This window comes from Somniosus microcephalus, chromosome 5, assembly GCF_052327205.1.
Source record: "Somniosus microcephalus isolate GS21.2 chromosome 5, FLI_Smic_1.0, whole genome shotgun sequence".
NCBI lineage: Eukaryota > Metazoa > Chordata > Chondrichthyes > Squaliformes > Somniosidae > Somniosus > Somniosus microcephalus.
In genome coordinates, this window is record NC_140991.1 from 213,088,457 (window position 1) to 213,232,635 (window position 144,179).

Genomic DNA, 144,179 nt, shown 5'->3' on the forward strand with positions numbered 1-144,179 from the left:
CAATCTGCCCTTCGAGGCTCAGGGATACCGTAAGCTCCGTATGTTCTCAGGAGTGAGACCAACTCCCAGTGGGGAAGAGGAGTACGACGCCTGGGCTGAGCAGACCCTGCCTCTGCTAAAGGAATGGCAGTGCAGTGACAATGTGAAGAGGCAGAGAATAGTAGAAAGCCTTAAGGGTCCTGCTGCTGACATTGTAAGATTCTTAAAGGCGCAGAACACCTCTGCTACTTCCTTTGACTACATGCAGGCTCTAGAAACTGCCTTTGGAACTACTGAAACCATTTCAGATTTGATGGTCAGACTCAGAAGCACATTCCAGTGTGAGGGAGAGAAGCTGTCCAGTTATCTGCTGAGAATAGACAAACTGCTGCATTGTATGTTACGGAAAAGAGGGATTGAGTTGCCTGAAATGAATCGGTTCCGCATTGAACAGGTTGTGCGAGGTGCATTGCTCGAAGACATGACTGCTCTTCGCATACGCATGACCCATAAGTTGCGAGATCCACCTACCTTCACTGAGCTGCTAAGGGAAGTCAGAGAGGAGGAGGATATGCTTCAGGCCCGGAATGTAGCAAAGAGTGCTGTGATGTCCAAGCTTGTGACTCCTGTTACAGTTCCTACTCCTAAGGGTGATGTCAACCCTGAGATGGAACAGCTGAAGAAGGAAATAAATGTCATGAGAGCCGAGATGGCATATTTTCGGTCTAAGCCCAACACAGAAAGGGATGACGCACGGGTGCAAAAGGTTGAACACCCTGCGAAGTCTAACAGCAAAATGAATGATTCCTCTAAAGGATATCCCCATGAAGGAGATAGAACTGGAGTCTTTTGTTATAACTGTGGAAAGGATGGACATTTCAAGCGAGAATGTAGAGGTGAGGAAAATCTAAAAAAAGTAAATGACCGTCTCATAAAACTTACCAAGAAGTCGGGAAACTACAAAGGGGCACAGTAACGGAACGGCCTGCTGTCCCTGTAGTTAAGACACGTTCCGCTAAGTCCAATAATAGACGAGGGGATATGAAAGACATCATACCTGAAGGTTTAGTAGGGCTGAGTTCTGCTGTATCAATACAGATTGAAGGCATTTATACTAAAGCTATCCTCGACACGGGTTCTCAGGTTACCATACTGTACAGATCCTTCTATGACCGATACCTGACGCATTTGCCGTTAACCCCAATCAGTCTTCTGCAGATCTGGGGCCTTAGTCCTGCTGATTACCCATATGATGGCTATTTGTCACTGAGGTTGGAGTTCTTGGAAGCTGATGTAGGGACCACTGAGACCATTGATGCACTTGTGTTGGTTTGCCCTGACCCCATGGTGAAAGGTGAGGTTTCCATACTGGTTGGCAGTAATACACCCATAGTGAGACGACTCCTGACAAGCTGCAAAGAGCAGGGAGGTGAAAACTTCTTGAGCACCAGACACATTCACCCTGTTTTCAAAAAGGCTTTTGAGAAACTGCCTGAACTTTCTTCCGACGTAGATGATAGCAAAAGAGGAACTGTGTGGTACGTTCGAGCCAAACCTATCACCCTGCGTCCTGGAGGAGTGGCTAGAATCCCTGGGATACCAAAATTCCCTGGAACGCCAGGTACTGAAGCCATTCTGATAGAGTCACCTGATGATCCTGCAGAAGAGTCACGGTTTCCAAATGAGCTTCTGGTGAGACCAGAGTTGCAGACCCCGACAGCTGTGATGTCAAGGAGAGTTACAGTGACCGTGAGGAATATGTCAGGCAAAGGAATCACATTGAGGAAAGGAATGCCGATTGCGCATCTGTTTCCTGTAAATGTACTGTCGTCACATGTGAAGGAAGAGTCCAAAGTTAACTCAACCGGAGATCTGACACCCTCCTCCTTCAACTTTGGAGATTCATTCGTTCCTAAAGAATGGAAGAACCGATTAGTCAGGAAGATGATGCAGCAGAGAGGAGTTTTCTCTACTCATGAGTTTGATGTTGGTTGTAGTAAGAGTACTCACCATTCTATCAGAATTACCGAGGATAAACCCTTTCGGGAGAGGTCTCGACGGCTGGCACCAGCTGACATCGAAGCAGTGAGACAGCACCTGTCGCAGTTAAAAGAAGCTGAGATCATTACCGAGTCCAGGAGTCCTTATGCATCTCCTATAGTGGTGGTGAGGAAAAAGAACAGAAAGATTCGGATGTGTGTGGACTTTAGGACGCTTAACAGATGTACTATTCCCGACCAATACACCGTTCCAAGAATTGAGGATACACTGGCTTGTCTTAATGGAAGCAAGTGGTTCAGTGTGTTGGATCTCAGAAGTGGATACTACCAAATACCGATGAGTGAATCGGACAAAGAAAAGACAGCCTTTATATGTCCAGTTGGGTTCTACCAATTTGAAAGAATGCCACAGGGAGTTTCAGGCGCTCCAGCAACTTTTCAAAGAATAATGGAACAAAAGTTGGGGACATGAACTTGCTCGAAGTATTGGCGTACTTGGATGATATCATTGTGTTTGGGGCAACCCTTGAAGAACACGAAGCTCCGTTGCTGAAAGTGCTTGGTCGCCTGGAGGATGAAGGTCTCAAGCTATCATTGGACAAGTGTCAGTTTTGCCAAACATCCGTGTCCTATGTGGGGCATATTGTATCACAGGATGGAGTAGCCACAGATCCATCCAAGATCGAAGCTGTTACCACATGGCCCAAACTGAACACAGTGACTGCCTTGCGGTCATTTCTTGGGTTCTGCGGATATTACAGGCGCTTTGTGCAGGATTACTCCAAAGTGGCCCATCCTCTGAATCAGCTGCTGGCTGGTTACCTCCCACCAGCTGATAGGAAGAAAAAGGCTAAAGGTAAAGAGAACAAGGACTACTTCAAACCCTCTGAGCCTTTTGGTGTTAGATGGGATGAGAAATGCGAAGAGGCCTTCCACACCTTAAAGCAAATTCTTACTCAAGCCCCCGTGTTGGCTTTTGCAAACCCACAGCTGCCATATGTGCTACACGTGGATGCCAGTCAAGAAGGGTTGGGTGGTGTGTTGTATCAGGACCAAGGAGCAGGGCTGAGACCTGTAGCGTTCATCAGTCGCAGTCTTACGCCATCAGAGCGTAACTACCCAGCTCATAAGCTAGAATTCTTGGCGTTGAAGTGGGCGGTGGTGGATAAGCTGCAGGATTATCTGTATGGAGCGAAGTTTGAAGTGAGGACAGACAATAATCCATTAACCTATGTGTTGACTTCGGCAAAACTTGATGCCACCGGCCACCGCTGGGTTGCTGCACTATCTGCTTATGACTTTAGTCTCAGGTACAGACCTGGGAACCAGAACATTGATGCAGATGCTCTGTCTCATCGCCCACACTACCAGAAACCAGAGTGGAAAGATATTGCTTCAGCAGATGTGAAAGTAATGTGTCAGAGGTCCGTGGTATCTGGACCAAAGAATTCATTTCATGCCCGAGAGATTGACCACTTGGGAGCGTCAATGCATGCTGTTCCCCAGGCATTTTGCAACCTTTCCAGTTTGGATGTACAAAACTTACCCATGTTGTGTTCATCTGAAATATCCAAAGCACAACAAGAGGATCCCTGTATTCATGAGGTGTTTTTAGCTCTCCGTCTGGGTGATATTACACAGATCGACAAATCAAAACATCCTGACTGTCGTCTGCTCCTAAGAGAATGGGACCGCTTGGAAATTAAAGAGGGAGTGTTGTGTAGAATCACTCACCCACCCACTAAACCATGTCATTCACAGTTGGTCCTGCCTGAAAAGTACAGGGAAATAGTGATGAAGTCTTTGCATGATGACGCAGGTCATCTGGGAGTAGATAAGACCTATGGGTTGGTCAAGGACAGATTCTATTGGCCGCGTATGAAGTCTGCGGTTGAGGAGTTCTGCAAGTCCTGTGCACGCTGTGTCCAGAGAAAGAATTTACCTAAAAGAGTTGCTCCTCTGTTTCACATGCAAAGTGATGGACCTCTAGACCTTGTCTGTATGGATTTTCTGTCCATCAAACCTGATTCCAGCAATACCGCAAATGTCTTGGTCATTACAGATCATTATACTCGCTACGCCCAAGCTTTTCCCACAAAGGATCAGAAAGCATCCACCGTTGCCAAAGTGTTGTGGGAGAAATACTTCATCCACTATGGACTGCCAAAGCGAATACACAGTGATCAAGGTAGAGACTTTGAAAGTAGACTTATACATGAGTTGTTGTCCATGCTCGGGATTGAGAAGTCAAGAACAACTCCATACCATCCTCAGGGAGATCCTCAACCTGAGCGGTTTAACCGTACTTTGTTAGACATGCTTGGAACGCTGGATTCAAAGCGAAAGAACAAGTGGAGTCGGCACATTGGACATCTTGTTCATTCTTATAATTGTACCCGAAATGACGCTACTGGTTTTTCACCGTACTACCTCAAGTTTGGACGTGAAGCGAGGATGCCGGTGGATTTGTGTTTCGGAGTATCCAGTGATGGCACATCACAGAGAACTTACCTCAAGTATGTACCTGACATGAGAAAGGAATTGCAAGCTGCTTATGAACTTGCTGAGTCTGTTTCTGCCAAACAGAATAAAGGAAATAAGCAGAGGTATGACCAGAAGATCCGTTTTTCCCAACTCATGCCTGGTGACCGAGTTCTCATACAGAACCTAGGACTTCAAGGGAAACATAAGTTAGCAGACCGCTGGGCTTCTACACCTTACATTGTTGAAAGTCAAATGTCACAACTACCTGTGTTTCGGCTAAAACCTGCAGGTGGGAATGGACCCATAAAAATACTGCACCGGAATCATATCCTGCCATTGGGACAGCAAGTGCGTCTGGATCCGCCAGCGGATAATGAGCCGACACCTAGTAGGAGAACCCTGCAGAGAAGAAGAAGGAAAAAAACGAGAAACCAGGAAAACTTTGTTCCAGAAGACAGAAAACCCATGACACAGTGTGTGGATCATGAGGAACCTGATGAGTCGGAAGATGAAGAATGGGATCTATGGTACGACCTCCCAGAAAGACGCATAAGACAGAATCTGGATGAATTGTCTGAACCATTTAGCTCAGACTTGGACATGGTCTGGGAAGAACCAGATGCTTCCGAGAAGGAGATAAAAGAGACTGAAAGGCATGATAACAAAGGAACCAACGCCTCCAACGTAGCTGAAGGAACTGAAGACCGGGTATCCGAAATAAGGAGCTCACAGCGAGTTAAGAAGGTTCCTGAAAGATTGACATACAGTACACTAGGAGTGCCAAGTGTAATGATAGCCCCTATGGTTCGATACGTTACCTCCCTTTATACATGGTTGGGAAGCATGCAACCCCTCATGTGTAATGTTCATTAGTCATGGGGACATGCCTATATTTGGTAGGGGGGGAGTGTAATACCCACTGGAAATGTGATGTACGCTAAGTATGGTTATCAATCTTTAACTTAGACACTGTATTATCATTGCTATAAATCCCTGGGTTAAAGTTGCCCATGTGAAGGTACGGCAAGAACTTTTAAGGACACAATGTGACTAAGAGCAGACTTTCCATAATTCTGCACCAGTATCAACTGTTGCAGGCAGTGAGGCTGCGCAGTCTCCAGGCAGAAACCCCAGGAGGAAGGGGTGGAGTTGGGTTTTTCGAGCGGGAAACGCGAGCGACTGGAAGAAAAGAGGGCTCAGGAGGCAAATGGCTGCCGCATCCCGTCCCGGGCTTCCAAACTTGGCCGCCGCCCTTCGTATTAGTAGCTCTGCATCCAGAACTCAAAGTGGGATTCAGTGATTGTGAAGAGAATTCAACGAAGGGGTTCGGAGTCGTAAGTCTTGCAGACATTATACATGCCATGAGCTCCAACTTAAGCGCACCAACGAAAGTGTGCACTCGAATTTGGACACAGGGACAGATTCTCCTTTGAATCCATGTAAATGGAGAATGTATGTTTATTATGTCTAGATTCATTCTAATGTATGCAAATGTCTAATTTAGTTCATTGACCTGTAATCTTCTTATACTGTCTGACGTTAAAACTATAAAGTAAGATAATTAGAATTAAGCCATTGTAGTAGTGATCTCCTTACTGGACTATAGAATACTGTCTACAACAGAGACCACATCTCACATATATCTAGAGAACCGTGAAGGGGTTACACACATTAGGAGGTTTTATTCGCACTGTACGAGGTTGTATTTGCACCATAGGAGCTTCTGTTTCCTCTGTAGGTGCTTCTGTGGCAAAGCCACCAACGGACTCCTGTATAAATGTATAACTGCCTTTAACAGAGTGCTACAGCACCTATGTTTGTTTACTGTATGTAAATAGCCATTCTGGATAAGCCCCAGAATCAGCGCGATGACGTTATCACGTTGGTCACGTGATGCCCCGAACGGCGGGAAACGTGATGACGTCATGACGTCAGAGAGTGGGAGGTTCCCAACTCAGACCTCGTGAAACCAGCACCAGAAAAGACCTGTTGATTATTTCTCCTGCATGCAATTGTTTGTTCTCTAGTTTCTATTACACTTCGTTTTATTATCGGACTGACTCGACCTCAGTGCTTCAGTTAGGGATCTGACGATTCCTATATTGGTGACCCCGAGACTTCGCGGACGATATTCGCGGAGGACGCGCAGAACAAAACGATAGATGTTAATACAGCGACTTTGAAGCTCCCTCAATTTTGGGAACAACAGGCGGCCTCCTGGTTCGTCCAAGCGGATGCTCAGTTCCAGCTTCGGAACATCGTGCTGGATCAGACCCGTTATCTTTACATGGTCTCTGCACTGGACAGCTCGACGGCGGCACGGATCATCAGTCTGCTGGAGACCCCGCCCGTGGATAACAAGTATGATACGCTTAAGGCGCGACTTATGCAGGTTTTCGGCCTCACGAAAGCGGAGCGCGCGCGACGTTTACTCACACTGCACGGGTTAGGCGATGCTAAGCCATCTGAGTTGATGAGCCAGATGCTCACGCTCCTTGGGTCTGAGCCACAGTGTTTTCTGTTTCGGGAACTATTCCTGAGCCAGCTCCCCGAGCAGGTGCAAGCAGCCCTCGCCAGGTCGGAGGCTACGGACGGTGTAGCGCTCGCGGCTGAAGCCGACACCATTTATGCAGTGATGCAGCAGTACTGTGCCACCTCGAAGCGTCCTGCCCTGAAGAATCCCACCACGGCGCCTCCACCGATCGGCTTCTGCTACTACCACGCCAGTTTCGGTCCAAAAGCCAGATGCTGCCGACACCCATGCAGTTTCGCGCCAACTGCACCGAGGAAGCAGCAGCACCGATTGCGTGAATGGAAGAACAACCCCGAGGTCGGTTTCGCGTCTACGATCGCAGTTGGCGATTCCGGGAATATCGGAGTCGTTCGGACAGGCTTGTCCGACCTCCTCTGTGATTGACTTTTGCGGTTAAAGACACTTCTGGGGGGGCGCATGTGGCAAAGCCACCAACGGACTCCTGTATAAATGTATAACTGCCTTTAACAGAGTGCTACAGCACCTATGTTTGTTTACTGTATGTAAATAGCCATTCTGGATAAGCCCCAGAATCAGCGCGATGACGTCATCACGTTGGTCACGTGACGCCCCAAATGGCAGGAAACGTCATGACGTCATGACGTCAGAGAGTGGGAGGTTCCCAACTCAGACCTCGTGAAACCAGCACCAGAAAAGACCTGTAGATTATTTCTCCTGCATACAATTGTCTGTTCTCTAGTTTCTATTAAACTTCATTTTATTATCGGACTGACTTGACCTCAGTGCTTCAGTTAGGGATCTGACGATTGCTACATTTCTATATACACTGTAGGAGTTTCTATATACACAGTAGTTGTTTCTATATACACTATAGGAGGTTCTGTTTGCACTGTAGGAGGTTCTATATACACTGTAGTAGGTTCTATATACACTGTAGCAGGTTCTATTTTCACTGTAGTTGGATCTATTTGCACCATAAGAGGTTTTATATACACTGAAGGAGGTTCTATATTCACTGTCGGATGTAATATTAGCACTGTAGGAGGTTCTATTTGCACTGTAGGAGGTTCTATATACATTATAGGAGGTTCAATTTACACTGTAAGTGTTTCTATAATATAATATAGGAGGTTCTATTTACACTGTAGGAGTTTCTATATTCACTGCTGGAGGTTCTATTTGCACTGTAGGACATTCCATATACAATGTAAGAGTTTTTCTTTGCACTGTAGGAAGTTCTATTTGCTCCGTAGGAAGTTATATTTCCACTGTAGGTGCTTCTATATACACTGCAGGAGTTTCTATATACACAGTAGTTGGTTTTAAATACACTCTAGAAGGTTCTCTTTGCACTGTATGAGGTTCTATATACATGGTAGGATTTTCTATATGCACAGTAGAATTTTCTATGTGCACTGTAGTAGCTTCTATATACACTGTAGGATGTTCTACTTGCTCTGTAGGAGGTTCTACTTGTACTGTAGGTGGTTCTACTTGCACTGTAGGAGGTTCTACTTGCACTGTAGGAGGTTCTATATACACTGTAGGAGGTACTATTTGCACTGTGGGAGGTTGTACTTTCACTGTAGGAGGTTCTATCTGCGCTGTAGAAGGTTCTTTATACACAGTAGGAGGTTCTATTTACACTGTAGGAGTTTCTATATACACTGTAGGAGTTTCTATATACACTCTAGTTGGTTCTATATACACTGTAGGTGGTTCTATTTGCACTGTAGGAGGTTCTATTCGCACTTTCGGATGTTTATATACACATTTGGAGGTTTTATTCACACTGTACGAGGTTCTATTTGCACCATAGGAGGTTCTATTTGCACTGTAAGAGGTTCTATATACACTGTAGGAGGTTCTACTTACACCACAGGAGGTTCTATTTACACGGTAGGAGGTTCTTTATACACTGTAGTATGTTCTATATACACTGTAGGAGGTTCTATATACACTGAAGGGGTTCCATATACATTGTAGGAGGTTCAATTTACACTGTAGGAAGTTCTATTTGCTCCGTAGGAAGTTCTATTTCCACTGTAGGCGCTTCTATATACACTGCAGGAGTTTCTATATACACAGTAGTTGGTTTTAAATACACCGTAGGAGGTTCTATATACACTGTAGTAGGTTCTATATACATTGTAGCAGATTCGATTTTCACTGTAGTTGGATCAGTTTGCACCATAGGAGGTATTATATACACTGTAGGAGGTTCTATATACATGGTAGGATGTTCTATATGCACAGTAGAATTTTCTATGTGCACTGTAGTAGCTTCTATATACACTGTAGGCTGTTCTACTTGCACTGTAGGAGGTTCTATATACACTGTAGTAGGTTCTATATACACTGTAGCAGGTTCTATTTTCACTGTAGTTGGATCTATTTGCACCATAGGAGGTTTTATATTCACTGAAGGAGGTTCTATTTGCACTGTAGAATGTTCTATATACAATGTAGGAGGTTTTATTTGCACTGTAGGAGGTTCAATATACACTGTAGGAGGTTCGATATACACTGTAGGAGGTTCTATATACACTGTAGGAGGTTCTATATACACTGTAGGAGGTTCTATATAGATTGTAGGAGGTTCAATTTACACTGTAAGAGTGTCTATATACACTGTAGGAGGTTCTAATTGCACTGTAGGACGTTCCATATACAATGTAGGAGGTTCTATTTGCACTGTAGGATTATCTATATACTAGACTAGTAAGCCAGAAGCTCAGTCAAAATGCTCTGAGGATATGGGTTCAAATCCTACCACGGCAGATGGTGGAATTTAAATTCAATTCAATTTAATTCTGGAATTAAATGTTAGTCTTAGTAATGGCGACCATGATACCATTGTTGATTGTTGCAAAAACCCATCTGGTTCACTAATGTCCTTTAGGGAAGGAAATCTGCTGTCCTTACCTGGTCTGGCCTACATGTGACTCCAGACCCACAGCAATGTGGTTGACTCTTAATGCCCTCTGAAATGGCCTAGCAAGCCACTCAGTTGTAAACAACCGCTACGAAAAACAATAAGAATAAAACTGCACGGACCACCCGGCATCGACCTCGGCACCGGCAACGACAACGGCAAACCCAGCCCTGTCGACCCTGCAAAGTCCTCCTTACCAACATCTGGGGGCTTGTGCCAAAATTGGGAGAGCTGTCCCACAGACTAGTCAAGCAACAGCCTGACATAGTCATAATTACCGAATCATACCTTACAACCAATGTCCCAGACACCACCATCACCATCCCTGGGTATGTCCTGTCCCACCGGCAGGACAGACCCACCAGAGGTGGTGGCACCGTGGTATACAGTCGGGAGGGAGTAGCCCTGGGAGTCCTCAACATTGACTCAGGACCCCATGAGGTCTCATGGCATCAAGTCAAACATGGGCAAGGAAACCTCCTGCTAATTATCACCTACCGCCCTCCCTCAGCTGATGAATCAGTAGTCCTTCATGTTGAACACCAATTGGAAGAAGCACTGAGAGTAGCAAGGGCACAAAATGTCCTCTGGGTGGGGGACTTCAATGTCCATCACCAAGAGTGGTTCAGTAGCACCACAACTGACCGAGCTGGCCGAGTCCTAAAGGACATAGCTGCCAGACTGGATCTGCGACAGGTGGTGAGGGAACCAACAAGAGGGAAAAACGTACTTGATCTCGTCCTCACCAATCTATCTACCTGTTGCAGATGCATCTGTCCATGACAGCATTGGTGGAAGTGACCACCGCACAGTCCTTGTGGAGACGAAGTCCCGTCTTCATGTTGAGGATACCCTCCACCGTGTTGTGTGGCACTACCACCATGCTAAATGGGACAGATTTCGAACAGATCTGGCAACTCAAAACTGGGCATCCATGAGGCACTGTGGGCCATCAGCAGCAGCAGAATTGTATTCAACCACAATCTGTAACTTCATGGCCCGGCATATCCCTCACTCTATCATTACCATCAAGCTGGGAGATCAACCCTGGTTTAACGAAGAGTGCAGGAGAGCATGCCGGGAACAGCACCAGGCATACCGAAAAATGAGGTGTCTCCCTGGTGAGGCTACAACACAGGAGTACTTGCATGCCAAACAACGGAAGCAACATGCGATAGACAGAGCTAAGCGATCTCACAACCATCGGATCAAATCAAAGCTCTGCAGTCCTGCCGCATCCAGTCATGAGTGGTGGTGGACAATTAAACAGTTAACAGGAGGAGGTGGCTCCAAAAATATCTCCATCCTCAATGATGGTGGAGCCCAGCACATGAGTGCAAAAGACAAGGCTGAAGCATTTGCAACTATCTTCAGCCAGAAGTGCCAAGTGGATGATCCATCTCGGCCTCCTCCTGAGGTCCCCAGCATCACAGATGCCAGTCTTCAGCCCATTCAATTCACTCCACGTGATGTCAAGAAATGGCTGAAGACACTGGATACTGCAAAGGCTATGGGCCCTGACAACATTCCGGCAATAGTACTGAAGACTTGTGCTCCAGAACTAGCTGCGCCCCTAGCCAAGCTGTTCCAGTACAGCTACAACACTGGCATCTACCCGGCAATGTGGAAAATTGCCCAAGTATGTCCTGTCTACAAAAAGCAGGACAAATCTGACCCGGCCAATTACCGTCCCATCAGTCTACTCTCAATCATCAGCAAAGTGATGGAAGGTGTCATCGACAGTGCTATCAAGCGGCACTTACTCAGCAATAACCTGCCAACTGACGCCCAGTTTGGGTTCCGCCAGGGCCACTCAGCTCCTGACCTCATTACAGCCTTGGTCCAAACATGGACAAAAGAGCTGAACTCAAGAGGTGAGGTGAGAGTGACTGCCCTTGACATCAAGGCAGCATTTGATTGACTGTGGCATCAAGGAGCCCTAGCAAAACTGAAGTCAATGGCAATCAAGGGGAAAACTCTCCATTGGTTGGAATCATACCTAGCACAAAGGAAGTTGGCTGTGGTTGTTGGAGGTCATTCATCTCAATCACATGACATCACTGCAGGAGTTCCACAGGGCAGTGTCCTAGGCCCAACCATCTTAAGCTGTTTCATCAATGACCTTCCCTCCATCATAAGGTCAGAAGTGGGGATGTTCGCTGATGATTGCACACTGTTCAGCACCATTCGAGACTCGTCAGATACTGACGCAGTCCGTGTCCATATGCAACAAGACCTGGACAACATTCAGACTTGGGCTGACAAGTGGCAAGTAACATTCGCACCACACAAGTGCCAGGCAATGACCATCTCCAACAAGCGAGACTCTAACCATCTCCCCTTGACATTCAATGGCATTACCATCGCTGAATCCCCCACTATCAACATCCTGGGGGTTACCATTGATCAGAAACTGAACTGGACCAGCCATATAAATACTGTGGCTACAAGAGCAGGCCAGAGGCTGGGAATTCTGTGGCGAGTGTCGTCTCACCTCCTGACTCCCCAAAGCCTTTCCACCATCTACAAGGCAAAAGTCAGGAGTGTGATGGAATACTCTCCACTTGCCTGGATGAGTGCAGCTCCAACAACACTCAAGAAGCTTGACACCATTCAGGATAAAGCAGCCCGCTTGAGTGGCACTCCATCCACCACCTTCAACATTCACTCCCTCCACCACCGGCGCACTGTGGCTGCAGTGTGTACCATCTACAAGATGCACTGCAGCAACTCGCCAAAGCTCCTTCAACAGCACCTTCCAAACCCGCGACCTCTACCACTTAGAAGGACAAGGGCAGCAGACGCATGGGAACATCACCACCTACAAATTCCCCTCCAAGCCACACACCATCCTGACTTGGACATGTATCGCTGTTCCTTCACTGTCGCTGGGCCAAAATCCTGGAACTCTCTTCCTAAAAGCATTGTGGGTGTACCTACACCATATGGACTGCAGCGGTTCAAGAAGGCGGCTCACCACCATCTTCTCGAGGGCAATTAGGGATGGGCACTAAATGCAGGCCTAGCCAGCCAGCGACACCCACATCCCATCAATGAATTAAAAAAAAAGTAGGAGTTTCTATTTACACTGTAGGAGTTTCTATATACACTGTAGGACATTCCATATACAATGTAGGAGGTTCTATTTGCACTGTAGGATTATCTATATACACAGTAGAAGGTTCTATTTTCACTGTAGTTGTAACTATTTGCACCATAGGAGGTTTTATATGCACTGTAGGAGGTTCTATTTGCACTGTAAGATGTTCCATATACAATATAGGAGGTTTTATTTGCACTGTAGAATGTTCCATGTACAATGTAGGATGTTCTATTTGCTCTGTAGGAGGATCTATATACACAGTAGGAGGTTTTATTTGCACTGTAGGAGGTTCTATTTTCACCATAGGAAGTTCTATTTCCACTGTAGGCGCTTGTATATACAGTGTAGGAGTTTCTATTTGCACTGTAGGAGGTTCAATTTACACTTTAGTAGGTTCTATATACACTGTAGGAGTTTTTATACACACTGTAGGAGGTTCTATATACACTGTAGGAGGTTCTATATAGATTGTAGGAGGTTCAATTTACACTGTAAGAGTGTCTATGTACACTGTAGGAGGTTGTGATTGCACTGTAGGACATTCCATATACAATGTAGGAGGTTTTATTTGCAATGTAGGATTATCTATATACATAGTAGGAGTTTCTATTTACACTAGGATTTTCTATATACAATGTAGGGCATTCCATATACAATGTAGGAGGTTCAATTTGCACTGTAGGAGGTTCCAGTTGCACCATAGGAGGATCTATATACACAGAAGGAGGTTCCATTTGCACTGTAGGTGGTTCTATTTGCACCGTAGGTGGTTTTATTTGCACTGTATGAAGTTCTATTTACACTGTAAGAGGTTCTACATACACTGTTGGAGGTTCTATTAGCACTGTAGGACGTTCCATATACAAGGTTGGAGGTTCTATTGGCACTGTTCAAGGATCTATATACACAGTAGGAGGTTCTATTGGCACTGTAGGAGTTTCTATATACACTGTAGGAGGTTCTTTATACACTGTAGTAGGTTCTATATACACTGTAGTAGCTTCTATATACACTGTAGGAGTTTCTATATACACAGTAGTAGGTTCTATATACACAGTAGGAGGTTCTATTCGCACTTTCGGATGTTTATATACACATTAGGAGGTTTTATTCGCACTGTACGAGGTTGTATTTGCAACATAGGAGCTTCTATTTCCACTGTAGGTGCTTCTATATACACTGTAGGAGTTTCTATATACACAGTAGTTGGTTCCATATACACTATAGGAGGTTCTATTTGCACTGTAGGAGGTTCTATATACACTGTAGTAGGTTCTATATGCACTGTAGCTGGTTCTATTTGCAACGTTGGTGGTATTTTTTGCACTGTAGGAGGTTCTATTTACACTGTAAGTGGTTTTATATACACTGTTGGAGGTTCTATATACAATGTAGGAGGTTCTATTTGTACTGTAGGAGGTTCTATTTACAGTGTAAGAGTTTCTATTTACACTGTAAAAGGTTCTATATACACTGTAGGAGGTTCTATATTCACTGTTGGAGGTTCTATTTGCACCATAGGAAGTTCTATTTCCACTGTAGGCGCTTGTATATACACTGCAGGAGTTTCTATTTGCACTGTAGGAGGTTCTATTTGCACTCTAGGAGGTTCCATTGCACTGTTGGAGGTTCAACTTGCTCTGTAGGAAGTTCTATATACACTGTTGGAGGCACTAATTGCACTGTAGGAGGTTGTATATACACAGTAGAAGGATTTATTTTCACTGTAGGATGTTCTATTTACACCATAGGAGGTTCTATTTGCACTGTAGGAGGTTCTATGTACACTGTAGGAGGTTCCATTTGCACCATAGGAGGATCTATATACACAGAAGGAGGTTCCATTTGCACTGTAGGTGGTTCTATTTGCACCGTAGGTGGTTTTATTTGCACTGTATGAAGTTCTATTTACACTGTAAGAGGTTCTATATACACGGTAGGAGGTTCTACATACACTGTACGAGGATCTATATTCACTGTATGACGTTCTATATACAATGTAGGAGGTTCTATTTGCACTGTACGAGGATCTATATACACAGTAGGAGGTTCTATTTGCACTGTAGAAGGTTCTATTTACAGTGTAGGAGGTTCTATTTGCACTGAAGGAGGTTCTATTTGCACGCTCGGAGGTTCTACATACACAGTGGGAGGTTCTATTCGCACTTTTGGATGTTTATATACACATTTGGAGGTTTTACTCGCACTGTAGGAGGTTCTATTTGCACCAGAGGAGGTTCTATATACACTGTAGGAGGTTCTATATACACTGTAGGAACTTCTATTTGCACTGTATGAGCTTCTGTATACAGTGTAGGAGGTTCTATTTGCACTGCAGGAGTTTCTATATACACTGTAGGAGTTTATATATGCACTGCAGGAGATTGTATATACACTGTAGGAGGTTCGATATTCACCGTAGGAGATTCTCTATACACTGTAGGATATTCTATATACACTGTAGTAGGTTCTATATACTCTGTAGAATGTTCTATATACACTGTAGCAGGTCTTTTTGCCCTGTGTGAGGTTCTATATACACCTATTTTTGATATATGCACAGTAGAATCTTAATCGGCCAAAAAGACCAAAACATGAAGTAAGTTTCCATTGGAAATAAAGTTAGCAGTTTGATGTAGATACTTGTAAGGTCACATTTCTCTTCTGTCATTGATCTCTTCTTCCCCCGAGGCTCCTGACTGAGCAGGGGTGCTCCAGATAATGGCACTGTAGTGTAGCTTTTCACTGGCGTTTGATGGTTTTGCAAACTCAATAAATCTCCTGAGAGCTGATTAAAATGTTTTGTTCCTGAGGTATTACCACTGGATTGTGAGAAGATTAATGTGGCGTTGATCGTATCTGCTGTAAACCTGTACAGGTTCCAAAGCAGCAGGCACACATGCAAAGCTCCAAGTGGCATGCTGTTTCCTAATCAATGCAAGTTCACCTAGGCTAGCAGCTGATTAAGTACTATCACTATTCATAGTGTCTTTGGGTTGTGTAGTAGTGACAGCCAATGAGTCTCCTACACTTGTTAATGTGTCTGCTATCGACAGCAAACCTTTCAGTGGATGATGCAGTATAAATATGCCACTGGCTGATGAAAGAGTGGATTTTCAAAGTGAAGTAAGGTCATTGTAATTAGCCTATAGATAACTCAAGTAATGAGCTGTATGGCATTTGTTTGCTCTTTAAAAAACGTATTTTATTAGAAAATTATGTAGTAATCATTTTTACAATTACATTATTTTAAGATACCAGAAAAACAAGCATCTACCAATGAAATTGCACTTGTACTGACTGCAGAGATTGAGGAGACACCAAAGGTATGTAGAAGGAAATTTGGACTATTCAATCATTGGACATCTAGGTACACTGAAAGATAATGGACTGAATTTTAATGGGGAAGGCGGGTTGGGAGCGGGGGGTCTCCGAAGTGGTCGATAATTCCGGGAGAACGAGTTTCTCGCAGGCCCTGCTGAAGTTAATGGCAGGGCCTGATTTGCATGGGAAACCTCTGTTTCCCACCCGCAGCCAACCAGATAGAGACTGGCTGGCTCCAGGTGGGTAGGCCTGCGGCACTAGGCCGCAGAGAGGGGGGAGGTAGGGATCGCGTGGGGGCCAGCTGGAGGAGCAGTGGGAGGGCTGGAGGAGCAGGGGGGGTCAGGTTAAGAACGGGGACCGGGACCAGCATGGGGAGGCGTGGGTTCGGATGAAGATTGGGGGCCAAAGGAGCAGGGGGGTCGAAGATTGATCGGGGGCCAGAGCAGCAGTAGGGGAGGGGAGGCGTCGGAGAACAATTGGGGGCTGGAGGATCGGGGGTGGGAGGTCGGTGAGGATCAGGAGCCAGAGGAGCGGGGTGGGGAGGGGGTGTTAGGGAACAATCGATGACCAGAGGAGCGGGGGGGTGGGGGGGCAGAGGAGCAAGGGGAAGGCCAGAGGAGCAGGGAGAGGGCCAGAGGAGCAGGTGCGGGGGCATTAGGGAATGATCAGCACCCGGAGGAGCAGATCGGGGACCAGAGTACCATGGGAGGGAAGCCTCGTGGGGGGTGATTGGAGGCCTGGGGGGGATTGGAGGCATCGTGGGGGGTCTCCGATCACAGGGGGTGGGTTAGTTAGGAACGCTGGATTCAGGAGGCAAGTGTAAAAGCACTTACCTCCTGGATCCAGCAGTCCTCGCCTTACTTTAGCTGGTGGGTTTCATGAGGCCTGCAATACCCAACCAGCTAAAGTTAAATTCAGAATCTGGGTTAAAGCTTCCAGCCTCATTATAACATTAAATTGACGACCCGCCTCCTGGCAGCAGGTTGGATGACCCCTGCCCCCCATCCCGCAGGAGGTGGGCGGGTTGGAGGCGGATTCTGGTTGGGATTCAAATGTTTAACACTTTAACTTTCCACCCGACTCCAACCCACCCGTTTTTTTTAGGTTAAAATTCCCCCCAATAGATCTATATTTCAGGGAAGTGAGTTGGGCTAGGTATGGAGTGTGTATGTGCGTGTGTTGTGTGTGTCTCTATCTACATTAGGCAGCTAAGCTAAATCTGCTGGGGGGAAGGAACTCCACTTGCACAGTGGGATGTGCTGACCATATGTCTCAGTTGCTAATGACAATAACTAAATTCATTCATCATGAAGCTGATTTGGTTCTTCAGCATGTTTTAACTGTACTTTCACTTGGTTTTATTTAACAGAACTCTGAGGCACATCCATCCATTCTGAAAATGTTGCTTTTAGACTTCCTCCTGTGCACTAAAGAATTCTATTGCATGGGAAGAAATTCGGAGTATTATGATATGCTTGTTATAAATTTAAAAATTGAATTTTTCATTTTTTCATTTTATATTCATTTTCCTTTTTTATGTCTTCTGTCTCGCCTTTACATCATGCAAGATTGCTTTGGTTGAGAGCGAGGCATGTGATTTGCTTGCATACCTTGGCTTGACCATGTGCTGGCAGTTGGAGGGGTTCAATTTCCTCTAATTCTCCCTCTGACCACCGCCCCCCCACCCCCCTCCATGGGAAGCTCTTGTAATTGAGGGAGTATCACACCATATACAGATAATAAAGGTCCATTTCAAGAATTAGCATACCTGGCACAGAGCTTCGTGACCTGGGACTGTGCATTGGGAATTCAGGTACAGAGGTCAGTTGGCCCTGCAGGATTTCCAGTCCATTCATTTTAATTTGGACTAGCTCAAAGCACAATGAGCTGATTGTACAACATTTTGCAGGATTAGGTCATTTGATTAATTAGCACAAGGTCCCAGCACAGCTTTGGCCTTTGCATTGGCAAAAAATGGGAAATGCTGAAAATTTGGCTGCCTGGACAAATTTAAAAGGATGTGCCCACTTAAAAGTAAGGGGATATATATGAGGACCAATATTGTTTCAACCTTTTTAAGAATGCAAAATGGGTTTTAAATGTTTCTCAGCCTTTGCGCTGGGGTGGGGAGAGGGTAACAGGTGTAAGAATTGCCAGGCACAAGTGAAATGAAAGAGAACTCAATGTGGAGGCACCAAACATAATCTGTGGGCAAGTGATAGAATGACATAGCAGCTGAATCCCTGTTTGATGGCTGGCAAAGTGGACTTGCAGCTGCATGAGGCAGTAGTGGGAAAGGCTGTGCTGTTTGACACTTACCAAAGGATAGCAGTGTCAGGTGATGGCGGTCAGGCTCATTGGTCTGTACAGTGCATGGCTACACTCTGCACTCTGCACTCTTGGGAATCCTGCAAAGTTTTATGTGCTTTCAAGCTGATGCCTCCTTTCCACAGGAAAAGTGATCAACAATGTGCTGTGCCTTATAAACAGGCCTCTGCCACTTGTTTGATGCATCTATGGATAGCCAACTAACTGATTTGGCATATGGTGGTGGTTGGAACTAGGCTGGTGGCATAACATTTTAATGCAGTAGTGAGCTTCATGCCTGAAACATTTTTTTTTAATGGTTCAGGATATATGGGGAATATTGGCAAGGTTGCACTTATTACTCAACCCTAGTCACCTTGAAAAGGTGCTGGTGGGCCATCTTCTCAATGAGGGGATGGTGCTTCCACAATGGCATTAGTTCTCTGCAGGTTGGCCTCCAGGCAATGATATAGTTATTATGTGAGAGCCTCTTTATGAAGTGAAGGTGGCAAAGACAGGCCTCCTTTGACATGCCCAGGAAGAGCTGTCTAGACCACATCCCAGGGCAAAGGTAAGTGTGCATATAATGTATGAGATTTTAGCTGCAATTTCTACCCTTGTTTCCAGCAAAATAACAGTTGGAAATGAGATGGTTGTAAAAACAGTGTTGGAAATAAAAGTCTTGCAAATGAAAATAATTAGGCCTAAACAGCAACAAAAATTACTGCATCAATGAAAGTGCACAGATATATAATATATAATATAATGGTCCAGATTTTGCGGTGGGTAATGATGGCGTACTGTCAGCGTTCGCCGTCACTACCCCTCTGAAACTGACCGTAACTTCAGGATTTAGCGCATGCGCATCTAAACGCGGAAATCCTGAAGTTGCGGTCAGTCATTTACTGCTCCGACATGGGCTGTGCTGTGGACCCCACCCCCACACCCCAACCCCCCAACCCCCCACCTCCCCTGCACAGCTGGCAATCCGTGAAATCAGTGAAATCAGTGGAACTGATGAAAACTTGAGCTTTTCCGCATTAATATCACTGTTAAATTCCCCATTAAATGTTAAGCCTTATTGAAGTAGGTGCAACTGGAGTTTTAACAGCGTATTGACTGCTAAACAACAGTTCTGGCCCTGAAAAACTAATTTTTATATTTGTGGAATGCCAAATTTTGCCATTATGATAAAAAATACCAGATTTTAGCAATAGAGCACATGCTCCAATCCATGACTCCTTGGACCTTCGGGAATCCTGCCATTCTGTAAAATTGCAGGCCTTACTGCTCCATTTCTTCTGCGATCCCGTCCAATATTGGGCCTGATAGTGGAGGAAAATGCAACCCCTAGTATCACGGAATTCCAGCCAGATTTCTGATTGTGTCTACCCACTTTGTGGATCAGACTAGAAAACCTAGTTTTATAGATCATAATAGCTAAATTAGATCAAATTAGATTAAGCTATAACACAATCCCTGAGATCAGACATCTATATAAATTACCCAAGCTTTTCTGTTGCAGCTTAAACTTCTTGATTGTGTTACAGACTTGCAACCCAGGGATTAGTGCTTTTCTCTATGTAATGCATACGTAGAATACTGTAGTTAACATCCGTGTTTGGTCTTCCAATGAAATTGTTTCTTCCTATCATGTGAGAAGGATGTGCGTTTTCCAGTGATCTTCATCATTTCTGTCCTGTACCACAAATCCAAGGACTAGAAATCAGTTCACGCAATGCCCATTTTCAGGCTAAAAAAGGCACAGAAGAGTCTAATATGGCGTACAGTGTACACACGTTTAGTACATGCCGGAAGTGCGGTGCCGCCATATTGGTTAGGATGCCCTGAAATCATCCAGGGCACCTGCCTGAAACTGCCGTCAAGCCCATTGCTTATGTAAATCAGGGGCCTAATGCCTATTTCAGACTTCTTTCTGAAATTGGTCTGCGGCTGACCACAGCATGCTAAGTACATGCAGTCTTTGAAATGAACGCTGGAGGCTGCCAGCAAGATGGCTAAGTACATTTTTTTATACTTACCTTACTGTGGAGCCATGAGGAGCAGCAGTGCTCCTTCTGGCTCCACATTATAGCTGCAGGCCATTGCTGGCCCCTGCTCGCCCGCCTCTCGATTGCCTCTGCCCCCCTCAGCCAGACTTGTCTGCTGCCCTTGGCTGACGTCCGAGATGGCTGATTTTGTTCCCCCGGCAACCGGCGAGCTGCCTCCGGAGCCCTGATTGGTGCTCGCCAGTACTATACTACTGAGGCTGGAAGACCAATTTCCCGTGGTCCTGCCACCAGCCTCTTTAGGTGCGTGTAGCATGCGCTGCACCCAGATTGTGCCCGATTCAGGCGTGATCCATTGTCTAGGCCCAAGTGAAAAAACCTGACAGCCGTTGTGGTAGCAACAGAAATATTTATGGTGGTGACACTAGATCAGAATACGAGTGTAAAAGCTCCCCAAATTTAAACAATTCCACTTTGTACTCATCAAAATGAGGGGTGTTAGTGCTGCAAAATGGGTCGCTTTTAAAGTATCCAGTGCCAGCTTTAAGTATTTGCCAGTGAGGGAATGCACAGCAAGTTGCTCTTGACTACACTGTCCCAATATTGTGCCTCAGCCCTACTGTCACAAGCCCAACTACCAGTCACATCAGTGTAATAGTTCCATTTCTCACATCATTGTAACCTTTCTGGGAGAGACTGCCAACCTAGTGCCAAATAAGAGGTGACGTAAGTTCACACCCATTAAGAACTGGATTTGAGCCTGCGCAACCTCACTGTACGTAGAAGGTGACATTCACCTCATCAGTCCTGACTTGATGTGGATCCATGTCTTGGAGATGAGAGGGTTATAATCGGCATGAAAATAACAATTTCCGAGACCATGTCATGGACTGTAACAAAACCGTGGGGTTTAGATGAGCTTATAAACTGCTTGATTTTCATGATATAGAACATGTTTTGAACTCTTAAATTGTAAAGCAGCCATATATCCCTTATGCAGCTATATTTTATTCTATTCTCTCTAGTATCTACCACATGTCACTGATAATATAAGACATACACTTTTATTAGATAATGTTTTTAATGGCGCTAAGTTTTCTATACTGAGAGCTAGTTTGTCTCAAAAGCTCATTTATACAACAGGGCTTGTGAAGCTTAAAGTGACACATAAAACCCTGCATCTATGTTTAGCAGAAATCTGCCCAAGTGAGGGCTGGTGCAGCAGCTTCAGATTTCTACAGCTCCACACAGACAGGAAATTACCATTTGGCTCAGATTTAATTCTTTGCATCTATTTTGTTCTGACACAATGTAAAACTGTTCCACCTCCGGGAAGAGGACACACAATTCAGGATCGTGCAAATGCAGACAACCAATTTCAAAAGTTGAGCCTCTAAAATATGCATTCTCAATGTATTGTACATGTGGGAATCCGCATGTGTATACATATATATATATATATTTATAGTAACTGACAGCTAAGAAACATCAGGCGATGCACCACAGGGGATTGGGAAGATGTGGCAAATCAGGACTGGAGAAATACATACCATCAGTATTCAAGGGCTTGTTCCATTCCAGTGCCCTCAGTCTACATCTGTGGCAAAAGATGAGATTTGTGTGTGTGCGTGTGGGCATTGAATCCAATTACTGCAGTCATAAACTCACTTTATTTTCATGCCATTGGACCATTAACCATTGAAAATAATCAGTTTGTAAAACCGTGCTTGCTGATTCTCCATTTGTTTGCTAAGCACTATTGAATATATTCGATTAACATTCACAGAGAAAGGTGTTTCCTTTCCTTTGCTGCCTTGCAGTTGGTGGGATAATTATGTTATACTCAGCATTAGAAAGATTATACAGCTTATTCGTACCTTCTGTTAATGTTTTTAGCATACTTGCTTGTGACCTCTCTTTTTCCTTGGCATGTTTTAAATCTGCACATCATAATAGCTGCTGCCAGTTAGGCTGGGATAATTAATGAGATGAGTGCAGCCCGATAGCTTGTAAGAAGTGGAGGGCAGTGCTCCACATCCTCTTTGGCCTCAGCTTAAACCATGGAACCACTGGCTTCCTGAATCAATAGTGAACCCGCAATGCTAACAACAGGCCTCTATTGATCACTGTCCCATGCTAATTAGTGGCAGTGCCTGCATGAGGTATGACCTCACAGAATATAACACTTGCCTTACAGGCAAATTCTGATAATCACTGCATCTTTTAAAGAGGCTATAGATTTTTTTTTGTCTTTTAATACTCCTGTGAAGCGCCTTGGGACGTTTTACTACATTAAAGATGCTATATAAATGCAAGTTGTTGTTGTCCTATTCCAGAAAAAAAAAGTCATCCCAGAATGTTTCCCCCATCCCGATAATCAGGTATTGGGATTGCACGCTGATTGTCATCCAATGACCTCAGCTGAAAAGTTAGTGTGTGTGTGTGGTCACCAAGTGAGGACAGGATTAAGTTTGGCCATAATGATACTGTCCAGTATCAAAAAGACTGTCAACACTCACTAGTTAAGCTCACACATGAACAGTGGACTCTTGGGTAAGGTATCCAAAAAGCAGCCAGTGATGAATTGTGTTCCAGCAACAATTAGCACCTTTGTGTGAAAAGGGGAGCAAATTGGATGAAACAAAATTAAGCTCGTGTTTCTTTAAGTTTTCCAACACAGGGATGTATTTGAAATATTAGTCATATTACATTGTCACTTTCTGAACAAAATGCCACTCACAAATTTTCCACCAGTTTAAACAGAAATGTGTGTTGTTTAAAGTGGTGAATATAAGGGCTGATTTTGCAAAATCGTGCTCTCTGCTATTAACACAATTTTGTAAAACTGGTCCTATAAAACCTCTGAAGTTTGGTGAAGAAAATAGAAAGTCATCTGTTAGACATTTGCATGCTTCTGTAATACAGGTTTAGGGTATTTTAGTGAGTCTATCAATGGTATAAATGCACTCACTGTGAGTGAACCTGTCATAACCTATGATTCAGAAACTGCAGCCTTTTGAATTTTAACCCCTACGGAGATTTGTACCCTTAGGACTCAGACTAATCTCAGATTATCAGTGTCCTTTGCACCTATACTTCACTTCAAGCTGCTTTGGCAGGTGAAAACATCAACATACTTTCCTCCAGTTTGTTTCAGGCTCAATTCTTACAAAATAAATTTACTAAACTGCCAGGCCTTTAAAAGTTACATTCTGCTTTTTCAGTAATGAATGTAGAAAGTCTCTCCCAATATTGCGAGTCTCTTTCTATCTCCAGTGTAAGCTGGGAACAGTCGGTCTTCATGGTTCAATCTCTCCCCTCCCAGCATTCCCCTTGCCAGGGGCTTAAATGCTCGACTTTGTCTTTGACGCTTGGTGCTCACAGTAAATTCAATGCAACCAGAAAATGCCAATTTGTCTTAAATTATCTTGATTATTTAATTGTGTCTTTGACAAACTCCCCAGTTCCAAATTGAATAATGCACAGAATGGCACTGTCCACCCCTCTGAAACAAGGGGTTCCTGGCTTCATTAACACATCAAATCACTGTGGATGTCAAGAATAAAGAACATCTCCAGCAGCCAGACAAACTGTTGGTGATCAGCCATCTGATTGTTGAATGTGCCTTCGCTTTTGAGTTATACAGAGACTATGGTGTGATTTTACGAACCTCGGCAGGTCCATGGTGGGCGATGTCAGTGGCAGGTCTCAGCCCCACTGCTGGTTCCATCCTGGCCTCTGAATTCAATTTCCCTTGATGGGGCTTGTAAAGCCCACCCTGCGCGTTTCCTGGCCAATTAGAGGAGGCGGGACTGGTGATGTCATTTGATGACATGTCATCAGCCGGTTTCCTTAAAGGGACCATGGCCAACTTTATTTTGACATTTGTGCTGTCAGTGTTTTACATCACTGAGGTGCACCTTTGGAAGTGGCTTAGTGAGTTGCAGTGAATGGTGAGACATAACGGTACCCACTGAAATGGTGATGAGTGTGAAAGGAATGGCTTGGGCATTGTAGGGATGCTTTATGGTGTTGGTGTGGGGTGGTGCCAACCTGGCACATCATGTGGCTGCCAGGGTGTACAGTGTCAAGTGAAGTAAATCTGGCCATGGTGAGGCCATCCCTGGCCTACTGGGCAGCAATGTGGTTGGGTGCTGATGCCCTGTGTCCTACCCAGCATCAGTTGATTGCGGAGAAGGTTGTTGGTGGTGTTGTTGGTGCTGCTGGTGTGCCTGGTGCTGCTGGTGTTGGGGCTGATCGTGGTGGGATTCTGAGGACCAAGGTGAGAGAGTATAAAGGGCACCAATACTGCTGGAATAGATGGCAGGTGAAGTAGAGATGACAGAAGTGATCTGTCAATGGTGAGAGAGGTAATGAGGTCAGATTGGATGGAGACTTGTGTAAAGACTTGCAGCATGGTGAATCTGTTGTGGAAATGCAGTGAGGAATAGTTTGTGGCTGAAGGACGATATCTCTGTAAGGTGGGAGCTTTTACTGTACAGTTGAAGCTGTCAACTCAACAGCTGATTCAATGGCCACTGAACTCCCACCTCAGCTTCACAGATGTGGTCCACGACCAGCGTGGACCCTGTGGGTGAGCGGTCACATGCAGAAGGTGAGCTCAAATTAATTCTTAAGTGGCTCTGAACAAGCCACTAATTACCTGAATTGGGTCCCCCGCTGTGAACCCGCCTCTGCGTGTTGGGTCTGCTCAGCGCTGACAGACCCGACACAGGCAAAGGTGGGTTCACAGCGGAGTCCTGACCCGCTGGGGGAAAAAAACACTTTCCCACCCAACCCACCAACGATCGCGTCCGCTGACCCCCCGCAAAATCCAGCCCTATGTAACAACATCTTCATTTATATAATGCCTTTAAAGTAGAAAAATATCCCAAGGTGTTTACCAGAAGTGTAATCTGACAAAACTGAAGTCAGCTTTGGCTCAGTGGTAGCATTTTTGCCTCTGAGATGGAAGGTTGTGGGTTCAAGTCCCACTCCAGAGAATGGAGCACATAATCTAGGCTGGCACTCCAGTGCAGTACTAAGTGTACTAAATGTAACATTTCCAAATTTGCTGATGATACAAAGCTAGGTGGCAGTGTCAGTTGCAAAGAGGATGTGAAGAGGCTTCAAGGGGATCTTGACAGGCTCAGTGAGTGGGCGAGAACATGGCAGATGGAATATTATGTGGATAAATGTGAAGTTATTGGTAGAAAAAACAGAAAGGCAGAATATTTCCTAAATAGTGAAAGATTGGGGAATGCAGATGCTGAAAGGGACCTGGGTGTCCTTGTACATGAGTCACTGAAAGTGAATGTGCAGGTGCAGTAAGCCATTAGGAAGGTAAATGGTATGCTGGCCTTCATTACAAGAGGATTTGAGTACAGGAGTAAAGAAGTCTTACTCCAATTATATAAGGCCTTGGTGAGACCACACCTGGAATACTGTGTACAATTTTGGTCTCCTTACCTAAGCAAGGATATACTTGCCATAGAGGGAGTGCAACGAAAGTTCATGAGATTGATTTCTGGGATGGCGGGACTGTCGTATGAGAAGAGATTGAGTAAACTAGGCCTGTATTCTCTTGAATTCAGAAGAATGAAATGGGATCTCATTGAAGCATACAAAATTATTACAGGGCTTGATAGGATGGATGCTGGGAGAATGTTTCCCTTAGCTGGGGAGTCTAGAACCAGGGGCCACAGCCTCAAGATAACAGGTAGGCCATTCAGGACTGAGATGAGAAGAAATTTCTTCACACAGAGGGTGGTGAATCTTTGGAATTCTCTACCCCAGAGGGCTGTGGAGGCTCAGCCATTGGGTATATTCAAAACAGAAGTTGATAGATTTCTGACTAGTAAGGGCATCAAGGGATATGGCGATAGGGCCGGTGAATGGAGTTGAGGCAGAAGATCAGCCATGATCTCATTGAATGGCGGAGCAGGCTCAAAGGGCCGAATGGCCTACTCATGCTCCTACTTATTATGTTCTTAAGTGCTGTTCTATTACAGGTGCTGTCTTTCAGATGAGACATTAAACTGAGGCTCCATCTACTCTCTCAGGTGGATGTAACGTATCTCATGGCACTATTTGAAAAAGAGTAGCGGAGTTGTCCTGGCCGATATTTATTCCTCAACCAACATTACTAAAACATTATAGGCCTAGAAATTCGGTTGGTAGCGCCGGCGTTGAGCGCCTAAAGAGGCCTAAAATTGGGGCGATACCCTATGTTGGGGCGGTCGCTATGAAGATAGCGACAACCCGCATATTGACGATACATTTAACGCCTGTGCTAAGTATTTGCGTGCGCCCGCGAGCGCAAGCAGATCATGACGTCATTTCAGTGTGCAACGCCTTTTAGGAGCGCCTGAGCGCATATTGGGTGGCGCCCGGAGCCTTAACGCCTAGCGCTATTAGTGACAGTTCAAGGGAGCGCTAGCAGGCCCTTCTCGGAGTAGGGGGCGCTATTTAAAGGGGACAGCTCTAGTGCAGAAGCTTCAGCCACTTGGCCTGCTCATTGCGATCGTTGCTGGAGAGAGTTGGCGAGCTACTGTGGAGCAGAGTTTTGGGAATTTAGCTTAAGAGTACTTGGGACCTTCAAACCTGTCCGGAGCAGTTGGAGCACTACACCTAACAGCCTTTTGACCAACTGGCATCGGAATGGGAGCTGCTTTGGAGGGCGACGGCCTCATGGCCGAACACTGTGAAGGGGCAGAGAGACGGCGGGAGAGAGGGCCGGGATTGGCCAGAAAGAGGAGGGGCAATGGAGGTCGACCAATCTGACGGTATGCTGCGAGGGTCTTTAGGCAGCAGGTGTCAAGCCTTGACATGTCGGAGGAGCAGTGTTTGCGAAGGCTCCGAATCGGGAGGGACATTGTTACTGATCTGTGCCACCTGCTTGCTGAGGATCTGCAGCCGCGTGAACGGTGCAGGACCTCTCTGTCCGTGTTCGCTAAACTGACTGATGGCCTCAATTTTTATGCCAACGGATCCTTTCAGTCAGCCATTGGGGACATTGCGACTATCGCTCAGGTTGCAGTCCACTGTTGCATCCAACAAGTTACAGATGCCCTTTATAGGCGAAGGCATCAATTCATCACCTTCCCTCTGACCCTGCACAAGCAGGCGGAGCGCGCGCAGGGTATCGCTTCTATTGCGGACTTCCCCATGGTGCAGGGGGCGACTGACAGCACACACGTGGCTTTGAGGGTGCCATGCCAGCATCCTTAGGACTTCCGCAACCATAAGGGGTTCCACTCCCTCAACGTGCAGCTGGTCTGTGACCACCGCCAAATCATCATGGCAGTCAACGCGCATTTCCCAGGGTGCAGCCACGATGCCTTTATCCTGTGGTTGACCTCAGTTTGTTACCTTTTTGAGGTGCTGGCTCGAACACGAGGCTGGCTTACTGGGGACAAGGGCTATCCTCTCTGCCCATGGCTAATGACAACACTCCGTGTGGCCGACACCCCAGCAGAAGAGCTGATCAACAGCGGCCATCAGGCGACCAGGCACAGTGAACAGCACACTATTGGTGTTCTCAAAAAGCGTTTCTGATGTCTGGAACATTCGGGGGGATCCCTGCAGTACTCGCCGGAGCAAGTGGGACACATCGTTGTCGTCTGCTGCATGCTCCACAACTTGGCGATTCGACGCACCCAGCCAATTCCAGCTGTCCCTCAACAACCAGCAGAGCAGGCGGAGTAGGAGGAGGATGAGGAGGAGGAAGAGCAGGCGGAGGAGGAGGAAGAGCAGGCGGAGGAGGAGGATGAGGAGGAGGAGGAGGAGGAAGAGCAGGCGGAGGAGGAGGAGGAGGAGGAGGCGGAGGAGGAGGAAGAGCAGGCGGAGGAGGAGGAGGAGGACGAAGAGCAGGCGGAGGAGGAGGATGAGGAGGAGGAGGAGGAGGAAGAGCAGGTGGAGGTGGAGGAGGAGGAGGAGGAGGAGGAGGACGAAGAGCAGGCGGAGGAGGAGGATGAGGAGGAGGAGGAGGAAGAGCAGGCGGAGTGGAGGAGGAGGAGGAGGAAGAGCAGGCGGAGGAGGAGGATGAGGAGGAGGAGGAGGAAGAGCGGGCGGAGGTGGAGGAGGAGGAGGAGGAGGAGGACGAAGAGCAGGCGGAGGAGGAGGATGAGGAGGAGGAGGAGGAGGAAGAGCAGGTGGAGGAGGAGGAGGAGGAGGAGGATGAAGAGCAGGCGGAGGAGGAGGAGGAGGAGGACGAAGAGCAGGCGGAGGAGGAGGATGAGGAGGAGGAGGAGGAGGAGGAAAAGCAGGCGGAGGAGGAGGAGGAGGAGGAGGACGAAGAGCAGGCGGAGGAGGAGGAGGAGGAAGAGCAGGCGGAGGAGGAGGAGGAGGAGGAGGAAGATGGAAGGGCTCCTGAAAGTGGAAGGGCCATACGTCAGAGGTTCATCAGGACTCGTTTCGAGACCCCTCTGGTGGAATGATAAGAGTCTTAACTCCTGCGCACTTTGGATGTTTGACGGCCTCTGAATGCCAGCATCACTGAAAGTAGTCACGTGCACCATGCCACATTGAAACTTCTGTTTATTGTCACAAAAGTCTTTCATTACAGCAAAACAACGTCATGTCAACAGAAACCATAACTAACAAAATAACTGTGAACTCTTCGGCAAAGCCGCAAAACTCAACAAAACTTCTGCAAATATTACAACAGGTGAGGGTGTCCTTGAATTTGGACAAAGAAAAGTCTCAGCACCTCCCTCTACAACTGGCCCCTTGAGGGAGAATGACTTCTCTTTCGCGGCCGGCCCCTTCCCTCCCTGCTGCTCCTATGTAATTGGACCCCAGTGGCGGGCTCAAGGCTGGGGGACGCCTGCTGACTGTGTGGAAGTGCAGAAGCCCCTGAGGGACGGCCTGGCCGACCTCTGGGCTTGGAGGGTGCGGACGCAGGATGCTTGATGTGACCATGGCTGGAAGCAGTGTGCCCTGCAGGTGGTGGCAGCTGCACTGCAGCCGTCCCAGCGCTGGCATGTGCAATGGTCTCCTGCCAAGAGAGGACACCTGCACCATGGTCGGACGACACACTGGCTATCTGAGGGGACCGGCTCGGCTCATCCGCCACAATTGCATGCTCCACTGATTCCTGGCCTTGTATGGGACTGGAAGGGCCCGGGGTGATCCTAACTGATGCAGAGAGGGTGGCTGCAGTGAGAGATCGCGTTGCCTCAATCTGGGTGTGGACGAGGCCGGCAAGTGACTGCGTGGCAACAGTGAGGACCTGTGTGCCAGGTGCCAGTGCTTCGGAGAAGCCCTGGACAGCTCTTTCCATTGCTTCGGACAAGGCAGGTGCCGACCGCTCCACTGCCTCGGACAAGCCCTGGACAGACCTTTCCAGGGATTGTCCGAAGCCCTGAACAGTCCTTTCCATAGCGGCCTCAAAGCCCTGGACAGTCCTCTCCATTGTTGGCCCGAAGCCCTGGATAGTCCTCTCCATTGTTGGCCCGAAGCCCTGGATAGACCTGTCCATTGTTGCCCCGAAGCCCTGGATAGACCTGTCCATTGTTGCCCCGAAGCCCTGGAGAGTCCTGTCCATTGTTGCCCCAAAGCCCTGGAGAGTCCTCTCCATTGCTGCCCCGAAGTCCAACATACTCTTAGCCAATGTATCTATTGACTGAGGCATCTTCTCCACTGCAGCCATCAGCTACGTGTGTCTGAGCCGGGCCTGTTTGCTCATTTCACCCAGGCAACGCGCCTCCTCTGCACTCTGAGCAGCAGTCATAACTACCTGCCTTGCCCTCCGGGGAGACAGTGGCCGAACTTGCCTATCCCCCTTGCGTTGCTGCATGCCGCTTGTTCCGGCAACTGGTTCATCCTCAGAGCCGCCCCCCCCTCCCCTCCAGGGGACTACTATCCCCAGTCTGTAGATGTGTCCGCTCCCCGGATTCTGCAACGGCTGGTCTGGATTCCTCCTGCTCCTCGCCTCCGGTGGCACTGGCACTGGCAGCTTCAGTGCGTTGAGCCCGAGTTGGTGCTGATTCATCTGAAAGCAGGGAGGTGGAAGAGTGGCTTTAGCAAAAGGACAGGTTTGCGGAAAGGCATGCCAGATTGCGGCAAGGCTCTGACATGGCTGCACACTGAGGAAGCATGCTGGCGGGGGGACCAAGTGGAAGGCAACAGGTGAAAAAGGTGAGAGTCTTACCCTCGCTGTCGGAAATGGGGTCAGCAGATGCAGTGGTCACAGGACCAGACAGACGTCCTCCAAGAATCTGGTGCACTCTCTCCTCCAGATCCGTGAGAGGGACCACTTGTGGAGGCCCGCCACCGGTTTGAAAGTGGTCCCTTCGCCTGGCCGCCAGCTTGGCCTGGAGAGGAAAGAAGGGGAAGTTGTGTTACATGAGGCCTTGAGAGATCATCGCATGCCCCCCATGGTGAAAGAGCCCTTACATGAGGCCTTGAGACATCATCACATGCCCCCCATGATGAATGAGCCCTTACATGAGGCCTTGAGACATCATCGCATGCCCCCCATGGTGAAAGAGCCCTTACATGAGGCCTTGAGACATCTGTCCATGTGTGTGCCCAGAAAGGGCCATGGGTGCTTGCTGACAGATGGCCATTGGGGCATCATGGCAACAGGGTGCCCGAAGTCAGCTGCAGATGGAGGGAATCAGAAGTTTGCTAAACCATCACTCACCCTAACGATCCATGTGAGGTCGTTGAATTTCTTCCTGCACTGAACAGGGGTCCTGGTCGCCATGTTGCTGGAGTTGACCCTCACAGCAACCTCCCTCCAAGATCGTCGGTAAGCCTTCTGATTCGGCCTCTTGCCATTGTCTGGATACAGGACATCTCGATGGCGCGCAACTGCAGCCACCAACTGGTCCAGAGCCTCAGTGCTGAAGCGCTCTGCTCTCTGTCTAACCTTCTCCATGCTCACCAAGTTTCTAATGCCAGAGAAGGGCGAGCGCCGATTCTGAGGCCTACAGGGCGTTGGGTGTGGCAGCTCAGGCTGACTGACCCACCCCTTTAAGAGCCGGCCGGCGCCTGGAAGTCTCGTGATTTCCCGTAATTGAGATCACCTGCGCTGCGCCCGTCTGCGTCGATATTGAGTAGCGCCTGAACTTTTGCGCCTTAGGAGCACCGTGCAACGGCTGAATTCGCGCCTCAATCCCCTTTGGGGGCGATGCAACCCAATATCTCGCCAGGCAGCGATAAGTTTCGTCTGGCTATAAACTTTGCGCACCGCCAGTTCTAGCAACTCAAGCGGGGCTATACCCAATTTCTAGGCCTATAACTTTGCTGTTTGTGGGTCCTTGCTGTGTGCAAATTGGCTGCTGTGTTTCCTACATTACAACAGTGACTACACTCCAAAAGTACTTGGTTGTAAAGTGCTTTGGGATTGTGGAAGGTATTATATAAATGCATGTCTTTTTGTTTTTCTTTTAAAAATGGATGCCAAGACAAAAGCGAGGTGACCAACAGCTTGGTCAAAGAGGTGAGTTTTAAGGAGGAGAGGGAGGTGAAGAGGCAAGGTGGGTAGGAAAGGAATTGCAGAGCGTGGGGCCTAACCAGCTAATGGAACAGTCACCAATGTGAGGCAAAGAGGAAATAAAGGCCCTATTCAGAAGAATGGAGAATTTGGGTGGGGAGAATTGTAGAGCTGGAGGAAATTAGAGAGATAGTGAGGAGCAAGGCCATAAAAAACATGAGGGTGAGAATTTTAAATTGAAGGCATTGGGGCCTAGAAATTCAGTTGGGCGCGCCAGCCGCTAGCGCCTTAGGAGGAGTAGATCTCGAGCGCTAGGCGCTTATCGCCCGGGCGCAGCGCGATCTGCGCCTCTCCCCAACTTCAGGACACATTTAGCGCCGGCGCAAAGTCTTAGCGCGCACCCTGCTGCGCGCGCAGATCATGACGTCATTTAATAGTGCAACGCCCTTTGTGCGCCCCAAACCGGAACTTCACTCGCGCCGGCCCATTGTGCGCCGGGCGGCCCGAGCGACTGTGAAGTGGAACGGTACACAGGCCAGCCGGGCCGCGGGGAGCGCTAATTAAAGGGCACTTACCCAGCAGTATAAAGGCCAGCCATTTTGCAGCATTCACTCTTGTGCAACGGTTTTTTGGACAGAGACCAAGGAGGAGAGTTTACTGGTTTGGACCAACACTTGGACAGGTATTTTTGGCTCAGGCCAGAGCTTACCAATTATCTTTGCCTTCATTCAGAGCTCAGTGTTTGCCAGCATATAATGGGGGCTGCATTGGGTGGCAACGCTGAATTTCAGCCTTATGCCAGAAGGGCTTACAGACGCCGTGAGAGAGTGGCAGCCCTGGCTAGACGCAGAGGGGGCAACAGGCGTCGCCAACTGAGGCCTTACCCATGCAGGGTATACCGCCAGCAGACCTCCTATCTGACCATGTCTGCCGCGATGTGTGTTAGGAGGCTGCGATTCCGAAGGGAGGTGGTTGCAGACATCTGCCGGCTGCTTCAGAGAGATCTGCAGCCACAGCTGATGCGCAGGACGTCTCTGTCGGTGGCAGTGAAGGTGACGGTGGCTCTCAACTTCTATGCCTCCGGCTCCTTCCAATCCGCTACTGGGGACATCGCTAACATCTCCCAGTTCGCCGTGCATTGCTGCATCCGCCAGGTGACCGAAGCCCTTTTCAGAAGGAGACATCAATTCATCTCCTTCCCCATGACCCTGGACAAGCAGCAGCAGCGTGCAGTGGGGTTTGCAAGAATAGCGGGCTTCCCCATGGTGCAGGGCGCCATTGACTGCACGCATGTGGCTTTGCGGGCACCTCTTGAGCATGCCGAGGAGTACCGCAACCGGAAGGGCTACCATTCCCTCAATGTACAGCTGGTGTGTGACCACAGGCAGCGCATCCTAGCTGTCAATGCCCGCTTTACAGGCAGCAGCCACGATGCCTTTATCCTGCGACAGACAACTGTGGCTGACATGTTCCAGGCACAGCCTCCCCCAAGAGGATGGCTTATCGGGGACAAAGGCTATCCTTTGTGTACCTGGCTCATGACCCCGCTCCGCGCGCCCACGACCCCTGCTGAAGAGGCATACAACGAGAGCCATCAAGCGACGAGGAACCTCATCGAACAAACAATCGGCGTGCTCAAGCAACGGTTCCGCTGTCTCGATCGCTCCGGGGGAGCCCTCCAGCATTCACAGGATCGAGTCTCCTAATTCGTCGTCGTTTGCTGCATGCTGCACAACCTGGCTATCCGCAGGACTCAGGCACTGCCACCTCACGTTGGACCACCACCTCAGGAGGAGGAGCATGAGGACGACGAGGACGAGGAGTACCAGCCCAGGAGGGACGCACAAGATCCAAGGGCCGCCCGTCGGCGGCTTATCACACAACAACAACAACAACCCCACAGTGCAGATAGAGGCCATTTCGGCCCATCGAGCCTGCACCGACACGTATCCCACCCGATCCCCGTAACCCCTACACCAACACATATCCCACCCTATCCCCGTAACCCCACGTATTTTAATCCCCCTAACACTAAGGGTCAATTTATCATAGCCAATCATCCTAACCCGCATATCTTTGGACTGTGGGAGGAAACCGAAGCACCCGGAGGAAACCCACGCAAACACGGGGAGAATGTGCAAACTCCACACAGACAGTCACCCGAGGCCAGATTCGAGCCCGGGTCCCTGGCACTGTGAGGCAACAGTGCTAACCACTATGCCACTGTGCTGCAGCCGCTCCGCAAGCCCTCAGCTGGTTAAGGCAACAAACACTTCAAAGATCAAGCATGGACAATGTGAATAAATAAAATGCTTTATTGTACAAACTCTGGGCCCTTCCCACATGAAAACCAAAAACAGACGAAACCCCCAAAAAACACTCAAACACATTACTCACTCCCACAACCTGGAGAGGATTAACAAAATAGGGCAACTAAAATGGCCGTCATTCTCGGCCTTCGTCAAAAACAAACATCACATCATCGGCCTTCAAAAAACAAACATCCAATTCTCGGCCTCAAGAAACAAACACAAATGGCTACACATTCGACTATTTGGCCCGCTAGGGCGATGCCTTGGCCATCTTTGGGTGGCCCCTGCCCGCCCTGCTGCTCCGCCTCAAAGTAAGGCCATTGGCTGCTGCAAGGCTGGGGGCAGGCTCCTGAGGGGCACATGTCGTGACGGCAGATGCCCTTGGGGGTCGGCCTAGTCGAGGTCTGGCCGTCGAGCGGGCAGCTGTTGATTGCTGCAGCTATGGCTGGCCAGCATCAGTCGCTGCAGCAGCTCCTGGCAGCTCCATTGGGGGACTAGCAGTGGCGGCTGGAGGAATGGCGGCAAGCTGGCGGATGGCAGGCGCTCGCTGGTCGTCTGAGACACTGGCACTCGCCCGGGCCAGCACTGCAGCATGCGCACCAATCTGCCAAGGGACAGACCGCTGTGCTGCTGCAGCGCGCCGGGTGCCCTGGCGATGCCTGGCTGACACAGCGAGTGTGGCAGCAGTGAGTGCCCGTGTTGACCTGTTCACTGACCGCATCAGAGCAGCCAGTGACTGGACGGCACCACTGATCACCTGGCCAGTCGCTGACAGATCTGCCCGGTATTCCACCCGACTGGTGGCCTCTGAGGGCCCGAACTCGGCCACACTCCGAGAGAGGGAATCGATGGACTCAGGCAACCGTGCCACTGCCGCCATGAGCTCCGTGTGCCGGCGCTCCGAGTCCGCGGACAAGTCTTCGAGGCGTTCCATCTCCTCGGCGAAGAGCATCTCCTGACTGGAGGCCGGACTCTCTGGGGAGAAGGCCGCCGAGCTGGCCGACCCTTCCTGCGTTGCTGGAGGCCGCTGGGCCCAGTAATTGGACTCCCCTCCGACGCATCCCCCCTCTGGGGAGAAGGCCGCCGAGCTTCCACCCCCCTCCCGCCTTTCTGCAGCACGCAGGTCCCAGGAGCTCCCCTCCCCTTCAACACTTCTGCCACGCTGCCCTCCAGGGAAGACGTGTCTCCTACATTGGCCTGGGTGGCCGCGGCTGAGGGTTCCCCTGATGGGCCGCCTTCCTCTTGCTCCTCCTCCTGCTCCTCCTCAGAGGGTCTGTCACTGGCAAGTTGAGGGACCTCCTCTTGACCATCTGAAAGCAGGAAGGCACAAGAGTAGCTTTAGAGTGAGGAGAGGGTGTCAGTGCGGGATGCATGAGTGGTGGCATTCAGCGCATTGGTCGGACAGTGGCAAAGGATGTAGATCTGATGCGCAAGTGGGACGAGAGAGGTGCAAAAGGTGATGTCCTTACCATTGCTGCCCAGAACAGGGTCGGCATCTCCACATGCAACGGGCCCAATCACCCGGCCACCCATGAGGCGCTCCACGCGATGTTGCAGGTCGGTGAGTGGCTGGATATGGGGTCGGCCTCCCCCGGTCGCAGTCCGGCTCTTGCGATTATTCACCAGCTTGGCCTGCAAGAGAAAGGACGGCCTCTAAGTACAGTGTGTCGCCGTGATCTTGTGTGCACTGCCTCCCATGGTGGAATAGCCTGGCCAGTGTGTCGCCATGATCTGGTGTGCACTGCCTCCCATGGTGGAATAGCCTGGCCAGTGTGTCGCCATGATCTGGTGTGCACTGCCTCCCATGGTGGAATAGCCTGGCCAGTGTGTCGCCATGATCTGGTGTGCAATGCCTCCCATGGTGGAATAGCTTGGCCAGTGTGTTAAGTGCAGAATGTGCAATTGATGCTCATGCCTGTCCCATAGCTGCTGGATGAAGGCTGGCCATTAGAGCTTTCAGGTCCCTTTGCCCATAATGTGAGGTGCACATGCAAGGATGAGGAGGTCATTGGAAAGGGTACTCACCCTGACAATGCGTGTGAGGTCATTTAACTTTTTGCGGCATTGGGCACCGGTCCTGGGGACGTCGCTGTTGGCTGACAGCTTGCTGGCGACATGCCTCCAGGCTCTCCTGTAGACGCGGACCGTCGCCTTCTTGCCATTGTCCGGGTACAAAACATGGCGCCTCTTCTCCACAGCAGCAAGCAGCACACTCAGATCACGCTCTGAGAAGCGCTGCGCACGTTCACGGGCCTTCTCCATGTCTTCAGGCGCTATTTGGGTCCAGCAGCAGTGTTCAGGCCTAGCTGGAGGGCTCCACTATCCAGGGCGTGGCAGCAGACACAGTCGACCCTTCCCCCTTAAGAGCTGGCCGGCGCCAGGGTGTCTGCTGTCAATCACGAGATGGCCGCACCTGCGCTGCGCCCGGCCTCGGCGCTATCGATCACCACCTCCGGCTTAGCGCCCAAAGAGAGACGTCCAGCAGCAGTTTTAGCGCTCGCCCGAACTCGTAGGGCGAAGCTAATGAATATCGGAGAAGTGGCATCGATTTGGCGGCGGCCGCAAACTTTAGCGGAAGCCCCATTTTAGCGCCCCAAAAGTGGCGTCAATTAATTTCTAGGCCTAGGGGTCTAGAATGCAATGTAGGTCAGCAAGGATAGGGGTGATGGATTAGTCGAACTTGGTGTGCGATAGGATATGAGCAGTGGTTTCGATGAGCTAGTTCATACGGTGGTATGAGCACAGAACCTTTCACGGCTTCTCCTAGCCTCTGGCAAATGTTCCTGAGCAATGTGCAGATCACAAAAGCAACCGCACTGACCCCTCTTCACCTGCAGCCTGCTAAAGGAGGAGACTCAGTTAGAGCATGGACTTTGGAACTGGTGTAAAACTATGACGGCAAAGGAAGATGAGAGGTGGAAAGCAGTTACCCCATAGAGCAGCCTTGCTACCATTTGGCAATGATCTTACTTATAACAACCATTTTTCAAAGTAATTTATAGTCTCTCATTTGGAGTTCAACCACAAAAATTCAAAACATGGGCTTACACGAAAAAGTCAATATGTGAAAGGGATGAGTGATTGCCTGAGGGACAGCATTTCTTGGACTTGTTTTTTGTGAAGGTTGAGGTTTATGGATTTATCAACACTTGTGGATTAATTATACACAAGTACTGCACATTCTACAGCTGGGTTACAGAACATTTCATCAGTTAAACATTTTGGCCCCGAGATTCCTGAGGGTTCTCCTGATCTTCGGTGGCTGAGATTATGACAGGAGATCAGTGGAACATGCCTTGCTACCGTTTTATTTGACAGACATTAAATTCATCAGGAATTTAGAAGATACCGCTCTTCTCGGGCCACCAGACACTAATCCCTTCCTGGACTACCAGGGAAGTCAGGGAACTCTACTAAAGAAATTAGATTATCTTCCCTCCCCCACACCAGTAGCCTACAAGAGAAGTCAGTTCCCTATGAAATGACAAGGAAATTCTGCACTTAACCCCTCTCCCCCAACTAGACCTAAAGGTCAACATAGACACAGTCCATTGCAATCTTCAATATTATGAGCATGGCTGCTTTTCTGGGAGGAACATCATCACACATTTACTTTTTAAAAACAGGAAAACCTGGCTTACAAATCAGCAAATCAGCAATTCAGACTGGATACTGGACCTTTAAGCTTATGTAAGCTTTTTTTAAAGCAATAAACATGAAGTTACACATTTGATATCTGTTGCCATTAACAGATTATACTGGAAAAAGAAACTGCTCCCATTGACAGCTTTGAATGTTGTTATTATAACTCTTTAAAGTCAAAAGGTGTCAAATGAGTTAAAGGGCGCCTTGAGGGAAATGAAACAACCGCAGGAATCCCCGTACAGTGTGAGCATGTCACATAGTTCAGAGTTGTGCTCACGTTTAAAGAAATCCTCTGTGCTTCATACAGCTTCATCTGAAAGTGCCTCCTTTCTTCGATCTTCTATACCTGCTGCCAGTTTCGACCTCAGCCTGTATGAAATTACACAAAGATGTATGTCACAGGCTTCCAAGTGTTGTGATTGAAAATAAACTGAGCTGAAACTTCAGACCATTGATGGAAAACTTACATTAGAACTGTTTAGCTTTCTCCACTTGGTGTTTTTAGTGTAACATTAAAGGGAACGTCCAGACTTCAAACAAGCTTGGCTTTAATACTTTGATTATTCCTCCAAAATCGAATGCACAACTCATCACTTCTTGTATACAGTATCACATTTCCAACCACTTGTTAAATGGGTTAACCACTCTGTCAAATTAGTGGGCAGAGGAACATCATATAAATGTGTCACATGTTCATCCACTAATAGCACCAACTGTAATTTCTAGGGTATCATAATGGCCCAGAAATTAGTGTCCCAACGCACGAGTAAGCACCGTGTACTCACGTGTGGGACCGATGGAATTGACGGTTTTCTGCATGCACAGCGCATGCGCGGGAAACCAGCATTTCCGATCCTCTGAACCAAGGGGTTCAGAGGTCGAACGCATGCGAGCAGGAGTCTGCACGTGCGCGTTGAACTTCCTTTTTTTTCCAGGTTTGCCCGTGCGTGAAGGCCTCCACTTTTTACACTTTAAAAAAGCAGACGTAAGGACTTAATTTTAAAAGGTAAGTGGTCTATTAATTAAAATTAGAATTTTTTTTCCACAGGTTTATTATTTTTAAAGACTTTACAGTAAGGTAAGTGTATTTTTAGCCCCGATTTTTTATAAAATTATTTTTTTCAAAAATTTAAATTATTGTTTAAAATAGTTATTTAAAGTTATTTATAGTTCATTTAAATAGTGTGATTTTTAAAAAATTTTATTTCAAGTTTAAGTACTGTTTTGGGCGCCTGGAGTTTTCATGAGTTTGACAGTTCTTACTGTCAAACTCATGAATGAACTTTTGCATCCTCCGATTGGTTGCCCAGTGCTCATGTGATCCCAGCCGACCCATCGCACTAAGTACGCCGCTGGATCACGCAAGCACAGCGCGCCGGGAGCTGAACCGGGCCACAGACAGGAAATCCACGCAGGCCCAAGCTTCAACTGCCGGCGCGCTAGGTAAGTGTAGGTCGGGGGCTTGCACCCGCGGGAAGCCCCCGACACGAATTTCTGGGCCATTGTCACATACGGGTCACAATTCTTGTTTTTTTCATTAGGGTGGCATTGTAGTTTCAGAAGTTTTACTTCTCCTTTCTTGGTTTCCGTGTGTCGTACCCATGCCATCCTAAGAAGGTAGGTGAACAATCTGCTCAGGCCACTGTGAAATCAGCTGCTGAAGTGCACAAGAGTAGACGTGAGGTGACACTTCCATGATGTTCCCTCCCTCTTGGCAACTGGTGTGTGACTTTGCATGGAATGATGCGTAAACAGCATTCGGAGAGAGCTTGGATCCGGGGGCTATGTGTATGTAGCAGTTGGGTGATTATAATGATCAGCAGACATCCCAGGAATAAAGCCTGGTGTACTCCGCTGGTCACTACTATCTACTAGACCACTACCATTGATCACTACCCATTGTTTTTTAGTGGCAGCCTTGGTTCAGTGGTAACACTCTCAGAAGTGAGAAGGTTCAAGCCCCACTCCAGAGATTTGGGCCGGTATTTTGCCGGCGCTCAGCGGACGGGATGGGTGGCGGGTCAGCTGTTAAATTTAAAATGATTGACAGTGGGTCGGGAAACCGCTGTCAAAACATGCACACTTGACTTTCCCGATGTCGGGTCTGCCAGCGTTGAGCAAACCCGGCAGGCAGCGACGGGGGAGGCAATTAAAATCATTAGTGGCTTGTTTACAGCCACTTATCAATGGTTTTTTCCCAGCCTTTTGGATTTGACAGGTCAGCCATCGGTTTCCCGCTGTGCCTAGACCTCGTCTGTGAAGCTGAGGCAGAAGATCAGTGGCCATTGAATCAGCTGATGAGTTGACAGCTTCAAATGTCAAGTCAAAGCTCCCAGCTGATTGCGATATGTTCCCTTAACCATTAGCTTCTCTAAACTGCATTTCCACTACAGATTCAGGATGCTGCAAGTCTTTACACAAGTCTTCATCCAGTCTGACCTCATTACCTCTCTCACCATTGACAGATTGCTTCTGTCATCTCTACTTCACCTGACATATATTCCATCAGCATCGGTGCCCTTGAAACTCTTTCACCTTGATCCTCAGAATCCCACCACGATCAGCCCCAACACCAGCAGCACCAGGCACACCAGCAGCACTAACAACAACAGCACCAACCTTCTCCGCAATCAACTGATGCTGGATAGGACACAGGGCATCAGCACCCAACCACATTGCTGCCCGGGAGGCCAGGGATGGTCTCACCATGGCCAGATTTACTTCACTTGACACTGTACACCCTGGCAGCCACATGATGTGCCAGGTTGGCACCACCCCACACCAACACCATAAAGCATCCCTACAATGCCCAAGCCATTCCTTTCACACTCATCACCATTGCAGTGGGTGCCGTTATGTCTCACCATTCACTGCAACTCACTAAGCCACTTCCAAAGGTGCACACAAACCTGTCCAAGAACACAAAGTGTTGAAAATAAAGGTTTCAATGTTTGACACCACATTAACAGAAACTTTACATGAACATTGGATAAAACACTCAAGTGCCTACCTTTGTGTGTTGTTACTTGGTATGATTGAACTAGGATGAGGGTGAGTGTGAGGGGTGGCTAGTGAGATGGGGGAGTGATAATATAGATAGAGAGGGATGGGTGGAGGTGCAAGGTAAGTTGGTGTGAGTAAGGATGTGCAGGAGTAGAGTAGGAAAGGCAGAGTGATGGGGATGTGATGAGAGGCACAGCAGGATGAGGTTGAGTGTGGCTTTGTACTAACATTTTGTGAACTACTGAGATCATTGAAAGGTTTGCGGCACTGCACTGAGGTCCTCCTGACCACATCCCTGCTTGTGCGCTCCTCTGCAATGTGCAACCAGGCTGTCTTGATTTCCTGGGTAGGCCTCATCCGCCCATGGGAAGGGAAGAGAACCTCCCTGCGTACTCTGACTCCCTCCATAAGCATATGGAGGGAGCAATTCGAGAGCCTGGGTGCGGCCCTGCACCTCTGTGCAGTGTTTGTCAGTGTCTGCAGCACCTCAATGCTGTAGAACACTGACAGCACAAATGTCAAATTAAATTTGGCCATGGTCCCTTTAAGGAAACCGGCTGATGACGCGTTATCAAATGACGTCACCAGACCCGCTTCCTCTAATTGGCCAGGAAACGCGCAGGGCAGGTTTAACAACCCAATCAAGGTAAATTCATTCTACAGAGCGGGCTGGAGCCAGCAGCGAGGTTAGGACCCGCCACCGACATCGCCTGCCACGGACCCACCGAGGTTCGTAAAATCGCGGCCTTGAGCACATAATCTAGGTTGTCACTTCTGTTCGGTACTGAGGGATTGTTGCACTGTTGGTGGTGCCATCTTTTGGATGCAATGTTAAACCACCATAGGTGGATGTAAAGGATCCCACTGCACTATCAGAAGAAGAGCAGGGGAGTTCTCCTGGTGTCATAGGCAACATTTATCCCATAACACCTAAAACAGATGATCTGGTCATTTATTTAATTGCTGTGTGTGGGAGCTTGTTGTGTGCAAATTGGCTGTCACATTTCCTACATTACAACAGTGACTATGCTTTGGGAAATCCTGAAATCATGAAAGGTGCTATATAAATTCAAATCTTTCTTCAGTATTTAGCCAATTCATTATGAAATTTACAACATGCTCCTTTATATCACTTTAGCTGGAAGCACCTAAAGAAATGCCTTTTGAAAATGTAAGTATAAATCCACTGTGTTACTCTTATTCACTAATCCTGTTATATCCTTCAAGAAATCCAATGAGGAAAAAATTCATCCCCTTAGTGCCTTCCGTTAGCACCAGTAGGTGAAATGAGACACACCACAAAAGAATGGTAAGTGATGTAATAAATTTATCAAAAAGTAGTGGACACATATTTACACCAAAAAATGTTTACTTTTCACCCTTGTGCAATCCCTTAGTGCCTGTCGTTATGGTGCCTTTTCCTGCTCTAGTGCACCTACGAAGTGTTGACCCACTAGTGGCTGCAGCACGGCTGGTGGAAGGCTGCTGAGTGTCCATGCGGGAGACTTCAGATGGCCTTGCAGGATGTCCTCAACCAGCTCTGGACCTGGAAGGCCCGGCTGTAGACTGCATCACCTCAGCAGCAGTCTGGGCTGGCTGGATGGCAGGCAGCGACAAGAGCAATGGCAGAGTGGCAGTGGTGGGAGCAGGAATGCTGTCATCCTGAGCAAGGACAGCAGCTTCCTGCTCCACTGGCCCACGAGCACTCCCCCGGGGCAGCACTTCAGCATCCCTAGCAATCTGTTGACGCACAGATTGCTGGCCTGCTGTGACACCATGAAAGCCCCAGTCGACGGTGGTAGACTCAGCCATGGTGGCAGCAGTCAGCTTGCGTGGCATCAAGCTGAGACTGCATGAGAGCAGTCTGAGATTGAATGCCACCAAGCATAGACTGCATTACAGCACTAAGACATTGCGTTGTTTCCGCCTGTGCTGCAATGGATGCTGCGACATCGCCCATCACACGGCATCAGATCTGGGTCATCACGGTCTCTCTAGGAGTCTCCCATCCTTTGCAAACTCGAAATGATGGGGTCCATGGTGTGTGCAGAGTTCTGTGCAATGTTGGAGGCGGACTCCTCAACGCTCCTTACCACTGAGACAGGCTCTCAGGCACCCTTGCCATTGCACCTATCATCTCCGTGTGCATGCCCATCACCCTTCTTCTAAAGGCCTCCCCATCGAGGTCCTCATCTGAGTCCTGTGCAGCAGAACTCGCACGCGAACTCACCCTCCGGGGAGCTGGCCCCCGAGCTACCCTTTCCCCCTGGTCTTGCTGCAGCCCACTCCTCCCCAGTGCCTCACCCTGTGCAGATCCCGCTACTATTCTAGCCTCTAAAGAATGCATAGTGCCAGTATCTGAGCTGGTGTCTGCAGGTGAGAGATGCAGTGTTGCGGCGTGTTCTTCCTCCTCTTCTCCTGCCTCGCTCTCTACCGTGCCTTCAGGGACAGGCTGCTCAGGTGCTTGCTGATTATCTGAAAGCATAAAGGCACACGAGTTGGGTTAAGGTGAGGGGAAGGGGGCAGGAAGGGAGAAATGCATGCATGCAGCATGATTAGCTGGAAAGTGCGAAATGCTTGTGGGGTGTGGGGGAAATGGGATGTGAGAAGAAGGAGTAGGGATGAACATACCATTGTCATACCATTGCCACAGTGCCCACCACCTGGTGCCCAATAATCTCCAGCACTCTATTTTCCAGTGCAGACAGTGGTTGGGTGTTGGCTTGTCCCCCGCCTCTGCACTCCTGCGCCCTCCTCTTGTGAGCCATCTTGGCCTGCAAGAGAAAGGAAAGTGTGTGAGCGAGTGTGGAGCAATGTGTTTGGGTGATGTGCCTGCCATAGTTGAATAGCTGTCATAGTATGCAAGGTGTTAGATGTGGGTGTGAGTGTTGTTAGGTAGAGATTGTTGGTGGGTGAGTGCTGGGGGTGTGGTGCTTTGGGCAGTGTGTGAAGATTGTGGTACAGATGGTGGTATGTAGCATTAGTTGAAGCATTGACTCACCCTGACCACCCGAGTGAGGTTGTTAAATTTCTTCCTGCACTATGTGTGGGTCCTGGGGACCACAGTGCTGCCTGAGATGTGCTGCGCTACCTCCCTCCACTTGGTATGGAAGACTCATGGTGAGGGCCTCCTGCCACTTGCCGAGCAGAGCACCGTCCTCAGTCTCTCCACAGCGAAAAACAATGCCTCCAATGTTTCATCGGAGAATCTGCAGGCTCTCTCCCTGGGGCATGGACATGCCATGAGCACACCTGGTTCATTCCTCTGGCTCCTTCTCCTTGTTCTGCTTCTGCTTGCTGAGGCAGCTGCACAGCCAGCAACACTGAGAATGAGGTATTGCAGCATCAATGAACCTCCCCTTTAAGTAGTGAAAAAAAGCCTGTGGCAATGATGAGTTCCAATTCAACTGCACGCGATAATGTTCCAGTCTTTAAGGGTAATGCCAATGAGCTTGGGTTTCAAGACTTGATTTAGGACTCCAAACATTTTATTGAGCAGTGAGGACAACATTTGCATACAGTCTAAAGCTTTTGTGCCTGGTGCTAATTCTCCAACTTTTATACTGAATTCGCTATAACAAATTTCTAGCCCATTTTATAAGATATGACCTGCCTTTCATAAACTTGTGTTGGATTGGAATTATTGCATTTTTCTGATTACATTTTCCCAAATTGCTTTATTTACAATGGGCATCACTATTATTCCTAGGATCATGTTTCCAACCTTCTAAGAAAATTGGCACAACTCTTATGCAGCAACATTGGATAGTGTCAGGGAGTAGGGGAACACAGCTTTGAGCACCCACCTCCATTGAGTTCTTAATTCCATGGCTGCAATTTTTACCTTAGGATGCACTGGCAGCAGAGGAGCCCTGGATCGTGTGGGGAATCCGAAAGTTCCAGTGGTACATTTTGCAGTGTCTTTTTAACAAAGCCACTGCATTTGACTTCTGGATTTCCTGACCAATTAACAGGAGCGGGCGTGATAACGACATGCATGGATCCAATTCAGTTCAGGTATTTAAAGGCGCAATGCAAAGTTGACAGTTGGAGGTTGGTGGAGGTTGGAGAGACATTGGTGGGAGAGAGATTGGTTTAGTTGGAGAACAAAAAATGCAGTCTCAGTGTCCAAAAGCTGCCCCTCGATTTAATGATGCCTCCCTGGAACTCATGCTGCAAGGAGTCAGGGCCCGCAGGGAGGTCCTATTCCCTGTTGATGGGAGGAGGAGGCCAGCCTCAGGCACCAAGAAGGCATGGCTGGAGATTGCGGCAGAAGTGAGCAGCAGGAATAGTGGTGGCAAGTTCCTGGATACAGTGCAGGAAGAGATTGAATGACCTCATGAGGTCAGGAAATGTGAGTACAATGCCACATTCAACTGCATCCTGATGTGTGTGTCACCTCAACCCCCTCACTCTGCCTTCCAAATCTACTCCTGCACATCATTCCTCGCACCAACCTACCCTGCAGGTGCACCCATCCCTCTCTGTCTATGCACCTACTCACATCCCCATCTGACCATCCACCACTGACACGCACCTTCATCTTAATGCAATGTAATGCCTCTCACTTATAGACACTCTCTACAGATGTTGCCCATCCATCCGTTCCACTCATTCCATGACTCTAACTCAAAGGTGTCTTGTTTCCCTCCTTGCAGGAGAAGAGAACACAGAGTACCCGGAAAAGGCAGAGAACTGGACATGGCCTTCCAGTCATAGCCATGCTGACTGCAGCAGAAGAGGAGATACTCGAGATAACCGGAGTATCGGCATTGATGGTGGTGGGAGATGGAGAGCTCCTAGCCACCTGGTGACAAATTTAAATATCACACAGCCACATGGTATACAACAGTCACTCATGTTGACTTGATGTCAGCAGCCAGTGAAATATGATCATGTGCATAATGTTCACTTAAAACATTCTTATCATGCCAGTTCTATTTCATATCTTTACTCTCCCATCAAGTGTACAACAGCCAGTCAAGCCAGAGGAGGTCGCTGACTCTGAGGATGCACTGTCACAGGATACATGCACACTAAGCACCAGCGCAGATACACACCCATCAGTGGGACCATTAAGTCAGATAGTATTATCTCACAGATCACATGTGAGCAACAGCAGATGGTGCAGACAGGGACAGCAGTGGATAGTCCTCATCGGAGGACGCAGGATGCTCCAAGCTCAGCTCAGCTGGATGCAGATGCTGAACCTTGGACGTCGTCGACAAAGAGGATGATTCTGGAGGAGCAGCAAAAAATGCATGAGGCTCTGGCAGGATTTCCAGCCATGATGTGCTCGCTTGCAGGGAGAATGGATGGAGTCCATATCAAGCATAATTGACATGATGTCGCAGGCCATGGCTATGATGTGTTAGTCCATGGAAAGGGTGGCCACCTGCATGGAGCATCAAACATGACATTCAAATGAGTGCATGCTTGCTCTCACCAACAGCTTGACACTCTGAATGTCACCTTAACAAGGATGAATAAAAACCTAGACTTTGGCCATTCATCGCCCTACTGATGTGCAGCAAAGTGCTTGCCAGCTCCTTGCTAGCAGGGAAGTGCGGGTGGGTCATAAGAGGGATGATGGTGAACGGGGACATAGAAGTTCGGACTCTGCTCAAAGCACTTCTACTTCTCACCCTTTCCCCCCATGCCACCATCCCATGTCAGAGCCCCATATGCTGCCTCGTATCCCGATGGCTGAGTCTGCCCCTGCACAGGTGCAGGAGGAGCAGTCTTTGGCGGGGCCCTTAAGGGCTCCAAAACCCAGAGGACATTTGCCAAAAGCATCTCAGCAGACAGAGCAGGGAAGGGAGCAGCCGGCCTCTACCTCTGCTGAAGCCACAGGGGTAGCACCACGTAGAAGTGGTAGGAAGTGAAAGATGAAAGAATTCCAGATGTACACGAGTATGTTAGGCAATTTTGCACTGTTAAGGTTATGTTGATATTTGGAGACACATAAAATTATTTCTTTGCACCACTTTCCCCTCATGCATATTTTTGCCTGCGGCCTGGCAAATGGCCTTGTCACTTGTAATGAATGGTAAGCCATGACACTCAGCTCCTGACCTCATTACAGCCTTGGTCCAAATTGGACAAAGGAGCTGAATTCCAGAGGTGAGCTGAGAGTGACTGCCCTTGACAAGACAGCATTTGACCGAATGTGGCATCAATGAGCCCTAGTAAAATTGAAGTCAATGGAAATCAGGGGGAAAACTCTCCACTGGCTAGAGTCATACCTAGCACAAAGGAAGATGGTTGTGGTGGTTGGAGGTCAATCATCACAGCCCCAGGACATCGCTGCAGGAGTTCCTCAAGGCAGTGTCCTAGGCCCAACAATCTTCAGCTGCTTCATCAATGACCTTCTCTCCAACATAAGATCAGAAATGGGGATGCTCGCTGATGATTGCACAGTGTTCAGTGCCATTCACAACTCCTCAGATAATGGAGCAGTCCATGCCCGCATGCAACAAGACCTGGAGGACATTCAGGCTTGGGCTGATAAGTGGCAGGTAACATTTGCGCCACACAAGTGCCAGGCAATGACTATCTCCAACAAGCGAGAGTCTAACCACCGCCCCTTGACATTCAATGGCATTACCATCGCCAAATCCCCCACCATCAACATCCTGGGGGTCACCATTGACCAGAAACTTAACTGGACCAGCCACATAAATACTGTGGCAATAAGAGCAGGTCAGAGGCTAGGTATTCTGCAGTGAGTGTCTCACCTCCTGACTCCCCAAAGCCTTTCCACCATCTACAAGGGACAAGTAAGGAGTGTGATGGAATACTCTCCACTTGCCTGAATGAGTGCAGCTCCAACAACACTCAAGAAGCTCGACAAAGCAGCCCATTTGATTGACACCCCATCCACCACCTTAAACATTCACTCCCTCCACCACCGGCGTACTGTGGCTGCAGTGTGTACCATCTACAAGATGCACTGCAGCAACTCGTCAAGACTTCTTCGGCAGCACCTCCCAAACCCGTGACCTCTTCCACCTAGAAGGACAAGAGCAGCAGGCGCATGGGAACACCACCATCTCCAAGTTCCCCTCCAAGTCACACACCATCCTGACTTAGAAGTATATCGCCATTCCTTCACCGTCGCTAGGTCAAAATCCTGGAACTCCCTCCCTAACAGCACTGTGGCAGTACCTTCACCACATGGATGGCAGCAGTTCAAGAAGGTGGCTCACCACCACCTTCTCAAGGGCAATTAGGGATGGGCAATAAATGCTGGCCTTGCCACCGATGCCCACATCCCATAAACTAATAAAAAAAAAATTAGACAAGAGTCATTTTAGAGTTTCTCTTCAAGCTGATAGCATTTTACCACTTTTGGGTGACTTCTGGGTGCTTTTTGTAAGGATTTATGAAAGATTCTGGAGAGTGTGTGTCTGTGGAGGCAGGCAAAAGCTTTGACATGGATATACAGTAATGGGTTTGGGGGTGGGGGGGGATGGCGGTTGGCTTTGTGCTGCAAGTCATAATTTATTGGAGTTAAGCTGTGACTGAAATTAGGGATGGTGTGGAGATGCCGGAGTTGGACTGGGGTGGACAAATGTAAGAAGTCACACAACACTAGGTTATAGTCCAACAGCTTTATTTGAAACCACAAGCTTTCGGAGCGCTGCTCCTTCGTCAGGTGAAGTGGAGAAATGCATAAAGACACAGCTTATATAGTCAGAGAATCATGTCAGATGATTACAGGTAATGTTTCCAACTGCCATTTATCACACCTCGGCAGAGAGATAATCACAGCAATCAAAGGTGTGAATGGTGTCCAAACAGGTCAGTCAGGGAAACATTACATCAAAGAACAATGAGGTGGGGTCACAAGGGGTCAAATATTGCAGATGCTGGGGTTTGTATGAAAAACAAAAAAACAGACAAAAAACATTTTTTTTGCTGGAAATCACAGCAGGTCCGGCCGCACCTGTGTAGAGAGAACAAGCCAATGTCGACTCGAGTCTGGATGACCCTGCATCAGGTGGGGTTACATGTAGCGTGACATGAACCCAAGATCTCAGTTGAGGCCGTCCTCATGGGTGCGGAACTTGGCTATCAGTTTCTGCTCGACAATTTTGCGTTGTCGTGTGTCTCGAAGGCCTAACCTCAAACAGACCATCGTTCGCAGCAAATTACCCAGCTTTCAGGAGAACAGCGACCACGACACCACACAACCCTGCCACAGCAACCTCTGCAAGACATGCCAGACCATCAACACAGATACCATCATCACACATGAGGACACCACCCACCAGGTACATGGTACATACTCATGTGACTCGGCCAACGTTGTCTACCTCATACGTTGCAGGAAAGGATGCCCCGGAACATGGTACATTGGCGAGACCATGCAGACACTGCGACAACGGATGAACGGACACCGCGCAACAATCACCAGGCAGGAGTGTTCCCTCCCAGTCGGGGAACACTTCAGCAGTCAAGGACATTCAGCCTCCGATCTTCGGGTAAGCATTCTCCAAGGCGGCCTTCGAGACACACGACAACGCAAAATCGTCGAGCAGAAACTGATAGCCAAGTTCCGCACCCATGAGGACGGCCTCCACCGAGATCTTGGGTTCATGTCACGCTACATGTAACCCCACCTGACGCAGGGTCATCCAGACTCGAGTCGACATTGGCTTGTTCTCTCTACACAGATGCGGCCGGACCTGCTGTGATTTCCAGCAAAAAAAATGTTTTTTGTCTGTTTTTTTGTTTTTCATACAGACCCCAGCACCTGCAATATTTGACCCCTTGTGACCCCACCTCATTGTTCTTTGATGTAATGTTTTCCTGACTGACCTGTTTGGACACCATTCACACCTTTGATTGCTGTGATTATCTCTCTGCCGAGGTGTGATAAATGGCAGTTGGAAACATTACCTGTAAACATCTGACATGATTCTCTGACTATATAAGCTGTGTCTTTATGCATTTCCCCACTTCACCTGACGAAGGAGCAGCGCTCCGAAAGCTTGTGATTTCAAATAAAGCTGTTGGACTATAACCTGGTGTTGTGTGACTTCTGAAATTAGGGAGACATGTTTGGGAAGTTGTAAATTCTTGAGGTATATTTGAAGTTTCTTACCTACCCATAGGAATTTTGGAATACTCTCCACTTGCCTGAATGAGTGCAACTCCAACAACACTCACATTTGTTGAGGTTCAAGAGTTGCTACCCCTTCTGTTCCAAGTTGTTTGCGATGATTTTGCTTTGTTTCCCTGAGCTACACACCATCTATGCTCCAGGGATGGGCACCAGGGATACCAACAGTGCGATTCCACCAACATGATGCCATTGGCATGGTAAGATGAATGTGACACCAATGCAAAGACCTGACATCAATGTGGCATCACAGCTAACAAAAGCAGAAGTGCCAGCCATTGAGTTTTCTGTGGTTTGATTATTTAATGTTGTTGTTAAAAACAACTTTGTCAATGTGTATATTTAACTGCAGAAAGAAACAGCACATTAATTCATAGGTGCAGTAGCATAGTGGTTATGTTACTGGACCAGTAATCCAGAGAAATGCAAGTTCAATTCCCACCATTTTGAATTTGAATTCATAAAAAAATCTGGAAATGAAAAGCTGGTATCAGTAACATGAAGTTGTCAGATTGTTGTGGAAACCCAACTGGCTCACTAATGTCCTTTAGGAAAGTGTATCTGCTGTCCTTATCCAGTCTGGCCTATAAGTGACTCCAATCCCACACAATGTGGTTGACTCTTAACTACCCCCTTAAGTGGCCTCGCAAGTAAATTAATTGTATCAAACCCCGACAAAAGATAACAAGACCTTCACCACACGGACTGCAGTGGTTCAAGGAGAAAGCTCACCACCATCTTCTCAGGGCAACTAGAGGTGGGAAATGAATGCTGGCCTTGCCAACGATGTTCACATTCTGAGAATGAATTGAAAAAAAAACATTACACAGCCATTTTTTAAACCTCAGAACTAGATACAATAGTTGAAAGCATTTTGTTCAATCCTAATAAATAGATAATAAGTTGGTACTGGTGTAAGAATTAATAAAGCATTAAGATGTTTGTTACAAAATAAAACAATAAAGCAGATGGTGGAAACCACATGGGGAAATTTCTATCTTTAATTTTAACAATAAGTTCGGCTTGGAAACAAAATAGGATTCCTTGACTTGCACTTTTTTCCTAATTTAGCAAAAATGGAATCTCATCCTAATTTTATTACTCAGGAATCTGTTTGCTGGGGTCTGCACTGGTTTTAAAGTAACATCATTTGATTTGTGGCCGAACATTTATTTTTGGGTGGTAGGGAAGGGATGGAATAAGAGAGAGGGAACATATGTGTGTGCGTGTTTACTCAGGTTCATTCTCATAGAGTAAGTAGAGCTTTTGAAAACTAGCCTGAGGTTTGTACAATCAGAATGCTTTGGTGGGAACTATGGTTTGATTGGGAGTGTTAGCTGCAGGGGGGATACAGGTGTGAATGATTATGTCCGAACGGGCTTAATTAACTCAGGGTGGTCCCAGTTAAAACAAATAAAATATAAAGACAACACCAAACTAAAATAAAGAAACTCTAAAGGCAAAGAATTTATTTTTAAAGATTATTCATCATTTTTACAGGGGGGGGGGAAATGAAGAGACAATGAAAAAAATTACCTAATGTAAAGTTTTAATTCCTATTAAAAGGGACACCTCCTTCAAGAAAAAATAAGGAAAGCCCTGCTTATGTTTGTAAACAAACTATAGTAAATCACATAAAAATGAATCATCATTTGCATATGTTGTTCTCATGACGAAAATGACACTTGGCTTTTTTCATTTTTGGGCAAATATTTTCTCTTCATGAAGATGGTGTCCTTGAAGTAAGAATAAGTGAATGCCACCAGGTAGTAAAAATAAGAAACACTAAGTAACAACGATAGTTGCGATACATTGCAGAACCTTCCACGTTGACTGCTGATTTTAACGTAATAGTTCACCGCAGGCCTCAGGTGTTCTGCACTTGTCATTCGTGGCTTTAACGTAAAATGCCTACAATGTTGGTATGCTTGACATCTGTGTCAGTTGACCCATGCTGATAAGGTTTGTATCTTACAATCTGCGAACAAAACACAAAGTCCAGCTGGCAAAAGAGCTTTTGCAGTCTTTGTGAAGCCACTCGAAATCAGCATTAGAAAAAAAAAGAAACACAAAAAGCAACCAAAAAATGCAAAGACCGGTGCTGAAAGCCATAGGCAACAAAAGAGCTGTCACAGAGTCATGTCCTTTTCAGTTTGCCGCCAGTTTGCTTGCTTCTCTTGTGGTGCTTTCTCAGCTGGTTACAGCCCCTTTGCCTGAGGCAGGAGGTTGGTGATGGACAGGCCCTGGAGTGCTCGATATGAACAGAACAGTTGCTGCGAACACCTGAGAGAAAGAATGATGAAAGAAAAGCTCAAGGCCACAGCAGAGAGGTGGAATCAGCCTCAGATTTGCAGCTGTGACAGATGACAGCTGTGAAATGTGGTTTTGGTGAAAAGAAGCACAAAATGGCTTTTGGCACTGATTCAGAAAAAAATGACAGTCCACACAACCCACAGCAATCGCAGCATGGAACATGGTGTTAACAGATTCCATGAAAGTGACAGTTATAGCATATCGCAGAGAATATATTACACTGCATTAAACCAACCTAATTTCTTCCCATTGCTATCAGAATCTTAAATTTTTTTTCACACAGCTCTTTATAATTATCTTGTATTTCCTTTTCAAAAACTCCACTAAAGTGGAGCAAAAAAAGTCTTTGGCCTAGAAATTGGATTGTGCTGCACCCGCTTTACAGGCCTAAAATGAGCGCCTAAGGGTCCAATATGCCGGGTAGCATGCACACACTCAATCCATGCCAGAAGTGCACCACCCACCATACTGTGGCATCCAGGGCGTGGGCCTGAAACAGGCATTAGCCTCTTTGCATATGCAAATAAGGGGCCCCATTTGCAAAATTCGATTACGCCTGACCGCACCATGCACCGTACATGCTGCAGTCAGTTTCTTCAGGCGCTTAGTAGATAAACCAGCGGTCCTTAAAGGGACTACTGGAGGCTGCTATCAGAAAGGTAAGTTGCAACTTTTTTCCTTACCTGCCGGCCGCCGCTTTCTCCTGCTCCTGACTGCCTTCCCTACTCCTTGGACTCTCCTAAGTACCTGGGCTTGATTGAGTGTGTGCATGCCACCCAGCATATTGGACCCTTAGGTGCCCATTTTAGACCTGTAAAGTGCAATCCAATTTCTAGGCCAAATTTTTTTTTGCTCCACTTTAGTGGAGTTTTTGAAAAGGAAATACAAGGTAATTAGTAAAGAGCCATGTGAAATTTTTTCAAGATTCTAATAGCAATGGCAAGAAATTAGGTTAGTTTTATGCAGTGTAATATATTCTCTGCGACATGCTATAACTGTCACTTTCATCCAATCTGGGCTGACGTCTGAGCTGTGCCGACCTTGTTGTCCCCTAGGACTGGCGAGCTGCCTCTGGGACTGCAACTGATGCCTGAAGCTCACCGGCAATAAGCAAATGAGGCCGGCGGACCAATTTGCCATAGTCCTGCCACCGGCCTCATTAGGCGCATGCAACATGTGCTGCACCGGGATCACAACCAGATTCGGGCACAATCCAATTCATAGGCCCTTATATAACTGTTCAAAATTATGTATAAATATAAGATTTTTTTTTAGCAAAGAATGGCTGCACTGCCTTGCTGTACTTCTGGCTGAAATTAAGCAGTGCAGTGGTTTGCTCAAAGGATTCAATTGATTTTGTTCACAGAAGCCTGTGTTTAAACCAATGATTTTCTGCCATTTACAAGTGATTTTGAGAGCATGGAGTGGAAAGTAAACTCCAGGGCTGTTGGTGAGCAGATATGAAATGGGCATCGTCATCAAGCATTCTTGGCTTGTAAGGTGGAAAATTCTGTGAACAATCTGAATATCAGGCCAGAGAGTCAGAGGTCGTGGGATATGTGCAACACATGAACAGTTTTTAGCAGAGGCTTGTTTTATGAACATTATAGGCGGTAACCACGATCTCCTGCGCCTGGAGATCAAGATGTCTTCCGGCTGCGCAGCGTCCCGGTGGTGCCGCAGATCCGAACTTCAGTTCCGCCCCCTGCAGCACCACCGGGTAATAACACCGACAGCTGCAGGAGGCGTTGTTAGGGAGTCCGGCCGCTTGGGGAGTGGTATTTAACAACCCATTAGGTTGTTTTTTCAACTTTTTCCTGTGCTGCGATTGATCAGCCCTGCACTCTGTTAGAGTGCTAGGGGCGGATCGTCGCGGATCACGGCTGCCGTCGGCGACGAAGGACATTGATTTAATGCAGAGCCTGCAGCAATGGCCCATCCCTTTAAGGGGGGGAAGGAGCCAACGTTCCCGGCAGCGCTGCGCTTGACATTGGGCAGCATTGTACCGCTACCGCTCCTCTTGCCAAACTTCAGCGCTTCAAGGGAAGTGGTAGCTCCACTTCTTTCCTGGAGCACTAAACCCGAAGTTTGCATCGGTTTCACTGGAGTAGCGCCCGGCACTACATTTTCGTTAATGCTAAAGTTATCGCCCTAAACTCAATGGCCTAGAAATTCAGCTTGCACAGTTTTGGGGCGCTAAAGTCGGGCGCTCGGTAAATTTAGCGCCCGCTGGAAACTGCAGGCCAACTCGCCGAAATTCAGTGAAGTTGGACCAGATTCTGGCCGAGCGCTGAAACTGGCGCTGCAATGCTGTGTTCAGGCGCTAATCCGGCGATGCGGCTTGATATCGCCGATTCTGGGCGCAGCGCAGGTGCGGTCATGTGTTGAGTGTCAGCAGACACCCTGACGCCGGCCAGCTCTTAAAGGGGGAAGGGTCAACTTTGACTGCTGCCACGCCCTGCATGCTGTAGCGCTGCAACTAGGCCTCAGCACTGGTGGTGTGCCAAAACAGCGCCTGGAGGAATGGAGAGGGCCCGTGACAGAGCACAGCGCTTCTCTGAGCATGCGCTGAGTGTGCTCATCCATGGGGTACACAAGAAAAGACGGATTGTGTGCCCGGCTAGTGGCAGGAAGGCTCCCAGGAGCCAGTTCAGGAACGCCTGGAGCAGAATTGCCCGCAGGGTCTCATCCAACTGCGATGTTCCCAGGAGTGCGGACCAGTGCCGCAAGAAATTCAATGACCTCAGTCGGATGGTGAAGGTGAGTACCCTTTCCACTGTCCCCCTCATCCTTGCATGTGCACCTCCCATTAGGGCCAAAGGGACATCAAAGGCCTAATGCCCAGCCCTCCTCCCGCTGCAATGGCACTTGCATGTTAATCAAAGCTCTTTCTGCACTTATCACACTGTCCAAGCTATTCAGCCATGGGAGGGCTCCCACACAGCAACAGGGCAGCACACTGTCCAAGCTATTCAGCCATGGGAGGGCTCCCACACAGCAACAGGGCAGCACACTGTCCAAGCTATTCAACCATGGGAGGCCTCACACACAGCAGCAGGGCACCACACTGTACTTAGAGGCCCTCCTTTCTCTTGCAGGCCAAGCTGGCGAGGAACGCCAGGAGCCAGGTAGCGACTGGTGGAGGGCGTCCCGACTACCAGGAGCTGACTGATCTGGAGGAGAGGGTGGCACGACTCCTGCGTGCCCGGGTGACAGGCCCTGTCGCGATCGGCGATGCGGACCCTGTACTGGAACCCACTGGTAAGGACATGACCGGGTGCACCTCTCTCCTTGCCCTCGCGCATCAGATGTACATCCTTCCCCACTGACCGCAAAATGCGCATAATGCACCACTGCGGCCTCCCTGGCTGTCGGCCTGTCCTCACTCTAAAGCTACACTTGTGCCTTCCTGCTTTCAGCTGCTGAGGAGGAGGTGCTCCCTGAAGCACAGAGAGCCAGGCCCTCGGAGGAGGAGGACGTGGAGGACCAGGAGGAAGGCGGCACCTCCGGGGAACCCTCCTCCGCGCCAGCAGATGGCAATGGAGGGGAGACGTCTGGCGTGCAAGAGAGCCGGGGGGAGGCGGTGGAGGGGAGGCCAGAACCTGGTACCAGTGGCGTGGACGCACGCGGCAAGGGCCCGGCAGCAGGGCAGCCTTCTGGCCAGAGGGGGGAGGCGGTGGAGGGGAGGCCACCAGTGGCGTCGACGCACGCGGGAAGGGTCCGGCACCACGCCGCCCTTCTGCCCAGAGGGGGCAGGTGGTGGAGGGGAGGGGAGTACCTGGTCCCAGTAGGGTGGCCGAACGCGGCAAGGGTCTGGCGCCATGCCAGCCTTCTGCCCAGAGGGCGAGTCCGCCCTCCAGTCCGGAGTCGGACGTCGCCCAGGAGGTGCGCCTCCTGCACGACATGTCGGCGGCGTCGGAGCGGCGCCACGTGGAGTTTATGCAGGTGGTGGAGCAGATGCCTCGCGCCATGGAGAGCCTGGCACATAGTGTGGTGGCTTTCGCCGAATCACAGGCCAGGGGCCTGGAACAATTCGCGGCAGCGCACGCCAGGGGGGTGGATCTACTTGTGGCAGCGCACGACAGGGGGGTGGACCTACTTGTGGCAGCGCACGACAGGGGGGTGCAGCAACTCGCCGCAGCGCAGCACGCCAGTCGCCACATGAGAGGTGCTGGGCAGACACTGGCACAGCAGCTGCGGGCACATGCCAGGGCAGTTGGGGCACTAACTTCTGCCACCCTCGCACTGGCGCGGAGGCGTCGCCAGGCAAGCCACCACCCTGCTGCAGCACAGCGGTCTGGCGGCCAACACATTGGTGCGCTTGCTCCCCTGCCAGGCCGGCCGAGTGCCAGTGTCTCTGGCGAGCAGCGCGCGCCTGCCATCAGCCAGCTTGTCCCCATTGGTGCAGGCGACACTGCCACTCCCCCAGCCAGGGTGCGACGAGCTGCTGCAGGAACTGAAGATGGCCACCCACAGCTGCAGCAGCCACCAGCCGGCCCCTCCCGGGCCGGCCCTCGTGTAGGGCGACCCCCAAGGGCATCTGGCGAGACGCATTGTCGCCCTGATGAGCCTTCCCCCAGCCTTGCCCCAGCCTCAGGGCCCAGCTTGAGGCGCAGCTGCAGGTCGGGCCGGGGCAAGAGAACGCTCTCTAAGGACTCGCCCTCTCGGCACGCCGAGTAGAGTGTGGCGAGCGCGGGTTTTGGTCATGCGGGGGCTTCTGTTCTGGGGGGCATTATCTTGTTTGTTTTTATGGGGGTGTTTGTGTTGGGGGGGGGCGTTTTTTTGTAAGGCCGGTGAGGAAGGCCATTTGCATGTGGAAGTTTTGTTAGTCCTCCCCAGGTTTTGGGAGTGACAGAAGTTTTCGACTGTTTTTTGGAGGTCTTCTCTGTTTTGCTGTTCCATGTGGGAAGGGCCCTGAGTTTGTGAAATAAAGATTTTTATTTTTTCACCATGTGCAGGTGTCATGTTTCAACTGGTTGTTGGGTTAAGCGGCTGAGGGCTTGCGGAGCGGCTGCCTTCAGCTGCGTTCATTGGCCCAGGCCATTCCCTGACAGGGGGCCTAGAAGTGTCGAACAATAAGCCACCGGCGGACGGCCCTTGGACCTTGTCGCTCCCTCCTAGGCTGCTCCTCCTCCTCCTCCTCCTCATGGTCCTCCAGCTCATCCTCTTGAGGTGGTGGGGCAATGTCAGGTGGCAGTGCCTGAGTCCTGCGGATCGCCAGGTTGTGGAGCATGCAGCACACGACGACGAACTGGGAGACTCTATCCGGCGAATACTGAAGAGCTCCTCCGGAACGATCCAGGCAGCGGAACTGTTGCTTGAGGACGCCTATCGTTTGCTCTATTAGGTTCCTTGTGGCTTGATGGCTTTCGTTGTATGCCACCTCCGCTGGGGTCGTGGGCGCACGGAGCGGGGTCATGAGCCATGTACACAAAGGGTAGCCCTTGTCCCCGATAAGCCATCCCCTTGGTGGAGGCTGTGCCTCGAACATGTCAGCCACAGTAGTCTGGCACAGGATAAATGCATCGTGGCTGCTTCCTGGGAAGCGGGCATTGACAGCTAGGATGCGCTGCCTGTGGTCACACACCAGCTGCACATTTAGGGAATGGTAGCCCTTGCGGTTGCGGTAATGCTCGGCATTGTGGATAGGTGCCCGCATAGCCACATGCGTGCAGTCAATGGCGCCCTGCACCATGGGGAAGCCCGCGATCCTGCCAAATCCGACTGCACGCTGCTCCTGCTTGTGTTGGGTCATGGGGAAGGAGATGAATTGGTGTCTCCTCGCGTAAAGTGCATCGGTGACCTGCCGGATGCAGCGATGCGCGGCGAACTGGGAGATGTTTGCTATGTCCGCAGCAGCGGCTTGGAACGAGCCGCTTGCATAAAAGCTGAGAGCCACCGTGACCTTCACTTCCACTGAGAGAGGTGTCCTGCACATGAGCTGTGGCCGCAAATCTGCGTGAAGCAGCTGGCAGATCTCTGCAACCACCTCCCTCCTGAAGCGCAGCCTCTTCACACAATGCGCCGCAGTCATGGTGAGATAGGACACCTGCTGCCGGTATTGCCTGACTGGGTAAGGCCTACGTTGGCGACGCCTGATGGCCCCTCTGCGTCTAGGCATGGCTGGCCCTCTGTCACAGCGTCTGCGAGCCCTTCGCACAAAATGCTGCAACTGAGGGTTGGCACCCCATACAGCCCCCATTATAAAGTTCCAAACAGCCAAATCACAAGGATGCAAATGTCAAAGCACTGGCTAGAAGCCAAAAATACCTCTCCTATGTTGTCCGAAATCAGAAATCTCTGTGCCTTGCTCTCTGTCCAGAAATCCAAAGCAGTAAAGTCATTGCAGCGAAATGGCTGGCCTTTATGGGTGAGTGGATGTGCCCTTTAATTAGCGCTCCCCGAATCCCACAGGGCCTCTGTTGAGTTCCACTTCACAGTTCTTAACAGCGCCACGCCCACATTGGGCGGGCGCCACTGAATTTCCGGTTTGGGGCGCACAAACGGCGTTGCACACCCAAATGACGTCATAAGATGCGCGCGCAGCTGAGCGGGCGCTAACACTTTGCGCCGGCGCTAAATCCCAACTGAATTTCGGTGCAGGCGCAGATCCGGCGGCGCCCAGGCGCTAAGTGGCTAGCGCCGGAAATATACCCTTTTCTGGCGCTAACGGCTGGCGCAAACAACTGAATTTCTAGGCCAATGTCTCCCCCATATTATTCTGTGATCTTTTGGAAGTGTAGAAGTCATTATAAGTACAGGGCTTTTAATGTGTTTCTAAAATGGTTTTATTCACCAGGACCACTTTAAATGTACCCTTTATCTCACAGAGTATTGAGTTGTGTTTTGCAATTTTCAAAACAGCCACAAATTGTAAATAATGGGCCAGAAATTGGTGAACGGGGCTTGCAGCCCCGTTTCTGCACTTACCCCGCGCTACTGCTGATCAGCTCCAGGGACGCCTGGAATTGGTGTTTCCAGAAGAAGAATCCCGGGCAGCGTATAACGTCACGCCGCCCAGGAGTGCAGCCAGCGCGAAGCCAGGAGCGTGCAGTGCAAGTGAGACACGCCCCTTGATGTCTCAGTTTCACTGGACACGCCCCCAATGTTTCTGTCAAGCTGCTAAGCATTTTTACATGCAAAGCAGCAGTTTAAATAGGTTTTTGGAAGTTTTTTGAAGATTTTGGTAACTTTTATAAACTTTTTAAAATGTTTACATTATTTTGAGTAATCTGAAGTAGTTTTAAACAGAATTAAAGCAATTTAAAGACTTTTAAAAGCCCTAAAAGAATTTTTTTAATTCCATTTATTTATTTAGCAATGTCGTCGTCATACGTGTCTTCACACTGTTCCCTTTGGGGAACTGTATGAAGTGGTGGAAGGATTTATGGCCATGATTAACGCTCATTCCGTGACCGTAACCATCTTTGAACCAGCCATTAGGGCGGTTAGTCCTATGGCGGGAGGGTTTTACGGGCTCCCACAAGCTATACAAGGAGGGGGGGCCACCCACACCCACGGACGCAAATATCCCACTGGATGTCAACCCAGAATTTAGAGCCGGAGCTCCGACTCCACTTGCCGGGACTGTCTGGAGCGGGGTTCGAAACCCTACCCTGATCTGGCCCAGCGGCGGGGATCCTACCGCTATGACAAAGGCCCAATCCGATTAGCAATGTGAAATGGCAGCATAGGGCTCCAGTCACGGGGAGGGAAAAGGCACAGGAAACATATGGGTGTCACCTTTTGTGCGGAGTGGGTCTTTTGCGTAGCAGTAAGCATCCCCGCCGCTGGGCCAGAAGGAGTAGGGTTTTGAACCCCACTCCAGACAATCCCGGCAAGTGGAGTCGGAGTTCCAACTTTAAATTCTGGGTGGACATCCAGCGGGATACTTGCGTCCGTGGGTGTTGGTGGCCCCCCCCCCCCGATGGGTTGTGGGAGCCCGTAAAACCCTCCCGCCATAGGACTAACCACCCTAATGGCTGGTTCAAAGATGGTTACGGTGACGGAATGAGCGTTAATCACGGCCATAAATCCTTCCACCACTTCATACAGTTCCCCAAAGGGAACAGTGTGAGGATACGTACGATGATGACCTCTTGCGCAATGCACCTCCTTGGACCCTCAGTCGCAGATGCGAGGGGGCAAGTCGTGCAATTGTTAAATTTTTCATTTTATTGACATGTAAAATGTTGGCCCAGTAATTCCCTTCCAACTGCGCGAGTACGGTCGGGGTACTTACACATCTGGCCGGATGAAATGCCGGTTTTCAGCATGCACAGTGCTTTTGGGGAAAACCGGCATTTCCTGTCCTCTGAACGAAGGGGTTCAGAGGCAGAACGCGTGCGACTGCACAGGCAGCGCGTGCGCAGTATAATTCGCCGCTTTCATTACTGCTTTCAGTGAGGTCAAGTCCTTACAACTTACACATGAAAAAAGCATGGGTGCAGTTGCTCCAGAGGCTGCGGAGGAAGATATTTCTTATCGTGGAGCTTCTGAAAGTATGTATGTCTGTATATATTCCTTTGCGTGTTATGTATATATTCCTTTATTTATGTGTATGAATGTATTATTTAATTATGACTTTCAGAGAAAGTAACTTATTGGAAAATCACAATTAAAAACATACATTCATACACATTAGTAAAGGAATATAAAACATACATACATATACGTAAAGGAATATATGTGGACATACATACATAACTCATTCTCACATTCCATTCACACAGCCACAATTGCTCCTTCTACCTACCGTTCTGAAAACCCTTTAAAAAAAAAAAAAAAAAAAATTTTAACTTTAAAACTTACTTAAAATTTCTTAAAATAACTCCCCTCCCTTTCCCAAACAAAAATATTGCATTTCAGAAGCTCCACGATAAAATGTTTCTTCCTCCGCAGCCAATGAACCACTTTACACTTGCTTTTTTCAAGTGTAACTTCTGAGGACTTACCCTCACGGATTTCATGAATGAAATCTACAAAGTTCACTGCGCAAGCGCTGCCTGTGCAGTCGCACGCGCTCGAGGTCTGGAAATGCCGGCGTTCCCCGCATGCGCTGTTCATGCTGAACGCCGGCATTTCCAACGGCCAGATGCGTGAGTACCCCGAGCGCACTCACGCCTTTGGCCGCGAATTTCTGGCCCATTAAAACCCAGTATGGAATGGGTGTGTGAGGCATTCTTTAATCTGTACTGCAGTCATCAGCGTTTGACTCTCATCTTGCAATACGTGGGAGCTAGTGGACACCATTGATGCTCACGGTGATCACATTTGCAGTAAGTGTTGGCTGCTCGAGGAATTCCGGCTCCGTGTTGAAGAGCTGGAGTCCGAGCTTCAAACACTGAGACACATCAGGGAGGGGGAGAGTTACCTGGACTCTGTGTATCAGGAGGTAGTCACACCAATTAGATTAATTAATTCAGATGTAGTCCGTGGCCAGGGTCAGGATGGTGTGACTAGAAGTGAGGCAGGTACGGGGATCCAGGAGGTAGTGTTGGAGAAGTCGCAACCCTTGCTCTTGTCCAACAGGTTTGAGGCTCTTACTCCCTGTGAGGATGGGAACAGGGACTGCGGGGAGGATGAGCAACCTGGCCACAGCACCATGGAGCGAGGGGCCATTCAAGTGGGGGGAGTTAAAAGAAATGTTGTAGTGGTAGGGTATAGTATCGTTAGGGGGATAGATAGAGTTCTTTGCAGCCGAGAGCGAGAGACCCGAAGGCTGTGTTGCCTGCCTGGTGCCAGGGTTAAGGACATCTCCTCTGGGCTCGAGAGAAACTTGGAGTGGGAGGGGGAGGATCCAGTTGTCGTGGTCCATGTTGGTACCAACGACATAGATAGGACAAGGAAGGAGGTTCTGCTGAGGGAGTTTGAGCAGCTAGGGGCCAAATTAAAAAGCAGAACCACAAGGGTAATAATCTCTGGATTACTACCTGAGCCACGTGCAAATTTGGCTAGGGTAAATAAAATTAGAGAGTTAAATGCGTGGCTCAAAAACTGGTGTGGGAGAAATGGGTTTTGCTTCCTGGGACACTGGCATCAGTACTGGGACAGGAGAGAGCTGTTCCGTTGGGACGGACTTCACTTGGCCAGTGCTGGGACTAGAATCCTGGCGAATCGAATAACTAGGGCTGTAGAGAGGGCTTTAAACTAATTAGTGGGGGGGAGGTTTTAAGAGAGCGAAAAATAAAAATGACAGCGGAGAAGGCAATAGAGCAAGGTAGCAGTGGGGGAATTAAAAACCAGAGCGTGTCAGGAAGGGACAGAATATATAATGATAAAGGTAAAATAGTAAAAGGGGTAAAAGCAGGAATAAATTGTCAGAAAACATATTTGAAAGTTCTTTATCTGAATGCACGCAGCATTCGTAACAAAATTGATGAGTTGACGGTGCAAATAACTACACATGGGTATGATCTGGTGGCCATTACGGAAACTGGCTGCAAGATAATCATGACTGGGAACTAAACCTACAAGTGTATTTGACAATTAGGAAGGACAGACAGGAAGGAAAGGGAGGTGGGGTTGCTATGTTAATCAAGGATGGAATCACTGCAATAGTCAGAAATGATATTGGGTCAAAGGATCAGGATAGTGAAACAGTTTGGGTGGAGATAAGGAATAATAAGGGGAAAAAGTCACTAGTGGGCGTAGTCTATAGGCCTCCTAACAGTTGCAACTCTGTTGGTCGGAGTATAAATCAGGAAATAGTTGGGGCTTGTAATAAGGGAACAGCTATAATCATGGGGGATTTTAACTTTCATATTGACTGGACTCATCAAATTGGGCATGGCAGCATTGAGGAAGAGTTCATAGAGTGTATTAGGGATGGGTTCCTTGAGCAGTATGTAACTGAACCAACCAGGGGGCAGGCAATCTTAGATCTGGTCCTGTGTAATGAGACAGGATTAATAAAAAATGTCCTAGTAAAGGATCCCCTTGGAATGAGTGACCATAATATGGTTGAATTCCAAATTCAGTTTGAGGGTGAGAGAGTTGGATCTCAAAACAGCATACTAAGCTTAAATAAAGGAGACTATGAAGGTATGAGAGTAGAATTGACTAAAGTGGACTGGGAAAACAGATTAAAGTGTAAGACGGTACAAGAGCAGTGGTCTACATTCAAGGAGATATTTCACATCTTTCAAGATAAATATATTCCACTGAGGAAAAAGGGGAGTAAAAGAAAAGACAGCCATCCGTGGCTTAGTAAAGTAATAAAGGATAGTATTCGACTGAAAACAAGGGCATATAAATTAGCCAAATCTAGTGGGAGGATAGAAGATTGGGAAGCATTTAAAAGCCAGCAAACAATAACTAATAGGTTAATTAAGAAAGGGAAGATAGATTATGAAAGTAAACTAGCAAAAAATATAAAAACAGATAGCAAGAGTTTCTACAGCTATATAAAAAGAAAAAGGGTGGCTAAAGTGAACGTTGGTCCTTTAGAGGATGGGACCGGGAAAGTGGTGGTGGGGAGCATGGAGATGGCAAAGACGCTGAACAAATATTTTGTATCAGTCTTTACAGTAGAGGACACTAAACATATCCCAACACTGAACAAACAGGGGGCAATGGGGGGGGGGAGGAGCTAAACACGATTAAAATCACGAAGGAGATGGTACTCGGTAAAATAATGGGACTTAAGGCGGATAAATCCCCCGGACCTGATGGCCTACATCCTAGGGTCTTGAGAGAAGTGGCGGTAGGGATTGTGGATGCATTGGTGATCATTTTCCAGAACTCCCTGGACTCAGGAAAGGTCCCGGCAGATTGGAAAACTGCTAATGTAACACCCTTATTTAAGAAGGGAAGTAGACAAAAAGCTGGAAACTATAGACCAGTTAGCCTAACATCTGTGGTTGGCAAAAGGTTGGAGTCCATTATTAAGGAAACAGTAACAGAGCATTTGGATAAACATAATTTAATAGGACAGAGTCAGCATGGTTTTACAAAGGGTAAGTCATGTTTGACAAATTTGCTCGAATTCTTTGAGGATGTAACATACAGGGTGGATAAAGGGGAACCAGTGGATGTAGTGCATTTGGACTTCCAAAAGGCATTTGACAAGGTGCCACACAAAAGATTACTGATCAAGATAAAAAAATCACAGGATTGGGGGTAATATACTGGCATGGGTGGAAGATTGGCTATCTAACAGAAAACAAAGAGTTGCGATAAATGGTTCGTTCTCGGGCTGGCAATCAGTAACTAGTGGTGTTCCGCAGTGGTCAGTGCTGGGACCCCAACTCCTTACAATCTATATTAACGATTTGGAGGAAGGGACCGAGTGCAACATATCCAAGTTTGCCGACGATACAAAGATGGGAGGGAAAGCAGTGAGTGAGGAGGACATAAAAAACCTGCAAAAGGACATAGACAGGCTAAGTGAGTGGGCAGAGATTTGGCAGATGCAATATAATGTTGGAAAGTGTGAGGTTATGCACTTTGGCAGAAAAAATCAAAGAGCAAGTTATTATCTAAATGGAGAGAAACTGCAAAGTGCTACAGTACAAAGGGATCTGGGGGTCCTGGTGCATGAAACACAAAAATTAGTATGCAGGTGCAGCAGGTGATCAGGAAGGCCAATGGAATCTTGGCTTTTATTGCAAGGGGGATGGAGTATAAAAACAGGGAAGTCTTGCTGCAGTTATACAGGGTATTGGTGAGGCCACACCTGGAATACTGTGTGCAGTTTTGGTTTCCATATTTAAGAAAAGATATACTTGCTCTCGAGGCGGTTCAGAGAAGGTTCACTCGGTTGATTCCAGAGATGAGGGGGTTGACGTATGAGGAAAGGTTGAGTAGGTTGGGACTCTACTCATTGGAGTTCAGAAGAATGAGAGGCGATCTTATCGAAACATATAAGATTGTGAGGGGGCTTGATCGGGTGGATGCGGTGAGGATGTTTGCACTGATGGGTGAGACTAGAACTAGGGGGCATAATCTTAGAATAAGGGGCTGCCCTTTCAAAGATGAGGAGAAACTTCTTCACTCAGAGGGTAGTAAATCTATGGAATTTGCTACCCCAGAGAGCTGTGGAAGCTGCAACATTAAATAAATTTAAAATGGAGATAGACATTTTCCTAGCAGATAAGGGAATTAGGGGTTACGGGGAGAGGGCAGGGAAGTGGACGTGAGTCTAGATTCAGATCAGCCATGATCCTATTGAATGGCGGAGCAGGCCCGAGGGGCCGTATGGCCTACTCCTGCTCCTATTTCTTATGTTCTTATGTTCTTAAATGGCCCCTTAGAACTGTAGTACACAGCAGTTTTCAGTACAGTTTTTAAATGAGCAGCTTTCAAAGTCATAGCAATTATGGGAATTTTCTAATCAACATGGGGGAAGTAACTACAGACTGCTCTTGAGAATTTGAAGTTGATTTTAAAGAAAGAAAACAAGAACTAGCATTTTAAGACACCTTTCATGTCCCCAGGATGTCCCTTAGCGCTTTACAGCCAATAAATTACTTTATGAAATGTAGTCACTGTTGTTTCGTAGGCAAATGCAGCAGCTAATTTGCACACAGGAGCCAACAAGCAATGAGATAAATGACTAGATGATCTGATTTTGATGGTGTTAGTTGAGGGATAAATGTTGGCCCGGACACCAGGAGAACTCCCCTGCCCTTCTTCAAATAGTACCATGGGATCTTTTACCCGAGGGCCAGACATGGCCTCAGTTTAGCCTCTCATCCAAAAGACAGCACCTACTGACCGTGGAGTACTCCTTTAGTGCTGCACTGTAGCGTTAGCCTAGATTATGTGCTGAAGCCCAGGACTGGGGACTGAACTTTCTGAACAGAAACAAACTTGACATTGTGAGGGAGCAGAATTAACAGCAGCAGAAGGTATGACTTGGTGGAGCTAATTATTTTAACTATGTGTGTACTAATTCTATGATAACCTCAGGCTCACTGAATCCTTCAAACCAGTTACTCAGTCATACAATCAAGACATGTCATTTAAACAAAAATAATTTAAAAATATAATGTTAAAGTTAATTACAATTATTTTTAAACACTGCCATTTTAAAAGGGTAGAGAAAGTTGGTCTTTCCTCTCTTTGATGTATGGTGCCAAAGTAATGTTGGTTTATTGATGGTATACTTTATGCATAAACAATGTTTCCTGTAATTTTTCCATTTAAAAGTCGGTAAGCTGGCTGCGCGGGACCTTCAGAGCACCGCGCAACCACACGTTCGCACAGCTGCGCAGCTTAAAGGAAACTTTGTGTATAAGTAGAGGGTATTCTCATGGGTGACAGTTCATTCATGACAAAACAAGTTTCAGTGTTTTTCACTAGTGGTAGACCAGTTGAATACCACCATCTGCCTCCTTCACTCCTCTTTGAGACATCTGGTGGTCATGAAAGGTGCTATATAAATGCAAGTCTTTCTTTCAAATTATATCGAGCATAAACTGAGTTTCCGCGATCTTTAATGCTGGTTTAAAAAACATTGCGCTGGAAGCTGGCTCCGCCCACAAAACTGGCCACGCCCCCAGATCGATTTAATCACCATGGCGAGTTTCCGCTAATTGTGCCCGTTTGTGGCCCTTTGAGGAGGCTTTTAAAATTAAGCATTTTTTTAAGCGGACAGGCAATAGCAGGTACCTTTTATGAAACTGACTAGTATACACCAATGAAATTAATAAATGGCTCTGTATAGTTTTTTAAAGTAATTTTTAGTGATTTAAAATCAGGTTACTCCAAACTGGTAGACTAGACACTTTTATTAAAAATGCTTGTTTATTGTGATAAACTTATTTTCAGCTGTATTAAGAAAACTGCACCAAGTTACCACTCTTAAACACATCAATGAATTTTTTAATGCAAGGGAAAAAAACAAAGCAATTGCATTCTTAAATGCTGCTCGATTGGGCTGGTTCATCAAAGACTTTGGGCTGGATTTTCATTCAGAAGTCGGGAAGGAGGTGGGACTACAACTTTCAGGTTGTAGTCCCGCCTCCATCGAGATGCGGCCAATCCACGCGATTTTAACTTGATTGACCTTGTTGAGCCCGCCCAGCGGGCTCAGCAGGCCAATTAAGGGCCACCCGGCAACAGGTGACGTCACAGACTGAAATTTCATCTGTCAAGACGTGTTGACAGATGAAATATCAGTGTTTCACAGCTGTTTGAAGCTGTCAAACACTGACAGTCTTACTTCTAACATGAGTCTTTCTACGCAGACTCAGTTAGAAATCTCACCGGCACTGAAAGCTGCAGGCTGTCACTTTTGACACATCGCAGCCATTCTGCTTTCTGTGCTGGCTGAATGATAGACTCCCGAAACCTAGAGGAAGGAAGGCTGTAAAGGTAAGTACAGGTAATTTAAACATCTTTACACACTTTAGACACACCAAACACACTTACCTTTGCACTCATGCACCCATCACTCACCTGAACACTGACATCTCGACCCCTCCAAGTCCTTCAACCCGACGGCCCGACGACTCTAACTTGGCATGGTTTGGAGCCGTCGGGAATCCCACACGACAACCTTCAAAATAGGGATTAGGCTAAAAACTGCCTGTTAACTACCTGTTAACAGGCAGTTAATTGGCACTAATCCCTTCCCGCCTCGGGTCGGCGGATCCCAGTGTGGGGCGGGTACCCGCCTCCTTTGAAACTTACATGGAGGTGGGTTTTGGGCGGGATGGTGTTGGGACCCCCGAATTCGGACCCACGCCTCCAATCCCGACTCCACGGCACACTGAAAATCGACCCCTTTATATTTGTGATTATGCAAATGAGTGTGAGCAGAAATTTGAACCATAAGTTCACTTCAGAAAACCAGCGCAATTTGCGACAGATTGCCGATTGCGCCCAAAGCAGAAACTTTACCCCATAAGCTATAATTTTCTGCCTTTGTACTGCCAACAGGGAGCTTCACCTGTTTGGAGCATGTACTGGAAACACAGGTGTGTGCTGTATACCGTTGAGTCTGTGGTTTCAGTTGCAGTTATACTGAATAACAGGACACAGACTACAGAAGTAAGTAAACAGGTCTTTAGTGATTGAGGGTCAGGGCTGAACTGGGATACACTTTGCTCTGCAGGGTTTATATACCGGTGTGGTCACCACCGGTACTACAATGTACAGGAGGCATCAAAAAGTAGTCCATCACCTTAAGGTATCCTCTTAAGGTGGTACAGGTTACATACACTACAATTCCTCTCCTTTTAGCTTAACAGTGTACACCCCAAATTAAACATTACATGGATAACATATATACAATTTACACACAACTGTTCAAAGATTCAGTCTCTGAGGAGGCCTCCTGATCCGGCCCGGATAACGCCTTTCAGTGGTCTCTGGTTCTCATTGCTGGGGTGACTCATCCACTTGATCTCCTATGGATTGAACATCATCAGGTACGTTCGAGTCTGAGGTAGATGCTACAGGCTCAATAAGTTCTTCAACTGGTGTCTCTGCTGTAGACATGGGGTCGACCCTTGTTCTCGATTCCACAAGTTGGTCAGCATGACGTCGTATTACGTTCTCTCTAACGTCTACCGTGTACATCAAGGGTCCTTGTCATGCACGAATTGTTCCAGGTTGCCATTTATCATCCCTATAGTCCCTGGCCAACACTGGTTGTCCTATTTCGAAACTACGAGTGGCCTTTTTAGTTACATGCTGGAATTGCTTGTTTTCGACTTCCCTTCGCACATTGGGTTTTAACAAATCCAACCGGGACCGCAACCTTCTATTATAGAACATTATGGCAGGGCTTTGATTTGTCACTGAATGCGTGGCGTTTCGATACGCCATCAGGAAATTGTCCACCTTGTGTTGTAGTGGAATATGGTCTTCACTCATGGCCTTTATCGCCTTTTTGAACGTTTGAACAAATCTCTCAGCCAACCCATTTGTAGCCGGATGATATGGGGCAGATGTATAGTGTTTCACCCCATTCTTTTTCATGAATTTCTGGAATTCTTCTGACACGAACTGTGGTCCGTTGTCTGAACATATTTGCTCCGGCAACCCATTCCTTGCAAATATGGTTCTTAGAACTGCGATCGTCTTCTCAGAGGTAGTGGTCGACATCTTAATCACTTCTGGCCATTTAGAATGTGCGTCTACTGCTATCAAAAACATGGAGTCCATGAATGGACCTGCAAAGTTGATATGCACACGTTGCCATGGGGCTGAAGGCCATTCCCACGGATGCAGCGGTGCAATTGGAGGTGCATTTTGAACTTTTTGGCACCCTGAGCAGCTTTTAGTCAGATCCTCTCTTTGTTTGTCGATACCTGGCCACCACACATAAGCCCTAGCAAGGCTTTTCATCTTGACTCCCCCCAGATGACCTTTGTGCAATTCTTTCAGAACTCTCTCTCTTAATTTTGGAGGAATAATCACCCTTGTTCCATACATCAATGTTCCTTGACATACGGACAGCTGTTCTCGTCTGGCTGAGAATGCTGGTAACAGTGGTTCGCCATGTGCTGGCCATCCCTTCACTGTCAAGTCATAGACCCGAGACAGTGTCGGGTCATTTCGGGTCTCTCTCTCAATACCCGCATTGGTGACTGGTAAGCATTCGATGATGGTCGAGTGAAATATCTCTACAGGGTCAACTGCCGGTGCCTCTTCCGCTGTAGGTAGTGGCAGGCGCGACAGCCCATCAGCATTACCATGTTGTTTTGTACCTTTGAACTCAATATCATATTGATGTGCCCCTAGGAAAAGGGACCATCTCTGAAGCCTCTGCGCCATCATTACCGGAACACCCTTCTTAGGGTTGAAAATGGAAACCAACGGCTGGTGATCTGTCAGCAGCGTAAACTTTTGGCCTTGCAGGTAATGGTTAAATTTCTTAACTCCCCACACGAGGCTGAGAGCCTCCCTATCTATCTGAGCATAGTTGCGCTCAGCGGAGGTCAATGATCTGGATGCGAAAGCGGCTGGCCTTTCCGAGCCATCTGGAAACTTATGTGAGAGCACTGCCCCGATACCATATGGAGAAGCATCACAAGCTAAGCGAATAGGCAGCGTTGGGTTAAAGTGAGCCAACACTTCCTTAGAGGTGATCAGTGTTTTGCTCTTTTGAAAAGCCCGCTTACAATCATCGCTCCACTTCCATGGTATTCCCATTTGCAAAAGAGTGTTTAGAGGGTGTAGCACCATGGATAAATTTGGAAGAAACTTATGGTAATAGTTAACCAACCCGAGGAATGACCTCAACTGGGATACATTCTCCGGTGCAGGAGCTTTTACAACAGCTTCGATCTTGTCAGGTGACTTATGGAGCCCCTCCCGGTCAATGACGTGGCCGCAGTACGAGATTCGCTTTTGAAAGAACTCGCATTTCTGGCGATTAACTCTGAGCCCATATTCTTTCAATCTGATGAGCACCTGCTCCAAATTCGCGAGGTGATCATTATCGTTATCTCCTGTAATCAGGATGTCATCCAGGTAGCATTGTGTGCCTGGAATTCCCTGCAATGCCTGCTCCATGGCCCTTTGCCAAATTGCTGGAGCCGATGCCACTCCAAAAACCAGTCTATTATACCAATATAAGCCCTTATGCGTGTTGATCGTGAGATACTGACGTGACGCTTCATCAACTTCCATCTGTAGGTACGCCTGTGCCAGGTCTATCTTAGTGAAGTGTTTCCCGCCAGACAGCGAAGCGAAGATATCTTCAATCTGCGGAAGCGGATTTTGCACCGTGTGAAGAACCGGATTAACAGTGATCTTGAAATCGCCACAGATGCGAACCTTCCCAGGTTCCCCCGGCTTGTTGCTCAACGAACGCTTCATGACAGGAACAATGGGTGTAGCCCATTCGCTCCAGTCCACCTTGGACAGTACCCCTGAACGTTCTATCCCTTCCAGCTCTGCTTCCACAGCAGGTCGTATCGCATAAGGCACCGGTCTGGCTTTGAAAAATTTTGGGTTTGCATGTTCTTCAACCTTGATGGTTGCCGTAATTCCTTTCAGTGTTCCAAGTCTTTGTTGGAACACCTCCTTAGCATCGTCTAAGATTTTGGACAGTCGTTTAGGTTTGATGTCGTCCTCCTTACAGGCATCTACAGTCAGTGCTTGTATGGAATGCCAGTCCACATTTATTCTCCGGATCCATTTCCGTCCCAGTAGTGGCGGACCTCCATCAGGTAACACATACATTCCATTTTCTGAAATTCTTTACCATTGTAGACCACGTTTACTTTTATCTTTCCTTTGGGGTATACTATTTGCCCCGTGTATGTTTTCAATACAATCTCCGTATCCCTCAGGGGAATGTGCGAGAATAACCTTTTGTAATCTTGCTTATTCATGACCGTTAATGCTGACCCAGTGTCCAATTCCATCTTCACTTGGACTCCTGCTATCCGAAGCGTGACCCAGATAGTTTGGTGGCCTGCTGTGTTACCCACATTATGTATTTTCAGACAACCCAGTTGCTTACTGCTGGAGTCTGAATCCGTCTTCTGTTCATCCGAACTGTTCTCTGTCACCTTGTGTACTTTTTTGTACTTCTCCTGCGGTGACTTTTTGCTGCTGGTCTTCTTTCCTGACCGGCATACTCTCGCTATATGACCAAGTTTGCGACATTGCCTGCATTCTTTATCTTTGAACCAGCACTGGTTCTGGTCATGCGTTGTCCTTCCACAACGATAGCACTTTACTGTGCCCAATGCCATTTCATTGGTGCTGAATTCCAATAGCCTTTGCTGTATCTCTGCAGCGTCTCGTGCTGCTGCCTCATGGGATGCTGCAATGCTGAAAGCTTTGTCCAGCGTAAGATCCTTTTCCTCCAGCAGTCGCTTCTGGGTTCCTTCCCTTAGGAGCCCACACACAAACTTATCTCTCAGTGCTTCTGCTAGTCCTGTTCCGAACTGGCAGTACTTTGATAACTTGCGCAGTTCTGTTAGGAATTCAGTGTTGCTTTCTTCTTTAAGTTGAATTCTTTTGTAGAATTTAAATCGTTCCGCTATCAGCAGCGGCGTGGGGTTTAAATGCTCCTGCAGGATAGTAACAATATCCGCGAAACTCTTCCCTACCGGTTTGTCTGGTGTTACCAGGTTCTTTAATAACCCGTACGTCTTCGCACCCATTGAGTTTAATAGGGTTAGTGCTTTCTTATCCTCCGGTACCTCATTCGTTCTACAGTAAACTTCGATGCGTTCCACATAAGTGGCCCAATCTTCCACATCGTTATCAAAAGCAGTGATGTTACCCGTTTTTGGCATCCTTGCTGAGTTTCTCCTTTGGATATTATTATTATTATTATTTTATTTTTTTCAAAATGGCGGCTTTTCCCGCGCTTAGCGGCTTTTCCCGCGCTTGTCTTCTTCCCCCGCCGACTCAAAATGGCGATTTCCACGCTGTTGCCATCCACGCCTCCCAGCGGTCCTTTATTTTCCCCTGCGTTGCTGCTCTTGTTCCCCCGCCGCTCCCGCGGTCCCTGTGGCCATAAACGCTTTTCTGGCTGCTGCGCGTCTCTGCCCGATTGCAATCTGGCCACTGACACCGGCTGCGGTCGTGTTCTCCGCCCTTTTCGTCGTTTTCCCTCCCCTTCTCCCCTGACAACTCGGCCGACTTCCCCCCTGTGCCGCTCGATCGGGCTTACCCGCCGCTGTCATAGAAGGGATGCTCACTGATGCTTGACTTCGTGGTCAGCAAACCAACCCGGGTTTCCGATGGCCTCCCGTGCGATGCAGGATGTTGAGGGCGGATGCCCTTTTTCGACGCCCGTTCCTGAGGACGAAGCTTCCTTTGATGCAAAACTGCCGCAAGGTAAGATCAGACTCGTCGCCACTGTTGAGTCTGTGGTTTCAATTGCAGTTATACTGAATAACAGGACACAGACTACAGAAGTAAGTAAACAGGTCTTTAGTGATTGAGGGTCAGGGCTGAACTGGGATACACTTTGCGCTGCAGGGTTTATATACCGGTGTGGTCACCACCGGTACTACAATGTACAGGAGCCATCAAAAAGTAGTCCATCACCTTAAGGTATCCTCTTAAGGTGGTACAGGTTACATACACTACATATACAGGGACCAGTTTAAATAAAGAATGAATGTGGAAATTGCCACTTAAATTTCAACTGTATCCAGGGACCCCTCCATCGTATACCAGGCAAAACCCCTAGTTGTAACTGCGGGCACAAGCCCTTGGGGAGTCTTTGCTAGGGAAATCTTTAGGTGAAGGTTGGAACCCAGATGCACCATGTTGACTATGAAGTCTCAGGCCAAAACGATTGGTGTTTTTTATGATGCCAATCTTAATCTTAGAATCATAGAATCATAAAATCTTACAGCACAGAAGGAGGCCATTTGGCCCGTCGTGCCAGTGAAAGAGTGAAAGAGCTGTCCAATTTAATTCCACACCCCAGCTATTTCCCCATAACCCTGCAAATCAGTGCTCTTCATGCAATGTTCTATTGCCTTTTGCAAGTTCCTGTGGAATCTGATTCCACCACCCTTTCAGATAGTGCATTCCAGATCTTAACAACCCTCTATGTGAAGAAATGTTTCCTCATTTCCCCTCTAGTTCCTTTGTCAATTATGATCTCTGGTTACCGATCCACTTACCAGAGGAAACAGTTTCTCCCGACTTGCTCTGTCAAATCCCCTCATACCTTTGAATACCTCTATTAGGTCTCCCCTTGACCTTCTCTGCTGTAAGGAGAACAATCTCAGCTTTTCCAATCTCTCCAAATAACTGAAGTCCCTCATTCCTGGTATTATCCTGGTAAACCTCCTCTGTACCCTCCCCAAGGCCTTGACATCCTTCCTGAAGTGGGGTGCCCAGAATTGTACACAATACTCCGGCTGAGGCTTAACCAGAGTTTTGTTAAATGTTTAGCTTTGTTTAAATCTTGTTTTAAATAAATAGGTTAATATTAGTGTCAACATAACATCTAGCGGAAAATCTAGGCTGCCTTTCCGTGACTGTGCTGTTCTTGTTTCATTAAGGGCAGCAGTACAATCTAGTCGTATTATAGAACAGTGCCTCAGTCTTATGCTCCAGTTTCCCCTCCAATCATGCCTGAGCATGTAAACTGATGTTCTCTGTCTTATAGGAAACTGGAGCATCCAACATTTGTTTTGCTTCACCAGGCTGCACAAGTTATGACAACTTTCCAGTGTGAGTGTGCTGCTAAAAAGGATGTTGGAATTGCTCACTTGGAGGTGACTAGTCAGATTGATTTCACAATGTGTGTCATAATGTTGTGACATATACCGATTTCTTGCACCAACTGTAACATTTAAGGTGGCGTGGTAATGCGGTGGCACTAAGCCACCTATTTAGTGGGTCTCGCTAAGGGACAGAGAACTTGAATCGCAGAGTTGTTCAGGTGCGCTACACCAGAGCGTTGTGCTAAATTCACACAATTTCTTTATTTGGGACTAGTTTGCTGTTCTGTCGTGGGTGCAGGAGGTGTGGATGAGTAAATGATGCAGGTTTTCCTCTACGTTAAAGCACTATCGGGTCCTGCTCTCATCTGACAAAATTGCTCACTATTCTAGTGTTGGAATCGCTAGAAATCAACAGGCTCTGAGACTTTTGTTGCAGCAAAGGCAAAACGCGTGTTACTTTATTCACTCTCCATGAGGACTGAGGGTCTCAGCCTCGTTGCAGGGCTATAACGTCATCACGCTACTGACGCATGACGTCATCACACTACCGATGCTCTTAAAGGGATCCTGCCCCGATAACCCAACCAAGTACGTACATATAACAACATTGGCTATACACAGTGAATTGTGTTTAGTTACATATAACCACATTGGCTATACATTGTGAAGTGTGTTATTGTCCCTATGTGGTCTCTGCCACATACGTCCCCCCAGAATTCACTAGCACTGGCAATGTCAGTCGTTGGGGGGGCCGGATCACATGGTCGGAACGGCTCCTCAATTCCGGGGCGGGGACTGGGGGTTCGTCGGAGGGACCTCGGGCGCTCGGTGGTGGACTGAGGGTGCAGAAACCGGAGGTCGGCCCCGCCTCGGGGGCTGTGCCAACTCAATGGGTCGGTCCAGATCCAGGTGGGCCGGCTTAAGACGGTCCACAGAAATGCAGTCCGGCTTACCGCCGACATCCACTAGGAAGGTCTTGTCCCCGGTTTCCAGGACGCGGAATGGTCCATCATAGGGTGGCTGAAGAGGTCCCCGGTGGGCGTCGTGGCGGATGAAAATGTACACCGCCGCACGAAGGTCGAGCGGAACGTGGGACTGCGGGAGGCCGTGCTGCGACGTGGGCACCGGCGCGAAAACCTGGGCGTTGTCCAGAAGGTCGGACCGCTGATGGGCTGCGGACCAAGGTTCCGTTGCGTTGGGGATGAAATCCCCGGGAACCCTCAGTGGCTGTCCGTAGACGAGCTCGGCGGACGAGGACTGGAGGTCCTCCTTGGGGGCGGTCCTGAGTCCCAGCATGACCCACGGGAGTCTGTCGATCCAACTGTCGTCCCGGAGGCTGGCCCGGAGCGCGGCCTTCATGGAGCGATGAAACCGTTCACACAGTCCATTAGCCTGAGGGTGGTATGCTGTGGTGTGGTGGAGTCTCAACCCGAGGCCTCGGGCGACAGCGTTCCAGAGCTCTGATGTGAACTGGGGCCCCCGGTCGGAGGAAATGTCAGATGGGGCGCCGAACCGGACGACCCAAGTTCTGATGAACGCCCGAGCCACATCGGCGGACGCCGTTGAAGACAGCGGGACGGCTTCCGGCCATCGGGTGGTTCTGTCGACCACTGTGAGGAGGTGGGTGAACCCACGGGAGGGCGGCAGGGGCCCCACCAGGTCCACGTTAACATGGTCGAACCGCCTCTCGGGCACCGCGAAAGGCGCCAACGGGGCCTTAGTATGGCGATGCACTTTCGAGCGTTGGCATACCACGCAGGTGCTGGCCCAGTCGCGAACATCCTTCCTGAGCCCGTGCCAGACGAACTTAGCCGCCACCAGCTTCTGTGACGGCTTCCTGCCCGGGTGGGAAAGGTTATGGACGGCGTTGAAAACTTACCGTCTCCACCCGTTGGGCACGACAGGACGTGGCTGACCAACGGAGACGTCGCACAGGAGTGTGGTGTCGGCATCGTCGAATGTGACGTCTGCTAGTTGAAGGCCTGTGACCGCCGTCCTGTAGGCTTGGACGTCCGGGTCGGAGGCCTGGTTGGCTGCCATGCGGGTGTAGTCGATGCCGAGGTGTACGGCACTGGCGATGGCTCGGGGGAAGACAGTCGGCGACGGGGTTGTCTTTCCCAGCCACATGCTGGATGTCCGTTGTAAACTCTGAGATGAAGGCCAGCTGGCGTTGCTGACGGGCCGACCACGGCTCGGAAGCTTTGGCCATGGCGAAGGTCAAAGGTTTGTGGTCCACGAGCGCTGTGAACGGGCGAGCCTCCAGTAGGAAACGGAAGTGTCGGATGGCATGGTAGAGGCCGAGAAGCTCGTGATCGAAGGTGCTGTACTTCTGCTCATTGGGGCGGAGCTGCCGGCTGAAGAAGGCGAGCGGCTGCCAGGTGCCGTTGACCCACTGTTCATGGATGGCGCCGACCGCATAGTCCGAGGCGTCGGTGGTGAGAGCGATCGGCACATCAGGTAACGGATGTGCCAGCATGGTCGCGTTAGCCAGGGCCCTTTTCGTGTCCGTGAAAGAATTGGCCATCTCCTCGGACCAGTCGACGGCGAGCTTGTCGGGCTTGCCTTTGAGGGCCTCGTAAAGGGGCCGCATAAGCTGGGCTGCTCGGGGGACGAAGCGATGGTAAAAGTTCACCATGCCCAAAAACTCCTGCAGGGCCTTCACGGTGAGGGGTCGCGGGAAGTCCATCACGGCCTCCACTTTCGATGGCAGTGGCACTGCCCCATCCTTCGTGATGCGGTGCCCGAGAAAGTCGATCGAGGACTGCCTGAACTGGCACTTGGCCGGGTTGACGATTAGGCCATGCTGGCTGAGGCGTTGGAAGAGAGTCCGAAGGTGCGACACATGCTCGGTCCTGGAGGCGCTGGCGAATAGGATGTCGTCCAGGTATACGAACAGGAATGTCAGGTCCTGTAACACGGTGTCCATTAGGCATTGAAAAGCCTGGGCGGCGTTTTTGAGGCCGAATGGCATGCGCAGGAATTTGAACAGCCCGAACGGGGTGATCACCGCGGTTTTTGCGACGTCCTGCAGCCGGACAGGGACCTGGTGGTAACCCCGGACGAGGTCCACTTTCGACAATACCACTTTCCCAGCCAGGCGGGCGGAAAAGTCCTGGCTGTGTGGAATCGGGTAGCGGTCGGGTGTCGTAGCGTCGTTGAGGCACCGGTAATCGCTGCACGGGCGCCACCCGCCGCCTGGTTTCAGAGCGATGTGGAGGGGCGAGGCCCATGGACTGTTCGACCGGTGGATGATGCCAAGGTGCTCCATGGTGTCGAACTCGGCTTTAGCGATGGTGAGTTTTCCCGGGTCGAGGCGCTGAGCACGGGCATAGACGGGCGGACCAGTCATCAAGATGTGGTGTTCTACCCCGTGTTTGGTGGCGGCGGATGAGAGCGTGGGGTTCGTGAGGTCCAGGAACTCGGCGAGGAGGCGGGAAAACTCGTCGGAGGCCGAGAGTGCGCTGGACAACTTCGTCATGCTGGACCCGCTGAGGGAACACGGGAGCGAGCTGAAAGTCTCAGCGTTGATGAGAAGTCGGTTCTTGATGTTCATCAAAACACCATTGGCGCAGAGGAAGTCCGCGCCGAGAAGGGGGGTGGACACTTTTGCTGTGACAAAGTCCCAGGTGAACCGCTGCCCGCCAAAACAAAGCGCCACGCTCCGTTTCCCGAAGGTGCGGATGGAACTGCCATTGGTGGCTTCGAGGACGGGGCCATGGTTTTCCCCTTGCATGTCTATGGTTGATGCGGGCAGGATGCTCACCTGGGCACACGTGTCACAAAGAAAACGACGTCCGTGTAATGATCAGTAACCTGTCATTCTGGAATGGTACACTAGGTGGTGCTGTATGTATATAAGAGTGGGCTACCCGCGATGCACTAGGCTACCCACAAGGCAGCAGTCAAGATGGAGGCCTCAACAGATACTGTACCTAGTCCACATGTGCTCAATAAAGTGTCTAGCAAAAGCTAGCTGTTCTTAATAAAAACGACTAGTTATTAATGAACATAACATGGTACCAGGATTGGTAAGATCTGCTGAATATTGTGCAACGTGACATGGAGAATTTGAAGCCACCAGAGCATTTGAAACTCGCAGGAAATGTCGACTACAATTGGCAGACTTTTAAACAACAATTCGAACTCTACATTGCTGCCATCGGATTCGGTACGAAGCCAGACGCAAGGAAAATAGCGTTGCTGCTTCCGGTTGCAGGCCCACAGGCGACAGAGATATTTAATACATTTGTATTTAATCCAGAGGAGAACAGAGAAAAATTAGAAGATGTGCTAAATAAATTTGATACACATTGTTCTCCCAAAAAGAATGAGACCTATGAAAGGTACGTGTTCTGTTCTCGGACACAGCAGCAAAATGAGACTTTTGATAGCTTTGTGACTGATCTGAAACTGAAAGCACAGACATGTAATTTCTCTGAGCTGAAAGCATCCATGATTCGTGACCAGATTGTGCTTGATATTCAGGATAAAAAGGTCAGGGAACGTCTGTTGAGAGAAACCAAACTGACACTGGAAAAAGCTGTGAAAATATGCCAAGCCAGCGAGCTAACTCAAAAGCATGCGAAGACTTTCAGTGAAATCAATAATGATGCGATTGTAGTAAGTGCTGCTGTCAGTGCTGTGTCCTACAAGGGGAAGAAACATGGGCAGAACAGAAATGAAAAGCAATCGGAGGAAGGAAATTTTAATTGTAAACGCTGTGGTTACAAACACCAGTTAAGACAATGCCCAGCGTTTGGAAAAATATGCACAAAATGTCATGGAAAGAATCACTTTGCCAAACAATGCTTTTCAAAAGTAAAAACTAAGAAAGGGCAACGAGTTAATGTAATTGAGGACACTGATTTAAGTGAGACATTTTTTGTAGGAATGGTGTCATGTGACAATATAGAAAAGGATACAGAAAATGTGCAGCCTTCAGGAATAAACAATGCTGAACATAACGTTAATGCAGTAAAAGAGGAGAAATGGATGATCCCACTGCAGATAAATGGAGCATTAGTTACATTGAAACTAGACACTGGGGCAAAAGCAAACTTAATCAGTATGAGTGACATTAAAAACATGAAAGAAAAGCCCAAAATACAGAAAAAGTCAGTACTACTGAAGAGCTATAATAGACAGAAAATAGATAGCTTAGGTGTATGCAGACTTAAAGTGACAGTCAAAGACAAAGTGCATCATCTCATGTTTTCTGTTGTGGCTGAAGGACTTGATTCACTACTGGGTGACAAAGCTTGTGAGGACTTAGAACTAGTCAAGAGAGTCTACCATATAAACTGTGCCATAAGCAGACCAGATGACTCAGTGGATTCTGTAGTGAGTAATTTTTAGGATGTGTTCAAAGGATTTGGAGTTCTACCATTCACTTACAAGATCCAGCTAAAGGAGGATGCTCAGCCAGTGGTACCTGCTCCGCGAAGAGTTCCAGCACCCCTGCGTGACCGGCTCAGGAAAGAACTGGACAGAATGACCACACTAGGAGTCATCTGGAAAGTCGAAGAGCCAACCGACTGGGTTAACTCCATGGTATGTGTAAAGAAAAAAAACAATGATCGAAGAATATGCATAGATCCAAAGGACTTAAATGCAAACATAAAACGTGAACACTACCAGATTCCCAAGCGAGAAGAAATCACCAGTGAAATGTCAGGTGCCAGATACTTTACAAAGCTCGATGCCTCACAAGGATTTTGGCAACTAAAACTGGATGAAGAGAGCACCAAATACTGTACCTTCAACACACCATTTGGCAGGTATTGTTTCCTCAGAATGCCTTTCGGGATAATATCTGCATCTGAAATCTTTCATAGAGCAATGGAACACATAATTGAAGGTCTGGAAGGAGTTCGGGTCTATGTTGATGACATCATCATCTGGGGCTCCACACTGAAAGAACACAATGAGCGACTGACTAAAGTGCTACAGAGCATACGCCGGAATGGACTGAAGCTCAACAAAGCCAAGTGTCAGTTTGGCGTCCAGGAAGTCACTTTCCTAGGAGATATTCTATCTGGTAAAGGAATAGAGCCAGATATGGAAAAAGTAAACGCCATACTCAAAATGCCCCGACCCACTGACAAAAAAGGAGTACTACGCATCATGGGGATGATAAACTTCATTGGAAAGTTCATTCCTAACTTGTCAGCCAAGACAACCTGTCTGCAAGACCTGCTACATAAAACAAATGAGTTCGCATGGACAGAAAGACATGAACAAGAGTGGATGAACCTCAAAACAGTGCTGACAACCACACCTGTACTCACTTTCTTTGACCCGACAAAGAGAATCAAAGTGTCAACGGATGCATCAAAGGATGGCCTAGGCGCGGTCTTGCTACAAGCAGAGGGTGAAGATTGGAAGCCTGTTGCCTATGCCTCCAGGTCTATGACTGATACTGAGTGTCGATACGCCCCGATTGAAAAGGAATGTCTAGGCTTGGTAGTTGGACTAGAAAAGTTCCATGGCTACATATATGGACTTCCCACCTTCACAGTTGAGACAGACCACAGCCCACTGGTTGCCATCATAAAAAAGAACCTGAATGAGATGTCTCCAAGGATTCAACGACTCATGATGAAGCTGCAAAGATATGACTTTGAACTGATCTACACACCAGGCAAATACAGTGTTAGCAGATGCACTATCCCGAGCACCTACAATGAGTCATGTGAGCTCTACTGAAGAAGACGTGGATGTTCATGTGAGTATGGTCACTGCTGCGCTGCCCGTGTCAGACACAAAATCAAAGCAAATAGCAGAAGAAACAGTAAAAGATACAGTATTACAAACAGTAATAGAGAACATTCATCATGGTTGGCCAAAAGGTTCCTGTCCAAAATATTTTCACATAAGGTCAGAATTGAGTGTCGCAAGTGGACTATTACTAAAACAGAACAGAATAGTCATTCCACAGGCTCTACGTCAAGACATGCTCAAAAGGATTCATGAGGGACACCTCGGAATTGAAAAATGCAAAAGGAGAGCAAGAGACACTGTTTATTGGCCTGGCATAAATAAGGACATTGAGAACATGATAGGCAAATGTGAGACATGTCAGAAACACCAAAACAAACAAGCAAAGGAACCAATGATAGTAGCTGACATACCAACAGCACCATGGCAAAAGGTTGGTATGGACCTTTTTCATTTAAATGGTAAAGACTATCTAATAGTGATTGACTACTATTCTAACTATCCTGAGATGGCGCTGCTCTCAAACACCACAGCAAGCAGTGTCATAATGCATGTGAAATCCATCTTCGCCAGACATGGAATTCCCAGGAGTGCCGTTAGCGACAATGGTCCGTGCATCAACTGTAAGGAGTGGCAACAGTTTGCAGCACATTATGACTTTCAACACATCACATCCAGTCCTTTGTATGCTCAGTCGAATGGTAAGGCAGAGAAAGGTGTTCAAGTTCTCAAGCAGCTACTGAAGAAAGCAAGTCTGATCCTTATCTCGCCCTGCTGAGCTACCGAGCCTCACCTTTAGACTCTGGTTCTTCACCTGCTGAACTCCTAATGGGTCGCAAGTTGCGTACCACGCTACCCTGCTGTGCAAAAGAAAAGCAGAGTAAGGAACTGATACAGAGACTTCAACTGTTAAAGCTGAAACAGAAATCATACTATGACAAGTCATCCAAAACTCTGAAACCATTGACAAGGGATGATGTTGTCAGGATTGAGGATCCAGATGCATGGAACAGGAAAGCTACAGTTCTTGAGGAAGTAGGACCAAGGTCATACACTGTTAGAACTGAGGAAGGACAGATTCTCAGGAGGAACCGCCGTTCCCTCCTAAAAACACAAGAGACTATCGAAGAGCAAATCGATGACAATGCCGCAACTGAATCTTGTCACTCACCACCAGAACAATCTAACACAAATACACATACAGGCTCTCATGAAAACACATCAGACTTACCTGTGCTGAGAAGATCCACACGTGAAGTAAAAAAGCCTGATAGACTTCTGAGTACAAAGAAAACTACATTGAAAATGTATTGACTGTTGAAGATGCTTATGTTGTTATTGATTGATATTGATTGATACTGATTTTGTTTAACCTCAAAGAAAGGGGGATGTAATGATCAGTAACCTGTCATTCTGGAATGGTACACTAGGTTATGCTGTATGTATATAAGAGTGTGCTACCCACAAGTCAGCAGTCAAGATGGAGGCCTCTACAGATACTGTACCTAATCCAGATGTGCTCAATAAAGTGTCTAGCAAAAGCTAGCTGTTCTTAATAAAAACGACCAGTTATTAATGAACATAACAGTCCGGAGTCGGTGTCCGTAATAAATAACTAACTGCCTGAACGGCCGACAGCCATAGCAGCCGACGAGTGGTCTTTCATTTGTTTCGACGCGGGAAAACTGCACGGGGGCCGGCACTTCCTGGTTTTGGGGCCGAACTGCGCATGGTAGAAGCAGAGGCTTGGGGGCTGCCGCCATTGGGCTGTATCGGTGGGGGTAGGGCTCCGCGTGGCCGCACAGTCCTGTTGCCCGGCGGAGAAAAATTTGTTGGCCTCCTTGGCCAGGTCGCGGAAATCGGTAATGGAAGAGTTGACTAAAGCCAACTGTACCTGACCTGGCAGCTGTTGAAGGAACAGTTACTTGAAGAGGAAGCACGGCCTGTGTGTGTCCAGGAGGGCCAACATGTGGTCCATCAGCTCCGAGGGCTTGGAGTCGCCAAGCCCGGGTAGAGAGAGAAGCCGACGTGCGCGCTCGGCTTCGGTGAGTCCAAAAGTTTCTAAGAGGTGCGTTTTCAGTGTTTCGAATTTGTTGAGCTCCAGGGGGTTCTCGAGCAGGCTCACAACTCTGGCCACGGTGGAGCTGCCGAGAGCAGAGACGACGTAGTAGTACCTCGTGTCGTCCGCGGTGATGTCCCGGAGTGCAAATTGAACCTCAGCCTGGGTGAACCAAGCGACAGCCTGTCGTTCCCAAAACTCGGGTAATTTGATGGAAACGGCGTTCGTCGCCATTTTGGATGTGGTCTTTGGAATCGTCCAAAAGAGCAGCGGGGTCACCAATGTTGGAGTCAGTAGAAATCAACAGGCTCTGAGACTTTTGTTGCAGCAAAGGCAAAACGCATGTTACTTTATTCACTCTCCATGAGGACTGAGGTTCTCTGCCTCATTGCAGGGCTATAACATCATCACGCTACCGACACATGACGTCATCATGCTACCAACGCTCTTAAAGGGACCCTGCCCCGATAACCCAACCAAGTACGTACATATAACAACATTGGCTATACATTGTGAATTGTGTTATTGTCCCTATGTGGTCTCTGCCACACTCGAATCATTCTGGAATGCAAAGATAAACCCTGGCTCCTATTCTCTACTGCTAACCATCTTCTTAAAACCCTCTCCCCTGTCTCCACCACCCTCACCTCCAACAACAAGTGTGAGGAGCTCATGGACTTCTTTGTCTCAAAGATTGAGACCTTCCATTCAGCAGCCTCTGCCACTTCCCTTCCTTCCCCTAGCCCACTGTGCAAAACTTCCTCTAAGGATCCCCCCTGCCCTAGCCCTGAACTTACATCTTTCTCCAGTTTCTCTCCGATTTCCCCTCATGACCTCTCCATGCTCATCTTGTCCATGAGACCCACTTCCTGCTCCCTCGACCCTATTCTCACCAAACTGCTGACCACCCAACTTCCTTTTCTGGCTCCCATGTTAGCTGACATTGTTATTGGTTCTCTCTCCTCAGGTACTGTCCTCCTCTCCCTCAAATCTGCTGTCATCACCCCTCTCCTCAAAAAAACAGCCCTTGACCCCTCCGTCCTTGCAAACTACCGCCCCATCTCCAACCTCCCTTTCCTCTCCAAAGTCTTTGAACGTGTTGTCGCCTCCCAAATCCATGCCCATCTTTCCCGCAATTCCATGTTTGAATCCCTCCAATCAGGTTTCTGCCCTTGCCACAGTACTGAAACGGCTCTCATCAAAGTCACAAATGACATCCTTTGTGACTGTGACAAAGGTAAACTATACTTCCTCATCCTTCCTTCTTGATTTGTTTGCAGCCTTTGACACAGTTGACCACTCCATCCTTCTCCAACGCCTCTCCACCGTCGTCAAGCTGGGTGGGACTGCATTTGCCTGGTTCCATTCTTATTTATCTAATCGTAGCCAGAGAGTCACCTGCAACGGCTTTTCTTCCCACTCCCGCATCGTTACCTCTGGTGTCCCCCAAGGATCTATCCTTGACCCCCTCCTATTTCTCATCTACATGTTGCCCCTTGGCGACATCATCCGAAAACACAGCGTCAGTTTCCACATGTACGCTGATGACACCCAGCTCTACCTCACTATCTCTTCTCTCAACCCCTCCACACTCTATAAATTGTCTGACTGCTTGTCCGACATCCAGTTCTGGATGAGAAGAAATTTTCTCCAATTAAATATTGGGAAGACTGAAGCCATTGTTTTCGGTCCCCGCCACAAACTCCGTTCCCTAGCCACTGACTCCATCCCTCTCCCTAATATCTGTCTGAGGCTGAACCACACTGTTCACAGCCTTTGGTGCTTAACTTATGAGATGGCAAATTCTTCTACCAGAACAGAATTTATTTGCGATGAAATAATTAAGCTGTGCAAATATTAAGGTCCGAATACTTAACACAGTTCACTATTTTAATGGAGGCGTTAACCCACTTGCTATAATGGACAAGGGAACTGCATATGAAGCTAACAGCCGTACAGTGTGATTTCAAGCCTTCACTCTGTTTCTGTGTGCTCATCAATTTATTTACCAAATCAAAAAGTTGATTAGCTTTGGTGGGGCTGCAGATTCACATTTCCTTCCCTGAAAGCATTTCCTTAAAAAAAATTAATCCCAGCAAAGTGGAAAGTTCAGAGTTGTGAGAAAATAATTGAGAAATTACCCAGATCTCCACCACAAATTATTAATATATAATTACATTTATGGTGTTTCATTTATATACACACTAATCTTATTATGCTTGATGATTATTGCTATAATAGCAAGTTGAGTAAAAAAGTAATTGCTACAGTAAATTCTTATAATGATTATACTCTTAATAAGTGAATGCAGTTCCATGGGAAACAGGTCAGTGGGATACTGAGCTCCAAGGTTCCTGCTTTACTGAAGTTAATGTAGGTTTGGTTTTCACATTACAGAGGTTGACATTCAAAGATGAAAGTATTAACAACAACTTGTATTTATATAGCACCTTTAACATAGTAAAAGGTCCCAAGGCGTTTCACAGGAGTGTTACCAAACAAAATTTGACACTGAGCCACATAAGGAGATATTAGGACAGATGACCAAAAGCTTGGTCAAAGAGGTAGGTTTTAAGAGCATCTTAAAGGAGGAGAGAGGTGTAGAGAGGCGGTGAGGTTTAGGGAGGGAATTCCACAGCTTGGGGCCGAGGCAGCTGAAGGCCAATGGTAACAAAAAAAACTTTAGGAGCTCTGAATTTCAACTAAAACACAGATCAAGCTTTCCGATAACTCAGCGTATAAAAGCACCGCCTGCTGAGGTACTGAAAAAAAAGGCAGAAAGGTTTTTTTACCTATTGCCCCTCATGCTCTCTCCAAGCTCATCTTGCCCATGAGACCCACCTCCTGCTCCTTTGACCCTATTCCCATTAAACTGCTGACCATCCAACTTCCCTTCCTGGCTCCCATGATAGCTGATATTGTTAATGGTTCTCTCTCCTCAGGTACTGTCCCCCTCTCCCACAAATCTGCCGTCATCACTCTGCTGCGTTAGCTGATCTCAGCCTGGATAACAATGGAGCATTACCACGAGCCTCAGAGAGAAATCAGGCAGATTTCTTGCACATCATATCAAGTAACTCCTGTTGGAAAGTGCATGCATGTGGATGTTGGGTGAGGATAGGATTGGGTTATGTTGTGATGGCCCCACAGTCAAGTGGTCTCCTAAGACTCACAGTGGGGGCCATTTTGAAATCCACCGCCTGGGCAGCAACCTGGCCAAGCAGATCACCTGCCCTTTATAGATCCTGTCTGATTTTCATTCCGCTAGTCTCAATGGCCCGAAAATCAGGCAGGCTCTCAGCAGGCAGGTGGTCCTGTCTGCCAGGAATACTGCCCACGTGGCAGAATAAAAAATGGCCCCCACCGTGTACGCTGACACGTGACTAATGGCTCTAGGACGATGTACTGTCTGTGACTAAGCAACGGTACACCAGCAAGTGTCAGCGACTTCAGGAGAGGAGTGAGAAATGGAGAGAAGAACACAAATAAAAATTAAACACCGATTACAATGTTTGTGGGGATGGGGGAACGTGGGGGAAAAACAAGGAGTGTTTAACAACATAACAATGTAATTTTTGATTTTTGTCAATCAGTTCAGTGGTTCTAATGTTTAAAATTTCACAATCCTGTATCTAGAATAATATTTATTTACAAAATGATGTTTTTAACTTTTTGTGTGTACTATTCCATCAGAGAATATCATAAATTGAATAGGACCTTGACTGAGATTCAGACCATAATGTCAATGATTTAAGGAGAGCTCGTGGACAAAATGCACAGAACTGCTTAATATCCAGAATTTCAATCCTATTGTTTGCTAGTCTTGCTGTTAGAAACTTAGGGCGAGAAATTCGGTGCCTCCCATTAGCGTCTCCGGGGGGGCGCTAACTGGGCGCTACCGGCTTTGCAACCGGGTGCGGCGATATTACCGACGCCCATGAAATTGAGGTTTGTGGTAACCACTAGCGCCATGATCTCCTGCGCCTGGAGATTGTGATGTCATCCGGCTGCGCAGCGCCCCGGTAGCACCCCGGCTCAGAAATTAATTCTCGCCCCCTGCCTGAACACCTGCCATTAGCAACGACAGGTAGAGGAGGCGGAATGCAGTCGGATAAGTGCTGGAGGAGCGCTATATAAAGACGTCAACATCTGGGTTTTTTTTAGTTGGCAAAGAATGCTGCCTTGTCAGTTTGACATAGGGAAACAGGCATTTTGAGCGATTTCAGCGGTTTTCACTTGAAAGAGTATTTTGCCTCAGAAAAATTATTCAGTTTCAGTTAAGTGAGATTTGAAAAAGAAACATTTTCATATTTTAATGGGAGCTGTACTGGCACTGGACCTCACCCTCCAGCGTCAAAATTGGAGGCAGCGGAGGCAGAGAGCAAGATTGCAAAATGTGGTCAGAGGGAGGAGGGCCGACAGGGCTCTCAACAGGAGGCCTTACCTTCCCAGGCTATTCCGGCAGCATTTCTCCTACATCAATCTCACTGGGGAACAGTGTCTTGGAAGGCTCCGCTTCACCAAGGATGTGGTCACAGAGCTCTGCCACCTCCTGCAGCTAGACCTCGAACCTCACATCAGGACCACCAGGGCTCTCTCAGTGGCAGTCAAGCTCACCGTTGCCCTCAATTTCTACACCAGCGGATCCTTCCAGTGTGCAACAGGAGACATATCTAACATACCACAGTTCACCGTCTATTGCTGCATCCGTGAGGTCACAGATGCTCTCTACAGAAGGAGAAGGGACTACATTTCTGTAGTGTATGTACCTTTAAGAGGAACTATGTTTTTGAAGCCCCTGTATACTGTAGTACCAGTAGTGACCACTCGGGTATATAAGCCTGTGTAGCGTCTTGTGTTGTTAGTTCACCTCCAGACTTTGTTCAGTAAACACTTGTTAAATCAACTCCTGCATTCCGTGTCTCCATTAACACACGGATCTAACAGTGGCGACGAGTTAGAAACAAACTTACCTGCAATTCGGCAGCACCTCAAGGGGATCGATTCCTCAGACGAAGGTCGAAGCCAGAAATTAAAAATTTTTTTTTTTAAATAACTCGAAGAAACTCGAAAACGAGGGCCAGGCTTGGTCTCCAGTCTGTGGTTTCCCCAGCTAAACGGGCTGGTGGCAGGTAGTGCACTGATCCTTCCTGGCCTGCGGCGGGCTAAAGCTAGATCGGGTGGCTCTGCAACGGGGCCGGGCAGCAAGTCGGGAGGCAGAAGCAAAGAGAGAGAGAGGGCGGAGCACTCAGGGCGCAGCCGGTGCAGCAAAGCAGGTCGGCGTTCGGACCGAGCAGAGGGAGGGGAAAGTCCCAGAGGGTCCGCTCCATGACGGGAACGGTTCTCCAAGTAACGGAGAAACTATTGAAGCGATATATAAAAAAAAATAAAAATACCGCGAAAAGCTGCAGGTCGCAACGGGAACAGCGGAGAACAGCGTTGGCAGCAGCGGCAGCGGCGGGAAAGCGCGGGAGGCGCCATCTTAACTCGGCGGGGAAGAAAGAAAAGCGCGGGAAGCGCCATTTTAGATTTTCAAGATGCCGAAGACTGGCAATATTACTGCTTTCGATAGTGATATAGAAGATTGGACCACATATGTGGAAAGAGTGGAGGTATATTGCAAGGCGAATGAAGTAGCGGATGATAAAAAGGCATCGGTACTTCTAAATCTGATGGGCGCAAGGACATACGGGCTGTTACGAAACTTGATCACTCCAGCCAAATCAATGGACAAGAATTTTAAGGAGATTGTTGATACCTTACAGGAGCACTTAAACCCAACACCGCTGCTGATAGCAGAACAATTCAAATTCTTCAGGAGGAATCAGCACAAGAATGAAAGTAACGCTGATTACCTCACCGAATTATGAAAGCGGTCAAAGCACTGCCAATTTGGGGCAGGACTGGCAGATTCTCTACGAGACAAATTCGTCTGCGGTTTCCTAAGCGAAGGAACACAGAAAAGACTACATTCTGAGAAAGATTTGACACTGGACAAGGCTTTCAGTGTGGCTGTATCATACGAAGCAGCAGCAAGAGGAGCTGCAGAGATACAGCAAAAGCCACAGGACTTCGGCACCCATGAAATGACACGGGGTTTCGAGAGATGTTATCGCTGCGGCAAATCCACCCATGACCAGAGGGACTGCTGGTTCAAGGACAAAGCATGCAGGCAACGCGGAAAGATGGGACACATTGCACGTGTATGCAGATCTGGAAAGAAATCCGCTGACAGTAAAAAGGTCAATAAGGAAAAGTACAGAAAGGTACAAATGATGACGGACAGTAGCTCCGAAGACCAGAAGAGCGATAGCGACTCCGGAAACAAGAGACTAAGCTGTCTCCAATTACATAATGTAATTGCCAAAGAAGATTACCAGACCATTTGGGTTACCCTCACGATAGCGGGGTCCCCAGTCAAAATGGAGCTAGATACAGGATCAGCTCTGACCATCATGAGTCGACGGGATTACGAGCGGCTATTTCCGCATATACCTTTGAAAGACACATCCATTGTCTTGAGACATATACGGGGCAGAAAGTATACCCCAGAGGGAAAATAAGGGTGCCTGTTGTATACAACGGCAAGGAAATACAGAAGTTGTATTTATACGTTCTGCAAGATGGTGGTCCGCCGTTGTTGGGACGTGAATGGATCAGAAAGATACGTTTAGACTGGCACTCCATTCAGGCACTGACGGTGACCAGTAAGAAAAAAAACGATGATGACGTCATACCTGGACGATTAAAAGAAATCTTGGCTAACGCCAAAGAAGTGTTTCAACAGGAACTAGGAACCCTGAAAGGCACCACCGCCTCAATAAAAGTGGAAGATGCGGCAATTCCCAAGTTTTTTAAGGCAAGGCCGGTGCCATACGCAATTCGTCCAGCCGTCGAGGCAGAGCTGGAGAATTTGGAAAAAGCAGGCGTGTTATCCAAGGTAGATTGGAGCGAGTGGGCAACACCCATTGTCCCGGTCATGAAGAAAACGTTGAATAATGATAAATCTGAAGAACAGAGAAAAGTTCGCATCTGTGGGGACTTCAAGGTGACTGTAAACCCGGCCCTTCGCACGGTACAGTATCCTCTTCCGAGGATAGAAGATATTTTCGCCTCACTATCCGGAGGGAAACGTTTCACCAAAATTGACTTGGCACAGGCATATCTACAGATGGAGGTTGAGGAGGCCTCTAAAAAGTATCTCATGATAAACACACACAAAGGCCTGTACCAGTACAATCGACTGGTTTTCGGAGTAGCATCAGCTCCAGCAATCTGGCAAAGAGCTATGGAGCAAGTCCTGCAAGGGATTCCGGGGACTCAATGCTACCTAGACGACATCCTTGTAACAGGAGAAAACGACAATGAGCACCTTGCCAACTTGGAGCAGGTGCTCACGAGGCTGAGAGAGCGGGGCCTACGAGCAAATCGCCCGAAATGCAAATTTTTCCAGAAACAAATATCATATTGTGGCCATGTCATTAACGAAGAAGGGTTGCATAAGTCACCTGAAAAAATTGAAGCGGTCGTAAAGGCCCCAGCGCCTGAAAATGTCTCACAATTAAGGTCGTTCCTGGGATTAGTAAATTACTATCATAAATTTTTACCAAACTTGTCGACGGTTCTGCACCCGTTTAACGCACTGCTACAAACGGGAGTAGTTTGGAAATGGAGCGAAGACTGTAAAGGTGCCTTCCATAAATGCAAAGGCTTGATCACGTCCAGGGAAGTTTTGGCTCATTACAACCCATCACTGCCAATCAGACTGGCGTGCGATGCATCCCCTTACGGCGTGGGAGCGGTATTATCACGTAGATTCCCTGATGGCTCGGAGCGGCCGATAGCTTTTGCGTCACGCTCATTGAACTCAGCTGAGCGTAACTATGCCCAGATCGACAGGGAGGCACTCAGCCTGGTGTGGGGGGTGAAGAAATTCAACCATTACCTACACGGATAAAAGTTTACCTTGTTGACTGACCATCAACCCCTCGTCTCCATATTCAACCCTAAAAAGGGCGTTCCCATTATGACAGCGCAAAGGCTACAGAGGTGGTCCCTTTTCCTAGGGGCACACCAATATGACATAGAGTACAAAGGAACAAAACAGCATGGGAATGCTGACGGGTTATCGCGCCTACCGTTGCCAACGGTGGAAGAGGCGCCTATAGTGGACCCAGTGGAGATATTCCACTCGATCATAGTGGAATGTCTACCGGTGACAAATTCTACCAGTGAAAAGGAAACGCGAAATGACCCGACTCTCTCACGAGTCTACGATTTAACGGTGAAGGGATGGCCAACACATGGCAAACCACTGTTGCCAGCATTCTCGCAAAGAAGAGAACAGCTGTCAGTGTGCCGAAGAACCTTGATGTGTGGATCCAGAGTGGTGATTCCACCCAAACTCAAGGATAGAGTGCTAAAGGAGCTTCACGAGGGGCATCTGGGTGGAGTGAAAATGAAGAACTTAGCCAGAGCGTTTGTGTGGTGGCCAGGTATCGATGGAGACATCGAAGAAATGACCAAGAGCTGTCTAGGATGCCAGAAGGTCCAAAACGCCCCACCACAAGCCCCTCTACATCCATGGGAGTGGCCCTCATCTCCATGGCAAAGGGTACATATCGACTTTGCTGGTCCATTTATGGACTCAATGTTCTTAATCGCGTTGGATGCACACTCCAAGTGGCCGGAGGTAATAAAGATGTCCTCCACCACCACGGAAAAGACCATCACAGTATTAAGGACCATATTCACCAGGAATGGGCTGCCTGAACAGATCTGTTCTGATAATGGACCGCAATTTGTATCCGAAGAATTCAGGAAGTTCTTAAAAAACAATGGGGTTAAGCACTACACGTCCGCCCCATACCATCCCGCCACCAATGGATTGGCTGAAAGGTTTGTCCAGACCTTCAAGAAGGCCATAAAGGTCATGGGTAATGAAGACATAAATCTACAACATAAGGTCGATAACTTCTTGTTTGCGTAGAGGAATGCAACACATGTGGTTACAAACCAAACCCCCGCCATGATGTTTTTCAATAGAAGACTAAGATGCCGGCTGGATTTGGTCAAGCCAAACGTCAGAAGGGACGTAGAGAACCGGCAATTTCAAAGCATGAATGAAAGGCCAACTAGAACCTTCCAGATAGGTCAACCAGTTTTGGCCCGGGACTACCGTACCGAGAAATGGCAGCCTGGAACTATTTGCACACGACTAGGACCGCTGATGTATACCGTGGACATTGGAGAAAGCATAATAAGGCGCCATGCTGACCAGATCATAGAGTCATCCGAAAAAGGACAACCTACACCACAACTCTATACGCCTAGTGATGAAGCAGAGATACCCATAGTATCTACCTCCGATCCGGTGATACTGGAACCAGATGAACCCGACACTAGCATTGAAGCCAAATCGACCTTGCCAAAAGAACCTACTACACCACCGAGGCGTTATCCGGACCGAGTCAGGAAGCCTCCAGAGAGACTGAATTTGTAATTGATTAACTTCAGCAAATGTGTATATTATTGTTCTTGTAAAAATGTTATTTAACGATTACTTAAAATGTTATGTACTATTTATCTAAAAGGGGAGGAATTGTAGTGTATGTACCTTTAAGAGGAACTATGTTTTTGAAGCTCCTGTATACTGTAGTACCAGTAGTGACCACTCGGGTATATAAGCCTGTGTAGCGTCTTGTGTTGTTAGTTCACCTCCAGACTTTGTTCAGTAAACACTTGTTAAATCAACTCCTGCATTCCGTGTCTCCATTAACACACAGATCTAACAATTTCCTTCCCCATGACCAGAGAGAAGCAGCGCGAGTGTGCATGTGGCTTTGCCAGGATAGCGGGATTCCCCATGGTGCAGGGCGCCATTGTCTGCACCCACGTCGTTTTGCAGGCACTGCTTAACAATCCTGAGGTATTCTGTAACCGCAAAGGCTATCACTCATTTAATGTGCAGTTGTTGTGCGACCACACACAGCGAATTCTCACCGTCAATGCCTACTATCCTGGCAGCAGCCACGATGCCTTCATCCTGCGCCAGACCAGTGTGCCAGCTGTGTTCCAGCCACCACATCAAGCTCACGGCTGGCTGCTGGGAGACAAGGGCTATCCTCTCTCCACCTGGCTCATGCCTCCCCGCCGCAACCCCAACACTCCTGGCATTCACTGGGATCGGGGAGTATGGGACCGCGCACGCCTTCAGGCTGGAATCCCACTTCACCCCCTCCCCGGCATCCTGCCACTGCCTGTGGAAAATGATGGATATGTCTGTGGGGCAGACCTTCTCTGACCCCCACATACAGACATAAATCCCCTGATACGGTTCCCACCATTTGTCCCAGCACACATTCAATCCCACATGAGTCCCCGTAATCGTCCGGTGGGTATTGTTCCCCAACCGTTCCCACCTGACTGCGGGGTTTCCCATATCCTTGCTCAGTTTTCTGAGCCACCACCACCTATCCAAAGGAATCTGTCCCTTGCATTTTGAACATACACGTTTCCCTACGGTGACGCTGACCCTTGTGGCAACGACCTGTACCCTGGGGCACAGGAGGGAGGCCTCCCCGTACGTGAACCCGGTCTGGCTGGAGTACTGAGTCGAACTGGACCCCAGCCACCCTGGCCACCTCCCCTCGTGGAAGTAGACGGTGAGTTCCTCCACATCCCGTTCGCCGCTTCCATCGGTCACTATCGGTGCTCTTTCTCCTGAGCACCAATAGATGTGGGACTCCTCCACGTCACCTCGCTTTCCAATGCTCAGTCTTATCAGGGCGAGTAGGAGTACGCCCCACTTCATCTTGAAATCCTCTCTGCAAAGAGATACAAGAACATACAGCCAGGTCCCTAGGAGATTCTCTGGCTTGGGTGAAGCATAGTCGAGTCTTGCGACCTCGACTCAATATAAACACTCTTAACAATACTACTACTTATTTAAAACTATCCATCACCTGGTTTAACTTAAACCAAACACCCAAACTTAATAATATCAAACTTAAATTACCTAAACTATGTACATCCGCCGCCCGTTTCCGGGTGGCCAGCCTAATTCCTGTTTGGGCTGCGGCACACCGCTCCCTTCGGTGTGGCCGCACCATCCTGTACTTTCGGTCCCTCACAGCCTGTGGCTGCTGGCTGGGGACCTCTGCCATCAAACCGATCCCTCACTCGAGAGGCTGCCCTTTTTAAATGGGGAGCCAGTGACCACGTTTTCCTTGGCTGGGGCGTCCGTGGGGACCTTCTAGGGACCTTGGCGGGTGGGGGTTTTCTGGCTGGTGGGCCTTTAACCCGAGCCACTGCCCCCTCCGGTGCGGTCTGTGGACTTACCACTACCGCTGGCTGGGGATCTTCTTCCTCAGGCTTTACCTCTCCCGAACCTGGGCTAGGGGCAGGTAACTCTTCGCAGCCTGGTGCTGCAGGCTGAGGGTCCCCGCCCTGAGGTCCCAAACCTGGGTCAGGGGCGGGGTCTTCGCCCTCAGGTCCCTCCTCCTCTACACCTGGGTTAGGGGCAGGGTTTTCGCCCTCGGGTCCCTCCTCATCTGGATCCCAGAAGAGTGGGGGAATGTCCCAATCGGTGGGCGGGATGGCCCCTCCCCTTAAACAAGCCACAGCGCCTGCCTGTGCAGTCTGTGAACTTGTTCCTGCTGCAGGCTGAGGATCTCTATCCTCAGACCTTACCCCAACTGACTGTTCTCTCTTCTTGGGCTTAAACAGTTTACACTGATTAATATGGAACCATTTGGTGTGCCAAGGCATCTTAATGGCGTATACCATGGGGCTTGCCTTGTCTACAATGCTGTAGGGCCCCATGTAAAGCGGTTCTAGACTTCCTACCCGAGCATAATTCCTCACCATAACCTGATCCCCTACCTCCCACTCATGGTGTTTTCGGGGTTCTAACAGCAATCGGTTACTCCAATGCTGCTTTCCCATGTTCCCAGCCGCCTGCCTGTGGACCTGCTTAAGGTGCTCGAAGAGGTTTCGGGCGAACCTGTCCCGGTTTACCTCCCTGAGCTGACCCTCGGTGAGCACCGGGGCTAGTACATGGGTGGGGGCCTGCATAACCCTGCCAGTCATCAGCTCATGCGGGGAGTACCCTGTGCTTTTCGACTGGCTGGCCCGGATCCCCATCAGGACCAACGGTAGGACCTCTGCCCATTTTCGAGGCGAGTCCACCGTCTCTTTCCTCAACCTTTCCTTTAAGGTCCTGTTCATCCTCTCCACAATCCCTGATGACTGTGGGTTGTGGGCAACGTGCCACTTCCCCTCGATGCCGAGCAGCATAAGGGTATTCTGCATTGCCTGCCCGGTAAAGTGACTCCATTGGTTGAACTCCACATACTGTGGTAGCCCCCATCGCAAGAACACTTCCTGGACCAGGATCCTGGCCGTACCCAGAGCTGTGGCTGTTCTGCAGGGGAAGGCTTCTACCCATTTCGTGAACACATCTACCAGGACTAGGCAGTACTTATAGCCTCCCTGGGCGGTGGGCAGGGGCCCGATGTAGTCGACCTGTATCGACTGCCATGGTCCCTCTACCCTCCTGATGTGACCCATAGGTACCTTCCTTTTGTGGGGGTCAGGGTTATTAGCAGCGCACACTAGACAGCCGGCGCAGAACTCGCGGACATCTTCCCTGAATCCTGGCCACCATCCCGCCTGTTCCACCCGCTGCCAGGTGGTCTCAGGCCCGGGATGCCCCGCTCCTGGATGCTCATGGGCCAGTTGAAGGAATTCCCTCCGGTGCTCCTGCGGCACAACCCACTGTTCCCCCCCTGAACAGCATGCTTTCTTTCACGGAGAGGGCTGCTGTGCCGTAAGGGCCCTCTACCCTTTTTCCCTCAGTCACTGCGCTGAGGACTGCCTTAAGGACGGGTCTTGGGTTTGGACCGTCTTAAGTTCCGGGGCTAAAGCTACCCCTGCACTCCCTTGTGTCCCATCCCTACCCCTGACTGCCGCTATGGGTCTGGACCCATATGGGTCCCAGAAAATGCCTGTGCGGGCACCTGCCTTAGCTAGCATGTCAGCCTGCTAGTTGCCCTGACTACGGGGTTCTGTGGAGGAATGGGCTTTCACCTTATGGATGAAAACCTCCCCTTCCTCCCCCACTGCTGCTAAGATTTTCTCCAGCAGGGGTTTCACTGTGAGGGGTCTCCCGTCAGTGGAGGTGTCTCCGCAGCGGGACTAGATGGCCAGGTACTCCGTACACGAATTGCACGTAAACATGCTGTCCGAGCAAATCGTGTACGGGGTGGGGAAGATTCGGGGTGTGTAACGACGTACACTACCGCGGACAGTTCAGCCTGCTGGGCGCTCATGGTGCTGGGGAGCTTAATTCCCAGGGCAATGTTCGCCGCTGGGTCATAAACTCCACACCCTGTGAGTCGCTCACCAGCAGATACTGTGCTGGAGCCTTCCACATAGATCTCGCGGCCCGTAAACCTATGTCCACTTCTGAAACCCCTTCTATGGAACATTGGTGGGCTGGGAGCTTTGGTTCACAGAGACCCCTCACCTTTAAATCCATCTGTGAGAGGAGCAGGGTCCAGCGAGCAATGCGGGCACTGCTCACCGTCCCATCCTTGATCCTCCCATCCAGGAGCATCCGGGTGGGTGTGTGATGGGTGAGGAGGGCGATGGGAGAGGTGCCTGTGAAGATCAGCAATCTTTTCACAGCCCAATGTGTGGCCAAGAGGTGCCTCTCACAATTGGAGTAGCTCTTCTCCATATCCATGAGTATCCTGGAGGAGTAGACCACCGGCCTCAGCCAGCCATGCCGCTCTTGGAGCAGCACAGCACTCAGGCTGTTCCTGCTGGCTGCTACCTCCAGGAAGAACTCTTTCCCCCCATCTATGGCCCCTAGAGCTGGCGTGGTCTGCAGATCCTCCTTGAGCCTGACAAATACAGCCTGGCAACCTTCATCCCAAACCCACTCCACTCCCTTGTGCAGGAGTCGGAGCAGAGGGGCTGCTGTGGCTGCATAGTCCTCAATGAAGTCTCTGCAGTACCCGGTTAGCCCTAGAAATGACCTCACACCCGTGACTGTGTTGGGTACTGGTAACTCCTGTACCGCCTCCCTTCTAGCCTTATCTATGGCCCTTTCCCCGGCACGTACGGTCAGGCCCAGGAATTTCACCTCCTGCTGGACGATCTATGTTTCTTCGGGTTTACCTTAAAACTCTCCTGCCTGAGCAGGTCCAGCAGTTCGGCCAGTAGTGGGCCATGCTCCTCTCTCGAATCGGTGAACAGGAGCAGGTCATCCACATACTGCACCAACTGCCTGGGCTGGCTGAAACCATTTAAACTGTTTGCCATGCACTGGTGGAAGATGCTGGGGCTGTTGTGGAAGCCCTGAGGCAAACAGTTCCAGGTGTACTGTTGCCCTTTAAATGTAAAGGCAAACTTGTACTGGTCCTCCCTCCTTAAAGGGATGGACCAAAACCCGTTGGAAATATCCAGCACCGTGAAAGTGGTCGCGGATGCTGGGATACTTCCTATCAGGTCGGCAACTGCTGCTACTGTGGGTGCACAGGCTGGGATGTTGCTGTTGAGCACCCGATAGTCCACCGTGGCCCTCCAGGAATTGTCCAGCTTTCTAACCGGCCACAGTGGAGAGTTTATGTGGGTGGCTATCGGTCTCAGGACTCCCTGCTGCACTAAGGAGGACATGGCTGCTTCCATGTCTGGCTCCGCTTCCCTGGGGAAGTTATACTGTTTCTGTGGTCGGGCCATGGGGTCCCCGTCTACGCTGACCTCAAACCCGTTGACCCTCCCGCAGTCGTGTTTGTGTGTGGCAAATGTGGTTAGGTGGGCGCGCACAAATGCCTGGAACTCTTTTGGGGTATTGCTGACCATGAGCTCGAGGTTATAGCCCTCTTTCGGTTTCATGGTGCACAGGGTCCCCTTCCCTTCTTTCTGGGATGACTACTACCTCGCCGTCCTTTCCTGTACTTGCCCCCCATAGGCAATGATTTCTTAAATCCACCAGGATCCCATGGCCTACAATAAAGTCGGCTCCCAGGATCCCCTTTCCACCCTCCTGTTCCGACTTGATTAGGATACAGGTCCACTTAGAGCAGAGTGTACCCAAACGAATGGAGAGCAGGATGGAAAACGAGCCGGCGTGTTACTGCCTGTGAATCCTGCCAGACTGTATGGGACCCCACTAGATAGAGGCAAGGTGGTGGGGTTAGCTGAATGGACCATGGTGCATGATGCCCCCGTATCCAACAGATAGGTCCCCTTCACCTTTTCTACCTCCATCTCCACGAGGGGTCTCTTCCATACATCGTACCGCAGGGAACACAGGTAAACAGGCTGCGCTGGCTCTAGTCATGGCTGTGGGTTGGATGGGGCTGACGGGGTCAGAGCACCGGTAGCGGCGGCTACTCTCCCCTGGCCAGTCAATAAGGACCTTATGGTGTCCAAAAATGACTCGACCGTGGCGGGAGGGATCCCTGCCTCTATCTTTTGGGCTGGGGCTATGGAATTCTTTCCCTTGTTGTCTTTCCAAGGGTTTTTGCACTCCTTCCTCCAGTGGCCATCCTTCCCACACCCGTAGCAATTGAGCTTATTGCTAGAAGGGTTATTCCCTTCCTGATGCCACTCCTTCCTACCCTGCCCGGGTTTTACCTCATGCACCTTCCCCTTAGGTGGGTGTGCATCGGTTCCCCTACCGTTCTTATAGGCTAGGGTCAACTGTCTGATCACCGTAAGTTCGGTGGTCAGGGGATTCCTGGGGTTGAACCAGGCTTCCGCCTTGGCCCGGACCTGCGGCAAGCTGTTTGCCACCAGGCAATGGAGCCAGTGGGTCAGCTGATCCCGGTTCAGGAACGCCCGGTTAGGTGCCCCAGGACAGGCACTCCTGTACACCGTCCCAATACCTGTCCGCGAAAGCTTGCGGGGTTTCCCCTGCGAGCTGCACCGTCTTCTCCACACGGGAGAAAGGTCTTCCCTCATTCATCCCCATGGCCTCCAGAACTTCATCCCTGAGTGCCTCATACCCGCCTTGCCCCCTTTTACACTCGTCAGAGAGGGATTGGAGGAGCTTACTCTCCAAAGAGAACAGCAGCATTTTAGCCTGCTCCGCACCATCGCATTCGTTGATGCTGGCTGCCTATTCCACTTCCCTGAAGTGGACCGAGGGGTCCCCTTTCTCGGTGAGCTTTGGGATATGGCTCACCATAGCCCTAAGCTGTGTGGGTGCTATAGGGTAATACGAACTGGTTTTGGAGGGGTCCCTCTTCCTCACCATCTACAGGTGGGCCGAACCTCCGATGCCGGGCTGGGCACATCGGTCCTGGTTCTAGCCTCTCCTGCGGGGGTTGTTCCACCTCCGCTTCTACCCCTGACTTCACCCCCACTTGCTGCCAGACCTCGCTAAAACCTAGCGCTACGGGTGGTGGTCGCGGGACCTCCTGTTCCTCAACCGGGTTGCCCCTTTGCACTACCTGTGGTGTCTGAACCGTTCTCCCCTCGTTCCCTGTGAAATCCGCTTGGCCTGCCTTCGGGCTTATGAGGCACAGCATGCCCGTTGCCTTCCTTAGGGCCAGGCTCAGATTTTCTATCTGTTCCTTGCGGGGGCCATGATCTGCGTCTTCAAACCCCTGTTCGCTTGCCAACTTATAGGCTGCCTTTACTTCCTTTACCTTTTCCTCCTGCTCCCTTACTTGTCTCTCTAGGCGGGCGTTCTTTTCCCGTAACCTCAACGCGTTACCCTTGGCTTCGGTGACTTGGCACTGTAGGTATTCCAACCTGGCCTTATGTTCTCCCATTAATTGTACCCTTTCCTGATTCAGGGCCTGCAACACTACCAGTAACTTCTCCCCTGCTAGAGCCTTGTCCTGGACCTCCAGGGCTGACTCCCTTATCTCGGCTGCCTGCGCTGCAATGAGCCTGTCCAAAAGCTGGACCTGCTTTTTGAAGCACATCAGCCAGACTGTCTTCTCTAGGGATTTCTTGTGCTCCTTTCCTTCTGTCCACTTGGCTGCGGCATCTACCGGACGCCCAGCCTTTAACAGATTGGTGATCCACTTCTTCGTGATATTCATCTTACTAAACACATAATCAGAAATCCTTTCCTCCATCCTGGTTTGCTCTTCCGAACCATTGTCTACTGTATCGCACCCCTGTTGCCGGTGTCCTGCCGCGATCGCTATTTCTGTAGGGGGTTTTGGCGTGTGCCCAGTCAGCTCTGCCCCTGACTGTCTCTGAGTGGTTCAAATCGCTCCCACACCCCCTGGGTTCTAGACACCGGACTTAGGTACAGGCGGCGATAGAGAAAATCGAGTAGACAACTGGTTCGGTGCAAGAAAACCGTAATTTTTATTAAAGGCAAAACAAGATCACAATACTGAGAATTACTAGGATAATTACAGGCACTTATTTGGGAATGGGGAACACATGGCACATCAAGGGAACAAACACATTAAAATCCCCCTACCCTTGTCCCACCCCCAATACCTAACTAGATTAAGCTATGAGGGGCCAGGGATTCATGCTCACCAATTCGAAACCTGTTGATTTAACTGGTTGTGGTTTTTGGGGTTCACTCTTGTTGTCCTTTGGGGTTCTTCATTGTCACGTGGTCACAGGGCACGGTGATGGAGTTGTTTGTGTGAAGCACCCTCCTTTTCCTCCATTAATGTCTTCGTTGGGTATTTTGCCGCGATGGGACTTCTTCTTCTGGCGGTTTGGTTGCCGACAGTTTTATTATGGTTGGGGCTCGGTTGGCGGTTTATATTGTCAATTGGTCTTCCTACCCATGCTTCGAACGCCAGCTTATAACTAGGCCGGGCTGTGTACCCGCTCATCCCCAATGTGCCTTTCCGCTGATCTTCTCTGCCTTTATCGGTTTTACCATTTTTTTCTCGTATCTCGTCTCGTCTCATCTCATCTCATCTGTCCGTTCGTGGCCCCGTATGTCCTGTGCATATTTGAATCGGGTCTCGTTCTCCTCCTACATTTGGCCCCCGGTGTAGTAATGGGCGTCCTTGGTGTTGAGCGGCGCGGGGAGGGAGAAGAGAGCCCGCAACGAGGCACAAAGCAAGAGTAAGAGGCAAGAGTGAAGAGACCTTGACTACCGGTGGGACTACAATTATACCCGATTCTTCATCCTTTATCTGCGCGCCAAATCAGGTCAGTCCTTTGTCTAACTTTTGGCGGGCTCGTCCAAAGTGATTACGGTCATCCACTTTAACGGCTTTTGGGGCAGTTGTCTCCTGGTTTAACGGCTCCGATATTCTGGCTGTTTGTTATTATGAAATTTAATTGTCCTTTTCCTGGCTCGATAGCTACTGTGAGCTGTTACCGATTATGTATGCAGAAACTTAATGGCCTCAAGATTAGGCCCATTCTGACTTGATCTGTTCCAAGATGAAGAATGCATATTCTGTGTTTACCTAGCTGTCTGGCTTCTTAAAGTCTTTCACAGATTCATGCATGTTAGGTTTCGTTTCAGGTTTTGAAAGTGCCTGCCTTTTGCAGGGCCTTGCATTTAAAATCCTGTAGGTTTTGGTCATGAGGTTTCAGAAGCCACTTTGGGTACCCTTTTTAATAACTTGTCCATACAGGGTCCCGTTATCCATAACTTTCGGGGAATGTGGGAATTTTGAGAACCCTACATCTCTTATTTATTTTACCAGTTACATCCTCAAAAAATTCCAGTAGATTAGTCAAGCACGATTTACCATTTCTTTGTTCCCCATTATAAATTCCCCTGATTCTGACTGCAAGGGACCTATGCTTGACTTCACCAATCTTTTTCTCTTCACATATCTATAGAAGCTTTTGTAAATCCACGTTGACTTTGTCCGATCCTGTCACTATTTTCCAAGTGCTCTGCTATTACATCTTTTATAATGGACTCTAGCATTTTCCCCACTACCGATGTCAGGCTTACCGGTCTATAATTCCCCATTTTCTCTCTGCCACCTTTTTTGAATAGTGGGGTAACATTAGCTACCCTCCAATCCATGGGAACTGTTCCAGAGTCTATAGAATTTTGGAAGATGACCAGCAATGCATCTACTATTTCTAGGGCCACTTCCTTAAGTACCCTAGGATGTAGATTATCAGGCCCTAGGGATTTATCGGCCTTCAATCCCATCAATTTCCCTAACACCATTTCCCTACAAATACTGATTTCTTTCAGTTCCTCCCTCTCATTAGACCCTAGGGCCTAGAAATTCAGTATAGCCACGTTTGGGGCGCTACAGCATGGCATTCGCTAACTTTTGCGCCCGGTGCAACTTAGCGGCACCTTCGCCGATATTCAGTTGCATCACCCCAAGAGGTTGCTGCTGCGCTAAAGCAGGCGATGCATGACTATCATTAGGCGCTAAGCCAGCGATCCGGGGCGCAAACACCGAAGGCGGGCGCAGCGCAGGTGCGGCGAGTTGCTCATTGAGGGCAGACAGTCAGGCGCCGGTCAGCACTTAAAGGGGGAGGGTGGAATTGCTTGGCTGCCACGCCCTGCACACTGCAGCCCTAAGGCAAGGCCTGAACACTGCTTCTGGAACAGCTCCACGCCCAGGAGAATGGAGAAGGCCAGGGAGAGAGCGCAGCACTTCGGCGAGGGTGACCTGAGGCTGCTGGTTGGCGCAGTGGACCACAGGCGCCATATCCTCTTCCCTGAGGGTGGCAGGAGGCCGCTGCCCGCCGAATACGAGAAAGCATGGAGGGATGTGGCAAACAGGGTCACGTCCAACAGCGTGGTTGGCAGGACACCAACCCAGTGCCGGAAAAAATTCAACGACCTAACTCGGGTTGTCAGGGTGAGTACCGTTTCCAGTATCCTCCTCATCCCTGCATGTGCACTTCACTTTATGGCCAAACGGGTCTGAAAGCCCTAATGGCCAGCCCTCATCCAGCAGCTATGGGACTGTCATGAAAAGCACTTGTGCATTCAGGACTTTAGACACTGTCAGGGCTATTTGACCATGGGAGGCAGTGCAGGCAAGATCAGGGCTTGACACTGTCAGGGCTAATCGACCATGAGAGGCAGTGCGGGCAAGATCAGGGCTTGACACTGTACTTAGAGGCTGTCCTTTCTCTTGCAGGCCAAGCTGGCGCATAACAGAAGACAGCAGCGACAGACCGGGGGAGGCCGTCCTGACCTGAAACAGCTGAGCGACCTCGAGCAGCGAGTGGAACAGATCATGGCAGGCCGGCTGAGTGGCCCCGTCACCACTGGAGATGCTGACCCTGTTCTGGGCACCAATGGTAAGGTCATCACCTTTTTGACCTCTCCCTTTCCACTTGCGCCTCACACCAGCATCCTTTGCCACTATCGAACCAATGCAGTGCACAGCAGCACTCATGCCTCCCTCGCTGCCGCCCTGTCCTCACTCTAAAGCAACTCTTGTGCCTCCCTGCTTTCAGATGGTGACTCACCAGGTGAGGAGGCGGCCCCTCAAGCTGGCACTGTGTCCAAGTGAGACATAGAGGAGGAGGAAGAGGAAGCCAGACCATCAGGGACACCCTCAGCCGAGGCAGCCCATGGCCATGATGGTGACACATCTTCCCTGGAGGGGAGCAGGGGGGGAAGAGTCGGAGGATAGTGAAGCTCCGGGGACCAGCGGGCTGCAGCAACGCGGGAGGGGTAGAAAAGCTCGGCGGCCTTCTCCCCGGAGGGTGAGTGCGGCCTCCAGTCCTGCTATGGTGAGCGCAGAGGAGGTGCGGCTCCTAGCGGAAATGGGCGCCCAGGCTGAGCGCAGGCACACTGAGCTCATGGCTGCAGTGGCAAGGATGCCTGACTCCATAGTGTCACTGGCAGGGCGTGTGCAGGAATTCGGGGCAGCACAGGCCAGGAGTCTGCAACAATTCAGTGCAGCACAGGCCAGGAGTCTGCAGGACATCGCGGCAGCACAGGCTAGGAGTCAGCAGGACTTTGCTGCTTCACAGGCGGCTTCTAGCCAAGTGCTCAGTCGTGCCGTGCATTCACTGGCTGCTGTCATGCAGACACAGACCAGGGCCACACGGGCACTAACTGCTGCCACACTCACTGGATCGGCCAGGCATCGCCGGGGCACTCGCCGTGCCACAGCAGCCCAGCAGTCTGTGCCTCAGCAGATAGCTGCGCATGCTGCAGTGCTGGCCCGTGCACGTGCCAATGTATCAGCCGACCAGGAAGTGCCTGTGATCTGTCAGTTTGGCAGCATTCCTGCAGCCAACACTGTCACTCCTCCATTGCAGCTGCCACCAGCTGTTGGACAGACTGCTGCCGCCCAAGCAGAGTTGGAGCAGTCAGCAGTCGGCCCCTCCAGGCCCAGAGCTGGTCCAGGCTGACCCCCAAGGGCATCTGCCATCTCACCATCTGACCCTCAGCAGCCTTCCTCCAGCCATGCTGCAGCCACTGGGGTCCCATTGAGGAGGAGCTGCAGGGCGGGTAGGGGCCAGTCATGGAAGCGAAACGGATCACCCTCGCAGGGGAATAAGTAGAAGGTGTGGCCAAATGTTTGTTTCATATATAAAGGCCGAGACTGCTGTATTTGTTTCATATATAAAGGCCGAGACTGCTGTATTTGTTTCATATTTAAAGGCCGAGACTGGTGTATTTGTTTCGTATTTAAAGGCCGAGACTGGTGTATTTGTGTTTTTTGGGGGGGGTTTCTCTCCATTAGTTTGTCATGTGGGAAGGGCACAGGGGTATCACAGTAAAAAAAATTCTTAAATCGCACTGTCCATGCTTTCTTTTGGAAGTCCTGGTTGCCCTGCTCGGCTGATGGCTTGTGGAGCGGCTACATTCATCTTCTGCCATTGGCACAAGCCATTCCCTGAGAGGGGGCCTAGAACCGACTTGCAATAACCCACCGACGGGCGGCCCTTGCACTTTCTGCCTCCCTCCTGTGCTGGTCCTCCTCCTCCTCCTCCTCCTCCTCTGGTGGTCCTCCAATGTCTGCCGGCAGTGGCTGAGTCCTGCGGATAGCCAGGTTGTGCAGCATGCAGCACACGACAACGAAATGGGAGACTCGCTCAGGCGAGTACTGTAGGGCTCCCCCGGAACGATCCAGACAGCGGAACTGTTGCTTCAGCACGCCGATTGTTTGCTCAATGATGTTCCTGGTTGCTTGATGGCTGTCATTGTATCCCTCTTCAGCAGGGGTGCTGGGCGCACGAAGCGGGGTCATCAGCCAGGTGCACAAAGGATAGCCTTTGTCCCCGAGAAGCCATCCTCGTGGGTGAGGCTGGGCCTCGAACATGTCTGCCACAGAAGTCTGGCGCAGGATGAAGGCATCATGGCTGCTGCCTGGAAAGCAGGCATTGACAGCTAGGATGAGCTGCCTGTGGTCACACACCAACTGCACGTTGAGCGAATGGTAGCCCTTCCGGTTGCGGTAATCCTCGGCATTCTCTAGAGGTGCAGTCAATGGTGCCCTGCACCATGGGGAAGCCCGCTAATGCTGCAAAGCCCATTGCACGCTCTTGCTGCTTGTCAATGGTCATGGGGAAGGAGATGAACTGACGTCTCCTTCTGAAAAGGGCATTGGTCACCTGGCGGATGCAGCAATGTACCGCAAACTGGGAGATGTTGGAAATGTCCCCAGCAGTGGATTGGAAGGAGCCGGTGGCATAGAAGTTGAGAGCCACCATCACCTTCACTGCCACCGACAGAGACGTCCTACTCCTCAGCTGTGGCTGCAGATCTCCGCGAAGCAGGTGGCAGATCTCAGTGACCACCGCCCTTCTGAATTGCAGCCTCCGAACACACTGCTCCTCAGACATGTTCAGATATGAGAACTGCTGGTGGTATACCCTGGGTGGGTAAGGCCTCCTTTGCCGACACCTGTTGACCCTTCTCCGTCTGGCCATGACTGGCACTCTCTCACGGCGTCTCTGAGCCCTTTGAATGCAATGGAGAAGCCCAACGTTTCCACCCATTGCAGCCCCCATTATATGTTTCCAATCAATGCTATGACACTGAAGTTAAAGACAAGTGCAAAGCTGTGGCCTGAAGCCACAAGTACCTGTGCGAGTGTTGAACCAAACCAGAAAGCTCTCTACCTTTGTCTCTCTCCAAAGATCCATCTCTCACAAAGAAGGAGTGGTGCAAAATGGCTGCCATTTATACTGCAGGAGGAGTCCCCTTTAATTAGCACCCCCCGCACCGACTGGGAACCATTCCCCTCTACCAGTCGCTAGGGGCGCCAGGCGCACAATAGGCCGGTGCCACTGAATTTCCGGTTCGGGGCGCACAAAGGGCGTTGCACCATGAAATGACGTCAGGATCTGCGCGCGCAGCTGAGCGCGCGCAAAGGTTTTGCGCCGCCGCTAAATCTTAACTGAAGTTCGCGAGAGGCGCAGATCGCGCCGTGCCTGGGCGCTAGCTGCTTAGCGCCCCACTTCTCCTCCTCCTAAGGCGCTAGCGGCTGGCGCAAACAACTGAATTTCTTGTACCCCAACATCTCTGGGAGGTTATTTGTGTCCTCCTTTGTGAAGACAGAAACAAAGTATGTATCTAATTGGTCCACCATTTCTTTGTTCCCCATTATAAATTCCCCTGATTCTGACTGCAAGGGACCTATGCTTGACTTCACCAATCTTTTTCTCTTCACATATCTATAGAAGCTTTTACAGTCAGTTTTTATGTTCTCTGCAAGCTTACTCTCATACTCTATTTTCCCCTCTTAATTAATCCCTTTGTCCTCCTTTGTTGAATCCTAAACTGCTCCCAATCCTCAGGTTTGCTTGTTTTTCTGGCCAAATTATATGTCCTCTCCTTGGATCTTATGCTATCCCTAATTTCCCTTGTTAGCCACGGTTGATTCACCTTGTTTGTTTTATTTTTATGCCAAACAGGGATGAACAAATTCTGTAGTTCATCCATGCGATCTTTAAATGTTTGACATTGCCTATCCACCGTCAACCCTTTGAGAAACATTCCCCAATCAATCCTACCCAACTCGCGCCTCATACCATTGTAGTTTCCTTTATTTAAATTCAGGACCCTAGTCTCTGAGTCAAATACTTCACTCTCCATCTTAATGAAGAATTCAATCATATTATGATCGCTCCACCCCAAGGGGCCTCGCACAACAAGATTGCTAATTATTCCTTTCTCATTATATAATACCCAGTCTAAGATGGCCTGATCTCTAGTTGGTTCCTCGACATATTGGTCCAGGAAACCATCCCGTATACACTCCAGGAATTCCTCCTCCACAGTATTGTTACTAATTTGGTTAGCCCAATCTATATGTAGATTAAAGTCACCCATGATAACTGCTTTGCCCTTATTGCACGCATCTCTAATTTCCCGTTTACTGCCATCCCAACCTCCGCATTACTGTTTGGGGGTCTGTATACAACTCCCACTAACGTTTTCTGTCCCTTGATATTTCTCAGCTCTACCCATACAGATTCTACATCATCAGAGCTAATATCCTTCCTTGCAATTGTGTTAATCTCCTCTTTAACCAGCAATGCTACCCCACCTCCTTTTCCTTTTTGCCTGTCTTTCCTGAATATTGAATACCCCTGGACGTTGAGTTCCCAGCCCTGGTCACCCTGGAGCCATGTTTCCGTAATCCCAATCATATCATATCCATTTACATCTATTTGCGCAGCTAATTAATCCACTTTATTATGAATGCTCCTCGCATTAAGACACAAAGCCTTCAGGCTTCTTTTTTTAACACTCAGACCTTTTAGAATTATTATTTACTGTGGCCATTTTTGATTTAAACCCTTGATTACTCTGACTGCCACTTATGCTTTTCTCCTTTCTGTCTTTTGCTTCTATCCTTGTTTTCCTTTCCTCTGTCTCCCTGCACAGGTTCCCAACCCCTGCACAGGTTCCCAACCCCTCAAACCTCTCAAACTGTGTAAAATCTGTCTTTATAAACCACTCATCTCATATCTTACTTTTTTCCATTATTCTAATTACTTAATCGACGGCCTGGCACTTTAATGAGAAGAATTGCTGTGTTGGTCCCAATGAGATTGTAATAATGAAACTTCATTGAAGTACTACTTGTTTCTAAAATTAATTTTGTAGCAGAAGATGTTATTATCTATGCAAAAAATCACACAAATGCACACATATGGTTGTACACATATACACATTAAACTATGTATGTATATGCAAGCACAACACACAAACACACATGCAAGCAAGGACACACACACATACCCCCACACACACTGTGCATCCAAACATATATAGGCACATGCACAGGCAAAAATCCCAAAATACAGGTTTAAAGATCATCCACAGACCAGCAAAAGGGACAATTCTGTACTAGTTCTGCCCCTTTAAAGAGAACTGTAGATCTCCAGATCTTCTTCTTTATCCCTGAGTGATTCAAGGAAACTCAGCAATCACAGAATTTCCTTCTCTTGGAAAAATAACAACTGCAAATAAACCTGCGGGTCACAAAGAGGTATGGTATAATTGGGGAGTGTGTTTAAAATGTGAACCATTTCATCATTCCAGCTAATGCAAGCAAGTTACAACCTCAAGGGAAGCACATTACAACATAAACTCATCAGTCATTTAGTTGCTTTAAGTTTGGAATGCAATGAATTGTGATTAAAATATTCAATCTTGTAGTGCTTTTTAGAATGTAATTATAATTTATTTCAGAACTCACTTTCTGCTGTTCTTTTCAAAATATCTGCATAGTTTTAACCTGCATAACTATTTCACAAAGGATCTGACAGATGACAGTCCAGTGTGCTGGCATATTAATGGAGCTATTTTCATTAGGCAAAAAAGATTATGGGTGATATGGTAGAGGTGTTTAAAATTATCAATGGTTGGGACAGATTAGATTGATTTAGATTGCTTCTAGTGATTGAGGGGTCTAGAATAAAAGGACTTAGATATAAGATTAAAAGTAAGAGATTTAGCACAAAGAGCAAGAGCAACTCTCTACACAGAGGGCTGTGGAATGCAATACCAAAGTTAGTGATTGAAGCAGAGACCATGTCAACAGTTAACAATAGGTTAGATAGGTAGTTGAAGGAAAGGGGGTTAAGGGATGTGGGAACAGAGCAGACACGTGGGATTAGGACTGCTACTCATGTGGAAGATTACCACCAACACAGACTGGTTGGCTGAATGGCTTGTCGCTGTGTAGTAAGTGATTTTATGTAACTCAATGTAACGTGCGAAGATACTGTGGGGTAGGATGTGGCGTCTACCATCCGTTCCCCACACAGTGACTTCCTGACTTCAGTCGGCATCGTCCTACTAAAATGCTGAGCAAAATTATACATGTCCCTGAGGTGGGGGAAAAATTAGAAGATCAAACTTCTTGTGCTGGAGTAGTTTAGGCACAGAAAAGGGATTGGTACAAAAGGAAGCAAGAAAAATGACATTAAAATGGGAAGCGGAAACTTAGATGACTTTATAATTAGCGCAATATTTTTCCTGAAAAGAAATCTATCAATAAACAGAGCTTTATTCAGTTGCCATATGCAGTGGTCTGTTTTAAATAATTCCTTAGAAGCTTGCACTTTCATTGAGAGTAACATAAACAGTCAGTGTCCTGAAATGCATTAATAAACATCTCATAACATCTTTGAAGGAGATCAGGTTTTTAAGTCAGGTGTTTAATGTTTAGTAAATGCATGGAATCCCAGTCTGAGCACGTCTAGCGGTTTCAGTCTGAACCCCACAGGCAGGGGTTGCAGCTGGCTGGAGTGAGTTACTGTGGCAAATTAAAACAGCAAACAAGTGTTTACATTGCGCAACCTCTGAGAGAAGAATGGAGAGTAGGGTGGGGTGGGTGGGGCGGAAAGAAAAAAAAACATATGTGATCAATTTTCATGGTCAGGTGATATAGGAGTAGGCCAGTGTATGATAGAAAACAAAACCTCATGGTTGTGTGAAAATGATCACTCCTCAGCGCACAGACTGCTGTATACTTTCCTATGATCTTGTATTATTTTCAGATGATCATGTCTGATCTTTGGTAATGGGAATGTGTTCAAGTGCTTGATTTTTAATAAGTGTTGCCCTTTACTTCAAACAATGATATTTGATAGGGACAGAGGTGAAACAGCTTTTTTCCCTCGTTCAAATGTAGTGCACTGCAGAGTGTTCTGAAACCTATCCTGAAAATGTAGAATTACTGTGCCAGTTAATTTATAGCAATGCAGGACAGGAACTGTTGTAACTACAAAGCCTCAGATTGCCAGTTTAGGGAACTGTGCATAATACATTTAATGAAAAGTTAATCCATTTCCAATCTGACTTTGTAGATTGGTAAATATTGTCAATTTTTCTTCAGAATAAAACGGATTATAAAAGCAACTTAGTCCATTCTCCCTGCACTTTCATAAGTTTAATTCATCTTCAGTCACTTCCCTACCAATGGAAATCAATTTGGGAATAACTGAATTGAAGTTGTGTATTAAAGTAATATTCGTAATATATACTTTGATGAAGCGATAGGTTTACGACTAACGATGAACAGACAGTAAATGTTTATACAAACACATGTGCAGGTTATATGTTACATAATGCCAAAAGGTTAGATTGTGTTTCCACTTCTTTTTGATCTAAGCAAAGTATTTCCGATTAGGCAAATGCTGAGAGTTCTATGATTCGGATGTAATAGAAATCGATTGATTCTGTGCATTTAGGTAATCAAGCTAATAACCACCTTGAAATGGTAAAGTATCTCCAATCTATCAGCAACAAATGTTCAAAGAGTTTGTAGTTTTACAATATAAGCTGTCTAGTAGTTGATGCGAGATCACCATCTGCTCAGGTCTATGATGGAACGTTCCATTGGCACTGTCGGACATTCCTGAATATTTGCTGCCTTTTAGCAATCTGGCTAGTGTTTAGTAAAATTAGAGTCCTTGGATCTGCAGCTTCTCATTTCATTATTTATTGTATCTTCCATGACTTAATGTTTTCAGGCAGTGTTACAATGAAGTAGTGAAAATTGAATAAAGATGTTGGGCCAGAACTTGCTGTCAAAATATAGATGAGGCTAATGGTGCATGCCGTTATTTATGCACAAATGCTGCAGCAACTTCAGGCGAGGAGCAGATGCGGGGTTAAACGTAAATATTCAAAAGTAGCTGTCCAAGATGCGCCGCTCCGCCATTAGCTTGGTGAAAACAGAATCTTGCTCTCTGCCTCACTATTGAAATGCATTGAATGTCGTGAAGTTGCTGTACTTGTGCAGTAGATACAAACTAAACTTACACAGAAAGTTAAAGCTTGTAATTTCAAGCGCAAATACACTTTTAATGATGTGCTAATTGTTAATTACTGCCAATCAACATCCCTGGCACTGAAAATTAACTATTACAAGTGGAGAGTCTCATTCTTTCAGGTTTTAATTATTGTTGGAGATTTTAAAAATGTCAAATTAAAATTTTTTAATTTTTTTACTTTTCTTTTATGTCTCTATTTTCTCTCTTCATCCAATCTTTCTTTCCCTCTCTTTATTTTTGTTTCTGTGCCTGATTTGACATTGAATTCACCTACTCTATTTTCTCAGTCCTTGTATTGTTAATTTCACAATCCTTCTAGCTGATTGGTTAAGGAGATACACAGTTGCTTGCCCTGTTTACTCATGTCCCAGATGCCCAGTTTCCTTTGCTGTGACATTATCACCTTGCACCTTCAGCAAATTGCCACGGAAAAAATTTAAAACCTAAATCTGTATGGGCAAGTCTAACTAATGGCAGACGCCTTTAGATGCCTGGCCACAGCAAAATTATGGCCCAATATTTTTGAAAAAGAACAGTCAATAGTTTAAAGAAATAAGGATGAAGTAAAAACATCTCTGAAAAGGACACAATGGGCTCAGAAGGGCTCTGAATAATGTGACCATTACAATCTACATATCAAAGTTGCCTGGGCTGTACCTTGTTTGAGGGAATATTAACTATAAACAGCAGGGAGTGAAATTCAATTTCAGTGGGGGTACAAAACAGATGGCAGTGGATTGGCTGCCTGTTATACACCCCTGATTTTCCTTTCCATTAAAATAAATGGACACAAACTAATTTCTAAGCCTCTATTTTTAGAAAAACTGGTTAGGAAGGTTCTATGGTCTTCCAAAATCAGTTAGTCAATGGCGAGCGAAGAACGTGGGGGTTGGGGGGTGGAACTGGTGAGAGGTCGCTTTTTGAATTGAACAGAGATTTTGAATCCTGCCTAGAATTAGGATGTGTGCCCATGAAAGAAATGCTCCTTCAGTTTGTACTTCTGATAGTCTTGTGACTTATGTTGACTTTTGTTTTTGATTTCAGTTGAGGGATTAATCTTTTGGAATGATCTACATTTTGTTCTCAGTTTCTTGATGTAAAAAAACAAGTCAGCCACCTCATTTTGAATATGGAGTGAATCCTAATATTCTGAGTATGGTAAAGTGATGTATTGTGGCGGAGCCACCAAAGGACTCAGAGTGGTTGTACATAATTCCTTTAACAGCAATGTAGTTACTATCTGTGCCTGTACCTTTAATTACACTGTTTGACTGTACAATGTCTGGTTACCTTTACAGCGTGGTTTCAACGTGATGACGTCATGCCGTTAGTCACGTGATGCCCCAATGGCGGGAAGAACGTGATGATGTCATGACGTCAGTCTTCTGACCAGAGGATCAGTCCTGGTGGAGCCCTCAAGGACAGTAGACCTGTTATTGATGTGTTCTAGCAGGTTCCAGTTTAAGCTCGTTTTGTTTCATTAAAGTTCCTTGTTTTAATTGCCTGAGTCGAACTCAGTCTTTTTGACAGGAACCTCCGTTCCTACATTGGTGACCCCGACTTCTACGAATGATTTTCGTGGAAGATTCGACATGGACACGAATGCCGTCACACTGAAACTGCCACAGTTCTGGGAGCAACAACCAGATGCCTGGTTCATCCAGGGTGAAGCCCAGTTCACCATTCGGAACATCATCGCGGATCAGACCCGTTATTATTACGTGGTCTCCGCCCTCGACAGCGTAACTGCATCACGGATCATCAGCCTCCTCGGTAGTCCTCCAACTGACAGCAAGTATGATGCGATTAAGACGCGGTTGCTTCAGGTTTTCGGGCTATCAAAGTCGGAGCGTGCTCGCCGGCTCATCACGCTGCCCAGCCTCGGGGACTCCAAGCCGTCCGAGCTCATGAGGGCAGCACGGTGGCATAGTGGTTAGCACTGTTGCCTCACAGCGCCAGGGACCCGGGTTCGAATCCGGCTCGGGTGACTGTCTGTGTGGAGTTTGCACATTCTCCCCGTGTTTGCATGGGTTTCCTCCGGGTGCTCCGGTTTCCTCCCACAGTCCAAAAAGATGTGCGGGTTAGGTTGATTGGCTATGATAAATTGAACCTTAGTGTTAGGGGGATTAAATACGTGAGGTTACGGGGATAGGGTGGGATATGTGTTGGTGTAGGGGTTACGGGGATCGGGTGGGATATGTGTCAGTGCAGGCTCGATGGGCCGAAATGGCCTCTATCTGCACTGTGGGGTTTCTGTGATTCTGTGATTCTGTGAAATGCTCACGCTCTTGGGTGCTGAACCGGAATGTTTCCTCTTCCGGGAGCTTTTCCTCTATCAACTGCCTAAACAGGTTCAGGTTGCCCTAGCCAGATCCGACATTACAGACTGCACCAAGCTTGTGGCCGAAGCCGATAAGATTTTCACGGTTACCCAGCAGTGCTGCGCGGCCATGAGGCGCCCACCCCCCACAGACGTGGTTCTGGCTTCTCCTACAGCGGGCTGGTGTTCCTACCACACCCGTTTTGGTGCGAAAGCACGATGCTGCCGTTCCCCCTGCTGTTTCTCGCCCAAAAAAAAGACAACAAGAAAGCGCAGGTGGCGTCCCTGGCGACGGATGACCAAGTCTAACGGGCGTTCCACGGTGGCGATGGCCATCGGTTCTACGGGGAAACTCCTCTATATCACCAATTCCCTCTCGGGCTGCCATTTTCTTTGCGACACCGGGGCGCAGTGTAGCATTCTACCTGCATCGAAGCTCGACATGCAGACTGGGAACCTCAGTTTTTCCCTCATAGCGGCTAATGGCGCAGCAATTCGAACGTTCTAAAAGTGGCGGGTCGAAGTCTGTTTCGGCGGTCAGCGCTTCTTTTGGGAATTCGTCACGGCCACAGTCTCACAGGCTATCCTAGGGGCGGATTTTCTGTGTGCCAACAGCCTACTAGTCGATGTCCGGCACCGCTGGCTGATCAACGCGGCCACCTTCCACTCGATTCTGTGCTTCCACGGTACCTCCGTGGCGCGCTCCATTGCCTGTGCTTTCCCTCCTCCAGATGACTTCACGCGGCTCCTCGGGGAGTTTCCGGAGCTGACAAGGCCCACCTTCTCCTCTTCGGCAACGAAACATGGTGTTGAACATCACATCACCACCATTGGCTCCCCGGTTTATGCGTGGGCTAGAAGGCTCGAACCCGGCAAGCTCGCAGCTGCGAAGGCGGAGTTCGACACGATGGAGCGGCTCGGGATCATTCGGCGATCCAAGAGTCCCTGGTCCTCGCCTCTCCACATTGTGCCGAAACCAGGCAGCGGCTGGCGGCCATGCGGTGACTACCGACGCCTGAACAACGCCACCACTCCGGATCGGTACCCGATCCCGCATATCCAGGATTTCTCGGCCCATTTGGCGGGAAATTCTATCTTCTCTAAAGTTGACCTCGTCCGTGGATATCACCAGGTTCCAGTGCACCCACAAGACGTCCTGAAAACCGCAGTCATCACCCCTTTTGGCCTCTTTGAGTTCCTGTGGATGCCGTTTGACTTAAGGAATGCAGCACAGGCGTTCCAGCGTTTAATGGACTCCGTTCTTCGAGACCTGCATTTCATTTTTGTCTATCTTGACGACATGCTCATTGCCAGTGCCAGCAAGGAGGAGCATATCTCCAATTTGCGTTCCCTCTTTACGCGCCTCAGCCAACACGGTTTGATCATCAACCCGGCCAAGTGCCAGTTCGGCCTGCAACAAATCGACTTCCTGGGACATCGCATAACATCGGACGGTGCCGTCCCTTTGTCGACGAAGGTTGAGGCAGTTACTTCTTTCCCGCGGCCGTCGACAGTCAGGGCCTTGCAGGAGTTCCTGGGGATGGTCAACTTCTACCACCGTTTTGTCCCCAAGGCGGCTCAACTCATGCAACCTTTGTTCGGGGCCCTCAAGGGCAAGTTCGGTAAAGATCCAATCAGCTGGACAGCTGAGATGGTCCAGGCATTCGGCGACACCAAGAATGCCTTGGCCAACGCAACCATGCTGGCGCACCCGTTTCCAGGTGCTACTATCGCCCTTACCACCGACGCGTCAGACTACGCCATCGGTGCAGTGCAAGAACAGTGGATCAACGGCACGTGGCAACCGCTGGCATTTTTCAGCCGTCAACTACGAAAGAATGAAAAAAAGTACAGCACCTTTGATAGGGAGCTACTGGCCCTTTTCCTCGCCATTCGCCATTTCCGGTTTTTATTGGAGGGGTGCCCCTTCATGGCTTTTGTCGACCACAAACCCCTTACATTCACCATGGCCAAGACCGCCGAACCGTGGTCCGCTCGTCAACAATGTCACTTGACGTTCATTTCCGAATTTACCATGGACATTCAACATGTGTCTGGTAAGGACAACCCAGTGGCAGATTGCCTCTCCCGTGCGACGGTCCATGCGGTGCACCTGGGAATCGACTACGCCCTCATGGCTGCAGATCAGGCCTCGGACTCGGAGGTCCAATCATACAGAACCGTTCCCTCTAGCTTCCAAGTGACCAACGTCATTTTCCAGGCCGCAGGTGCCACGCTCCTTTGCGACGTTTCCATGGGAGTTCCTCGACCTATCGTGCCAGTCGCATGGCGCCAGAAGGTTTTTGATGCCATACACGGGTTGTCGCACCCGGGGATGAAGGCTTCGCAATGGCTTATGTCGGCCAAGTTCGTCTGGAAAGGTATGCACATCGGTGTCCGTGACTGGGCTAATACCTGCGTCGTATGCCAGAAGGCCAAAGTCCAGCGTCATGTCAAGGCTCCAGTGGCTACGTTCACTGTTCCGGAGCGTCGTTTTGACCATGTGCATGTGGACCTCGTGGGGCCGCTTCCGTCTTCTCAGGGTTATACTCATCTCCTCACCATAGTGGACCGCACCACTAGGTGGCCAGAGGCAATTCCTTTGGTTTCCACCACTTCGGCAGACGTCACTAGAGCTTTCATCTCCTGTTGGGTTGCCCATTTCGGGGTAACGGCGGACATCTCTTCTGACCGTGGGCCACAATTTTCCTCGGAACTTTGGAACGCTGTGGCTCAGGGGCTCGGTACCAAACTTCATCGCACCACCGCCTATCATCCACAGGCAAACGGCCTTTGCGAGCGATTCCACAGGTCGCTTAAAGCCTCTCTTCAGGCCAGTCTTCAAGGTGCAGGATGGGTGGACAGACTCCCATGGGTCCTGTTGGGTCTTCGTACGGCGCCCAAAGACGACCTACGATCATCTTCAGCTGAACTTGTCTATGGCCAGCCGCTCCATGTACCAGGAGATTTCCTCCCTTCCCCCACAGAGCCATGGTCCACCTCCCAGCAACTCGTTCGCCACCAGGAAGCGGCCAGATGCTTCGCTCTGATACCTACGTCCAATCACGGTTTGCAGAACTCCTACGTGCCACCGGGACTGAAGAATGTGGTGTATGTATTCGTCCGCCACGACGCTCACCGGGTTCCACTCAAGCCCCCTTACACTGGTCCTTTCCACGTCATCGAACCAGGAGACAAATCCTTTTCGGTCTACGTCGGAGGGAAGCCGGATCACATATCGGTGGACCGCTTGAAGCCGGCTCACCTGGACCTGGACCACCCTGTCGTTGTCGCTCAACCACCCAAACGTGGCCGACCGCCCGCTGCCGCTGCACCAGATCGACCAAAGCCGCCTGCCAACTCGACTGCACTCGCTGCGCCTGCTCAGCCACAACTGACTGCCAACTCGATCACCGGTCGTCAACTTCCTCTACCAGGGTATCGAAGTCGATCGGACAGGCTCATCAGGCCTCCTCCTCGCCTCACCTGTTCTGTTAAAGACAATTCTGGGGGGGCGCATGTGGCGGGGCCACCAAAGGACTCAGAGCAGTTGTACATAATTCCTTTCACAGCAATGTAGTTACTGTCTGTTCCTGTACCTTTAATTACACTGTTTGACTGTACAATGTCTAGTTACCTTTACAGCGCGGTTTCAACGTGATGACATCATGCCGTTAGTCACGTGATGCCCCAATGGCGTGAAGAACGTGATGACATCATGACGTCAGTCTTCGGACCAGAGGATCAGTCCTCGTGGAGCCCTCGAGGACAGTAGACCTGTTATTGATGTGTTCTAGCAGTTTCCAGTTTAAACTCGTTTTGTTTCATTAAAGTTCATTATTTTAATTGCCTGAGTCGAACTCAGTCTTTTTGACAGGAACCTCCGTTCCTACAGTATTAGCATTTCCTTAGCGAGTGTTAAGGTGCTGAATCATTAGCATTACAGTAAATTTAGGCAGGCTACCTGCAATGTGTTATCAATGAGAGGCATTGTAATCCCCTATGCCTAGATTTGTCCCATGATGTTGTGAGGTTGTCCAAGCTGCTAGTTGATGAGGCTTACCCAACACACCTAATACTAGCTGTGCTGGTCTGTGTGCTACCCTGGATATATACATGTTTTTAACCAACCTCTGGCTTCATTTTAGAGACTTTTTCTCTCTGGGGAAGTTTCAGGTTTATCTGCAGAAATTTGACTTTCGAGTTTAGCTCTGGCAAGAAATGAATCTTGGGCAGTAGCTCAAAACAATTGATAGTGAATCCATTGGAAAATAAATCGGGTGGAGTGTAAAACTGGCTGCCGATTCACTGTCACCCATTTTGCATGACCACCCAAGGTAAATCTCTACCCCCATGGGCTCAGCAGATGAACTCTCAAAAAAGAGGAACAATCGGTTTACTAATGCCCTTTAGAGAAGGAATGTTGCCATCCTTACTCATTCTGGCCTACATGTGATTCCAGTCCCACACCAACGTGGTTGACTCTTAAATGTTCTCTGAAGTGGTCTAGCAAGCCACTCAGTTGTATCAAATGGCTACCAGTGGTTCAAGAAGAAGGCCCACCACCACCTTCTCAAGGCAACGAGGGATGGGAAAGAAATACTGACCTTGCCAGCGACACCCATGCCCCGAGAATGAATTAATTATTTTTTTTAAATGGCAAAAAACTGGTGAGTTTGGTCCATAAAACTCCATACAGTTACACAACAGCAATGCATTCATGATTTCTAGGAATTAGTACAAGGGTAACAACAGTCCAAAAATGTGTGAGTTAGGTTGATTGGCTATGATAAATTGACCCTTAGTGTTAGGGGGATTAAATACGTGGGGTTACGGGGATCGGGTGGGATATGTGTTGGTGTAGGGGTTACGGGGATCGGGTGGGATATGTGTCGGTGCAGGCTCGATGGGCCGAAATGGCCTCTATCTGCACTTGTGGGGTTTCTGTGATTCTGTGAGTAGTACAATTAGTCTTCACGAGCCTATTGGAAGCTAGTTAGTTGATTTTCTTTCTGTGTAGTATTCATGCTATACTGTAGAGATTAAGAAGCAGAGATTATGTCCAAAAGCCTGTGAAGCACAAACCAGTTAACCTAATCATGATCTTAACCTCAGTGCATACTTTTCAACTTAAACAAAACCATCAGGAAGTTAAGTTAGTAGTTTGAGGAAGAATTGCAAGTCCATCAGAAAGTTATTGCCGACTCTTATTTCATAGCACGCAGCATTAAATTGTGATAAACTATTAAACATTGAACAGTAAAACCACTGTGTGAAATAGATACATCAGTACTTGGGAATACATTGCAGTGTTTATGAGCATTAATGTCACAATATATTTTCTATTCAGTATATAATCAAAACTAAACAATTTATCTGTATACAATTAATGCCATTTATCTCATGGTGTTTTACCCTGGCGCAGGCTAGTTTGCCTCTGCAAGAGTTCGTTGCAGCAGTGGCAAGTTGTAAGGAGCTGCAAAAGAAGATTGGATCTCAGCAGAAGCAACTTGGACAAAGTTTTATTTATATTAAGTCATTTGCCACCAAAATTTGAACAGTGGTAAGTGCAAACTGATGCATCTTTGTTTAAAGTTTTAAAAATTTAATCTGTGCACATTCTGACTTAGGAATCTGTTTTATTTATAAATGCATGTATGCACATTGTGGAATAATATTTTAGCCAAAAGAAACAGACTAGGGATAGTTCAGGAGAATTTCTCAACACAACAGCAGCCAGGAGACTGAGAGAAATTACCAAAGGCTCCCAGACAGCTGGAGAGTTTGGATGGTATCACTCAGTGAGGTTCTTCCATCAAATGGAATGCTTATGGTATGAAAAAAGTTTTTTAACTTTTTCAAAATTAATTCTCGGGATGTGGGCTTTACTGGCATGGCTGGCATATATTGCCCATCTTTAGTTGATGGGCCTTCTTCTTGAACAACTGCAGTCCATGTGGTGAAGATGCTCCCACAGTGCTGTTAGATAGGGAGTTCCAGAATTTTGACGCAGTGACAATGAAGCAATGGCAATATATGTGCAAGTCATTGGTGTGAGAAACAGGAAGTGATACATTTGGAAGTAAGGATAAGGAAAGGAAAAACACATCAAATGGTAAGACTATAAATGGACTGGGTAAGCACGGGGACCATGGTGTGCAAACACACAGGTTATTAAAGGTGGCAACACGAGTAAATAAGGTCTTAAAAAAGACAAACATAATCCTTGGTTTTGTATCTAGAGGCACAGAAAACAAAAGCAAGGAGGTAATGTTGAATTTATACAAGATCTTAGTTACATCATAGTTGGAGGTTAGGGTCAATTTTCCATAGCTACCTCACCATAGGCAAGGGCTCAGAAAACCTACCTATTGTGTACAGTTTTGGACACCACATTATAGGAAGGATATGAAAACAGTGGAAAAGGTATAGAGTACATCCATTAGGGATGAAGGGTCACAGTTATGACAATAATTAGGGCTTGTTTCGATAGAGCTGTGAAGATTAATATTATGAACAGTTATTTTCAGGTAGAGATAGATGCTTGGGACTTCCAGAGGAGTTCTCCCAATGTCCCAATGCAACTTCGGCAGAACCCCTGGAGAAACGAGTAAAAATGGCCGTTTACACCATTTCATCAGGGATTCTGTCAATCTTCTGTCAAAGTTACAGTGGGAGATCAGAAGAACTGTACTAAAATCCACCCCAAATTGTTTCCACTGGTTGGTGACATAGTAATGAAAGGGCACACATTTAAAATAATTAGAAAAAGAACTAAAGGGAAAATAAAACTAGATTAATGTGGAGAAAAACACTGGCACAAACATGATGAGCCAAATGACCTGTTTCTGGGATGTAACATTCAACGATTGTATGATCCGGTTTCTGTTCTTGGTGGAAAGAAAATGAAGATCTGTATACTGAAAATAGAAACCGAAATGCTGGAAGTAGACAACAGGTCGGTCGTCAACTGAAAAGAGAAAAAAATGGCTGTCAGCTTGGCTCATTTGATAACCTCCGAGTCAGAAGGTTGTGGGTTTAATGAAATGTTAAACTAAGGTAGCACTGCTGGATGCCACTATTTGAAGAAGAACAGGGAGTTTCTTGATGTGCTCACCAACATTCCTCCTTCAACCAACATCACCAAAAGTAAATTAATTGGTCATTCATGTCGGTTTGTGCAGTATTGCTGTGTATACAATGTCTGCTACATTTTCCTATGCAGCTGTCACTGCATTTCAATGTACTGTATTTGTATGTGAAGTGCTTTGAAATGTTTCTTTTCTATTTCAAATATAAATATTTTGGGTAGAACTGAATTTAAAAAAAAGACAAGCAGATTTCACTGCTTCTTGGACATGAGTTGAACAGAATAGGGGAAAGTGCCCTGGGTCTGTGCCCAGGGCACTGGATCACCTGGGCACAGCTAATGGCCCAGATTTTCCGATCGCAGGCCTCCCGCGGGCAGAGGGCTGCGTTCTGGAAAAATCTGCACACTTACCTGAGGACTCCCGGGAGGCGCAGAGTTCCACTGCTGAGTCTCTCCAAACTGCCGGTGCACAGGGCCCACGTATCCTAGAGGCGCAGGTAGTTCGCAGCATCCCTGGGATCATGTGGGCCATGGGGAGCCAATCAGAGAAGTGAATCTCCCTTCATACATTTGACAGGGAGACCTGTCAAGTATATGAATGGAGATCACCCCCAAAAACATAGTAAAACTTCAAATATTTTTTTTTTTAAATCACGTTTTTAAAATGACTTGAAATTACATAAATTAACTATTTTAAACAAAAATTTAAATTTTTGAAATAATAATTAAAGTTTTTAACAGGGTTAAAAATAAACTTACCTTTCATTAAAGTATTTTTAAATGATAAATCAGTGGGGAATTTTTTTTTTCTTTTTTTCAACTCTTATCCTGGTAAAAGCAGGCCTTATGCCTGCTTTTACCAGGCACAAGAATTGTAAGTGTTTTCTGCGGGCGGAGGGTCTCCAAAAAGCGGAACTCTCCACCTGCAGAGGCCCTTCTCCCAGGCAGCCGGAGGATCTGTCAAGAGCTTTCTTGACAGATCGGAAATGCCGGTTTCCAGCTCATGCGCAGTGCATGCCTGAAACCGGCATTTCCGATATCCCTACGGGTGGGTACACAGCACGTACCCACCCGTAGGGATTGGAATATCCGTCCCAATATCAGAAAATCGGGTGGTTCGGAATGAATGCCTGTAATGAAATCCGCCCCATTTTCCACCATCCATGGAAAGAAAGTTAGACAAGTTCCTTTACAGGTGTGTGCTCCTGATATGTGCTGTGTCCAGGGAATCCAGCGCCCCTGGGCACCGACCCAGGATAATGGCCACTAACATTTTGCTTGACTCTTAATTGTATGAGAGATTTTTTTGCTGGGGAGAGCATTACACACCTTGGCCCCAATATTTGCGGGGGCAGAGTTTTGGAGCTTGGGGGGAGGAGTTATGATCGGGAGACCCAGAAGTGCAGGTTTCCCCAAATGCCCTGGAGTTTTAACTCCAGGGTGTGTGTGATTTTTTTCTCTCCTGGTTCCCCACCCAAAAGCCAGCCTGATTGACAGGCTTGGCTGCCTGTTGGACAGGGGAATCCTGCGGCACAAGGCCTCAGCCCAGGTGCAGGTAGGTTTAGTGGTGATGGGGTGAGAGATGATGGGGATCGGTGTGAGATGGGGGGGGTTGGTAATTGCGGGGAGCTCGGAGGGAGCTTGTGGTGGTTTTTTTTACAAGGTAGCATTTTGGGCCGGGTGGAAATAGTCCTGCTCCTACTGGTCCACAAGCAATGCTGTAAAGGCACTAACCTTAGCTAGCCAGCCCTTCTTGCCTCCTTTTACCTGCTGGGTTTCCTGAGGCCCAGTTAAAAATAGAAACCTTGTTCAAATGGAGGTACACAGCCTCCTTAAAAGGTTTCAACAACTGACCCGCCTCCTGTAAGCGGATTTGTCACCTGCTCCTCCTCCCGTCTCTGTTAAAACTGGAAGTGGGCGGGTTGGATTCGTGTTTGAAATTTTTTTAATTTTTACTTCCCACCTGACTCAAACCTACCAGGTTTTGGGGGTTAAAAGTCCCGCCTTGTGTCTCCTGTCGGCAAATACATCACTTCTGTCCTTATTCAAATCCAAAATTAAGAGAAAGTAAGTCATTTAGTCAGCGTTAGATATACATTACCTTCAAGTGGTGCTAAATATACTGAAAATAGCTCTTTTCCTCATATAGAACGGTTACATTTTTTTACATCTCCACAATTGGGATGGAATACAAGTGTAGATTTGTTATATTTTGACATGTAGAATAAATGACCAGCAGTGAGATGTAATAAATATATCTACACAGAATTCAAACCGTTGTTATCTCACAGCCTTGTTGATAGTGAGTGATGTGTTGAACCTTATTTTACCTTAGGCCGTGACATGCCACCTGAAAACGTGATCAATACTGGGTAAACATTTAGGGAAAATATTAGCAAGGAATTCCCTTTTAAATGGACAAGTCATTCAGAACAGCTCAGGAATGAAGCTTTAGTTTAAATATTTTCATTTCTCCCTGATTCCACCCCCAAACAATTATTACTCCTCCATCAAGGCGGTTGGTCTCTTACATGTTTTCTCTTGGTGAGGAGAGAGTATGAATGTGGCACGGTCTCTCCTCATGACTGGCAATGCAGTGCTGCCTTGTTCTCAGCCAGTGGAAGATGTACTTAGTGCAAAAAGAAATCTGTAATCAGGACAATCCATTGCAATAAGTGTCAGTTTGGAGAAATGTGAAACACAGATCTACAAGGATATTGCTCTTTTAACAAATGGCGTTGGATGGATATTATTTGTGAAATGCACTGGACTGTTGGACAGCTTGAGAGGTAACATTTCTATCATTGCTTAAACCAGCCTTTTAAGTACACTTCAAACCTTGTGTGAATGCACTTCCTCTGGCAGCATATAATAGCAGTCCAAGAGTGTTTTTGGCATTTCCCTGACCTATAGCGACCTCTGCTTTATACACCCTGTCAGCTGAAAATAACCAAACCGAGGAGTTTGCATTTTCATTTTGGGCAAAGCTCTCATGAATGAGCTAAAATATGTTGATGTCACAGAGGTTCAGTGAAAGGCAACGAAAGAACTCGAGCATCGTTGTGGAAAATATCAAATAGGCAATGGACCCCTAGCTGAGTGAATGTAGGAAAAACCGAGAGGCTCACACTGAGGTCCTGTCAAGATACTGCAAGCATTCAGCCTCTTCCAGCAGCTAAGTGGCTGTTTTATCAATGACCTGATTTCACATTTATTTGAATTATTATGATGCTAATGTAAATACCTAGGAAAATTACTCATTGTATGCTTCAGAAGTAAATAATTATTTCTTCATACTTCAAATGATAATTATTGAGCTATGCCAAAGTAAACCTATAGGATACTAATATTATATTCAGAACATCATAACAAGTTCTAGAGCGCCTACTAAGTCTTATAACCCTGATACGCTTATCAATTACTTCATAAAAGGTGATGAGTCGAAGAAGAGATGATGAGTCGAAAGAAGAGATGAATAAGGCTTTTATTAGCTAAGAAGAGACCATGCTTCTTCGTGAGTGACTGAACAAGTCTGAACGAAACCCACACAGTGGTGGGTGGAGTCAGCTGAGGCATGCCTCCATACACAGCGCCACCCAGAGGTGGCAATATACAATACAGTGGTTTACCACATTCACCCCTTGTTTAATGTGAAGTCCGGCGGGGTGAAGGGTACTACAAGTTAAGTCTATCAGGAGGCCTTGTCTGACGTCCTGATCGTCGTGGTGGCGGCGGTGGTGTTGCAGCATCCGACGTCGGGTCTGGTGTCTGGGTGGTTGGCGAAGATTCCTGGGGCTTTGGCATGCCGTCTGCAGGGGTTGGGTTGGGAGGGGTGGTGGGGGATAACAGTGGTAAGGGGGATAACGGTGGTAAGGGGGATAACGGTGGTAATTCAGGGGTACCCGAGGGTGCGAGATCTCGTATGGAGACCGTGTCCTCCCGCCCGTCTGGGTATGTCACCCAGGCATACTGGGGGTTGGCGTGTAGGAGGTGCACCCGCTCGACCAGGGGGTCCGTTTTATGCGTCCTCACGTGCCTCCGCAGTAGGACGGGCCCAGGAGAAGTCAACCATGCCGGTAGCGAGGTTCCCGATGTAGACTTCCGGGGGAAAACGAACATTTTCTCATGAGGGGTCGCATTAGTGGCAGTACAAAGCAGTGACCGAATGGAGTGAAGCGCTGCAGGGAGGACCTCCTGCCAGCGGGAGGTCGGAAGGCCCTTAGATTTTAGTGCTAAGAGGACTGCCTTCCAAACCGTCGCGTTCTCCCTTTCCACCTGGCCGTTCCCCCGGGGGTTGTAACTGGTGGTCCTGCTCGTGGCGATACCTCTTGTTAGCAGGTACTGCCGAAGTTCGTCGCTCATGAACGATGAGCCCCTGTCGCTATGTATATAGCTGGGGAACCCGAACAGAGCGAAGATGTCATTCAGACACTTGATGACCGTGGTACTGGTCATGTCTGGGCAAGGGATGGCAAAGGGGAAACGGGAGTACTCATCAACTATGTTGAGGAAGTACACATTGCGGTCAGCGGAGGGGAGGGGCCCTTTAAAATCGACGCTCAGGCGTTCGAAGGGGCGGGTGGCCTTGATCAGGCTTGCTCTGTCCGGCCTATAGAAGTGCGGTTTGCACTCGGCGCAGATTTGGCAGCTCTTGGTCATGGTCCTGACCTCCTCGATGGAGTAGGGCAGGTTACGGGATTTGATAAAATGGAAAAACCTGGTGACCCCCGGGTGGCAGAGGTCATTGTGGAGGGACTGCAGCCTATCACTCTGCGCATTGGCGCATGTACCACGTGATAGGGCATCTGGGGGCTCATTGAGTTTCCCTGGCCGATACAAGATATCATAATTGTAGGTGGAGAGTTCGATTCTCCACCTCAAGATCTTGTCGTTCTTGATTTTACCCCTCTGCTTATTATTAAACATAAAAGCTACTGAACGCTGGTCAGTGAGCAGGGTAAATCGTTTCCCGGCCAGGTAATGCCTCCAGTGACGCACCGCTTCTACAATAGCCTGGGCCTCCTTTTCGACGGAGGAGTGTCTCGTCTCGGGGCCCTGGAGGGTCCTTGAGAAAAAGGCCACGGGTCTGCCCGCCTGGTTAAGGGTCGCGGCTAGGGCGAAGTCGGAGGCATCGCTCTCCACTTGGAAGGGGATGGACTCATCCACCGCGTGCATTGCGGCCTTCGCGATATCGTTCTTGATAAGAGTGAAGGCTGCACACGCCTCTGGTGTCAGGGGGAAGGAGGTGGCTTTGATGAGGGGCCTGGCTTTGTCTGCATAGAGGGGCACCCACTGGGCGTAGTAGGAGAAAAACCCCAGGCATCTCTTCAGTGCTTTTTGGCAGTGGGGAAGGGGTAGCTCCATTAGGGGGCGCATTCTGTCGGGGTCGGGCCCGATGACTCCGTTCTCCACCACGCAGCCGAGGATGGCCAGGCGCTTGGTGTGAAACATACATTTTTCCTTATTGTATGTTAGGTTCAGCCGTTGGGCCGTACGGAGGAAATTTGCTAGATTAACGTCGTGGTCCTGCTGGTCGTGGCCGCAGATGGTGACGTTATCCAAATAGGGGAAGGTTGCCCGCAGCGCGTTCTGGTCAACCATTCGGTCCATCTCCCTTTGGAAGACCGAAACCCCGTTGGTGACGCCGAAGGGGACCCTAAGGAAGTGGTAGAGGCGGCCGTTTGCCTCGAAGGCAGTATACTGGCGGTCCTCATGGCGGATGGGCAGCTGGTGGTACGCTGACTTAAGGTCGATGGTGGAGAATACTTTGTATTGCGCAATCTGATTGACCATATCAGATATGCGAGGGAGGGGGTACGCGTCCAGCTGGGTGTACCGGTTTATGGTTTGGCTGTAGTCGATTACCATGCGGCGTTTTGCAGTGGTTTTAACGACTACAACCTGGGCTCGCCAGGGGCTAGTGCTACCTTCGATAATGCCCTCCTTCAAGAGCCGCTCCACCTCAGAGCTGATAAAAGCTCTGTCCCCGGCACTGTACCGCCTGCTTTTGGTAGCGATGGGTTTACAGTCGCGGGTGAGGTTAGCGAACAGGGGAGGGGGGGGGACTTTTAATGTGGAAAGGCTGCAGGTGGTTTGCAGCGGGCGATTTAAAAGTTGTTGGTTGCAGACTGTGAGTGGGGGGAGGGGTCCACCGTATGCTAGTGTGACACTCTTAAGGTGGCACTGAAAATCCAACCCTAGCAGGACGGCAGCGCAAAGACGGAGCAGGACTAGCAGTTTAAATTTTTGATATTCAGTGCCCCCTACTGACAGGGTCACCACACAGTAGCCGCTGATGTCCATTGACTGGGACTTGGACGCCATAGAAATGCGATGGTGCGTTGGCAGAATCGTGAGGGAGTGGCTACATACCGTGTCGGGGTGGACGAAACTCTCTGTGCTCCCGCTGTCGATCAGGCAACTGGTGGCGCGGCCGTTTACCGCGATATCCATCATGGAGTTGGATAGATGGTGAGGGTGGCCTTGATCCAGCGTCACGGAGGCCAGTATGTGGCTTAGTGAGTCACTATAGTCATCCGCCGAGACGGTGGTCGGTTCCGGTGACGAAATGGCGGTTGAGTGCGTTGGATACGATGGCGGCGGATGCCATGCGGCCGGGGGTACACAAAATGGCGGATAAGATGGCTGCTCCCACGGCCCGCACGCTGCGCTGCTGGCTGGCTTCCCCTTGCAGGCGTTAGCGTAATGGCCTTTCTTCCCGCAGCCCGAGCAGGTAGCTGTCTTAGCTGGGCAGTGCGCTCTGGGATGTTTTAACTGGCCACAGAAATAGCATTTTTGGGCCTGGTTACTGGGCATCGAAGCAGTTCTTACCGGAGGCTGCTGTCTCGGTTGGGTCGCTGCAGCGGTTGGTGCCGGGGGCGGCGGTCCCGTGTCCCACGGTTTCGATTGCCATGTCTCGGCGCCGTTACGGGGGTATGCCTCGAGGTTTCGGTGGGCCTCCTCTAACGAGAGCGCAAGGGCAATGGCCGTCTTCAGGTCGGGTTCCTTGCTTTCTAGCAGTCTCTGCCGGGTGTGGTCTGACTGGAGGCCCCTGACGAAGGCATCACAGGCGAGTCCCTGCACGTGCTCCACAGCCGTTACCGCTTTACAATCGCAGTCTCTGCAGAGTGCCAGTAGCGCCCGTGCAAATGCCCCTACCGATTCTCCCGGTTGCTGCCTGCGGGATCCCAAGAGGTGTCGGGCGTAAATTGTGTTCACTGGGCGCGTATATTGCCCTTTTAGTAGCTCGAGGGCCGCCACGTACGTATTAGAGTCCCGGATTAGCATATATACTTGATGGCTCACCTGGGCGGTCAAAATTTTCAGTTTGTGATCCTCCTCTGTAACCTGTGAGATTGCGAGGAAGGATTCAAAGCAGCTCAGCCAGTGTTCAAACTTGGCTGATGCACCCACATCTTGAGGGTCGAGGTCCAGGCGTGGTGGTCTGAGGGCTCTCAGCAATGTCTGCTGTATCCGTTGCTGTTGTTGCTCCTCAGGTGTCGCCATTTAACTTTTAGCTAATAAAATTGATACGCTTATCAATTACTTCATAAAAGGTGATGAGTCGAAGAAGAGATGATGAGTCGAAAGAAGAGATGAATAAGGCTTTTATTAGCTAAGAAGAGACCATGCTTCTTCGTGAGTGACTGAACAAGTCTGAACGAAACCCACACAGTGGTGGGTGGAGTCAGCTGAGGCATGCCTCCATACACAGCGCCACCCAGAGGTGGCAATATACAATACAGTGGTTTACCACAAACCCTAGAAATGACTGCTGCCGATATTAGTGGATACATTTGTATCATGCTCCTCTGTCCACTATTTTAACCGAGGTGTTAATCTACTGCCTGAGGAATGTCATAGAAATGCATTAAACTTTTGCCTGCTAATATCACTAACAATAATTTCTAGGCTATAGGGTTCAACTACCTGCCAACTAACTGGCACACCGTGTTTCCTGAAAAGCTCTCACTCTCAGTGTGACATTAAAGGTAATTTTCTGACTTTGTTCAGTCGGCAGGGAACCTCACCCAACAAAAATGCATGCTGCTCGTGACTTTCCGACCGTTTAATAGTCAGGAATCATGCACAGCATGTGAACAAGCTTCCACTCCGCGCTCCTGGTGGCTGAGGATCCATGCTGGCAACACCAAGTCAGAGTCAAAAAAATCTATCAGCAAGTTCCTTGTCCTCGGAAGGGGTTAACTCCTGTCAAAAAAAGTGCACAAAGGAATTTCATTCAATTTGTTAAGTGTTTGTACATGAAGTTTGAGAAGAATTTCTACCCTTATATTCTGATTGAAAAGAAATTAGGCATTAATAACAAAAGTACATCAGAAAAAGTTGAATCACAAATAGTTCCCAATTCAACATGACTTGTTTTCTAAAAAAGTCGATGGTGTGTTATATTTTGCAAGTCTCTCCTTGGGTATAGTAGCATAGTGGTTATGTTACTGGACTAGCAACCTTGAAGCCTAATAATTAAGAGAATCCCACTGTAGCAGTTTGAGAACATGAATTTAGTTTAAAAAATCTAGGAATAAAAGAAAACCTGATATCAGTAAAAGTGACCATGAAGTTGTCGGATTGTTGTAGAAATTAATGGTTCACTAGGAAAAAAACCTGCCATCCTGACCCGGTCCAGCCTATATGTGACTCCAGTCCCATACCAACATGATTGACTCTTAACTGCTCTCTGAAGTGGCCGAGCAAGCCACTGAGTTGCATTGGGGCAACTTGGGATGGGCAAAAATGTTGGCATTGCCAGAGACGCCTACATCCTGAGAATTAATTAATTTTTAAAAAATCAATATAAACTCATTAACAGTGATGTGAATGTTGCAAGAGCTACATTAAAAGCAACTCCCTTGACATTCGCGAGAGGTAGTGTGGCAGGTCAGCTGATGTCTCATCTTATTGACCGCAGCTTTAAAAACAAATGTTGTTCTTACGGAACTGGAAAGTAGAATTTCAGTAATTACCCCCTGCTTCACCAGCAAGTTTGCCTCAGAATAGGTTTCAATTGTTTTACAAGATTATTGGAGCACATTGAGTCTTTGCAATGGACTGAAGGCAACAAATTTCTGTGCATCCCTCAAGATGGAACCTCAGTGGCCATATATAAAGTTTAAATCCATGTATCCATTAATTTGTATATATCTCAAGTTTCTGGCTCGAATAGATTTTGGCGTTCTGATATAGAGGCCAATAGTGCTAAGAACACCCCTTTCCAAACTTCAGGCCCACAACATTCAAACAAGACAGCCAGTAAATAGGAAGTATAAGTACTTATGAGACTCCTGGACTTTAACAACAAACAAACAACAACAAATTTAACACCTTTAATGCAGAAAAAGTCTCACAGCGCTTCACAGAAGTGTAATCAGACAAAAAAAAGCACATGGACAAGGAAGAGGAGGGAGCCATGTATAGAGCCAAGCCTTGGGGGACTCCAGAGGTAACGGTGTGGTGATGGGAAGAGAAGCCATTGCTAGAGATACTCTGGCAATGATTGGATAGCTAAGAGTGGAAGCAAGTGAGATCAATCCCACTAAGCTGGACAGCAGAGGAGAGGCTTTGGAGGATGGCATGTTCGAGCATGGCAAAGGCTACATAGAGGTCGAGGAGGATGAAGAGGTATAGTGCAAGATGGTCACAGTTGCAAAGGATGCCATTCATGACGTTACCTTTTCTGTGCTGTGGTAGGGCCGGAAAGCTGATTGGAGAGATTCAAGGGCTCAGGGTTGCAAGACTACCACTGGGCACAGTTTGGACACCCCTACCATAAACTTTTGCTGGTAGTACTTAATCTTAGATGATACTAAGGTAAATATTCACAAAATTAAATATTCAATATTTGCATATAAATCTCCAAGATGATCTCCTCCTTCCCTCCCCACTGAGCCATATTTAGTATGAATTTGTAATTCTGATTCATGGGAACACAAGTTTTAAAATATCTTTATTTGCTACTCACAGAAATGAAAGATTCTCATCAATTAAATTGCATGTGCTGGGCAGCAAGTGTGGGACTACTGACATAAGATGCCTCAATATCTTAAATCTGTAGCAACCTGTTAGATTTCAAAAGATAGTTCTTGTAATACTGATACCTCATGTACATGAAATAAATTTCATGTTTCAGTTATACGACACAGCATGGGGGCGATTTTAGACTTCTGCTTGAAATGGGTGTGAACTCAGTTGAGGGGTCGTGCTGCCTGCCTGCCCGTCTGAAACTGGTGTTGGGAGACGCAAACTATCTTTCGGGATTGAGCCTTACTTAAATGCTGCTGGCACTCCTAATCCTCACAAAATAAATGTACAATTTCTTTAGCTGTTTTTGAGTGGCCTCCAGCGGTCTCTTTAAGGTTAGGCCGTACATGCCTGGTATAAATGGGTGGAGCAGGCACAGTGCATATTCCACCCATTTGTACCTGACAATTGCAATCTGCATCCTACATATTGAAGCAGCTTCCCACTGGAAACAAGCTGATGGGCTATTTGTTCTTTGACAGGCCTGCCTGAAAATTGCATCAAGCAGACCTTGGGCATCAATGGCATGGCCAAGGTATCCCGCGCTCTTCCGATTTCCAATTGGTGGTTGCACTTTTTGGCAAGAAACAGGCACTCAGCAGTTGAAAATAGCAGTTCCCCCACTCATGAATTTATTCGAAAAAGCTGCTGGCCATACACAGTTACTAAAGCTATTGCATCATCCCAAACAAATCAGGAGTATCCTCTACTCTTGGGAGGTGGCACATACCTCCTTGTGGAAAAAAAACATCTGGACTACTTTGGTAGTTCTTTCCTGATTGCAAGGCTGGGATTGGAAACTCACTTTTCCTTCCTTGCATGTTCAAACTCCACTGCATGGCTCTCTTTTACTTAAGACCCTAGAAGTAATTTTTTTTTAAAGTTTCTAAAGCACAAATCTGTTTCCCCCCACAACACAGTGGTTGTCAAACATATTCTGAAGGGGGGGAAAAGCAGCACATGAGAAAATATAGCAGAGGCACATGGAATGTGCTTCTATTTATAACCTTGTTTGAGTGGAATGGAAAAGTCAAATCTTGTGCTTTTTTTGGATGTGGTGTAGAAACATCACTGCCACTCTCAAAGGGATAATTAGCAACTATTTTTCAGGCAAGTAAAAAACCAGGTAGTAAAAGTAAATTGAATGTGCTTTACAATAAAGAATGTGTTTGAGTTGTAGCTGCTGCACTGTTACCTGTCAGTTATGTTTCTGTTTTGTACCTGACATTCATAGTGCTCTTAAGTCAGGTCAACCAGTTATTAATTATAAATCAGGCCAAACTGTAAGCTGTTTTTTATGGGCTTTTTGTAACATTGCAGTTAAAACATGCTTAAAAAATTCTCTTAATTTCTTTATTTCATTTTTAGATTTTTTTTCTCTTCTTGCTTTATGTACCATTCCCTGACTGAGAGGGGTAGCACACCTCGGCCATTGTCTCTCTGTAACTGCTAGGAATTGTATGAAAGGAATTGATTTTTCCTCTGATTTTATTTTGTCCTTTACCCGGCCCCCATGGGAAAGCACCTCACTTCCATGTGGTGCCTACTGCGAACCTTGACCATGACTGTCAGGGTTTGACCCATGAACTCATGTACCACTCATTTGATGCACCAATGCGTTCTGCCAACATTACATCTATTTTTACATGTAAGGAGATGCCATTGCTTTCACTTTTGATAGGACATACTGGGAATAATTCTGTAATTGTAGCCAGCTTGTGCTCTGAGACTGTGTTTACATATAAAGATTTTGGGAAAATTTGGCTCATAAACAAAATGGATATTTATGTTTTAATGAGGAAAATTCTGTGGAAAATGTTATAGTGAAGCTATAGTTTTGTAGCACAGCTGTAAAACGCAAGCTGGTGACCTTGATGTCATTCTTCCCAGAATGCAGTGCAGACCACAACATTTTTTAATAAGTCTACATTGCAGTCTTACACTAAACTTCTTTAAGAAAGTCTGTTTTCACATTTGTTTGTTGATAATCCTTTTAACCAAAATAGAGCTGAATTGAGGAGCATATTTTTTTTTTATTCATTCACAGGATGTGGGAGTTTCTGGCAAGGCGAGCATTTATTGCCCACCCCTAGTTGCCTTTGAGAACGTGGTGGTGAACTGCTGCCTTGAACTGCTGCAGTCCATGTGATGCAGGTATTCCAACAGTGCTGTTAGGTAGGGAGTTCCAGGATTTTGACCCAGCAACGATGAAGGAATGGCAATATATTTCCAAGTCAGGATGGTGTGTGACTTGGAGGGGAACTTGGAGGTGGTGGTGTTCACATGTGCTGCTGCCCTTGTTCTTCTAGGTGGCAGAGGTCGCGGGTTTGGGAGGTGCTGTCGAAGAAGCCTTGGCAAGTTGCTGTGGTGCATCTTGTAGATGGTACACACTGCAGCCACGGTATGCCGGTGGTGGAGGGAGTGAACGTTTAAGGTGGTGGATGGAGTGCCAATCAAATGAACTGCTTTGTCCTGGAAGGTATCAAGCTTCTTGAGTGTTGTTGGAGCTGCACTCATCCAGGCAAGTGGAGAGTATTCCATCACACTCCTGACTTGTGCCTTGTCGGTGGTGGAAAGACCTTGGGAAGTCAGGAGGTGAATCACTCACCGCAGAATACCCAGCCTCTGACCTGCTCTTATAGCCACTGTATTTATGTAGCTAGTTCCATTTCTGGTCAATGGTGACCCCCAGGATGTTGATGGTGGGGGACTTGACGATGGTAATGCCATTGAATGTCAAGGTTAGACTCTCTTGTTAGAGATGGACATTACCTAGCAATGATAGAATGTATATTATAGTGGTTACTTAACTTGTACTTTGACTACGGAATAAAGGGATTTGCTTGTAGCAATAACAAGCTTCAAGTAGGACTTAAGAGTTGCTTCCAGCCCCCCCGCTCACCCACAAAAAATATAGTGGATGTTTGGAATAGATGCCCAGAAAAAAGCATTAATGTTGCGATTAACAGCTTGAAAAACCCAATGTCACTCTTCAGTTATTCAGTCAATCTTGTAACCAGAGGCTGCCTGTTTTTAAAAAAAAGGGTCATGCTAGCAAAGATAAACTAAGCTAGATTGTGGCTACAGCAAGTTAACCTGTCTTTAAAGAGAATGTTAGTTGCACCATTGTTATTTTTATGTGTGGGGGAGCACAGGGCAATATATATTTCACTCTGTTATACTGTTTACTGTTCACTTGCCTATCCTATGGAAGTAAACCCTTTTGTTGGTTCTCAAAAATTTGGATGAATATCTTCTCAGGAATTCGATTGAAGATTATAAAGGATAGAGATGATTTCCTGCTGAATGTGATTTTCTGAGCTGCTCAGTATATGGAAATGTCATGGAAGGCAACTGGCGAGGAATGTGTAATTTAGGATGGATGGTTGGATAGGAGTTTTGGAGTTTTGCTTGATTTACCTTTGGGGGGAAGGGAGAAGCCATACAGAACCTTTCTTCAGGTAATTACATGGAATAGGTAGACTCCATGATACATGGTGTAGAGAAGAAGAAAACTTAATGGGCCAAATGACTTCTTAAGATCTCATAACTAAGTTGTAGAAAAAAATTGAAAGAATCTTAAGCTTGATTTCTCCACAATACAGCAGCACCTGGTTCAGGACATGGTGACAGAGGAAATACTTTTTATACCTTGACTAAACGATTAAAATACATTTTCTTTCTCAATAATAAAAATACCTCCTCCTTTCAATCATTGAGGAGGAAAATGTACTCATGAGATCATCCCATCATAGTCTGGTGGAGACAATGAGAGCACGCAGGGAGGTCCTGTTCCCTGCAGATAGCCGCAAGAGACCTTCCAAAGACACCAAAAGGGCCTGGTTGGAGATAGCAGAGGAGGTCAGCAGCAGGGATGTGGTGAGGAGGAACTGGAGCCAGTGCAGGAAATGATTCAATGATCTCATGAGGTCAGGAAAGGTGAGTGCAATGACCCAGCCTCTGAGAGTGCACCGTCAGCAGACACAAGCGCACCCAGCACCAGCACAGATATGCACACCTTGGTGGGTCCTGTGCAAGATAGAGTAGTGTTGTCACCTGGTGTCTCACACTTCACAAGTGAGCAAGAGCAGATGATGTCGACAGGGACAGCAGTGGAGACTCCTCGTCGGAAGGTGCAGGACGTTGCAAGCTCTGCTGAGCAGCATGCAGACGCTGAGCCTCAGGGGCCATCGAGAAAGAGAATGATTTTGGAGGGGCAGCAACAATTGCATGAAGGTCTGGCAGCTTTTGCAGCCGTGATGTCTGCAGATGTGCAGAGAATGGAGGAGTCCATCTTGACATGAGCACCACCATGTCGCAGGCGATGTCGACGCTATACTTTTCCATGGAAAGGATGGCCACCTGCATGCAGCAGCTAATGCGCCACTCACAGGAGCACATGCTTGCTGTGGTCAACAGATGGCAGATGCTCATGGAGCTAATTTCTAGGAGGGATACCAATGTAGACTTGGGTCTTCATCACTCCACAGCTGTACAGCAAGGTGCTCGCCAGCTCCTTGCTAGCAGGGAATTGCGGGTGGCCCATGAGAGGGCTGATGGTGGGAGGCGACATGGAAGTGGGGGCTCTTCTCAAGTGCTTCACACTTTTCCCCTGTTTCCTCTCCTTCAGTCAGAGCCCCACATGCTTCCTCGGATCCCGATGGTCAAGTCTGCTCCAGCACAGTTGCAGGAGGAGCAGTCCAAAAGCCAGAGGACATCCACCAAAAGCGTCTAACCAGTGGCAGCAGGGAAGTGAGCAGCCTGCCTCTACCTCTGCTGAAGCCACGGGGATTGCTCCTCGTAGAAGCACTCGGAAAAGGAAGAAGGCACAAAAGTAGATGCACATGGGTGTATGAAAAAATGTTAGTGTTAAGTTTCAATTATTTTGATGACACAGATAATTATATTTTTTTTGCACCACTTTCCGGTCTTGTCCATTTTTGCCTGCTACCTTGGAAGTGGCTTTGTCACTTGGAGTGAATGGTCAGGCATTACTTAACCTCGAGCACTGGGGGTTTGGGTGAGAGGAATGGCTTGGTCAATGTAGAGATGCTTTATGGTGTTGTTGGGGGGTGGGGTGGGGGCGCTTAGTATGCATGTGGCAGCCATATGGGTGCATTGGAGCAAGTTAAGTAAATCTGGCCATCCAGGGCCTCCCGGGCAGCAATATGCGCCACTGCTGGTGCCATCTCCACCTCAGGTTCCTCCTGCTCCTCCTCTGAAGAGGCTGTGCGGTCTGCGCCTTGCTCCTCTTGCAGCTCAAAATCTCACTGCTGCGCTATGTTGTGCAGTGTGCAGCAAATGCCAATGATTCTGGAGATCCTGGCTGGTGCATAGTGAAAGGCTCCTCCAGATCTGTCAAGGCATCTGAAACACATCTTCAGCATGCCTATTTCTTGTTCTATGACACATCTGGTGGTCATGTGGGGCTAGAAATGCGTTATATCCAAGAAATGGGCGGTGTTAGGACAAAAGATCGTGAATTAGTGCCAGGCGAAAATGCTCTAGACTGCACGCAAAATTCTTCCTCACTGCTCAATAAAATGATTGGAGTCTTAAATCAAGTCTAAAAACCCAAGCTCATTGGCGTTACACTTAAAGGCTGGACCAATATCGGGTGCAGTCTAATTGCAACTCATGATTGCCACAAGCTTTTTTCACTACTTAAAGGGGCGGTTCATTGATGCTGCAGCACCTCATTCTCAGCATTGTTGGCTGTGCAGCTGCCTCAACAACCATAAGAAGAAGGACAAGGAGAAGGAGCACTTACTTACAAATCCTTATGGCAGATCACTGCCCCAGGAAGAAAGCCCACAGGTTTTCCAATGAAGCTTTGAAGCCATTGGTTTTAGTGCTGGAGAGAAGGCGAGCAGTCCTGTACCCACCAACTGGCAGGAGGCCCTCGCCACAAGTCTGCCGCATGATGTGGAGGGAGGTGGCACACCACATCACTGACTGCCTGTCCGGAATCCCAATTGTCTGCCTGCCTCGTCCCACCCTCCTGTTCCTTGTCTTCTTCCTCCTCGTCCTCTTCCTCCTCCCATTGCGCACATGTTCCTGTCTTTCTCCGCTGTAGATCCTAGAGGGTGAGGTGGCAGGTCAGTACAGCCACCATTAATTGTACCAAGTATTGCAGTTTGAATCTTTGAAGAATAAATGTAGCTACTTTGTACTTGCCACAAGACTCCTGATACAAAAGAACCTTGAAATTACTCAATGAAACTGTTGCAGTAGCTGAAACTAACAGAAAGCCACTGCACTAACCTGACAGGTGTGAGTGATTACTGATGATCCCTTTATATAACGTCACTGCAGCCAGCTTCCTGGTGCTGCATGCCAGCTCTCCCTGTCGGTGTTTACTCCAGGTGGTGAGGTAAGTGGCTAAAAACAATTTGGGAAATCAGGTGATCAGTGAGTGTTGCAAACTCACTGACGTCACGATCTCCCTGGCATTGAGGTCCCTGGTGATAGCTGTTATCGGCAGCGCTACCGGGGGTCCCTATTTGGTGTGCGCCGCTGGATTCACCTCATCTCAACATCACATTAGTGCCATCTACTGGTGCTGACAGGACTAATTTTTCCCCTGTGGATCTCATTATAATGCTCCACGGCCTCAGTACTTGGCATCTTCAAGGGTGTCATGAGCCATGTCTTCAGTGGATAGCCTTTGTCTCCAAGCAGCCAGCTGGTAAGTATGTTTGGAGGTGCGAAGAGCTGAGGGAGGGTGGACAGGCACAGGACGATAGAGTCATGACAGTTGCCAAGGAATCTGGTGCACACATGCATGATTATCTTGTGTATGATTGCAGATGAACTGTACATTGAGGGAGTGGAAGCCCTTGCGGTTCACAAGCAATCCTGGGTGATGAGAGGGTGCCTTGATGGCCACATATGTGCAGTCAATAACACCCTGCACCTGTGGGAAGCTAGCCTGAGCTGCAAAGCCGAGAGCCCGCTCAGTAACACTGGTTTCATTAGTGGCAAAATTGACATAAATGGCTGACTTGTCAAACATGGCATCAGTCACCTGGGTGATGCATCTGTGGGCGGCTGACTGCGAGATCCAGCAAATGTCTATTGCAGAACCCTGGAAGGAGCCTGAGGCGAAGAGGTTGAGGGCGGTGGTGACTTTGACAGCCACTGGTAAGGTGTTCCCACCAGGTCCTCTCAACAGCAGGTCTTGTGCCAGCAAGCTGCAAATGTCTGTGACAACCTCGCGTGATAGCCTGAGCCTCCTGAAGCACTGCTGTTCAGTCATGTCCAGGAAGCTCATCCTCTGCCTGTATACCCTGTGTTGGGGGTATTGTCTCCGGCGCGGTGCAGCCCTGCGCTGACCCCCTCCTGTGGAGCATCAGGTCACTGAGGAGAAGGCTGCTGTTGTGGTTGCTGCTGCTGCTGGTGTTGTGGCTGCTGCTGCTGGTGGTGGCTGGTGTTGTTGGTGGGGCTCATCTTAGTCTGACTCCAAGGTCCAAGTTCAAAAAGCATAAGCAGCACCCATGCTAATGGCAAATGGCAGGTAAAGTGGAGATCAGAGGCCCAATCCCTCAGTGTAGTGAGAGTGAATAGCAATGTGGTGAGAGTGGCTTCCGAGGTTGCAGAAATGACCTGCAAACTGCTGACAGCTAAATCTCTGCACAAAATGGAGTCAGCAAGAGCCATTCCATTAGCCAAGTAATGAGGTGTAATGTTGGAGTATTTATGTGTTTTTCCCAGCTCTCAATTAATGCCCTCGCACAATGGTCACTGAGCTTCTGCCTCCCCTTCACAGGCGAGGTTGCCAAGGTACGTGAATCCTGTGCTCCTGAAGTTAAAGCCAAAAGCTGGTATTAAAAACCCTCTTAAAGTTCGCTCAACAAGCAGATAATTACTTGAATTAAATCGCCTGTCTCTCCCGATTGGGTCCATGACCCGCCTTCAAACACACCCGAGTTAATTGCGGCAGTCGGCAGGATATAGGCGGGTTCCCGACATGCTGGCAATTTTGGCGCTTTTTACAGACAACCCATCCCAAACCCCCACACATGGCAACAGGAAAATTCCGGCTGTAGATTTATGGCATTATTGTGTACTGAATTCCTGTGAACGTAACCAAGGTAAAAATTTAATGCTATTGTATCTATAGACTCAAAGGGCTCGATTTTAACACAGCCGACAGGTGGGCTTTTAGGCATGTGGGGGTTAAAATTGCCAAACCTGGGGGTCGGGACCCCCCCGCCTGGTTCCCGCCTCCACACCATTTTAACCTAGGTGGTCTTTAGGGCCCTTAAACAGCACTCATTGGCTTTTATAATCCCATTTTAACAGGCCCTTGCCTGTTTAACCCTTTTCCCACGTAAAACACGCCTGGTGGGGATCACGCCTGTGAAACCTGGCGTGAACACTATTGGCTTGCTGCCTATCAGCTGCAGGTCCAACATTAAAGAGGATATTTGATCAGTCATCATTTGCAGGTGGCAGGACTTTGTTGTCTCAGGCCTGGGGCAACTTTTACCAGGCTTAACCACACCTGTAGAAGGTTGGAGCCTCACACACTTCTCCAGTGTGACCTCCTGCGAGACCCCTCTCGCCACCCTCACTCAGCGCTTCCTCAACTGAGGCATCTACCAGAAGCATGGGAGGCCTTTTTTTCCTTCCCTTCTTGGCATTAGAGGACCTCCAGCACCAGGCACGGCAGCAGCAGAACCAGGAACAACAGCAGCAACAGCAGCAGCAGGAGCAGGAGCGACAGGCTGCTGCTCACCCACCTGAGGCAGCACAGGCTAGAAGGGGCCAGCGCATGGAAGCCTGTCGGCGCAGGAGATACCCCCCAAACAGGGTCTACAGACACAGGGTGAGCTACCTCAACATGACTGAGCAGCAGTGCCAAAGGCGGCTCCGACTTTTGCGACAGGTAGTGACTGACATCTGTGCAATGATACAGCAAGACCTGCTGCCCAGAGGACCAGGTGGACACTCCTTACCAGTGGCCATCAAAGTCACCACCGCACTCAACTTTTTTGCCTCAGGCTTATTCCAGGGATCAGCAGCAGATATCAGCGGCATCTCCCAGTCGGCCGCACACACCTGCATCACGCAGGTAACCAATGCCCCCTTTGCCCTCGCGCACAATCACATCCATTTCACCAGGGATCGCGCAAATGTGACGGCGCGAGCGGTTGGATTAGGTCATTTGGCAGACTTTCCAAGGGTGCAGGGCGTCATTGACTGCACACATGTGGCCCTTAGGGCACCCCATCACAATCCAGGTATTTTTGTCAACCGCAAGGGCTTCCACTCCCTTAACGTTCAGCTGGTGTGTGACCACAAGAAGGAGATTTTGCATGTTTGTGCCAAGAAACCTGGCAGTTGCCATGACGTCTTCATACTGCGCCAGTCTAGTGTGCCTCTGCTATTCAGTCCGCCAGACCAACTTCACGAATGGCTGCTTGGAGACAAGGGCTATCCCCTGAGGACTTGGCTAATGATGCCGTTGAGGAGGCCAGCCAACGAAGCTGAGGAGCGCTACAACTACAGCCACATTTCCACTAGATCTGTAATCGAGCAAACCATCGGCTTGCTGAAAATGCGCTTCAGATGCCTGGATAGATCAGGTGGAGCCCTACAGTACTCAGCAGCCAGGGTCTCCAGAATTGTCATGGTTTGCTGTGCACTCCACAACATGGCATAGCGTCGTGGCTTGCAGATTCCTGAGGACCAAGTGGCTCCTCACATACTCTCCTCAGATGATGATGATGATGAGGAGGAGGAGGAGGGCGAGAACGAGCATCCTGCAGAGGCCCATCAACCAGCGACAGCATTACGCGAGAACATTGCTGCCCAGGATGCAAGGAACGCACTCATCCTGACCAGGTTTGCTTAGCCAAGTAAATCAAACTCTTTTGCCTTGCAGCTTCTTACCTGAGCATCGACAATGGCCAAACCCTGCGGATTCCGAGTTATTTGGCCAGCATCCTGACAACTGCAAGTAATCCTAAGCCCTCAATGTGAAAGCCCCATTTGCGGAATGACACACGCCAGAACTGCAGCAGTTGCCATCAGAATTTTTATGAAAAACAAACAACTGATGGCATTTGTACAAAATACACAGCATTTCACCCAAGTGACAACCCTTGTGACTATTTGTGCTTTATTTTCCTATTACGCGTGCTCCTACGTCATGGTTCCCCTGTGGCTTCAGCAGATGTGGAGGCCCCTTGCTCACTTTCCTGCTGCTCCTGTCTCGACACCTTTGGCAGACATCCTCTGGGGTGGCGAGCCTGTGAGGGCTCGTCAACAGTCTGCTGCTCCTGCGGCTGTGCAGGGGTTGAGACGTCTATCTCACTTGGGTGTGGACTCCGGTGGGGCTCTGACCGAGGGCCCTGCAGTGGCATGGAAGTGTGAGCACTTGGAGAGGAGCCCCCACTTCCTTGAGGTCTGCCACCAACCTCCCTCTCATGGGTCCGGTCCCCCTCGTGCCTGCAAGTGGCCTGAGAGCAGCTTGCTGCACATCAGGGGGGCCATGGGGACCCGTATCTGCAATGGCAGTCCTACTCAGAAGGACTTCCATGAAGGTCTGGTTTCTCTGTTCAATAGATGCCCATCGCTCCTCAAGAGATGCCATTCTATTCTGAACGCTCACCATGTTTTCCATACCCTGGCGACTAACCTCCTACATGGCCGTAGCCCTCCTCCCCTCTACCGTAGCCAACCTTACCATGGAGGCAGCAATCATTTCCACGTAGGTAGCTATCCTTTCCGTGTTGATGCGTTCATGCGCCACTGACTCCACAAAGGCTCTGCTCATGTTCGCTCTAGACTCCTCCATTCGCTCCACACTCGCAGCGACCCTGGAGACAAAACCTGCCAGAGACTCCTGCATCTGTGCATGGAGTTCCATCACCTCTGATCTTACGGATGGACCCAGAGGTAGAGGGTCGACATGCAGCTGAGCCGAGCTGGCAGAGTCCTGCGCCCTCCGACGAGGACTCTCCAATGCTGTCCCTGTCTCCACAATCTGCTGATGCTCACTTGTGAGCTGTGATACACCAGGTGACAACTCTACTCTATGTCCCAAAAGTCCCACCAAGGTGTGAGTGTCTGCGCTGGTTCTGGGTGCGCTTATTTCTGCTGACGCTGTGCCCTCAGAGGTTGCAGATTCCTCTGAGGAGTCTGGCTGCTCAGGCTCTTCCTCCTGCACACTGGGGACGGGGGCTCTCAATGGTCCTGTGGGGGAGTCAAGGAAAAAGTTAGAGATGTGGTGCCAAGGTTACATGCACATTGCATTTTGCAGATGATCATAAGTCCATATGATGTAGCTTCAGAATCATTATCAGCGACTCATGCAATGTCAATGAGAGAGATGGAAAACTATTTTGTCACCAGCTTGCGGGGATGCTCCTGTCTGCCCTTCCCCAACTTCTGCATCTCGGTCAGCCCCGGCAATCTCCAGGACGCCTTCCTCCCAGGGGGTGAACTGGGCTACTGAGGGCGGCCCTCCTTCTGTCCTGGCTCGCTCTCTCCTGTTGTGAGCTCTCTTTTCCTGCAATGAGGGAGACAAGTGGAGGTTAAGTGAGAATGAAGGAGTGAGTGCAGAGATTGCATAGCATAGATACTTAGAAGGAGACAAATATGGAGTGAGGCTGCAAGACCAAGGGCCCTCCCTGTGTGTAGTCAGTTGTGTTCAAAGCATCAGAGTGAGAGGGAGTGTGAGGGCTGCATGGTGGAATAGTTCTGTGAGCATAGAGAGAGCGAGAATGGGTAAGGGTGCATGGATGTGAGTGTCTAGTGGGATGTGCAGGAAGCGATTGCTAAAGCTGAGTGCTGGTGAGGAAACTTCATACAGTACTTACTTTTCCAGTGCGAAGAAGGTCATGGAATCTTTTCCTGCACTGCAACCACGTTCTTCGTGTGAGCCCCAAGGAGTTGACTTGACCTGCCACCTATAGCCACACAGCCTTGGTCTGACTGGGAGGCCTCTTCCTCCCTGAAGAAGGGAACAGGACCTCCCTGTAGGCCCTAACACCATCCAGTAATGCCTGGAGTGAAGCCTCATCAAATTTGGGGGCAGATCTGGCCCTCCCGCTGGCCGTTGCTCCTGCAGGCTCCTGTGCCATCTTAATGGTGAAGTTTGGGAGCCTGCAGAGGAAGCAAGGCTTGCTGTGGACCTTAAAAGCAGGAGCAATGATGACGTCATATTCTGCGACTTTCTGACTGGAAATATTCAATTGCCAAGGCTTCCCACACGTTGGAAATCAATTGGCCAATTGAGCTAAAATTGCATCAATCTCTCAGACCCATTTAGAATCGTGTGGGAATCACTGAATTCGGGGAACCCGCCAATTCCCCGCACCTGAGTTAAAATCGACCCCAAAGGTTGAAAGTTAGATGCAGTTAGCTGAAGAGTTATAACATTTGTGTAAATAGTTTTCACTAACTTGAGTTCACTGAGCTTCAAGGACTGACATCAGCAGGCAATGCAACAGAGACTATTAGCTATTAATGCCACAAAGTACAGTCTATAATTCTTCCAATCCATTGTGCCCATTGAATGAATGTAGTAATCCAGTAAATCCATCTGAAATCCTCTCCCTAACTTTGCCATCTCTGTAGGCGGTCTTTGGAATTGGACCTGATCATAATCAAAATCCTGCACTTTCGTTTTCCAAAAAAGTTCATGTAATACGCATATAGTTCATTAGCCAATTCAGAACGTGATTACAACTGTACGTACACAGTAATAGGAGAATGTTTTTCCCATCCACAAACCCATACGCTCGGCAATGGAAAAATTCAAGTCTCACAAAATTCTAGGCTGACACTCCAGTACAGTGCTGAGGGAGTGCTGCATTGTCGGAGGTGCTGTCTTTCGGATGGATGTAAAAGATCCCATGGCAGTATTTTGAAGAAGAGCAGGGGAGTTATCCCTGGTGTCCTGATCAATATTCATCCCTCAACCAACATCACTAAAACAGATTACTTGGTCATTATCACATTACTACAAGTTGGCGAAGTACAGCTAAACTGCATATGCTGATTCAACTGAAACAAGACAAGTAGAGACTGAGACCTCTCATGTGAGAGTAAGAAAGCTTTTATTTGATTAATGTGACAAATGTATATGTCCCCACACACATTCTTCTCTGTTACAGCTGCCAAATATTACTGGAACAGAATTTAGTGAATGTTGTAAAACAAACTTGAAAAAAATTGT

General features: G+C 48.2%; 1 long non-coding RNA gene across 1 annotated transcript; it reads left to right on the plus strand.

The window, feature by feature from the left end:
- Positions 1–15,884: 15,884 nt before the first annotated feature.
- LOC147117570 (uncharacterized) lies at positions 15,885–119,423 on the plus strand. The gene is made up of 3 exons (XR_015078298.1): positions 15,885–16,121; positions 16,250–16,321; positions 119,291–119,423. It is a non-coding gene; the product is annotated as an uncharacterized LOC147117570 (long non-coding RNA).
- The last annotated feature ends 24,756 nt before the right edge of the window (positions 119,424–144,179 follow it).